The sequence below is a fragment of the Lycorma delicatula genome, chromosome 8 (assembly GCF_047948215.1).
Source record: "Lycorma delicatula isolate Av1 chromosome 8, ASM4794821v1, whole genome shotgun sequence".
In the NCBI taxonomy this organism is placed as follows: Eukaryota; Metazoa; Arthropoda; class Insecta; order Hemiptera; family Fulgoridae; genus Lycorma; species Lycorma delicatula.
Window position 1 is genome coordinate 100,114,458 of NC_134462.1, and position 144,179 is coordinate 100,258,636.

The window sequence follows — 144,179 nt, forward strand, 5'->3', positions numbered from 1 at the left end:
TAACGTAAAAAATTGTATTGCGTTATCTCCGAACGTTCTTGAAAAATATTTTTTTTCTTAAAAAACGCAAAACGGCGGACAGATAGAAAAATATGCATTTTCGGACCTACGTTCACCGGATATTTTTTCTTCAATAACTAGAATCACTTAGAGAATCACTAGAATCCCACAGTTAAAGGACACCTGCAAAACTTAGGTTATTAGTGCAGGTGTCTTTGCAAAACGGCAACTGGTTACAGGGAGCCAGCCAGAAAAATTATTGTTGAGTTAATTATTGTTGGGCTTTCTCTCCTTTATGTGAATTGTAGACATTCAACACATCGATTCATTATTCAGAGAATAGGTATTTAATTAAGTCAACAAAAAAGTAAAATTGTTTTTTTCTACCTATATAAGAAAAAAAAAGATAATATTCAAATAACATTAATGATGCGTGAAGGAAAAGTTAATGAAGACGTATAAATCAATTTTTGAGGTAACGTAGGTAAAATAAATTACTAATTTAATTACAGTTATTAGTCTAATGCAAATATTTACAGACGGTTTAGAAAATAATTTTAAGCTTCAAAAGAAACTTCAAACTCTCTAATTCACATTCGCTTATTTTTTATTATTAAAAAAAGTAAAACGAATTTAATTTTTTAATTATAAATTAATAATAAAACGCATTTAAACATAATACAATATTTTAGTTGAAAAATATTAATAACAGCGAAAATAAACAAATATTAGCTTACATCAGTATTACCTGATGAAGGGTTGACACCTCTGTGTAAAAATGATATAAAAGAAAACAAAAATTCTGAATAGAAAATAAATCAAGAAAAATAGTAAATACGAACGAAATAAAACACGATATAAACATAAATAATAACAAATGTCACATTGAGGATAAAACTACCTCCAACGCTCCTACGGAGAATTGATACAAACAAAAATAATTAAATAATTTAATAATGAAATTTTTTAATTAATAAATCGTACCTGCACTTCCATTAAATTCATTAATCTGTCTTCATTAAAATATATTTTTAACTCGTTCAAAGATAAACTTAATTCAGATATAACTGGGTATATAAAATTGACAATATTTTCTTATTTAATATTACTGAGAGAAAATAAGTATTTGCAAGAAAATAGTTATTTACTCGAACCGGCTATGGAGTCATGCCTTAACAAACCATTTTACTAATAGTAAAATGTTCTAGTTCCCGCTAAATAATTCCGATAAATCGATCAATTATGTGTACTAACGATTTCATTTTACAGTTTTGACATCATAAAGTCTTTCGAGATAGTTCAATGTTTCACAAAATAAATTTCTCGCTTTTAAAAAAAGTCTGAATATTGATTAGAAGAAATATCCAAAGACTTTTAAATAACTTTTATGATTACTGTATAAAATGATCGGCAGAAGTTAATTTCAAATCAGAACAAATAATTTGGGGGCGTTAATAGGAGGTAAATTAAAAACTTTAAAAACAAACAAAAACCAACAATTTTCTCTGTACTTCCATACTTGAGAACGTAACAGCTCACAATGCTGGAGATAATATTGTCGCCTGTTCGCGGCTCCATAAGGATTTATTTATTTATTTATCCCGAAATGATATTAAATAAATGTATTAATTCTGCAAATCGTTGCAATTAGTAAAATAAACGGTTGACATGACGTTTTAAGAAAAAAGTATTACTAAGTTGACAAACATCTGTCAAAGAGTTTTTTATAATTACAATTTATTGGTTTAAAAACGTAAGTAAAACAAGACAAATCAAAAATAGTAATAATAATAAACAGCAATAATAAGACAAATAATAAAAATAGTAATCACAACCACGTTAATAATGATAATAATAATAAACAGCGATTACATACAAAACAGAATTCAAAGTAATCAAGATTTATTCACAGGTAGTTAATATAATTCAGTCCCATTGCAAAAGACATTAGCATGACTACTAGTCTTAATATTTTTAACCATAGTCTTGTATTAACAATAGTACAATATATACCAGTATAAAGTTCTTTCACCGCAGATATCTTTGCTGTTCACAAATAAAACTACCCTCACAATTTCTGAATGAGATTTAGTACGTTATCTCTTTCACATATAGCCTAACAATAACTCACCGAACCATTTCTTGTTTTCGTGGACCGGAATTACTTGTGACCGTCATCTTAATCGCGTCGAACTTAATTTCCCAGAAATTCCCTCCTCCACTGACCTTCTCGCAGAATACTCTCGTTTCAAATTCGCATAATAACTCCTATATCGTAGCACTCTCGCAGATTCGCATCTTATAGACTGACATCATAACATCTCGCTTGGACTCATTTCAACTGGTCTTTCCCGGAGTATTTAGACTCTTATCTTTTTTATCTGCAGGACCAGACCCAGTTGAGCGTGAGAACGATCGACCGAGCCCTTTCACTTCCATGCCTTCCTAACCTGGGTCCGGTAACTCTTCTCACGGAACAACTCTGTTTAGGTGTGTCAGTGGGCATTATTACAAAAAACGATTGTTAAACGGACCTGCTACCTTTACTAAAAGGGTTTCTTTTAGCTCCTTTCTGGATTCTCCCGTTATTATATTTTCTACTACTTTCACCTTAATTGGTAGGAATCCGTTACTCAGGTCCGTCATAATCAGGCCTTGTTACAATATTAACGATGCGAAAATAATTGCCTGTTATTCTACAGAACGTATTTAAATGTATTTAAGACTGATTTCGCAGCGAATGGTTTTTTCTTCGAAATGCTCAGTAAGCTAGAATTTTTAAAAAGCCGCCATTTTGATTATAGAGCGATGAATTTTTTATAGAACAATATTTTTATCAAAAGTCGATTAAAATGTTGATCATAACAATTATAATACTAGATACAAATATAAATCTATATGTATAAATGCCGGTATTAATTTACACTAAAAACATAGCCGTTTAATATTTTTCACAACTAGTTTCAAAAGTGTCCTACGATACAGGCGGAGTATTGATCTCATACAGAAAAATACAGCGTTTCGAAGTATAAGCCTTTACTTATTTGACCATTTATTTAACGATTCCCGTATTTTATTATATCTAGGTCTAGGTCTAGGTCTCTCTCTCTCTCTCTCTCTCTCTCTCTCTCTCTCTCTCTCTCTGTGTGTGTGTGTGTGTGTGTCTGTGTGTGTGTGTGTGTGTGCGTGTGTGTGTGTACAATTGTAATATATAATGTTGACATTATTTAATTTATACGAATACTTTTGAGATTTTGAAGACAAGAAAGGAATTGTTATGCATTGGCTATATTTTTTTTTAATCGGTTGAGGCACTTTTAATGATCTAAAACACATGAATAATTATTCAAATGGAAATTTCATAATAGCAATTACTAAGGAAATTTAATTCAAATTCCTAGATGGAACTAACGGATTGATAATTTTAAATTAAACAAGATAAATTTGTTTATCCCGAAATGATATTAAATAAATGTATTAATTCTGCAAATCGTTGCAATTAGTAAAATAAACGGTTGACATGACGTTTTAAGAAAAAAGTATTACTAAGTTGACAAACATCTGTCAAAAAGTTTTTTTTATGAAACATTAAAGATGAATTTCAAATATACAAATTAGTCGACGAAAAAATGCTAAATAAAAGCAGAAGAAAGAAAATTGTTATAGAAGAAAAAAAAGAAAAAGAGAATTAATTACAGAAAAAAGAAGTAACTCGACCAAAAAGTAGAAATAGAAAAAAATAGGAATACAAGAAAAAACATATTTAAAATGCTGACAGTTTCGTACCGCCTAACCGTGCCTTTCAAGCTGTCACCCTAATTGTGTTATCTTAAAACAGCTGGAATTTATAGTATAACAAAAAAAGGAAGCTACAAAAGACAGTAGCCAAACGTTTTTAACTATTTTAAGATTTGTGAAACAAAAAACAAAACAAAGCGCTGATAGGCATAACCATCAGTGAAAAATGATAAAAAAGTCGCATGTGCAAATACAGGCAATCCATCGTACATTAATGAATATCAGAATAAAATGTTCCATTTAAAGATAATCGATTATTTACTAATACGGTAAATATTAATTTTATAATAAAAACGTAAGATTCAGTTATATAGACTCATCAATTCTTATCGCAGTACTTTTTCTTATTCTTTCTATTTGAGCAAAAAAATGCGGAAAAGATTAAACATTTTTATTATCATGTGCATTAAATACAGAGTTATCATAAAAGAATGGTATGGTTTTGAGCATGGTTTAAATTAAAACAGAATTACTTACAGTTTGTTTTTTATTTTTCAAATTTGTCGTCTCAAACATTTTTTTACATAATTAATAAATTTCAATATGTGCGCCCTTAGTCGTTCGACAAATGTCCAAACGATACTCAACTTATCTCCAAACATTAGTTAACATTTCTTCGTTAATGGTTGTCATTCCTTCATTAATCCTGTTTTTTAAGCGGTTTAGGTCGCGAATTTGTTGTGTATAAACAACGCTTTTGATGTACCTCCACAAGAAAAAATCGCAATGTGTCAGGTCTGGACTCCTTGGAGGCCAAAGTCCATCGATCTCCAAATTTTTCGTTCAAAGCGTCCGTGACCGATGCATTGAAGTGCGGGGGAGCACCATCTTGTTGGAAATTAAGTCGATGAATGTTTTCGAGTTCATCCAGCTGAGGAAAGCAATAATCGGTTAAAATGTCAAGATACACAACTCCATTAATTGTTTTTTCAGCAAAGAAGAAAGGCCCTATTACACGATTTTTCATCACACCACACCAAACATTAACTTTAGGCGAATCGCGTTGTTTCTCGATAATTGCGTGTAGGTTTTCAGAGCCCCATATTCGTGAATTGTGTCTGTTAACACATCCATTCACATGGAATGTAGCTTCGTCTGTAAAAATTATATCGTCTAAAAACGATTCGTTTTCACTTATTCTGTCCGACATTTCAACAGCGAAATTGTACACACTTCAATAACTACTGAAAGAAGTGGTCTTGACACTGATACGAAGCATTAAATTATTGATTATAAAAAAATTATGAAAGTATTTGAAACTAAATATTTGTATTCAACACAATCGAAATTTTTGTTATAAAAAAATTCATACAAATAAAAACATAAAAATTAAAAAATAACATTTTTCAATTTGAATTAAAATTTTAATTTTCATGTCGTAAAAAACTGCATTTACTAGACTTTAATAAATTGCTAGGGCCACCAAACTATAAAATTGCACTGAAAAAGCTTCTTTTTTTAGAATAAGTTTACGATGTAAAAAATTACACTCGTATGAAAAAATGGGTTTACTAGTAAAGCAAAATCCGAGAAGAAAAATAATATAAAGAAGTAAAGGGACTATTACCTAGCTAGAGCCAACAAGGTTCTGTTGAACGTAAAAATAAGAATTACATTATATGTGGAAATTCAAATAAAATCAGTCAGAAGACTTTTTTTTATTTCAAATAGATTTACGGTAAGAAAATACATTTTGTAATAATTTTAATTAATGGAAATTTAAAAAAAATTTATTAAATTTTCGAACGAAAATACTTCTATTATATCAGCATGATACCAGGTTATTCTGGGCGCTATTAAAGTAATGGAATCTTTAAATAACGTTTTAATATTAAACATAGAAAAATAAAATTTAACATACGTTCTTACTTCAAAACGAACTATTTTACCGTGTGACATCATCGCAGCCCAAGTATCCAGGAGGCCCCAATAAGGACAACTCTCAAACATTCTGTTATAAAACAGAGCTTCATACGACAACCCTAACCAAAATGGCGGCCATTGAATATATTTCATGGCTAATTTCATAATTGGTCTACAGCATCTCTTAAATAAATGCTCAACAGTAAAAAAATAAAAATTAGTAAATGTTCCTCCTCAAAACGATCTATTCTTTTTAGTATGAAGAAACTCCTCCCCTAAGCCCTCTCGGGGAGGGGGAGCTTAAAAATTTAAATGGAAAGGATCTGATTGTGACAGTTCATTTTGAGGAGAATTGAAAAAAACTATTTTGATGTAAAATCGTTTACTGGGCTACTGATAACCCTAACTAAAATGTGACCGTTTAATAATTTTCACACCTAGTTTTTAATGTAGCCTGCTGTACACCATTTTTATGTATTGTTGTGGTAGTTTCATACTGAAAAATGAAACGTTTTGAGGCAGATATATTTGTTAATTTTCACTTTTGTATGTTAAACGATCAATAAGTTATTTAAGAGTTGCCATACTTAATGAACTCGGTGCACAAAATCACACTATAACAGTACGATACTATAACAAATCCCTTTTGGGACGCCGGACGGCGGAAGTAGATTTCACCGATGCTAAGTAGGGCATAAAAAAAAATTCTACCTTAAAAAAAAAACTTCAAATTTACTCGATACAACGGTTGCAAGTGAAAAAAAGTTTCAGATGTTAAGCATACGGTAAGCTTCCTACAATTCCAGCAACATTTTGGTCATCCTTTGCCGTAAGGGCTGGTCATATCAGAACTTGTTTAACACAAAAGTTTTAGGTAATGTTTACAGGACTAACGAACGCTTTAAACCGATTCGATACTGTGCCTATTAAGGAAGGTATGATTCTTTTTTGGTCAGCGAAACCCTATTTTTTCCACCCCCTGGACCGATGGTTTATGATATCAAAAAACTTTACTTAAAGTTTTAGGCTCTTATCCAGTAGGAACTTTAAAACGAATTCGATATTTTACTTAAAAAGAAGGTTATAGCGATATTTGGTTTTTTTTTTAAAGCCCCCCATTTCCCCCCCCCCATTGTCCGATTTTGCCCATTAACAAACTCGACTGAGATATAATGGGTCGTTATATTTTATGTATCAATATGAAAGTGATTGGCGCACAATTACGGCAGTTACAGTGTCCACAAGAAAGTGAAATATATAAATATATACTTTTGAACTGACGGTGGTTTTGGAGTCCGGGGGATGTGAAATGCGATGTATGTGGAAATTTAAAAATTTTCCGGAAGTCGAATCATGGTACCGAATACAATAGGTAGCTTTCTTATGAAATCTACCTAAAAATGACAAAAAATACAAATTTTCAAACAATCTTTTACATATACCGTGTAATTTTAAATTTAAGAAATATTTTTGAATGAAATTTACTACGAGATCACCGGTCAAATTTTTTTGTACAAAACAAATGAATATCCTACTACCCTACTAAAGGCCATTTGTATGTGTGTGTGTCTGTCTGTCTGTGTGTTTGTCCGTTCCCAGGAACGAACTTAGCACACGGAATGTACCGATGACTAGCGGAAAATCCCGATTCGTTAGTAGATTTCTCGTGGTGGTCAGGTGTATATTTGTTATATTATTATACATTTACTACTTGTACTTATTATTTATATTTGTAAAATATACATTTATTTCTTTAATTTATATATATGCGAAATACATGTTAATAATATTTTTTTTTTTATTTATGCGACTGGTTTTCTTCAATAATAAAATAATGAACTATAACCAAAAAGTAATTAACCACGATACAACTGGAAAACTGTTTCTTCTGACCGTCCTTTTCTGATTTAATTTAATTTTCATATTCATTATTCATCGAATCATTTTAATTTAAAAAAGGAATTACTAACAGTTTATTTTATTATCAATACTGATGTTCTAATTCACCTTATTAATTCATGTTTTCTATTATTATGTAATATTGAATTTTTATTAATTTTAAATATACTTTATATTACTATTTAAAGCCCGTTACAGAGTACTTTGACTGAATTATGTATAGTGTTTCTTTTAAGGGAATTCTTATTCTAATATCGTTAAATATAATCATTTCTTTAAGAATTAATAATGTTTTTTTTTTTTTTGTAACCAAGCTTTTTTTTTACTAAATGTATGAAATCAGAAATACTAATTATCTCCAAAATTAACCAGAAGAAGCTTGAAAAATGACCAATAACCGAAAATCGATGATACAAATTATCCACAGTGGGCAATAAGAACCAGTAAAGTGTATTTTTAGTTCTTGGGATGAAGATAGGAAAACATTTTACCCGTCCGGAGGACCTAGCTGCAGTGGGCGTATCATAGGCACACCGGGAGAAGCTAGTTTTACATAAGTTTTTAACTTATTAATAACGTAATTAATAAATAATTTTAGCATTGCAAACAGTAAGGACAAAATTAAACACATTTGACAATTTTTTTGTAAACCAAATAAATAAAAGCTGAAAAACACATTAAAAAAATAAAAATAAAAAACAAAAGTTTTGACACGCTTGAGAAAATATTCTGAAAACAATATGCAACATTTTATTAGAAATGTTTTTTGTTATTTCTTGTAAATTTCTCCATTTCCCTTACGCAACCACAAAGTATCAGGTCCCTTCGGTCATTTATTACCAATTTTTTGCGTGTAACCGTCCGAATTCTTTTTTCAAGTTTATTTTATCTCTTAGGTCCCACATGTTTTTATTTGCAGCTCGGTTTTTTAATTTTATTCTTGCATCACTTTAAGATAATTACAGTTCAACGGTTAGGTGTTCTCGAGAGTAAATTCTTATCCCTTAAAGTAGTAAAAATGAGTGAAATATTAATAAAATTAAAAGCTTCCTTCACGAATAAAATAATATCTCGTACACCTACTTTAGTGAAAACCTTCAGAAAAACATACAATAACTATACTAGTTATATTACCGGTTATATTTACCGGTTAATACTATCCGTACATACGATGATTGTATATTTACAGGTTCCATCAGATTTTCTAAAAAAATCTAACTGAAACAGTTATTAAGAAAAGAAAGGCAAACTGGAATTTTATTAAAATCTTTTTATATGAAATTCGTTTCAATTTTCAATAACGTTTTATTAAAAAAAAAAAATTCCGGTAGCTTTTTCAAAAAATAAACATACTTTTTTAATTAAAATACTTTTTGTTACTTTTTTAATTAAAATACTTTTTGTTTAAATTCCGTCGCGACCGTAGATTCCTAAACCAGATATTAGTTATACAGTATCTAGGTACAGCAGAGTATGCAGTCGAATTACTGTTTTGGCAAGATGCCGGCGCACAAAGAATCACATCACGAGGGCACCAGCACGTGCTTATTTTGACGTCATTTTCACGTGGTTTACTAAGCCAAACCGACCGATATTTATAACGTTTTTTACTATCTTCACTTCTTTCTATCTTACTTTTTTAAATCTCAAAAAAATACCGACTAGTTTAATTTCAGTTTGGAAATTTCATCTTGTGACTAAAGCGTATGATGATTACTGCAATCAACGTTTGACAGCAATCAAGAATTTTTATACGGAGGTATTTATTCATGTTTAAGAAGCGAGTAAGGGATTTGTATAATTTATTTAGATTTAAGTGTGTTTATTATTTGGATATTCTTTGAAAATAGCATAAAGCGACGCCAAGTATATATATATATATTTATAAATAAATGGAGTGGAAAAAATCTAATCGTACGTCTTTTGAAATGTATATATTTTAAATTTGACTTATCTTATTTTCTTCATTTTTCAACGATGTTTAAGTTCTTTTTTTTTTGTTTTTTTATTCCTTTCAGGCTTTTTATCAGATTAACTGAATATATATATACATATAAAAATGTTAAAAATTGTTAGTAAAAATAAGTAACAATGCAATTCAAAAATGATTCTATTACACTAGTAATTTCTTTAACGAATCAACAGCATTAATCAGAAAGGAAATCTTGGTCTGTTTTCGTTTAAATCATAGTACAGAAACTTACCTACCATCACAAATATCGACCGCAGCACACAACAAATACAATTACATTTGGTTGTATTTTGTAGTACAAAATACAATTATTTCAATTTCAAGATACCGCCGATCCAGCTATTTTATGTACGACTAAATTTAGTCTTAACTTTAAATTCTGAATTCTCTTTCTCTAGCCAATATTTCTAATTTTACAAACACAATTATCATCAGCGTTTTATTTTCTACATCATTCATAAAATTATTAGCTACAACGTGATCATTAGGTGAACTATTCATGGATAATAACAGCTCCTGCATTTACTTGAAGGGAAAAAGGAAACCGTAAAAAACCTCGATCAGGGCAGAATTAATTTTTTTTTTTAATTAACAAATAAAAACGAGACAAGGTGGTTCTAGTCCGTATTAATACAAAAAATAATAATAATTCTTTTATGAAACAATAGTGCTATTACTATTATGAAAGAGTAATGATACTGTATGAAGAAAAATAAAAACTGAAAAAAAAATTTAAACCCTTCAATTGCTAAATATGTTATTATTATTTAAGTAGCTGTTAAATAAATGTGCAAAATAATTCAAATTTATCTAATTAGAATTACTGGTCTTTCTTCAGAAAACTAATTTATTTTTCACATTACCTACCGCATTAATAGCCGCCAAGAGAGCATCACACTTAGGACAGATCCCTGAGGGACTCCATTTTTAATTCCAAATGCTTTCTAAAAGTACCCGATTACCCGTAACACGGATGGTCCATTTACTCAAAAAATTAACCACAAAGCTCAATAAATTTTCGTTAACACCGTTCTGTAGTAAGACAAAGACTATCCTCTCTTTCCAAACCATCTCATAGACCTTTTCAATGTCTAAGCAAACTGCAAGGAGGTGCTCCTTAGAGGCATCTCGATCCGTATTTTTTTTTTTTTTAGAACGTTAGGCGATCTATTAAAAATAGAAACCGAAACACAATAAGGTACTTTTTCTCGTAGACAGAAATTTGTCGAGTAGCACAAAGATTTTTGTTGTCCGGTTTCATGGAAACCAAATACAATTATTTTTATCAAACGTTGAAAAGCGGGTAAATATAAACGCATTCAAGCGTCAAAACTTTTAATTTAATACATTATTTAAATCGGTCAACATGAATTAACATGTATCAAAGCCAAATGATACGGTTTAATCTTCTTCCTAACGAAATCAATTGGTTTTAGAGAGACACTCAGACATTTTATACTACAAGCGACAAAACATAATACTGTTACAAATCCGGGTATTATCCAAGCAATTAGGTAAAATAAGCCTGAGAAACAAATCGCTACGATTTTCAATTAAAAAATAAAATAAATTTAACTGGTTACGTCTTATCTGTTGAACGCCACGTATTTCATAAAGTAGTAAAAACACACCTTGACGTCGTTTTTATGCTTTCCACAGATCAGCGTAAAATATCTGCAGGTGTAACGGCAACGAAATCGGCGAGTTTTTTCGTATCAAAGTTTCGGTTCAGCAATGACTTATATATATATATATATATATATATATATAAGTCCTATATTTTTATTAAATCTAACTACAAACCACATTATTAGGTTTTTATATTTTTGATATTATATTTTATCATATTTTTCCTAATATTTTTGTAATCTTACGAGACTGATCATATAAAATTAAATATTTACGTACAATTTCTATCAACTTTTACTTTCGTGGCATCATAACTCTAGAGCTAAGCTGCAAGAAGTAAAATATGGTAATCAGTCAAAAAAGGGGTACGGGTTTTTGAATCTCTCGAAGGTTCATGAACCAGGAATCCCCAAAACAAAAAAATTGGGGAGGGGGTAATGTTAGTAAGTACGTATGTACGTGTGTGTTTGCATGAACGACACTCAATAACTTTTGAGTGGATAAATTGATTTTGATGAAATTTTATACAGAGATTGTTATATATGCGGCAATCTGTTGGTAAAATTTGGGATCAATATCTCCAGGGGGTTGGATGGGGTGTTTTTGGTCAATTTTCTCAAATTTTTACAAACATAACCGCATCATTTGCACGTTTGCACGTAGTGAACCGAGGTGTCTTCGAAAGTATAACCTTTTATGCTGCGTCCGTTTGGGCCCATAGGTTGGACGTAAATCGAGCCCTTATTCAAAATTTAAGGAGTGCCCAGCGCAAAGCCTTAACTGAATGCACTGGTGTTTTTTAAAAAACCGCCTACGGGGCTACCACTCACTGTATTGGAAAAGGCTCTCCGAATCGATTTAGTGGTGAAAGTTCGAGCAGCCATGTGGAAGTTGCGAAAAGGTAGGGAGGCCGAGGCATTTGGGATGCGGTTTCGAGCCGGACCAGTACCGGAGCGGAACGGTGATCGCAATGCACGGTTCTAAATTTCGAACAGTTGCCCATCTCCCGCCTGCGGAGGAGGCTTTACAGTCTCGCGATGGATTCTGGCAGCAAGAATGGCACGCCACAACTAAGGGTAGGTCCTTTATAGGTTTATACAGGACTTGGGGGAATGATACGCCTCTAGTTCGTTTTTAAGGGCAACGGGAGCTCAAGTGATCTCCAACCACGTGAATTTAAACCAATATTTGTTTCGGTTCCGCCTGGCAGCTGATGAGCTGTACGTCTGCTTGGAGATCTAATCAAACGAACATATGATGTTCGACTGCCCAGCTCTTAGAGGTCAGTGAGAAAAATTGGCCACCCATAAACTGCGAGTCAGTGTGGCGAAAGCTGCACTTTCGTACCGTGTGGGCGTTCTTTGATGCCGTTGCTTTGTTCAACCGGCATCAGTAGTTCATCTAAGGGAATAACTCCTACCTCGCTGCTGTGGGAAGCTACCCGAGAATTACTGCTGGCCACCAGCCAACTAAAGCTCCAAGCGTTTTAAAATAGTGAACAGATATTTGCTGCCATTCAGCGACCTAGGCGTGGCAGCGAATTGCTGTCTTGACGATATAATTTTATTTATTGAAGTCATATATATTTTTAGTAGTTGACGGGGTGCGCCTACCCATTTTAGTTATATATGACGAGTGAGCGGTTGGGAAACGTAAGCCCGTGGAGTATTGCACAGCGCTTAGTCCGCTCATGCTGTTAGGAAAGCTCTAGGAGCTATTATAACATTGGTCGTGATATGTTTCGAGGCTCAGTAGCAGTTGTGGCACAACGTTCGGTCTTATGCTTTGGTGCGACCGAATGGTGTGGTGGCGGGAGAAATGCCAAGCAAACCAACTAAACATAACCGCATTTTGTATTAACTTCTGTACATGCGTGCGTGCTAATCTTACCATTTTTAAAGAAAATTGGCTTCAAAATTTCCCTTTCACCAAAAATCGATTTATTTATAGCATATTTTTAACGGATTTTTCTAAATGTTTTCCATTCATAGTAGTAGGGCAAGCGACCCAAAGAAATACTTTGGGGGCAATATTGCAAGTGGGGAAAAGGATGAGAGTTTAAAATATTCAAAAATTTTTTTGGTTTATTTAAATTTTGAATATTATTAACGTTTAAATAATAAACTTTTAATCATAATATTACAATAAAATTTCATAATAATTTATCTCCCACCTCCAAAAAAATAAACTTTAGCTACTTTTTACTGGTTGTAGATTTTTTAGTGGAATTTTTTTTTAGTTTCTTCTATTATCTAAACGTAAAAAAAAATCAAAAATATCTATTGGTAGGTGATTTTGAAGATGGGGGAGAAGAAAAAAAATAAATAAATAGATAAAAATAAAAACGAAAAAACCGATTTTTTGGAATTTTTAAAAACTTTTTTGGTTTATTTAAATATATAAGTTTACAATAAAATTCATCATAAATAACCCCCCACCCCAAAAAAAAGAGATCATAACTAACTTTTAAGTATAATATTATTTATACATGAATAAATAAATAAGAATAGAGATAAACAATGCCAGGTAAGTAGTACAACTCTGCTACAACTGTTTTTGCGAGCGAACGGATTACTCCATTTAAAAACAAGCTAATAAAATAATCAAAAATATCCATTAAGATAAAGATACGCTGTAAACAGCGAAATAAATCCAATTTTAATCACTTTAAATTCGCATTTTCACTGATAAGCAACCCCCCTGATTTGACCAAGAACAGAATACACCACGTACGTAAGCCCTTGCGAATTTAACGCTGCGAATATTCCGCGGCTGTGTGGAAGCCTTAATTTTAAAATTACGGCTACTTTTATAAATTTACGAAAACAAAATCAGGTTAACTGTCAAAAAAAGGATCTTACACGAAATGAACAACTTAAGATAAAAATTTTGGCAGATTTTCCTGATTTATAACAAGATGGAGAGATAAGGGGTTGGGTGTAACCATTTTTTTTTTTTTTGTTTATGGATAATATGCGACCATTTACGAGGTTAAGGCGAAAGTCAATCTGGAAAAAAGTAGAGAAAAGCCATTAATGAAATGGGCAACTGATTATGCTTTCTTTAGCTTATCTTTACACGGTAAAGTTTAAGTCGATAAATTGCGTTATAAAATCTAACGATTAATTCCGGGATATATTTTATTTTCTTTGTAGCTCAGATTTCATAGATTTAATTTCTATTCCCCCACAAAGGAAATCCTGGAAAATTAAGACCGATTTCTGTTCGCTTCGCTGGAAAAATTGGCTTATAATACGGCGTTAAACGTTACGTTACAGATTTTGATATTTGCAGAGTTCAGTTCTTTTATCTGACAGCGTTGCGCCATACAGAACGAAGATACCACGGCACGTGATAAAAAAGAATACAAGCTAGGGTACGAATATGTCAAAATTATCTTTCACAGCAGCTATTGCGCGCATCGACTCTATGGGGATTTTTTCCCAGAAAGTTTGATTCGTTTTTCGAATGACGAAAATTCCAGAGAGACTCGAACTATTAACGATGCATCTGATAGTATACATTTTTTTAACGTATGACAACTTTCATAAAATGCAATCCGATTAAATTTTACTTTCTGAATCGCAATGATATTTATTATCCTACATTTAGTTTTACCATTGGACGACTCGAGACACCTTCCCATTCTGCAAATATTCTTTTTTTATTCATGCAGCTTATTTACTACGAACTCTTACATCATTTTGCTGTTGAATAACTCTCAACATTCACAATCATCCTCAGCTAAAAGGGGGTGACTCGTATAAAAGTCGAACAGAAGATTATTTAATATTTCCGTTGTTATTTTATGTTTTTGTATTCTAAAAGGTAAAATAACCATCCTGTTATTGGATCGTTTTTAACCTAAAGTACCATTTTACTTCGCTTATAGAATTCCCGTTCTCTTACACAATAATATAGAACAAAAAATAGTTTTGACTTTTTTTAATCCTACAACTTTGATACGAAAATATTTTGGAAGAGAAATACATTTTTGTTTTCATTTTCTTGTAAAACAATTTTATTGCAAAACAAATAATAAAAATAGTCACCGATGAACGTTTCTAACGCGTTTAATTGTTGAGCAGATATTAGTATTTAGTTCTTTGTGAATTTAATTTATTTTGAAAGAATAAAGAATAATATCTTGCAATATTCACTGTAAGTTTTATCTATCGTACGGTTCGTGAGCATTTAAAATTTTAAAATAACATACTTTAATACTTTCTTTTTCTGTTTAATCTACCGCAAGGTATTACTTCAGAGAATGAATGAGGTTGATATATATGAAGTTTAGTCTTTTACAGTCTTAGATCGACTGTTCCTGAGTTGCAGGAGAAAGATCAATAATAGGATCAATCAAAGAAGCTCATTCATTCACTTCATTTCAACAACGATAAACATACGACCCAAAGGAATAACAATAGAAAAAATATCTCCCACCAGAACACCGGTATCCACGAACTAGTATTCAACTAACATACTACTGCGAAATTTGGAGGAAATCTTGTTACCAAAAAAAATCGTGGTTCAAAACAAAATGTATAAAAACTATACTTGGAAAAGTAATTTCTATTTCCAAAAAAAGGTCTATTCATAAATAAGAATATCTATTATAGTTCAAACAAAAGAAAAATAGTTTTGGACATCTGGAAAAAAACATTATTAGATTCACACGCTTAGAAAACTGCAATTATTTCAAAAGAGGTTATTTCTTAATTATATAAAAAATCAATTGTTTAAAATTACTCTCACAGAATGACAAAAAGCGTATAACGACATTTAAAGCAAGAAAGTGTAGAAAATATTTTATTACAAAAATATAGGACGCACATTTGAAATTAAACGTTGAAAAAGTATTTTACGTGAATGACAGAATAAAACGAATTATCATTTAAAACAACAACATATAATTATCTCATTATAATAATATACAAGTTTACAATATTACTTTAACAATGCATAAGAACTGAATCATTATTGCGACTACAGCATTCACATCATTATTACAGTGTCAAGGAAAGTTTGATAACTATTTTATTAAACAAAATCCTCATTAAGCGTAATAATTAATTGCGAATGAATATTTGAGTATTTAAATGTAAGCCCTCGAATTTTATAGCGAACAAAAAATTTAGTTTTGTTTGTTTTAAATTCGTTTAATAAACGACATAATTTTCATCAGAAACAAAATTAACTTATTAAAAGAATACTATTTTATATAAAGAAAAACAAAGGAGAAAGCATTAGAAATGACAAATAATTTTAGTCGTTAAATTTTATATGTTGATACTAAGTGATTTATCGCTTGGACTGAATTTTCAACGATCGAATATCTATCGTATTGCATTCAAAAGCTGACAACGTTAAACATACAGGTTATAATAAAGAATAAGTCACTCACACGTAAAATGACACTGATTTCGTGCAAATTTAATGTTACGAGTAATTTTAATTCTGATCCGTACATACTATTCACACTGTATAAATAAATCACGTCATCAGCTATTATATAGAATTTTAACAAAGTACGGCAACCCTTAAATAACGTTTCAACAGTCATTAATATCCCTATAATAACCATTAAAAACAATTTCTCGATAATTATTTTATTGAAAACAGAAAGAAATATCCTATAACAGTTCTAATAGAAAATTTTGTTTCGAATTTTAACTATCACAAACACTTTTGTTATTTTTTCCTATTTTAATCCTTTATCACATTAGATTTTTTTTATTAAAATTTTGAAAAACAAAAATTATTTTTACAATATATTCCTTAAAATAACTCACCAAATTTTAGATAAAGTTAGCAGTAGTTATTAGCAAAAATTAAGCTGCAACAGATTTAATCATTAGTATATTAAATAATTATCATCTACCACACTGATCAATATTCGATAAATAATTAGAAAAATGAAAACGGTAATAAAAAATATAAAATAGAATAAATATTATCTTTACTTAGATGACCCCCACAAACAGAAAACGTCATCAAAGATAAAAAATACTGATATCTCACAATAATTATTATGAATAATTAAAGCCTTGACACTCAAATATCAAATATTAGTTTAATCATCGTACAATTCATATCCTATCATAACGGGAAAAAAATAAATTTAAAAAAAATTCAATTAAAAAACGGATGAATTAATTATTTAAAACATTAGGTCAGAAACATTTAGATAAACTTTAATGTAAAAAACTTATAACCCGATTGAACTAAACGAATGTGTTATTACGACCCGTATAATTAAACGAATGCTTAATTTCGTGAAAGTAATCTACTCTAGCGGAAACTTTCGTTACTTCACATCGGCTAGACACATTAAAAAAAAAAATATCTGATGTGGATACCACATAACTTCCTTGTAAGCCTATTAGACATATACATATATTTTTTTTTTTAATGAAAAGTAACGTTTATTTCATTAATAACTTTATATCATTTTTAATATATATTTAAATTTATTATTAATAAATCAATATATTTAAATTAAAAAAAAAAAAATGATATGAAGTCAGATTAGAACCGATGTACCTTCCCTCTTGTAAGAACCAAATACTTCCAAATTAATAACTACTACCAAAATTAATTAAAATTTTTTTTCGCTATAACTCTGGAACCAATGAAAATAAATAAATACCACTTATGATATATCGTTGAAAAGCTCTCGATGAGGGGTTATAACTGCAGTTAAGAAAAAGTCCAAAATTCAATTTATTTTTAATGTTGGCATTTTTTGGACATTTTTGGTCAAGTCGATTGCAATCAAAAGAGAAGGTGCACAACTAGATGCTAAAACATGTTATGGGTAATCGTTTTTGGGTTATGCGAGATATATACGTACGTACAGACGTCACGCCGAAACTGTCAAAATGGATTCAGGGATGGTTAAATTGGATATTTCTGTTGAAATCTGAAAACCAAAATTTTCTCCATTACAATACTTCCTTTACTTCGTTCGTACAAGGAAATAGTAATTAAGATTGTCGTTCGATCCCAAAACAAGCGTAAACGAATTTATTTCACCGAAAGAGACGTTAGGTTTCATGACCGCTTCGCAGAGATTTCTAAACCTCTCTGTATCGATAAATAAGATCAGAAGACTACAGATATCGACAAACATTAAATTAATTAATTACGTACGTCGAGTCTCTAAATCGACAAGGGAAATCAGGCACTGAACGGTCCATAGTTCAGGTAATACTTCTTCCAGCACTAACTATACTCATCACGAAATTCGACGGACCGAAAAAGGAGTTTCGTTCATGAAACCTGAGGCTGTAACTATCGATAGGAAAATCAATTTTTTACATCGCAATAATGATTGATCGTTCACCATCCGGTATAAAGATACCCCATCTCTCGTTTCAATCAGGAAACTCCTTTTAAACGGCCTTAAAATACTCACTCGGATGGGTTTGTTCGTCTCGTTTCGCAATTTCTCTATAAGAAGATCATCTTTTTCTCACCGATTACTTATTCCCTTAAGTTCTAGTACCTTTTTATACGAAAGGTCTGAGGTAATCGGTCAGATTCCAGTCGAATACGAGCAAGAACGTTTAACCGGATCCATTTGTACGGGTGGAGTAGGGCGGCCTGCCTATAAATCCTTCCGAAAAATATGCTTTCAATCCGGTGGCATCCGCTGTGGGGCCGAGATGCTTACCGGGTAAAATATAACTATCTAACACTAACCCGTTTCATACACGCATGAATATTTGATTTTTTTTAAAGAGACGACGGCAGAAAATTACAAAATTAACCTAAAAATAAAACTTTCATTCGCGAAGAAACAACTGTTTTATAATTCTGAAGAATTAAATATACAAGAATTATGTCGGATGCATTTTATAATATAATCTATTTTAAAAATTAAAAAAGTAATTCTTTTTAACATGATTCATCTTCCGGATACCAAACAAAAGCCATTGATTACAACCAGAAAATATTTTTTTTTAAATTAGTAAAATTTACTAGAAAAGAGGTGGACCTACAGCCCGCCGCGAAAATGTTACACGGTTTATTATATTTCATTACTTCACGATTTTGTTAAATGTTTTTGCCAATCGTAAGTAAATCACGTTATGAATTTAGCGTACTAACAACAACAAAAACTTTTTACAACGAAATCCTGAACATTTTTAACTATTTCTTGTGTCGTGATTTTTAAATACAGCTCTAACCCGAATGTTTTCCTTTTTTAGCCTGAAAACTCAAATATAATTTTAGGTAAATCGTTCGAACGAATGAACCGTTCGAGAAGTACAAATAGTTTGAGCGCTACCGCCCAGCCGCCGGCGCACCACCATTGGTCCGCTCTGCGCCAATAGCAGCTAAAATAAAAATACGTGGGTACAATCCGTTTTTATTTAAAACGATACTTACATAAAAATCATAACTACAAGTGAATGTTGTTAACTCAAAATCTATAATTAAGAACAAACTAGTCGCATTAAGATCATAACAATTAAGTGAAATGTTGGTAATCATACGTTTTTAAATTAAAAACATATCTTTTTAGATCGTAAAGTTTCATTCATAAATACGTATTAATTTTAACTTAGTTTATTTTCTTCTAGTCTCGATTGATTTCGTAATAATTCGAGACCTACAAATGCGTATCTTAATCGCGAGTTTAAATACAGTAATAATAATATATGGAAACCCTTAAATTACTTTTCGATAGATAAATATAGAAAAATAAAATTTAATAAGTTCTACCATGCAACGGGGTATTTTTTTTTCGAAATGAGACCAACATAACAATCTAGGGATTTTAACAGAAGAGGCATTTAAACTTTAAACCGATATATACTACTCGTACTTTAATTATTTACCACTCACTTTTTAACAAGGGTAGGATTGCGACACACAATTTTAAAGCGCATTAAAAAATTAAAAAATACTGACGTAATAACATCGGCCTACGACAACCCTAATCTTAATGGAGGCCGTTTAATATTTTTTACATCTAGTCTCAAGAGAACTACAGAATCTGAAGTTATTCAGAAGGAGATCTACAGAATCTCCTCTTGAATAACCGTTCCGACATCGAAACGGTAAAAAAAATTTGCAAGTTCTCCTACCTGAAAACAATCAATTTATCGATATGATACCAAGTACTTGGGGTACCTGTTCTGTCAGCCACTTCTGAAACTAGCTGTAAAAATTAATAAACACCACCATTTTCGTTAGGGTTATCATAGCCTGATGTTTTCTACGCTAATTTTTTTTTCAGTGCCCTTTAAAAGAGTACATCCCTATCCTTTTCATTTAAAATTTTTTAGTTACTCCCCGCGGGAACTTGAAGATGTGTTGGTTTCATATCAAAAAGTAGGTCATTTTGAAGTAGGATAAGTTTCATTCTCCTACGTTTTACTGTCAGCAACTTAAAGTGGTAATATACATGGGCCCGTGGGCTCGGGTTGTGGTGATCTCATACCGACAAATGCATCGTTTAGAGGTAGGAGCATTTGCTAATGTTCATCTTTTTAAGCTTAACGATCGAAAAGCTTTTTAGCGTTTACTTTCTGAATTTTATTATTATGTCATCGCGAAGGAGGGAATCCTCTATTCGACGAAATGGATACACCACCGTTTACTGATGTAGAAGAATGTTACAGTGGCGACCGACGTTTACCGGCAAACCGCACACCGATCACAACAACGCATTCGTTTGTGTTCATAACGCCCCTCCAACACCGTACAAACGAACGGTATTTTGGACGCGGTAAACAGATTCGCATACAAATTTCTGAGTTCTTATAAAAATAATTCGTAATTTTGTTCGATCCTAAAAAAAATATTACCCGAAGTTTTATGAGCTAAATACGTTTTAAATAAGTTACGCAGACGAATAGCTCGCAAAGAAAACGAAAAAAAAATATTTCGATTGATCTTTACTTAATTGCTTCCGGTTTTAACGACGGTATTTGAATTTAAAATTTATACATTCAAAATCCTCTTTTTTTAAATATCTGTTCTTACGTTCTCAAATCTGATCGATATTCTTTTGAGATATTTGTTTCAGCGCGAAAGCTTTAATTTTTTTTCCAACAAAAATAACCGAATAAATGGTAAAAATTAGTCAGATTTACTACGACCTACATAATGCTGTCTACACATTTACGTATAAAAATAAGATTCGGTATCTGGTATCACACACGTGATAAGCGGACAAAAATACCGAAACAATCGTGCATTTATATTTCTACAGTACGTTTTTATAAGCAATGCCTTAAAGTTATCTTTTCACTGGCAACGTACAATACAAAACACCACAACTTAATGGTAAATTAATGATGCATAATTCTTAAATAATTAATCATTCTTTTTTTTAGAAGAAGATTGTGGATATAAAATAGCAAATGACAAATGAATTATATAATTTAAAATAAATGATATTTACTGCTCTCACTTGCCTAATAATAATAATAATAATATTTACACAATGAATGCATTTATATACGCGCTTAGCGTATTATGCAATAGATACGCCAAAACTTTTACAAAACAAAGCCAATATAGAGATCATTTAAATGAACTTATAACATTTTATAATATAAATACGTAGACTGGCGCGCGCGATCGCGTTTAACTGAACAAACACAAAACGAAAATTAGATTAATAGCTTTGGCCAATGTTAGGATAATCGGGTCTATGTCACATGTAAATATAATAAATTTTAACTGCAACAACATACTTAAATTTTTATTTTTATTTCGACTGTTCGACAACATTCAAAGTTAAGACGTTAAAAACTGACCTCGCATACGTTTTGATGGATGTAACATAATACGATCTACAAACATCGTTAACGTTATACGGTTCCATAACGTTTTTAACGGCGACAACGATACTGTATTATCGTAAAACCGCATAGAAATTTTCTTTTTACGATCGGATGATGTTATTAAATTTTATTTTAGCTATCACGACGAAATATATATCAAAAAAAGAAATGAAAAAAAGAGGTAAGTAATCGTTACAATAATTAATCATTTTTATTATTTATTGTTACTGATGTTGCACGCATAATTAATAATTAATTATATTGTTACATTAAATTTGTTATAACTGTTGCACTATGACCATATTTTTTTTTTTCTATAAAGCCGAATGGTAATTTGTATTCTTGTATAGCATAGCTTTATCCTGGAGAGCCCACAACGCGTTGCTCGCATGTATTTAAAAAAAAATAATACATGCTCGCATGTATTAATATAAAAATGAATGACGAAAGCCATTTAATAAATACCCCTTGCTTTCTTTTCCTGTTTAGCCTCCGGTAATTACCTTTCAGATAATACTTCAGAGGATATGTATTAGTGTAAATGAACGTCTTGTAACAGTCTCAGGTCTACCGTTCCTGAGATGTGTGGTTAATTGAAACCCAACCACCGAAGAACACCGGTATCCAAGATCTTAGTATTCAAATCCGTGTAAAAATAACTGACTTTACCACTAGGACTTGAACACTGGAACTCTCGACTTCCAAATCAGCTGATTTGGTAAGACGCGCTTATCACTAGACCAACCCGGTGAGTTAATTTAAATATACTCTTATCGGTTAACTTTATACGGATTAAAAATCAGAAAAAAATAAACAATAAATTAAACGAAAACTGTAAATAAAGGTTTAACCAACACAAAATATCTGTAAAGATGAAGCCCTTTTTTTTAGTCATCAATCAGTCGATCCATTGTTATACCTCTTCCTATCCGTGTACAAATATTCTAATCTTAAACATATTTATAGGGCCTATCCTCAGTTTTCTGTTTCACGAATTCCAGTTTTGTATTTACACAATTTTTATTTTCTGAACATCCTTCGATGACCAAAATAGCCATTAATTTCTCTCTCTTCTCAAATTTTTTTTCGAAATGTCTAATTTCATCGACCCATCCTTTCAAAAAAGTTGAATTATCTTCCATCCTGTTTTTCCTACAGCCCACTCCTTACTACCGAAGAACAATTACGTTAAAAGTTCTACACTCCACATAATTACACGTGTCGCTATAAATACGTATTTCAAGAAATAGCTTTTTTCTTTTTCATAGCTATAAATATGTATTTAAGGAATAGTTTTTTCTTTTTCATAAAAAAAATATGATTAATTAAATCCATTTTCATCTTATAACGACATATTATCCCTCAAACGATTAAAAATCAAAAGTTAAAATCGCTCGGACCCAACAAAAAGTGTTTCAACATATTCAATTGAATTTAATTCAACTGGGTGCAAACATTAAAAAAAAAATAATAATAATGGAAACGTTCCACAAAACACCTCACCTCACTAGCAGCTCTGTATGTTGTAAAATAAAAAGGGACTGGTAGTACAAGATCGAACTAAAAACACAGACCTAGAATGGGGGTTAAAAATTAATCGTTCATAATTTTATTAACAAAAAAAATTTATTTATTTGTATTTTTAAAGTAAGGTCAGTTTTGAAATAACAAGAAATAATTAAAAAAATTACACGACTGCAGAAAAAAAAACATTCCAATTTTTGTTCTATTGGCTCCATCGTGATTTTGTATTATATTAGCAAATACCTCATTTGAATTTTGAAAATCCGAAGATTGGTTGCGAAGATATAACAAAATTTCCGAATAATCGTGATCTGTTAGGTCGAGAGTGTACCTGATGCATGCAAAAGTTAACAAATACCTGTTTGAATTATCAAAATCGGATGATTATTAGCAGAAATATTATACGAAAACCTCATTGCACTCCCAAAACAGCACCCCATGGGGTACCCCGTTTGTTATCAGTTGATGGTGATGACTGATCTAGCCTCGCAAGAGATGCTTACCTGACCACTTTAGCCTCACACACACGCAGACCTCACGGGATGCTATTATTAATTATTAAACAGAATTTTTTTTAAATTTATTTAACGTAAATGTAATTGTATTATTTTCGTAATACAGGGCGTTTCATCATGTTCTTAGGAGTTACAAAATTTCAGTACAAAAAAAGTATAAATGTACATTATGTGCTCCTCTGGTGACACGGTACACATCAAACTCTTGCCAAACTCGTTCTAACATGTCATTTTCGATAGAGTTGATTGCACTGATTATGCGATCCTTTACCTCAGCGATATCGTGCGGCATCGGTGGGATAAACACCTTATCTTTCACGTAACCCCAGAGAAAGAAATCACATGGCGTGAGGTCAGGTGATCTTGGTGGCCGCAGCATAATGTGTTGGTCTTCTTCAGACGCACGTCCTATCCAGCGCCGAGGTAATGTTGAGTCGAACCTCGTTATGGAAACGGGCAGGACAACCATCTTGCTGGAAAATGAAGTCGTTGAGTAGCTGAAGCATAAGCCATAATTGTAACACATCCAGGTATATCATGCCGGTTACTGTCGTTTCCATAAAAAAGAACGGCCCATACACTGCCTCACAAGAGATCGCACAAAAAACGTTTTCTTTCGGAGAATCCCGAATGTGTTCCACATAAGCGTGTGGGTTTTCAGTTTCCCAAACTCGCACGTTATGACGGTTTACTTTGCCGCTAATATGGAAAGTAGCTTCATCGCTGAAAATTATATTGTTTAGAAAACCTTCATCTAACATCTTTTCCTGTAACTGTAAACAAAAATCGAGCCTATTTGTTTTATCTCCATCAGAAAGACGCTGCATTAATTGAAGACGGTACGGTTTGCATAATAAACGTTTACGGAGAACTCTCCACACCGTATTTTTCGAAATTCCTAATTCTCTGCCTGCAGCCGCAGTCGATTTTGACGGGCTGCGAATGAAACTTGCACGCACACGTTCGACATTGACTTCTGAGGTTAATGAACGACCAGTTGATTTTCGCTTGCACAAGCAACCGGTTTCACTGAATTGTTTATACCGTGCACGAATTGAATTGTCACTTGGTGGCTCCTTATGAAATTTCAACCGAAACACAGGTTGCACAGAAATTACTGACTTTGACAAGTGAAATTCTAATACATAGAACGAATTCTCGCTTCCCGTGGCAGCCATTTTCTCTACTGTCGACGCCTAGCGAGCAAATGGTTTACTAACTGCCTAGTATATGTGGAAAAAACTATTCGAAGCAATCTTTCGTACAGTACTTGTTTTATTCTAATGAGTGAAATAGTTTTTTGTTAATGAATTTTCGATACGCCCTGTATTATTCATTCGAATCATTCAGTTCAAGCTCACACAGTGATAGAGGATCACAGTCCACAGTTCATTAATGTTTAAGCTTTAATCGGCACTCTACTACCACATATATATTACACGAGTATATCTTTTATATATATATATATATATATATATATATATATATATATATATATATATAAATGAATGTATGTTTGTACCGTATGCGTTCCTATACCGTTCATCCGACTACGATGAAACTGATGAGTTGTGCGCACGACCGCGAAGGTTTTTGAATTAGTTTGGATCCGCTAGGTTGCGCTGGAGTCGAGGTATTTCGAAAAATTGTATTTCTGGTCCGATTTGACTCATATTCAGAATATATATTAGTTACGCGAAAAGAAAGGTTTTTTAAAAACTATACTCGCTAGGTGACGCCGGTATCGAGTTATTAACGAAACAAACAAATATACAAACAGACTTTCTTCTTCTATACGTATAAATGACAATTTTCGTATGTGCGTCCGTTATAGACTAAAAGACAACGGGACCGCTGTTTTGATAATTGGATTTATTTACATTCTGACTTTTATAAAGTGAAAGGTTAAATTTTGTGAAGACCCGTAATGTTTTGTAAGTTTCTTAATATGAGTATTAATTGTGACGATTTTGCAGCCATATATGTTTTCGTCAAAAAGTTACTTTCCACCGATTTCAGTGTTTAGAGAGGGGTTTGAATTAAATCCGATTGGTGGTGCTGTTGTTTTGCCTATTGGATTTATTTACATTCTGACTTTTATAAAGTGAAATGTTATATTTTGTTTAGTTCCGTAATGTTCATTTTGTTACTGTTTTATCAAACTATCAATTGCGTCCCTTTAAGCTATATATATTACTCAAATCTAGAAAGCGAAGCACTGCCGAGTCTGCTAGTACACACATATAAATATATATTGATATAGCCTATGACACTCCCGGTAACTTAAGGATTTCAACGCAGAGTCGTACGACTAAAGCGGTTAGGCCGTTGAGGTAAAGGGTAAATACACCCTAAATACATTACACTCCTTTTTGAGCAGTCTTGTAAAAAAACAACCTTATTCCTTACCCATAAAATCTACATTTATTTACTATTTTTCTACATAGCTGTCTTCAACTTCAGTACATTCTTCATAGTGTACCACTTCTTCAATTCCGCTTCATCGTCATCATCAAACATTTGTCATGCAACCCGCTGTTAAAGGTGAAAAAAAAGAAAATAAAGTCACGGCTATAGTATGGACGATCGAAGATTTTCCAACGACATTTTTCCGATCGTCTCACTGTCTGATTTACCGTGTGTGGGCGTCATCGTAATGTAAAAACAAAATCCCGCGGAAGGACCCATCCCACGTGGATTGCTTTTATAGTTCGTTTTAGTTTTTTAACGTTTAACAGTAGTTCTGTGAATGCCCCCCCCCAAAAAAAAAACAGAACAGTAGCCGAAAACTTTTAAGCAAACGTTCTTCTTTGAACTTTTGCTATCTAGAAGATAATGTATGCCAACATCGAATCGATTGCCGCTTCGTATCGACCTAATACGAAATCGAGGTTTCATCTTCGATTAACAATGCGATGAAACAATTCATCACAGTTTTGGTAATGCCGGAAAAATTCACGCGCTGCAGCAAGACGTTTAACCTTGTATGTATCGGCAAACCACTCCGGCAAACATTTTTTTGTAATCCAATTTTTAGTCAAAACTTCATAAAATCAAAAATCGTGAAACATCAAAGATGACTGTACCATGATGAAGGGCCATTCTCGAATCTTTTCGTCGACTTTTTTAAACAAATCATAAGTTGTCACTGACGGTCGGAGGCTATTTTCTTCATCATGAACGTTCATTCGCCCTTCTCGAAACGAACCGCGCCGCTATCTTACTTTAGCCTTACTCATATAATACTCGGCCAGTAAAGGTCACAAATTTGCCTGTGAATTTCAGCCCATTTTTTGTCATCAAAAATTGGATTACACCTCGTACTTCATACTCGGTGGGATAATTAATTATAGCACTCATTATAAACAGATGAATATAAGCAACAGATGAAAAAAAACGCCTTGATTATCATCGTTAACAGCTGACTACAGATTGAAATAACTGAGGTAGGCAAGAACCATCTGAATACATCGCCTATGTAGGCGGCAAATTCAAAACGGACCTTACTTCACACGCCTCGTATTATAATAGAAAAAAATTAAATCGATTAAATATAACCAAAAAATACCTAATTGTTATTCTATATTATATGTAACAAATTAAACAGGTGGTGTTCTGTTATAAGGTGACTGTTACATAAACAGCAAGGCAATAACGGTTTTGTAACTGTATGAAACAAACGTTTGGCCAAAGATCAAAATAATAGAAACATTCTTTTAGTTCAAGAAATATATATAACCCAGTTGCCTTTTGCATCAGCTTTCATTCGTGAAAAAAAATCTTTCACTCGCTAGTGACTCACTGCTACAGGTTTAACTTTTGAAGTTACTACCTATTTTTAAACGGTTTAATAGACATAATTTTTTTGAATAATTATTACATTATATATTCAGAAGAAATACTTCAAGATAAAATAAAAAATAATAATATGTTTCTGAGGACGGAGAACCAAGAGAAAAGAATGTGCAATTATTTTTTATTTATTTTGCGCTCATATAGGGGGGGGGGGGGGAATGGACAGCCAGAAAGATTGTCATCGTCTAAAAACACAACATGCCGTACTTCTGATCTATTCATATTACAAAAACTTTCCATTTTTTTAAAAAACTTATTTTATACTTTTTAGTAATACTTTAATCAAGTTAATACCATACATTACTTGAGTTAAATCAGTAGGCTAATTTGTATTTCAAAAGATAACATCATATATTGAAATTTCTAATATATTTATAAAATATCAAACGAGTTTTTGTCATTTTTTTTATGTCAAACGACTTTCAGATTGGTCATCTGCTACCCCTAAAACCCCGCACAGCCGTTTTACAAATTTTTACACCCGCATCCTTAACTTACCTTAATTTAATATTGTATTGTCACCCGACCTTAGTAACTATGCAAAATTTTGTCAATAGGCAAAGTCAGGATGTTCAATTATTACACAGCACCCATAACTTACCCCCATACGGGGTTATGTTTGCAAAAATAATGGTGGAATATTGTATTGTCATCCGACCTTACTAACTGTGCCAAATTCCATACATCGGCAATGTCAGGAAGTATGTTAAATGAAGGATACAAGATTTGAGGACAAACATGAAAAATAAGAATTGAGTTAAAGAAAAGCAAGTGAAACGAAGTAATTTGTTTAAAAAACTCCTAAAGAAAATAGGTTAGAATTTGAAAAAACATACAAAGGCAACATAAAAGGAGTTGTAAAGGGATGCTACAGTAATGAAAAAAAAAAATATATAAACATACTAACAAAATCTGAAAACGATCTCTAGATAAGAATGCACAAGATTTTCTACACGATCATCCGAAATAACAAAAGGAACCGAGCACAATAAACATTCAGTTTTGGGGAGTCTCGTTCGTAAATACTCATAATGTGCGTATCTGGGGATCACGAAATATTGCGGTGTGAATTTTCTGATCCTTAGATACGCCCATTACAAGAGTTTACTTTTCCATTAACGTGAAATGTTAATTCATCACTGAATACGAATGATAACGTCTTCATCGTCACGGTGCATCATTTCATTTGCGAAGCTAGCATGCAAACCATAATCTGTAGAGTTTGCCCGCAGCTAAAATTGCTCTTTCATTTCACGTATAATTAATGTACGTAAAACTTGAAAAATACTACATCGCTTTAAAACCTCGATATTCATTTTGAAACACACGGCATAAATTATCACCGACCCTGCAGCGACTTCCGTCTCTTACTCGTCTTTAAACGTTTCTCTTCATTTTGTATTTTCCGACCTAATTTCCAAAATACTCCTGTAAAACAAATTTCACAGGCCTGTACTCTTTTCCTTCCTACTCTTTTCTACCGAGCACGTCCCACTTAGAAGAATCTATTTTTAATTCTTAGATCTATATTTCATATTAGTTTTCCTTGCTTCCGCTATTCTGGTTCTCATATATTAATTTCCCTATCACTGTAATTTTACACCTTAGATATAAAAAGAAATTCTCTAATCACTGGTATTTTATATGCTCTTTTTTTTTGTCTTCAGTCATTTGACTGGTTTGATGCAGCTCTCCAAGATTCCCTATCTAGTGCTAGTCGTTTCATTTCAGTATACCCTCTACATCCTGCATCCCTAACAATTTGTTTTACATATTCCAAACGTGGCCTGCCTACACAATTTTTCCCTTCTACCTGTCCTTCCAATATTAAAGCGACTATTCCAGGATGCCTTAGCATGTGGCCTATAAGTCTGTCTCTTCTTTTAACTATATTTTTCCAAATGCTTCTTTCTTCATCTATTTGCCGCAATACCTCTTCATTTGTCACTTTATCCACCCATCTGATTTTTAACATTCTCCTATAGCACCACATTTCAAAAGCATCTAATCTTTTCTTCTCAGATACTCCGATCGTCCAAGTTTCACTTCCATATAAAGCGACACTCCAAACATATACTTTCAAAAATCTTTTCCTGACATTTAAATTAATTTTTGATGTAAACAAATTACATTTCTTACTGAAGGCTTGTTTGGCTTGTGCTATTCGGCATTTTATATCGCTCCTGCTTCGTCCATCTTTAGTAATTCTACTTCCCAAATAACAAAATTCTTCTACCTTCATAATCTTTTCTCCTCCTATTTTCACATTCAGCGGTCCATTTTTGTTATTTCTACTACATTTCATTACTTTTGTTTTGTTCTTGTTTATTTTCATGCGATAGTTCTTGCGTAGGACTTCATCTATGCCGTTCATTGTTTCTTCTAAATCCTTTTTACTCTCGGCTAGAATTACTATATCATCAGCAAATCGTAGCATCTTTATCTTTTCACCTTGTACTGTTACTCCGAATCTAAATTGTTCTTTAACATCATTAACTGCTAGTTCCATGTAAAGATTAAAAAGTAACGGAGATAGGGAACATCCTTGTCGGACTCCCTTTCTTATTACGGTTTCTTTCTTATGTTCTTCAATTGTTACTGTTGCTGTTTGGTTCCTATACATGTTAGCAATTGTTCTTCTATCTCTGTATTTGAACCCTAATTTTTTTTAAATGCTGAACATTTTATTCCAGTCTACGTTATCGAATGCCTTTTCTAGGTCTATAAACGCCAAGTATGTTGGTTTGTTTTTCTTTAATCTTCCTTCTACTATTAAGCTGAGGCCTAAAATTGCTTCCTTTGTCCCTATACTTTTCCTGAAACCAAATTGGTCTTCTCCTAACACTTCTTCCACTCTAGCTTCTTTTTCACTGTAGTTTCTTTTGAAACTAGCTGTGAAAAATATTAAAGTTTTTTACATAAAAATTTTTGTTTTTTCAATATTCTTTAAAATGGTCTGTCACAACCGTGTCTTTCAGTTTAAAATTTTTGAGCCACTTACGAAGGCTTAAGGAGTGTGCAGTCATCACATACTTAAAAATAGACATTCCAGGTACGATCATTTGCTAAATTTCTTTTTATTCTACATTAATAATAATAATAATAATGATTAATCACAGAATAACCATATAAAAATAGATTAAAGAACAATAACATATACCGTTTGCAACACAACACTACCGTAACGGTAAAAAATTGCTTCCTTTGTCCCTATACTTTTCCTGAAACCAAATTGGTCTTCTCCTAACACTTCCTCCACTCTCCTCTCAAATCTTCTGTATAGAATTCTAGTTAAGATTTTTGATATGCTCTTATCTTACTACTTATCACCAAGATTATTTCATATTCTTTTTCATTCAACTTCATAACCTTTTTTTCAATTTCACTTATTTTCAAACTACGCTAGCTCATTTTAAAATCTATATATATCGCTCAGCATTTCTTCAAACTATATATATATATATTTAGTAAAAGAACGATTGTCACGGGCAAATCTTAATACTTTTTTATTTTTTTCTCGTCGTATCGAAATTCCACTTTCAAATTTAACGCCTTTTACAGATTTACATGAGCCATATAGATGGCTTCATTCTGTTTAATCCTACTTTCTAAGAATAATCAGAAGACCGTAACGGCTTGCTTTGGAGCCATTCTCTTCCTGAAACAGAATTTTTCTTCTTCTAGTACACTTTCTATAGCACATTTCATTCAGTTGAATTTACAACCGAATGTAATGGTAATTTAACCTCAGCAGGTACTTTCGATGAAGCTGTTAAGACTAATCACGCGGCAATTTTCACACACTTCTGATCCCGATTTCCTTAATTTCATAAAGATTACAGTTTTTATAAATTTTTTGTATAATTCTCCGTTATCATAAATCCTAAATCGCTTTCCCTAACACCTTTTTTTTATTTAAGTCTTTTAGAACTACATCAAACTGCGATCTCAGTGTACGATCTATTCCTGCCAACGAACCGATGGCAGGAAGAGATGTACACCGAATCGATGTACAGGAGCACGGTATTCAGCTCTGTAAAGCAAACGGTGGAAACTCATTTCACATCTCGGTAATCAAATAATATTCTACCTTTAAATAATATTCTTGAAAATGCTTAAGCATTTTCAACTTTTATTTATTTAAAACTTTTATTTATGCTTTATTTTTTTAAACTTTTTTTAGAATTGTATCATGTTTCCTTCACCCACCCGATAACATTTTGTCCAGTTAATACTGGACGAAAATGATGTAAAAGACGAAAAAAAAGACGTAATCGCCTAAAGAATAATCTAAATCTTTTTCTATCTGGCCGAGAAAAACAATGGTGAGGTTCATTTTTTTATAAAAGAAGAAAACATGCACGTTATTATCGTCAAAATAGAAGAAAAAAAGAAATAAAGAAATGATCAGATTATTAGGTCTACATTAATATATATAGATTAACAGATGCGGCCATGCATTTCTATGACCTTTCTGATTCTTTAGTAGTATATCGAATCACAATGAAAACAATAACAATAAATCAGACAAATCAGTGGATAATTATGCCATTGTTCGAAATTCATACGCAAATTAATTTTAGAAAAAAGACAAATAGAAAAATAACACAAACAAAAGACAAAATATATTACACGATCACGATAATTGTCTAATAGTCTTCTACGTGCCGGTTTTATTTTAATAATAAAAATAATCGAGCAGAATATGACGATAAAGGATTACGGGAATTACAGATACCCAGCGTACCGGTGATAGCAAATTGCCTGTAAAATCCAAGTAAACAGCACGTATCCCCGACGAAAAAGGCAGACGTACCGTGTTCCACCTGCTATTTAAACCACTGTCGAAAACGACTACTCACTTTTTTCAACCTTCGTTTCGCGAGACGTGAATTTTAAATGAATCTTTTTATTCTGACCGTTACACCTAATGATACCTTATGCAAATCACATCAGAAATGAGTACATCGCTACTCTACGAATAAAGAAAGGAACTGGTCCACCATTTATCTGAATGGATCAAGGGAAACCGTGGTAAAAGCCTTCTCAGAACAGCTACACAAAATATACTCTTACAATAATTATAAAATAAAAAAAAAGGTAAGATTAAAATCCATATTACTGATTTGAAATATAAAAACACTAAATACATGAAGCTACTAATCACACAAAACAGATTCAGAAGACGTTTAAGAAAAATATTTGAGCACACATTTACGTAAATAATTATGCAAATTCTGCGAAATTTTGTTTATTACTAGTTTCCGAAATCCTATCGTCCAAAAATCTACATGACATCCTAACTGAAAAGTTGCGAGTTACAGTTTATATATCTTACTACACACATCTGTATTCTTTCTTTAACTTTTTATTTTTTTAAATTAAATCATCCATTATACATCCCGGCAAATAATACAGATATATTCAAAATGGGATATTTTTCGGACCTAAAACGTAAGTGTAAATAAAAATGGACAAAGGAAAAATATATCGCTATCATCCATTACATTAAAACATTTTCTATTAGCGAATCTAAAATAAAGAATAAAGCGCTGACAGAAACTAAATGATAGAAAACAATTTATTGAACCCGACGACAAATGGAATCTTATCTCTTGAATTGGGTCAAGATTTTTTTTATAAAAACATACCTCTCTCTATGTAAAAAAGTTCAATAATAATATTTCATATTATTTTAAAAATAATAATAAAATATATGTAAGTGAATTTTATTTTCATTTTAAGTCTAAAATAAAACGAATTTTAAAATTTGGAAGGAATGTAAAATTTTAACGATTACATTTTTTCCCTATCGTCATTTAAAACATATTCGCAATGAGTTACGTAACTTTCACGTCTTTGTCCTTGACAGATTTTCATTTCAAATAAGTAAAATTTATGAAACATTAAAATTCTAAATTCTTAAGTCGGATTCCATAGATCACCGTTAAAAAATTCCCACGTCGTCTGCATTAATTCAGTTGGATTTCCTTTTCCGAAAATTAGTTTTAAAAAATTGATATTTTAGACTTATATCCAATTTCCATTCAAAATTATTCTTGGGCGTAAAAGTTTATTTATTGGACTTATTACTTATTTCAGTAAGTTGGATCAATTCGACGCACTATTATTCAACAACAGTAACGAATATGGATACCGTGATGTCACTTTGTCCGATGGGATCGAAAATCAATCTAATGGTGGAATACGTATAGCCAAATTTCAACATTTTTGGTCAAAACCCGTTCACCAATTTCCGAAACACGACTAAAAACTGTTTAGAAATAATATTGAATATTCCCCATCCCTAAATTAAATCGATTTTGTGCTTTGAAATTTTAAATAAAACGTGCTAAAAATTAAGAATGACGAAACTACCCTTCCTTTACGTAATTTTGTCAAAAATTAGTTAAGCAGTGTTGGGCCAGTCCGGAAATATTTATCAAAATACAGATCGTAACTATCTTTTAGAAAAGTCTACAATTTTTTTTTTTTTACTAAAGAGATCTTGAACGACAAACATTTACACACTCCCGATACATAAAATTTTGATAGATCGCTATATTTTCTCTTTAGAGCTACGTTGCTGCAGCAGCGATTGAGGCATAGTCGGGAAAGTAAAAATAATTGAAAAACGATTTTAATGCCAGATATATATTACTACCACTCTAGAAACACAGTTTAGAAAATGTAGTTTAGCGAAGTTTCTGTAAGTTTCATTTAAACGTAAAGCCCACCGTTGAAGTAGACACATATATAATACGTCGTTTTTTATTAGAAAACGGATAAATTTATTTTTCATTAATGTTTCACCCGGGTTGAACGCAAGTAAATTTATCATTCCGGTGGCTGTATAAAACGCCAAACATGGAACCAAGCCGTTCTAGGGTAAATACCGACCTTCCAATCGATACCTACTATTTTTGTTTTATTAGTGTTTATTTTTTATGTAAAAACACTAAAGTAACACATTCCCTTTTAAATTCAATTATAATGCTCGGTAAATTGTTTTCATAGATAAAACTATTATATAAAAATTCATACAAACGATCATAAAGAGAAAGAGAAAACTTACTTCAACACCTAATTACCACGGAAAAAATACACCCCATATATTTTTACGACTGTTTTTCCGATGCTTAACATTATCTCGAGTACATATAATACTATAAGGTTTGCGTGTGACAAGCAATAAACTACATTAAAAATACCAACCGGTCGTTAATGTGCGCGACCGGGTATAATTTATAACGTACTAATTTAATTTTTGACTTCCTTCAATCATAATGTAGATAATTAAACATTAACTACGCATTTAAAAATATGATAGTACGTCGTTAATGTAGTTTATTAATAAATTAACTATAACGCAACTACCGATTAAAAAAATATACAACAATCACAAGATTACATATCAAAGATTTTTAAGGCCGCAAAAAGTTCTATGAAAAACTGAACATTCCCGCCAATTGCGCATAGCTTAAAATTTAACCCCTTCCTTGAAATGTAATATAAAAAAATGTTGCTTCTTTATTATTTTATCTTTTATCTAAAACAGAAGAAATAATCGAAAAAAATGTTAAATGCAATTCACAAATGAAAGTTTGTGGAACCATTAAATTAAATGAACGTCATTGTTTTGCGATACTCGACAAAAGTTTTCTTTTTATAGGTTACCATCTTAACCCTTCGATAAAAATATTCCCACTCTGATAACGCATTGTTTAGTAAAAAATAAATAAATTTTTAGTTAATAGTCGTGATAATAGAAGTTTAAAAATAATTACAAACAGCGATCTTTTTGTTTGGGGTGGGGGATGATTTTCTTTATTTTTACAACAAAATGTAATTTCCCATAGAATAATTACAAATAAGATAACATAAAAAAACCGGACGAATAAAATTTTTATAACCTCCAATCCTCTTCTAGATATAACAATACTATTACCCTTGTGTTGAAATATCTTCGTACAAAATGTTTTACTGAAGACATTTTGTTTTATGATTTAGGGGACCCCAAACGTCAAGAAACACAATAATGACACAACCATACGCAAGAATGACAAGATCCTATATCGGATTCGCTTAGATAAGTGATGGTGAAATCGTTTTTCGTCTACTTCTTAACAATATTGTTGTAGCGCATCAGCGTTTTAAGCCGTCGAAATGTAGGCGATGTTAGCCCTGTGATTTCACCTTTAGATCGTCCGCCGTAGCAACATTTTGTTTATGAACACAAATACGTTGAACACAGAACACTCTCAAACTGATATCGCTCTACTTTTGGTGCTTTATAAACGAGTCACAGCTATAAGAAACATCGACAAAAGTTAATGTAAAACAAGAAATGAATGTTTTCCCTAAAATCATTAAAGTATCTTTAATGCTACTTTTTTCAGTCAGATATTTACAGAAAGGTGATGTTAGAGTAGGAATAAGAAAAAAGTTATCATTTTATTAAACTTTAAGGACATAAAATTGAAAACAAATGAACCAAATCCGCGACAGTAGATTTGTAGATTTCAATATTACTTCTCGAAGGAGGGTTCGAATAATTATTGAGGAAGAGGGCTAGGCTATTACCTACACTACGGACTGGATTAGAATGAATATTGTAAAATAAATTGATTGAATGAATAATGTAAAATACGGTAGTTCTATTCTATATCGTTCTATTCTATATTAGAATCGATTCGAGAACATCGAATATAATAACTAAACAATTAAACATCAGATGTTAATTTACTATCTTCATACATATCCTTGTCATTTAATAATCATAACACTTAAATTTTCATTTTATATATATATATATATATATACATACACACACACACACACACACACACACACACACACACTCAGGTGTCCCACTGTAATTTTTGAGATCCAAATTAGAGAGTAAAGCTGATGGTTTCTTGTGCAACTTGAGCTGGGAAACAGGATAAAATAGATCCCAGAACTGCAACCCCAGTAATTTTTAAAATATCTGACGTAAAACACAAAATTTGGTGTCGAAAGAGAAGGGATTTAGGTTTGTAGTACAATAGGTTTCTTAAATGACTAACAAATTCAGATTTCTAAGAAAATTAATATAAGTACAGTCAATAAAAACCTTTAAAAATATTGTGATTGCGAAAAATTTCGTTTTTCAGATTTCAACGGAAATATCGATTTTGACAATCTCCGAATCGGCGTGACTTCTGTACGTACGTATATATCTCGCATAATTCAAAAACGATTAGCCGTAAGATTTGAAATTTTGGATTTAGGACTGTTGTTAACATCTACTTGTGCACCTTCCCTTTTGATGGCAATCGACTGAACCAAGAGTGTCCAAAAAAGCCCAAAATCTAAAAAAATTAGATTTTGAACTTTTTCTTAATTGCAGTAATAAACCCTCATCGAGAGCTTTTCAACGATATATCATAAGTAGTGCTTATTTTCATTGATTCCAGAATTATAGCCAAATAAAATTTTAATAAATGAATATTTGGATCTTACAAGGGGAAGGCACATCGGTTCGAATTAGACATCATCTCTTTTTTTTAACTTTTTTTTAATTTAAATATATTAAATTAAATAATAATTAATTATTAACCTCTGATTGTAAACAAATTTTACGATAAATAATATTTCATTAATAACAATAAAAAAAAAGAATATGAAAAAATATCACAAGTTATTAATGAAATAAAATTTAATGTACTTTCCATTTAAAAAAAATGTGTATTCGTAATTTAATAGGCTTACAAGGAAGGCATATGGAGTTCACATCAGATTTTTTATTGAAGCAAAAGAGAAGAAAAGTTGAAATAAAATTGTATTATTCATTCTGTACCTAAAAAATAAAATACATGAAATGATAAATGTTAACAGAATAACAAACCTCAATTACAGGAATTGTTTGAAATTCCCTCATTCAAAACGTACATAGCACTCTGCCCGACGTAAAATACTTCCGGTGGCTTTCCGTATTATTTCAGGATCGTTTCGTATAAATTTAATAGAATCTCGTATTTTAACGAGTAACTCTTCTTTAGTATTAACGTTTTGTTTTTACACTATCTTTTCACATGACCCCAACTTAAGTAATCTGGTAGCGTTAAGTCAGGTGATCGTGGTGGCCAATCTATATAGGTCCACCACGCCCAATCCAGTTTAAGAAATTAGCATTCAGGTGTTTTCTAGGTACTAAAGAAAAATGTGGCGTAGCACCAACGTGCTGGAGAATCATTTGTAATCTAGTTTGTAAAGGTACATCTTCCAAAAGAGCCGGCAAATTATTTTTCAAGAAATGAACGTATAGATCTTCCGTAAGGTTTTCATTGAAAACAGACGGTCTTAGAATTTTGTCATAAATAATGCCACACCAAACATTAATGTCAAATCTATGTCGGAAAGTAGTTTCCACAGTATCGTGTGGATTGTCTTCGCTCCATAAATTACTATTTTTAGAACTGAAGACTCCGTTTCTCGTAGAAGCGGCTTCATCGGTAAATAAAATGAAATTACCTTATCAGCTCTGTCTAGAAGCCAGTGACACAAGTTTTAACATCCGGTGTTTATCTGTTGGCCGAAAATTTTGAACCTTTAGCAGGCGGAGAGGATAAAGATTTTCTTTCCGTAAGATTCGCCGCACTTTGTTTTTTGACAAACCAGTGCGACATGAAATTGCCTTGTACTAGTGCCTGGGGTACGCTTAATATGCTGTATCACGTGATGTTCACAATTAACACGATGATTTACTTGGCGTTAAACAAAAATCTAACAGGTTGGAAATTACCCTTTCGTTCGTAAATGCTGATATGCTTTCGTTTTGTTTGTTATGGTTCAATAAAAATCCGATTTTTAAAAGCTTTTATTTGCTTTATATTTGCTGTATTTACATTAATTTTCTCAGAATTAAATTGTATACAAGTTTTGTTTAATCGCATTTATTTGTCATTTAACAAAGCTATTGCTCTTACAAAACTAAAAAAAAACGTATTATTCGACGCCGAATTTTGTACTTTACATCGGTTATCTTAAAAACTACAGTTCTAGGACCTGTTTTATCCCACTTCCCAGCTCAAATTACATAACAAACCACCAACTTTAGTCCTTAATTTTGGTCCCAAAAATTACATTAGAGCTTTTTATTAGAAGAGCTGAAAAAGTTTTTTGAAAGTTTTTCCGTTTCCTCGTCCTCCTTGGACTATATATATATATATATATATATATATATACAAACTCTTTGTACTCTTGACTCTTTGTATATATACAAAGAAATTTTTTTTATATCATGAATAATTTGACTTGAATCTGGATGAGATCAACACCTCATAAATTTGTCATAAAAATTATCTTAATATAACAAAAAAGATAAGATACTTAGTATTTTATCACCCGTAATAGCAAAATAACTGTCGTCACGACCTACATTAAAAAAAGGAATATCTTTCTAGCACATTTAAAATCGACTGGAAAAGTTTCAAATCTATTTGACCACACTTAATAAGTAAAATATAATCAAATGATTTTATTCTTAAAACCTGTATAGTAAAATCCTTTAAAATTCCATACAGTTTGGACAAATATTTAAAATCAAATAAGAAATAAAACTTTGTTGCTTTTAAGAATACATTTTTTTTGTAAAACGTACATACAAAATAAACAATGGTGTATAAAGGGAAATTTACAGTTTTGAACTGAAATATTTCTTAGTTAATGTTCCTAAGTTAATTTAACGACTTTATTTTACTTTAATGTTTAGTAAACGTAACCAAATTTCTCAAAATAAAGAGAAAAACTACTATTAAAAACGATCCAGCCCACAACAACAAATATACCGTAAACTAATCTTTTTTAAATTTTATTTTAAATTTATATGAATAAAAATTCATGAACGATATTTAAACTGAAAAACAAGAAAATACTCAAACAGTTATAAAAATAATTTTACTTAAAATTTATATAATAAATTTTAAATTGTTATAATTTATATATATATATATATATATATATATATATATATATTTTATTTTAATACTCTATTTAGTAATCATAAACTATATACTCCTCTCCTAACGACAATATGTAAAAAAAATTTACAAAGTCATAACCTAACATTACCATTCCAAGAAATTAGTTTTTGTCCTCGAAAAGGTCAAAAAGAGCAGGCATTGAATAAACTGATTTATTAGAAATATAGGATATGTAGGGCAAAGCAAACTAATAGAAATATTGACAGTAGAGTAATATGATACATATTGATCATAAATACAAAAAACTGGAGATAGTGATTGACACTCAACATTAGTTGTGAAACCGGTCACAAAATTAGTTCATTAGATGGTATAATCTTTTTTAATATACACCAAACACCAATGGTAATTGAAAAACTTACTTTACCTAAAGCTAAATAACGATAGAAGACTAATATCTAAGCCTTTTAAAATTTAAATCTATTAAAAAGCTTTTAATTATAAGGACATTAAACGACTATCTCCTCATCTACTATTTGTTTACGAGCCAGCATACCTCTTAAAAGTAGGTATTTATCTTTCTTGAAATAAATTTTTATTTTATCCGATCCACACAAACGGCGGTCATCATCATGTAGTAGTGACGATTATGAGATTGTAGTTTAATCGGTATTGATTTTTTTTAGTTAACTTTCCGCTTTCCATTAGCATTAACTAAAACGATAATTGTTTTTATATTTAACTTTTATTCTATAAATATTTATCATATTCTCTTTATATTCACTTACAACATTCCTTATATTCTTACAACCTTTATTTATTTAATTTTTTTTACGTACAACATTCCCCGTATCTAATGATGACGATGACTGTTTAGTAAATACTGAAAAAGAGAGAAACGTTTTTTCTCCGATATTTGTTTTTATAGATTACAAGCCGGCCCGTCTAGTCAGAACGTGAACCCTAGCGGCTCAGTTCGGCCCAGGCGAATCCCGGAGCCGACGCAGGGGCTCCTCGGGGCCTCCCCCGCGGCCACAGAGCTCGCCATTCCAGATTTGTCAAGTGGACCGACGCCCTGGACACCCACAGAGCTTGCTTCGGTCACCATTCCTATCTACCCAGAGGGCTCCACCTTCTGAACCCCCGTACTGTACGTTATCCTCACGGTTGTGAGATACTGATAAATAATAACTGTAGTATTCAGGCTTTATAGAAACCTGAAAAGGAAACTAAATTACAAAAGATAGAATAATAGTAACCATGGTAAATGAAGTACACACCTTCGAAGACGAAAAATTCATAACTTATTTCTTTGTCAAGGTGGCAGAAATATAACAATGAAGTAAAAGGATTAATTTATTTCTTCCTCAATGGATATCTTTAATTCACAACTTCACTCTCTTTGGAGGAGACGAAATAATGAATATTTTTGATATTTTAACCTTCAAGGGAGCTAGGGCCTCGGTCGATGGCTTAAAACCTTCCCTGGAATAACAGGAAAGTATCCTGCAAATTTGAAAGTGATCGGTCGGTTAGTTCTTGGGTGATTACATATATATATATAAAATGTATAATTTCTGAATAACTGTGATCTGTTGGATCGAGGATGTACATGATGGATGCAAATAAACCGCGTTTGCATTTTGAAAATCAGATGATTGTTTCCAGAAATATTATACGAACAAATGAGGAGGAGCAAATGGGGCATTTGCTCCTCCCAAAACATCGCCCCAGGGGCACCCCGTTTGTTATCAGTTGCAGTTGATGGTGATAATTGGTCTAGCCTCCCACGATGTGCTCGCATACTTCGACACTCTAGCTTCACACGCAGTACTCACGAGAAGCCCATTATTGGTAATCAGAATTTTTTTAAATTTATTTAATATTTTATTTAGCGTATTATACAATTTTTGTAATATAATTCATTCGATTGATTCCAATCATTCAGTTCAAACCCAGCTCACACATTGATAGAGACGCGCACGCGCACACACACACTCAATTGTATACACACACACACACACACACACACACACACACACACACACACACACAAACGCACACACACGAGATGAAATACATGAAAAAACCTTCTCAGTTACACCAAAAAACTATGGTTAAAAATTTGGTTGCGATTGATCGTAGTTTTTTGTTTATCCCTCTTCCTCTTTATATAACAGTTTAGATATAGATTATCGATTTATTTTTAATTTATTCCAGATTTTTTATATAATCATCGTTAACTTAAGACGATGATCTGCGCCTTTTATTTATCTTAAGTGGATTGTACGTTGAGAGGCGATTAACGAAAATATTTCTTAAATATTCAAATCGGTAAGAATCGTACGATATATTTGAAACGAGTGGGCGGGTGAAGTCACACATATATGATTTCAACTGCTTTTAACGCAAATAATTTATTTATTGCATTAAGTTCATTTTCTTCATTATTATAGTAAGAGTTTTTTTTTTTTTTAATCACATAAATTAATCTTTCAAGGTTTAAAATACTATTAAAAATTATTATATAATGATTATTACAAGCATTATTTAATCTTTACTACATGTCTACTTTTCCCTCGTATCTTTTAACTAAGTAAAAATTTAAATACCTTTAAATTTGTACTTTTTATTTAAAATTTAATGAGTACTTACAATAAAATGTGATACCCAATCACTTTTTTTCTTTTTTACTGCAATCTGACTTCCTACGGTTCACGTTAGCCCTGACTACTTTCTTTTCCAAAATTCTTTCTTCTTTCCTTTAATTTACCCCATTTTTTCGGTCCATCCGCTTTTTTTCTTTTTCTGTTTCTCTGGAAATTTAGGTTCAACTAATAATTTATACAAAGATTGTCCATCAAAAATAATTTCTTTTGAAATGTTTAATAATCATGATCTTTGATCGACGTTCATTTATGTTTGATAATCATGAATTTAATAATCATTGGTCTTTCTTCATCAATATTTTTGAACCGGCTTATTTTGCTTTTCCTTTTTTTTTAAAAAGTTCAACATTTGTTTTGTTAATTTAGCCTCATCCGTTCTATGTATCCATAAAATCTGAGTTTTTTCCCCATTGTACGGTTTATTTCTTCAAATATTTGGTAAATTTCTTCTGGTTTTCTTAATTTTTAAATATTATCTTCGAGTTTTGGGGCTGTGGAATTTAAAAAAATTTTTTTTTTCAACTTTTATTCGATTTTTCCAAGAAAAATTTTACAATTTTCCGTGATAAAACAATTCTGTAAAACTGCGCTTTTATAGCGTCTTATTAATATTGCATTTTTAGATAAGGTATATTTATTGTAAATGTATCTAGTAAAATTATAAGCCACTTCCATTTTTTGTGTTCTGACTTTCATTCCTCCTTTATAAAAAATACTGGAGGTAATTATTACAATAATATTTAAAGGTTTGGACTCCTGATCGATTCTTCTTTTGAAATATTCACGGTTTGGATTCTATTTCTGCGATTGGAAAACCGTTTTGTTTTTTCGTATGAAATTTCTAAACGGATTTTGTTTGAACATCTTTTTAATTCTTGAATTTTGATTTTATCCTCTCTAATGTCTTTTACCAAAATTACCAGATCGTCAGCAAATGCTAAAACGTTTACATTTACAGATTTTATCACCGTTTTTGTGTTCGTTTATTTTAACTATTTGGATTTTTCTATTCCATTCTCGAATTACTTCTTCAAAAAGGCAATTGATAAGAAACTAATAATAAGAACCAAGACATACAATAAGATATAGTGTCAATCCAGTTTTTATTTCAAACTGTTTCGAAATTACGCCTAAAAATTTAAATGTTTAAATTTGTTTTCCTTTAATAATAAACAATATTATAATAAACATATTTCCCGTTCTGCTGTTTTTTACTTTTTTTAATCTTTTTATAAAAAATGAATTTTTTATCGCTTATATTCATGTATATAACTAGCCAGAACCTGGAACCTCAGGGCCCAGGCGAACCCCGGAGTCAGCTCAGGGGTTCCTCGGAGCCCCCCGAGGCCATGGGGCCGCAGAACTCGCTTCGCTTGCACATTCCCGTGTTGCAGGGGGACGGCGCCTTGGACACCCGCAGAGCTCGCTTCGGTCGCCGTTACTGTCTTCCCAGAGGGCTCCGCCCCTGGACCCTCCGTACTGTTCGTTATCCTCATGATGGCGAGAACAGTACCGATAAATAACAACTGTATATTGTTATTGTTACGCGTGAGTAACAAGTATTCAGGCTTTAAAGAAACCTGAAAAAGAAACCGAACTACAATAGTAGCTATGGTAATTAAAGTACACGCACCTTTGACGACGAAAATTTCGTAACATATTTCTTTGCCGTGGAGACGGATATATAACAATGAAGTAAAAGGACTAATCCCTTTTTTCCCTTAATAAGTATCTTTAATTTACAACTTCACCCTCCTTGGTAGTGAAGAAATAACGAATATATTTAATATCTTAACCTTCAAGGGAGCTCGAGCCTCGGACTATGGCTAAAAGCTTCCTTGGTATAATATGAATGTATCCTGAAAATTTGAAAGCGATCGATCGGTTGGTTCTTCGAGACTTTAAGAGATACAATATATCTAATACACTTCTCGATTACGCCCAAGAAACTTGGGTAAAAATTTGGTTGCGATTGATCGAGTTGTTTTTTGTTTATCCCGAATAAACAAACTCTTCCTCTTTAAATAATTATACAGACAGTAGCAGCTATTTTTTTATGTTATAAGAGAAAACCTAATTGATAATTAAAGCAGGTGGTATATTAACTTTCTAACAGAAAAATTAAATTAAAAAACTATAAAAATTAAGCAACAGTAAATTTATAATTTAAATGCTGTTTATCTAAAAAAATAAATAAATTTTGTCGTACCTTAGAAAAATAAATTAAAGTCTGCTTTAATAGAGGACGGGTGAAAAAACTTAGCCTCTTTTCAGAATATGTTGCTTAAAATACAAATAATATTACTCCACTCTACAACCAAATAAATGCGGTTACTTATTATTACAACTCCGTTCTGCTTTTACAGTATGACATTTGTCTTTAAAAATTAGACGTTTTTAAGTGAAAATATTCTTTAATCTTATTTATATTATATGATTTCGAATAATAAAAACTTTGCGGTTGTTAAAATTATTACACCTATTTTATAGACAAGATAAAAAGTTGATTAAAAAGTACAATACATAACACGCATATAAAGTGAAGACTAGATGTACAGTCGTAACTTAAATGACATTCTGCTGTCACTTCTTGTGTTGCAATGAACAATTTTTTACTAGCAAACGTAAGATTTTATTCCTTATAAGATAAAGGATTTGTACAATTTGGTTAAAGTAGCAAATTAAAAGTAATATGAACATAATAACATAATAATTTTTTTTATGAAAACGTTTGGTCTATTTACAAGCATTTTTCTTAAAACTGTAACGCAAAACTTTACGGATCGATCGATGTAAATCTGAAATCAGAAGGTAATGTTAATCTAGAAAGCAAATATTTACATTAACAATGTAAATAGAGTGTATCGATTAAGTAACAATCTCATTCATAGAAGTGGTTATACCTTATTTCTCTGACCAGATAGTATAAAAATATTGTCTAAGCGACAAAATTAATATATCTTCAACATTAATATATATTAATATATCTTCAACATGTACTGAAATGACAGATTATTATCAACTAGATGTGATCCTAACGCACACCTCTCTAATATTACTTAAGTGTTTATATAACAGGTAATCACCTGTTATAATTTAAAGGATTAGTTATAATTTAAACCATCAATAGTACCTGTTTAAGTGTTTATATAAATAAAATGAAAATCATTATATTATATAAAATAAAATATATTTTCGGCCAACCAAGGTTAGGGGATGGCATTTACTCTTTATGGATATTTAGAATGACTATAAAAAAATTCTGAAAAAAAGATGCAGCAAGATTTTTATTTGTAGTATTGTAATCTGATACTAACACTGCTTTTCGATAAAGTATTTTTTTATTGATAAGTAATTTAAATATTAGACAATCTTACTGACCTAAGTAATTAATGCAAGTAATCTAACACGATCGCTCTCTGTCTCATACCAATATTTCTCTTTCACCGATTGTATTTATTTTTAATCAAATATTTAATTAGAAATTTACGGTAATTTATTTTATTTATGATAATATCTTTGAATCAATTAACTGAACTTAATCTATTTAAAATTATTTTAATTTTATACATTCTTTTATAATGTACATACACTGACGTGACGCTTACTTGTAATTATCGCGTCCAACGCCAATACTACCACAATTTAAGATAAAAATACGATTCAAGGGTTAAAATAAAATAAAATTTATTTCACTAATAACTTCTGATTTTTTTTCATATTTATTATTATTATTGAATTACTTTATTTATTGTAATTTTTTTTCTATCAGAGGTTAATAATTTTAACATTCAGATTTATATTAAAGTAGCATAACGTTTCTAAAAAACTTATAACAAGATCGTGTCTAGTTGATTAGTATATTGAATGGTATAGTTATGGGAAAAACAAAAAAAGAGCTAAATAAATTAATTATTGAAAAACAAAAAACCCAACTATTAATTAAAAAAGAACAAAAATAGGTAAGCAAGTCTTTCTTTCTTTTCTTACAGGCATTTTTTTCAGGATACAGTAAGTGTTAGCGATGTGAAATTAATTATTACTTCCACATTTTATGTTTTATCGGGTGCCTATTAGTCTTAACAAAGAAGAGGCCATTAAAGTCACCACCTCATATAATATCCTACACAGTCGGGGTGGATACCGGTATTCTTTAGCGATAGGGTTTCAATTAACTACACATCTCAGGAATAGTCGACCTGAAGCTGTAGACAACTACACATCATTTACATTCATTCACATCCTCATTCATTCTCCGTAGGAAGTAGTGCGGTGGTTCCGGAGGCTAAACAGAAATAAAAAGCACCCGACTACAACAGAAAAAGTGTAGAAATACTCTTCAATTTCACATCGCTGACTAACTTGTGGTATCCTGAAAAAATGCTTGTAAAACTTGTTTAACTATATGTTGTTCGTTTTTTAATTAGTAATCGGGTTTTTTGTTTTATAATAATTATTTTATTTAAATTTTAAATACAATTTATGCAAACGTAATCGAAAAATATAAAATCTTCCTGGAAGACAGCTAAAAGATGAAAACTCGTTCTTGTTTTGCGTGTTTAAACGGTATGATTTTCAATACAGATACAAAAATGAACTGAATAGCAGTTTCCACAGTAAAAGTCGATTCCTACAGACTGAAAAATAAAAATGTCCCACCTGTTAAAGAACGATGTGAAATTTAAATCTGTATGCAAGGTGAACAGCCTCAATTCGGTGTACTTAAAAAATTCCATAATAATAACAGGTATTATGCACAAAATAAATATTATTTCATTTATTAACACCATCTCTATGAAAAGGGAAGTTCTCGATCAGCGCTCTAACAAAATAATTAACAGAAACTAATAACGATATTGCATTAATAATTATATTATGGTTATTATCACCATTTCTACAGAAAAATGAATAATAATTACTAAACCGTTTCCAGCAACGATAATTCAACGATAAAAATTTACTATTGATTGTACTGATTGCTAACGATTAGACTAATAACTTATATTTTAAAATCAAAACACATAACGCCAGAAATTTATATAAAATTTAATTAAAAAAACATAAAACAATAATTAAAGTCAATAAAGCAAAATTATAAAGTATCTATAAATGATTTTATAATGGGGAAAACGTTGATTAGGGATTGAACAATAATAACCAATAGCACATATATATTTAGCAGCAACAATAAAAGTTGTCAGTTATTAAAAACATTTACTATCGATTACAGTACACATTACAAAGTAAATTATATTACTTATTACTGAATTACATCACCTTAATTTTAATATAAGATTAGAAAAGCAATGAAATATTAAAAAAAAAACCAATAGTAAAGTAAATGTACATATATGTTTTGACAATTTTATCTCAAAATTACGCAAGTAATGCTCTTCCATAAATGACACTGCTTCCTATATCAGTTTTATTGGAATTGCATTACGCTTTTGTGAATGGGTTAGGCAACTAAATACTATTCAAATATAACAGAGATTACAGTAACAATTTTATTTAACAAAAATAATTTCCTCTTATATTAAAATATGATTTATACTTTAGATGACTTACTAAATAGATAACAAATTACACATTAAATATTATTATCAGCCAATCTCTTATCTAATTAACCAAATCTCGTGTTTTAAATAGAAGCTCGTCGATTAATAAATTGTTTTTAGTTTTTTTTCAGACAAAAAACTAATAAATGCAATAATAAAAATCCAACATTCCTATCAGAATATGTAAAAAGCAACGTTTTTATTACATAAATAAAAATACATAGACGTCGGTTGTGTTCCGCAAACGGGTATTATTTTATTTACCGAACAATTTGACTGATATATTTCACTCGAACATGTTAATAAAAGTGTAGGAACTCTTAAATAACTTTGCTACAGTTAATAATACAAAAATTAAATTAACCAAACGCTCATACATTGAAACAATCAACATTTCTGTACGAGACCACCAATCCAATCCCAAGCACGCAAAAAAGGGGGAAAACTAAAAAAATTATAAATGGAAAATATAGAATTTTAGCACATTTTGCAAAAAATATTATTTGCAAATGCTCCTACTTCAAAATGATCTAATTTTTGATCATATTTTTAGGTCATTTTTGAAACAAGTTGTGCTAAATTTTATATCGCCTCCATTATGATTATAGGTCAGCATAACCTGAAGTTTTTTACGCCAAAATGTTTGCTTATTCTATAAATAACACTTGCATAAAAATCTACAGAAGATATGGGAAAGTAAATCCATCCACTTCTATGCACTTAACACACGTTTGACGTGTTCCCGGCTAAGACGTAAAAATTCTACGTGGGACACACTAAGTTTAAAAGCAAAAATCTATTGCCTTATTCTTTAACAGAAAATTCTCTATCCCAACTGCTACATAAACAACAAATATATAATTATTTAAACGCTTAAATTCTGCCAAATGGTGTTTATTTATTAGCATGTATGTGTAGCAGCGTTTGATCAATTATGATGAGCCACTTTCAATTAAATTTTTTGTAAATATCATAGACAATAATTTTGTACATATCGCAGTCGCTTAAATTGATTCGAACAATAAAAAAACCCTGACACGATACCAAACTCGAAAATGTAGATATAATAATAATTAGCAAATTATTTAACTACGTAATAACGGGGTTTTCCCTGTATAAACGATATTTACAGATCCCGAATCATTATCAGCATTCTTTAATGATGCATTTATAAATTATTGTACTACTACATCTTAGTTACCCGTCACATTTTACAAATGAAGTCTACTCAAATAAATAATGCAGTTTTATACATAATAGGTTAAACGCAACAGTTAAAAATCAACGAATAATTATGCGATTCCTTTTAATATAAATTTTGGAAATTGAACATTTTTCTTGAAATAAATTGCATAATTAAAAAGAATTTCTAAAAAACCTTTTAATGAAACTGGTAAAAGAAAGTACCGTCCACGCCTACGTCTACTATAGCATTTGCATATCTCATTTTCAAAGTCTGCTCTGAAGGGAACATCAGCTTAAATAATGCCTGTAAAATTACCTCGTACAATGTTAACTTTGTTTTCCATGTTTTTCACGCGATTTGATAAAGGAAAAACAAATTAAGGTAAAAGCGGGAGATAAAACAAAATTTCTCTTTAGTAAAACATATATACAGAACAAAACAAAATAACAATTATGGAACAAAAATAAAATAATCTCAATCTACTTTACGTGTAACTGCGTTAAGCTAATTAAAAAGAATGCATTAGCTTAATATAACAAGTAAATAATAATAGGCCCTTGCCGCAGGGTCTTTCTTACTACCGGGCAGGTATTTGTTTATTTAATGTCAGTTACACACGTTTTTTGGTTTTCTTTACGGAAGGAATTATGGAAATTCCTTACAGATCAGACTGAAAATCGTTACTTGGGCTGACCTTTGGGGACGAGCAATGTATTTGCGTCTTTCTCCCGGCACGATCCTCCCTCAGACCGACTATCGAATGCCTGTCGGGTCTAGCATGAATACACCTGATGGCACTCCTGGTTGTTAGAGGATGCAATCTTCCCTTCGCCGGAGGTAGTCGGATGAGCTAATGACGGGTCTAAATTGTAAGGTGGAGGAAAGAAGGACGGTTGGTGAATTTTAGTTGTCATAGACTCTTCATCACTCTCGCCATCTTCTTTGTCTTGCACCGGCTGGACCGGGTTGGAATTCTGAGACGTAGTTACTTCTTTTTTCTTTAGCGTGCTTTTTCCTGTTTACAGTTATAAATAATTACGAACTGTAAACTCAAAATACCTGCTAAGGACAACACATGAGAAAGTGCAAGCCTCTTTGCTCTTACGTCGGACGACTGCTGCGCTTCTTGAGAAGTCGAACATAATCTAATGAATCATTACAGTAGCAGTGGAGCGAGTTTGTTTACGAACAGTACTAATACTTACTGAAGCTAAATGTTTTGTGGTATCTGTAATTATCCTGATAGAATGAGTTAGCCAGACAACCGATAGAAATGCAATTATACACAAATAACACTAATCATACTTACAAATATGTAATATGAGTAATAAGTAATAATATTGTCACATTCCTTGATAAAAGACCCACACATAAAATATTTTTCATTTACTTCTACAGTTAGACATTTTTCACTGATTTTTTAAAGTTTGAATAATTGGGCGACTTCATGTAATGATTTAAGAATTTAGGAAATATAAATAAAAATATTTCACCCGTGATTTTTATTTTTATTTTTTAATTCTTTTATTACAGGTAGCGGTATACTTCCTTGTACCCCAATTAAATTACATATACAAATTTTTTGCTGCACTTCATTTCAACTTATTTCATTTGAAAGTGAGATTCTATCCTCTAATTCTTTAATAAAGTGGACAGTTACACAATCGCAATATGGTGGATACCACCATTGCACCACATTTTTTTGTGGTGTCCGTATCAGCTTAGTATATATATTTTTTTTTTTTCACGTCGCTAAATTAGTTATGCGGTATAAGTGAGAACTTGTCGGATCCGTAGACATGCACACATCGGTTCGAATCCGGCTGCATATATATATATATATAATTACATATTTTAACTTTTTTTTTAAATTTAAATATATTGATTTATTAATAATTATTAACCTCTGTAAATATTTTAGAATTAAATGGAAAGTACATAAAATTTTAGATCACTAATAACTTCTGATTTTTTTTTTTTTATTTGTTATTATTTAATGTAAAAGTTTTTTTTACAATCGGAGGTGAATAATTATTAATAAATCAATATATTTAAATTAGAAAAAAAAATTAAAAAAAGGAAATGAAATCTGATTCGAACCGATGTGCCTTCTACGACCAAATATTTCATTAATAAAAGTGACTATAACTCTGGAACCGATGAAAATAAATACCAACTATGATATATCGTTGAAAAGTTCTCGTTGAGGGCTTACTACTGTAGTTAAGAAACAGTTCAAAATCTTCTTTTTTTAGATTTTGGGTTTATGTACATACAGACGTCACGCCGAAACTAGTCAAAATGGATTCAGGGATGGTTAAAAAGGGTATAACCGTTGAAATCTGAAAACCGAAATTTTTCGCGATTGCAATACTTCCTTTACTTCGTACAAGGAAGTAAAAATGATAAAGAATTTACGCGAAAAAACTGACGTGTTATACGCAGATAAAGACGAAATGTATATAAAATAGATTTTTCCGGCTATCCCTTATTTTCAACAAATTTTTGAATTGAAAAAATACAATATAATTAAAAGAAATAATTTAATTTTAATTTTTTTTTTTTTTTTATTATATTATTATTATTATTATAAAATTTGAGAGGGTTACGTGGCGATGGATTATTATTTATCCTTAGTGTAATAGTAACACATGAAGATATAGTTAAAAAATTCTTGACCCGGTTTTTTGACATTCTTCGAAATTATAAATCTAGTAGTAATGCTCACTTTTATGATTTTAAAATTATTGTAAAAGGATTATTACTTATAACTTATTGTTTTATTTGAAATGTATTAGTAATATTGTGTTTTTGATTTTGTATGTTTTCATCTATGTGTTTTTATTATCACTCCATAGATACCGTATTTAAAGTTCTGCTTATTATTATTATTTTTTTTTTTTTTTATTTGAATATATAATTGTTATTGTTATATATTATTATTATTGTATTTTAAATATTGTTTTTTTAATTTATACGTGAGTTGTTGACTTGTGGCTATTCTTATGATTATGCTATTCTTATATGATTTTATGTAATATTGTGCAACATACTAAGGTTTTGTGTCTGTTCTGTTGCACAAACAAAACAAACAAATAAACAAAATTATTATTCTTATTATTATTAATTATTATTATTATTATTTTTTTTTTATTATTATTTAGCGTTTATAAATGCAAAAATCAATCATATTAATGTCATAAGGTTAATAATTGATTCAATTGAATAAAATTTATTAAAATAAATGAAAATAACAATTTTGAACATTATTTCTGAATATAACTTTTTAATGATTATTTCCTTTTAGCTTTATTTATAGAAGTAAAAGTAATACTTATAATCGGTGCGGTTGACCAGGCACAGAAAGCAATTGACCCGAGGGTGAAAAAACGTTGAAGATCCCTTGTTACAGGGAAATAGTTTAGGCATAATAGTAACACTGTTATGCATTAACGTTTATTGAAATTGTGTAGAATTTGTTAAATCCTATTGTTTTCCTATAATGAAGAAAATCATCTCACTCGTATAAAAATGGCAGAAAATGTGTCTTTCTTAATAATTAATATCTAATTTAAAATTAATAATAACGTGCCATTTTGCAATGTAAATAATGTTACACAAGTTAATTTATTTACAGCAACTTTAATCAGCATCTTTAATCATCATTATTGTCTTTCAACGTATGAAAAAATAAAGTTTAATTTAAGTAATTAATTTAAGTGATAGAGATGAAATCGAGCTGAAAATTATGTCATCAATTTTCACACCTTACGCGGTTGTCAATCGATTTTCAAAAATGTGTAACTTTCTTTAAAATAAAAGGCTTAACATTTTAACTAATAAAACATATTTTGATAAAACTATTACCAAGATCGAGATGATAAAAAAAAAAGACTCGGCTGCCGACTTGAGATTTAAACCATAATATTTTATTTATTAGAGAAGGTTTATGTAAATATATGTACCAAAACACAAAAAACAAATAAAAAAACGAAGATAATTTTTAATACGACTTTTTTTTCATTCGGATACGTAGAATCCGTAAACGATTAGCCAGGTAAACTTTTTTTTTTACTTTCTTGTATTGTAATCGCGAAAAATTTCGGTTTTCAGGTTTCAATGGAAATATCCATTTTGACCATCCCTGAATCCATTTTGTCTAGTTTCGGCGTAACGTCTGTACGTACGTATGTATCTCGCATAACTCAAAAATTAGCCGTAGAATGTTGAAAGTTTAGATTTACGACTTTTGTTAACATCTAGTTGATCACCTCCCCTTTTCATTACAATCGACTGGACTAATAGTTTCCAAAAATTTATAAACTACGCACAATGAAAATTCCGTACGGCATAATTACAAGGTTTATTCTCTCATTTCCATTCATATAGATTTCTTATTTAAATTACTTTTACACGGTTTATATATACATAATAATATTATATTAAGGTAAGGCGTTATTTTACGTACTGAGCAACTGGGCAAATTAAAACTCTCATATTTGTGTGGACAAACACCGTATGCAGAATTATCGTTGCGCGCAACTATCGTATAATCTAAAGAGTTTGAATTCGGGCAGGGATTAGATTTTTACCATACTTTATGTCCGAGACATACGGCTAGCGTACGTAAAGCTCTAGAGACTGCGTTTCTCCAATACATTATAGTCAAGAATTTCTTTAACAGCTGAGAATCATGTGAATTTTGCTGGGATCGGTACGTTTATGTACATCCGACTAGGTGAAGAAGAAACAAGAAACCGTTATAAGAGACTTTCCCTTAAGTTTAGGAGGGATATTTTCTTTATTTTAAGCACGACGATTATATTTATTTTATACAACACCTATATACTGTACAATTACATCATATTTCTAACTATTCGTTCATTATATCTTTTATTAATGTTTCGATGGATTATCAGCTGATACAGACACGTACAAATACATTTAATCTGTTCGCTACAGAGAACAATTAAACGGGCTACGTTTTCCACTAACATATTACGTTTAAGAACATTAAAAATTTTAAAATAAACAACCGTCTTAAAATTAAACAAATAATTAAAGAATAATATTATTTCTAACGCATTAAGTTATTTTAAAACAAACGAATTCATAAATATACAATTATAAACCTATAAAAAGACACACATAATATGTCATTCCAAAAAATCTAAAGGAATTTAAAGATAAAAAGTTACGTAAAAAACCTCATAAAACAGATGACAGCCAAAATTTAATGTACCGATATTAAAATATGATAATCAGTAATTTAATAACAAATATTATTTAATCTTAATACTATTATAAAAATAAAAAAAGTAAAAATGAAGAAAGCTATGTCGTAACGTAATTCTTATAAATAAAATTACGTGTATTAAAAATTATAATTTTTTTATTTTTGCTATTATTATTTTTATTTTATTACTAAACCATTTTATTACAAAAACCATCCTAAAAAGTAAAAAGAATAATAATACTTTTTGAATAATCTCGTACAAAGTTTTAATTTAAGTACAATCTTAATTGTACTTAAATTACCTTTTGGGCGATTTTAGTCGGAATTAATACTTTTATCATATTTACTTTCACGGCTATGATTCTATCGCTGGTGCTACAGCATAGCAATTTAGGGAAAATCGATCGGTCAAGAGTTTTGATACGAGAATTTTTGATAATATCCACGTTTCAAGACCTCCTTAATTAAAAAAAAAAAAACCAAAAAAGTGATAAACATTTCCGGAAGGTGTATAATCATATGCACGTATGGTGGCCTGTATTTTGATTAATATCTGTGGACCGATTCATAGTAAATTCTTCGAAAGTGGCTAAAAAAAATGTTCTATGTATGAAGCAATAATGACATAAGTTATGGAAAAAATTGAAAAAAGAGGAGTGTGTTAGTTTTCACCATTCTTCAGTTTTTGTATAGTGGTCGTAGAAAATTGATCTTTAGTACGAAAGTACTTACTAAATGCTAAATAGATCGAATTTTAGGAGGGGAAATAATCAATATAATTTCAAAACATTTTTGACCTCGTATCTCGAAAATTAATTGACCACAAAAGTTCAAATGCGACTGAATAAATCCTTCCTTTGGCCTGATTTCGACATTATACAAGTGAGAATCATGGTAACGGTTTAGTATTTTTATTAATTAACTATTATTTTTTTTACCTTTTATTACTGCAATAAATCGGACCAACTTACTGAAGAAAATAATTACTCCAATAAATACTCCAAAACTTAAATAACTCCAATACTTTTAAACCTCAAAAAACAAAGGGATTAAATGTAAGCCGTAGTTAAAATTCGTTTACAATTTAAATTTCAAGATTATTCATCTGTTCTCGCATCTAGTATCAATGTTAACGACAACGGAATTTTAGCTTTTTAAAAAGGGAGGTTCCTTGGGACCAGATTTAAATTTTTTTAAATTTAAAGTTTTTTCAAGGTGTGACTGTTATTAAAAAATGTTACATCAGTAGATGCCGAGGAAAAAAGTCAAATGGAACCGATGTTTTTAAATAATTTTTTTTTTTTTTTAGCAAATTACACTAAAAATGCAGTATATGTTGACGATGGAAACGTTATTTTGTCAACTGGAACCCAAAACATGTTACTAAGATTTGTTTTTGTTTCCAAGTTTCACTTTTGATACTTCATTATTTTTAAGAATAAAAGTAATTTGATTAATGGGGTCCAAATGGGACCCAAATTTTTTTATTAACATTTTTATTTTTTTCGCTATTATACTCCAAATATGGCGCAATTAAATCATGTTTTTTAAGTGATAAAGGCCCTATACACCCTTGTCATCTTTTGTTTTTCTGGGGTTTTAATGTTTTATGACAATTCTGTTTCCCAGATGTTCTGCTTGGCAAGACTGGTGATTTCTTTTGACCTATTCGCTTATTTTAATGAAAGTGGGAAATGTTTTAACTTTGACGAAGGCTAATGACCCCAGAAGTCGATGACCCCCTACACTCAGTAAAAAAAATTTGAAGTTTACACCACATGACTTCCTTGTACGTCTATTAAATTATCAGACACATTTTTTTTTTTTTTTTAATGAAAAGTACATACAATTTTATTTCGTTAATAACCTCTGATATATTTTTTTTATTGTTACTATTGAATTAGTATTTATCGTAAAACCTTTTTACAATCAGAGGTTAATAATTATTAACAAATCAATATACTGTATTTAAATTAAAAAAAAAAGTTAAAAAAAAGAGTTGAAGTCTGATTCGAACCGATGTGCCTTCCCCTTGTAAGATCCAAATATTTTATTAATGAAACTTTTATTTGCCATAACTCTGGAACCGATGAAAAAAGTACCACTTATGATATATAGTTGAAAAGCTCTCAATGAGAACTTATTAATGCAGCTAATAAAAAGTTCAAAATCCAAATGTTTTGAGATTTTGGCCTTTTTTGGACACGTTTGGTTCAATCGATTGCAATCAAAAGGAGAGCTACAAAACTAGATGTTACGGCAGTCCTAAATCCAAAATTTCAACATTCAACGACTAATCGTTTTTGAGTTATGCCGAGATACGTATGTACGTACAGACATCACGCCGAAACTAGTTAAAATGAATTCAGGGATGGTCAAAATGGATATTTCCGTTGAAATCTGAAAACCTAAATTTTTCGCGAACACAATATTTCCTTTACTTTATACAAGGAAGTATATATATATATATATATATATATATATATATATATATATATATATATATTAATAGCCCTTTGACATATTTGAAATAAAAACCTGTAAAAAACAAAACCGGGAAAGTCTTCGATGACATTTTTCTTACATACGGATAAATCGACAAAAAGCGCCGATGATCGTATCGTTCCCAAAAAAATCCACACAAAGCCAAAACACGTGTTTTGATATAATTACGATAGAATATAAAATTTATATGTTTCTAAATAGAATGTTTATATTATGATTGGATACAAATTATAGCTTATATAATCTGTGCGTTTTAGACATATTTTCGAATCTCTATTGAAATGGAAAACATTAATGAAAATAATATTTTTAACGGCCGGTTTTCGGCTATTGATAATTACTACTCGAACCTAGACGAATTTTCGCAAGATTACTCCAGTTTATCGAAACTGAAGATACTTCATTTAAATATTAGGACTATTCGCGGTCATTGGGATGAATTCTTGTTTCACCTAGGTAATAGTAACGTAGATTTGATAGTTCTCACGGAAATAAACATTACGGATAATGAAATAAGTGTTTAATTGATTTTTATCAGATTAATGGCTATGACTCCTATCACTGTGTCCGGAGTATTAGGTCTGGTGGTGGTATTTTAATTCTTTGTCGTAGCACACAGTGCTGAAAGAATAATGTTGGATTTGACTGTTTCAAGTTGTGAACTATTATACCTTCAGGTTTCAGTGAAACTGGGCGTTAAGACCGATGATTTTACGATAATATGCTTTTACAGACCGCCAGATTTAAATGTTCATGAATTTTTTCTGGAGTAATTGAAACTAAAATTTCTGATCACTATGTGGTAATAGCAGATCTGTTGTACAAGAATTTATCCCAACGACCGATGGATGACAGTCTTGGTTCATTTTACTTAGATAATGCTTTAATTAGATATAAGTTAGATAGCATAAATTATGACACCTTAGGTAATAAGATTGATAATAATGCATCTGCATATGAGAAATTCGTTGATATAATTAATTCTCTATATAACAGTTCTTTAGTTCGCAGAAATACTGATAGGATTAAAATTCAAAATAGAAAAAACCCATGGATGACGGATGACATTCTAAATAAAATAAAGTATAGAGACAAACTGTTCAAAAAATGGAAAAACGCACCAGCTAACCTGGAAAATCGAAAAGATTACGTATTATATAGAAATAAAATTAATATTGAAATACGAAAAGGGAAGGAGAAGTATTTTAATGATAAATTAAAAAATTTTCAAAAGAAAAATATTAAGGGTAACTGGAAACTACTTCTTTGATGGGGTTACCCTCTAAGCGTAACTTAAACGACACTATAATTAAACATGTAAGCGGTACATCTAATGACGTGGGTAAGGTTGCTGCAGACATTATCGGTAAACACTTTGTAACTTCAGTAGATGATATTAAACATAATTGTATACATAAGTTCTGAAAATTCACGGGTTTCAATTGCATGCAGCTTGTGTCTTTTCATTTACCTTTAAGTTCTCATAAACGAATAGAAAACATAATTCCATCTATGAATGATCAAAAATCGCCAGGTGTAGATGGCATACGGATCAAAGATTTGAAATATGTTGTTTATAAAGTCAGCCCTTTAATTTCAAATATAGTAAACAATATAATTAAATCAAGGAGGGTTCCTGATCTACTGAAGTTGTCTATTGTTAGACCTATCTATAAAGCTGGTTCTTTTAAAGATTTAAATAATTATCGTCCTATTTCTATACTGTCATGTATCGAAAAAGTTTTTGAACGGTATGTCTCTATGCGTGTTACTAAGTACCTTGATGATAACAAATTAATCAGTGAAATTCAATATGGTTTCAGAAAGGGTATTGGGACTAACGATGCTATAAATGATTTATCTGATTTTGTCAATATTAATTTAAATAAATGTAACCACGTAATTTTACTTTTTTTAGATTTTCGAAAAGCCTTTGATACGTTAGACCATCATAAACTTCTAGATGCCCTAAATAAGCGACGGTTTAATGGCCCTTCTAATATGCTACAAAACTACTTAAGTAACAGAAAACTTATTGTTAAAATTAAAGATAAATATAGTGATAGATACGAAACGGATAACGGCGTGCCTCAAGGTTCTATCTTGGGCCCAACATTTTTTAATCTGTACGTTAATGATATGTCTAGCGCGATCTCTAATTCACGTCTTTTTCAATACGCTGATGATAGCGTTTTAGCACTTGGACGTAAGCAATTGGAAGAAGCAAAGTTTTTAATGCAAGAAGATTTTAATAATCTATTAAAGTGGCTTCATGACAAAGGCCTAGTTATTAATGTTAAAAAAACTGTTGTTTTACATATAAGATCTCCTTATCTTCGATCCCAAATACCAATAAAAATTATTTGTCATACATGTGAACGTATAAAAAATTACCACATAAACTGTAATTGTGAACATCTCCAGAATGCTGACAAATACAAATATTTGGGTGTAAATTTTGACTCTTTTTTTAGATGGGATCACCATATATGTAAAAATTTAAGGGTGGTTGCTATGAAATTCCACCATATCTCACCCCTATTACCAATTCACTGTAAACGCTTACTCTATCCATCCTTGTTTGAATCTGTTATTCGATACGACTTGACAGCATGGGGATCAGCCGCAGAATATCTCATAAATAAAATAAATTTAATACAAAATAGGGTCCTCAAAGATATTGGGTTATGATTCTGATAACAATTACGACACCAATTTAAATAATCTTACAAGGTTTCTGTCAGTTAGAGGTCTATTTAAATTCTTAATTATTTTTAAGAATTTTTACAACAGTGAATACAGGGTAAATGTAGAAAGTGGATACAATTTGAGAGCAATTAGCTTTATTACGGATAGATATAATAATACTTATGGTAAAAAAACTTATTTAAATAATACTTATTTAAAAAAACTTCTCATTGAATGGGCATTAACTATAACGTAATTAGGTACTAACAGGATTCATGTTGGATTTATACTGCCAGTCCAGACAATTATAACATGATTATAGTTATTATTTTAATGTTAATAATTATTATAAATCAATAAATAATGTATTGCTGAATGGTTAAAGCTTAGTTATTTATTTTCTTTATGTAATTGTTGCAACAAGATATTGTGTTATTAGTTGTTGTAATTAAGTATAGTTTTGTTTCTTAAATATAGTTTTAGTTACTAAACCTAATACATAACAAATATTTAAGAAATAATTTGTTCATTAGTTTTAAATACATAGTTTAATTTTGTTAAATTAATTTTTATAATTGTACTACTATTATAACTATTAGAAAAAAAACACTAATAATTCTTTAGTATATCTGTCGACAGACTTAGGTCTGACGGATGATAATTTATGTTTTAAATTGTAAATAAATAAAATAAAAAATAAATAATAAATAATGCGCTAAGAGACGGAGAGAAGAGGCTGCTTACGAGCGTAAGCAATAAGCAATATATATTTTTCTTTATTTCATTTTCTAATTAATTCTAACAGAAATATCTTGACACTCAGAATGACATATATTTTTATGCATAATAATCCAACACTAAATTATCATTAAAAAAAATGTTAAGTATTCGAATCCTACATCTAGACAATCCTACAAAAGGGACCATCATAGAAAGGTTTTCTACAAAATTAAAAAAGCCCAATTGAAATATGCGAGTCCGATCTTGAATAACGGTTGGTTCATATTAACATATCAAAAACAAATCGTTCACATCAAGTCGGAAAATTTTCAGTTTTGGTTAAATTTCTGTATCAATACGAATTATAACTAAATTAATTTATTTTAAATATCTACCGTTGGACCCATTTGGTTTAATAGAAACTCTGCTCAAAAGGAGTTTAAAACTTTGTTTTTATTTCCAAAGGGCATAAAGCGATGTAATTTGTTCGATTTGTCTTCTTGTTTTAACTTAATTTCAAAACCCTCCAACGTATATCCAGTCTTTTTTCGATTCCTAGATAAATTTATAGAACCAGATATCGGTAGATATCTGGTTCTATAAATGGTTCTATTTTGGGGGGGTACCCCCCCAAAATTTCCTTTGAGATCTAGTGATCCTTGTAGTACTGTTTTAATCAATACTACTCTCATCATTCGTCCGAGCCAATTAAATTCCCTTTTCTTTTAATTTGATTAAGCTTCTAATCTCGTTCACTGTTCTCATTACTCGTGCATTTTTTCATTCTCTCTATCCGTTTTAATCTTCTCCGATCTCCTGCACATTCTCATTTCAATATTACTTTCCCGTTTCCCTTTATCATCGTATTTCACATCCGAACAGAAGTACAGCCTAAACGTCCGTAGCACTTAATATCAGCTTACTACAGGGCAACGTTTTCTTTAACCACTGCTATTTTAATTTTTGTTTGATTTTCACTTTTGAAATCTACTGTAAACATCGCACATAAGTAGTAACTGCAGTTTTACTTGCAAAAATTATTGGCTTATCGTTTCCTTAATACGGAATTTCCATTCCGTATTCTTTCATAATTCCCGAATACTTTTTTTTAAATTAAGAGTTCAATATTTTGCGTCTATTCCTAAAAATATCCATGTCATAAGCGAATTTTATATTTTTTAGTTTCCTTCTTCCTATGCTGATCCCTTCATCCTATCTAGATTATTCTTTATCGTATCTGGCCAAACACGTATTAATATTTCAGGTAAAAACGACATTTCTTAAGCCTTATTTTTCTTCCTAAGTCAACCTACGCCGTTTGCGCATCCTGTATTTTCAAAACTGTGTCTGGTTCAAGTATGATTCTTTAATTTTCTGCAAATCAAGTACTTACAGATGTTATATTTTCTTTAATTTTCTTTTTTTTACACAGTTTATAATTATGTAGACATGTTTTTAAAATTGTATTCAGGTAGTTTTGTCTTGAACGATAGAGCTCGGTTTAAAAATCCCCAGATACGTGAAAACTTAAAATATAAATGTGTGCGTAATTATCGCGTAACCGTGGACGGGGAATTACATACATCGGATATTTTGTAATTCCATTTCAAACAGAAATTTATCGGTAATTTAAGCTTTAAATCGCTTCTACTAGTAAGATATATTTAAAGTTTCCCCCGATAAAACCTTAGGTAAAACTTGCCATTTGATGTTCTTTTTAGGTCTAGAGGAAACAGTAATATAGAGCTCCTGAAAATATTCCTGGAAGTGCAAACGTATAGCGATCTCATCGATTTAAATACATTAATGTACATTTAAGAATAAAAAATAACTATTCTTGAATAAAATGTATCGATTCAGACAGCCAAGCCAGTTTTACGTTTATTACCGCAACTTAATCTATTATAACAATAGACTCTATTACATCCCGGACTCCCTTATAACAATAGAATTAACGTAAACTGATTGTATTCGAATTACAGATTCTTAAGTAGGCTAATATTAAGAAACTTTTTCCGATCAAATTCACTCTAAATTAAATTTTTTAGCTTTTTGTAATATATAATAAAAAATTAGTTATACTTGCCAGCCGAGATAAACTTGAAACCGATGTAAAATATTTAAAAAACTGAAATTTTTTTAAAGAGTTGCACATCGAACAATATCGTAAATTAAAATAATATTTTTTATTTGACAGGAATCGTTACAAAGTGCAAAACAAACTACGCATTTGAGTATACATTAAGGGTGGCTGTTAGCCAATTTTACGATACTAAACCGCCATAAAAATATTTCAGTAGATAATAATTTGTGTTAATTTTCACGATAATTAATAATTACATAAATTATTGCAAATAACCTCGTAATAATAATTAAAATTATTACTTAAGATAAAAAAAATTCAGATAAAATAGCAACAGCATTGCACTTCGATTAAAAACAATTATCGCACGAGCATTCAAATGCAATGTTCACGTTGTAAATGTATTACTCTGTGCACGTGCATGTGTGTGGCTGTAGACGAATACATGGATAAATATGTCTTTCGATGAAAGTAAAAAAACTTTTAAAAAGACACCAATTTTTTGTTTCCGACGCCCACATTGTTTCGAAGTCAGAAATACACTTATTTTTAGAGTACAACGTTCTACATATACTTCGATTAACCAGTAGACCTAGACACAAGCACAAGCATCAAGTTTTAACTCGCTCACTACTATGACTTACTGTATATGCGCGTATGAAAACTACATCACTACACAACCAACATAACCTCAAAATTTTTTCCACAATAAATTGAGGGTAACTAGAGAACAACTCAACCAATCTTAATCAAATTTTCACACACGCACAACTTCAAATGCACTACTATAAAATATCTGAATTTCAATGAAATTGATCTTGTAGATTTGGAGATTTTCGAGCCAAAAGATTTTGTACATAGTCCTATATAAATAAATAAATATATATATATATATATATATATAATTACATACCGGGTTGCTGAAAAGTAACTTACACCCTCCTCTAGCTTTTTTTTTATTTAGACTTAAGATAATTGAATGCGGTTTACAGCATTCTTCCATGTACCGAGTGGCAACTCCAATGAATGTATATTTGATTCTTGGGCGGCGGGGAGCGGGTGCAATTCAAAGTTTCAAACGGGGACCGATGGTCATTTGATATATCATTTTAAATAAGTTCAATGACATGAGAAAAATTATATAATTAAAACTAAATACTTATGGCTCAATCCAAAATGGCGGCCAACAATGTATTTGTTTCATTTAGCTAGAAATACAATTGTACGTTCCCATTATTTATTTATTTATTTGAGGCATCCAAAGTCTCTCTTTGGAAATCTTCTTCGACAAGATAGGCTAACTCAGTATTCGGCCTTCAGGGGCACTGGTGGCAAGGGCGGCCCAAAATTTTAAATGGGGGATCATATAGTCATGTAATTAACTGTTTTAATAGTCTTTGCGACGCAAGCAAAATTTCTATTTAAATTAAATATTTAAATTTTTCTGATATTTCTATTCAAGATTCACGCAAACATGAGAAATCAACTCCTTTATACCGGCCAGAATATATCTTTTGTGTATTCTAACTACAAGCAGACATATCTTGAAAAAATTCATCGTCAACCTTAGGGAAAATTCTATAAAATTTACTGGTTAATTATCATGCCATTATTAATATAAGGGTTTCTTTTTTGCTACTACGTAACAACACTTTACGTCACCCCTTTAAGCACTGAGAATTTGAACAGTTTCGAGTCGACTGCATGGGCTGCAATCCTACATTACCTCCTTACCTCAGCATTACATTGATCCGACGGTAAATGTTAGGCTGTCACGCGAAAGGTCGAAAATGAAGCTTTTTAGTTTATAAATAAAAAGAAGCGAATTTACCAGTATTTATATTATAATTTATCTAAAACTACACTTTAATTGTAGCAGTAAACATTTTTCAAAAAAAATTAATTCGAAAAATGTTAACATAAATGCGATTTTTTTTTACCTGTATAAACGTAAGGTAACAATTTTAAACTTAAAGTTAGTAAAAGCATACTTCGAAATTTTAACTTTTTCTCAGAAATTTACGATGTTAAAATTATTATTTACTATTTTCAACAGAAATCAAAATTGTGATGGATGTACTTGAGCTCTTGTTTGCTTATGCAGTAGAAATTAGAATACAGAAAATACACACAGTAAAGTGTAAAAAGTATAGCAAAATAAAAAACTAATTTTAGCAGACATCGTGAGTGAATCGTGATTAACATTTAAAAAAATTAAAATAAGTTAAAGAAAAAGAGTTTTTTTAACTTCTTGACCGTGTGACATAATTAAACACAATAATTTTTTAACAATAGTGTGAGAGGGGGCGCATTAACATCTCTTGGGCGAAACTAATGAGTGAAATAGGCAGGGTTTGGAGATAAGAAAATTAAAGAATTCACAGAATTACAGTCGCATCATATGCAGATGATACGGATATCTTGGCGGTTGACGATAGCCCGAATATATTCTTCAGATAAATTATAATCTACTCTGGATACAATCAGCTTTTTTTTTAATTTTTTGGTTGGTTTTTTCTGGGCGAAAAACCGCTTCCGCGTTATCATCGCTCGGACAAGACATATTTTTTGTAATAAACAAACATATATCGCATTTTATAATCAATTAAAATAACAAAATTTCCAACTGCTACACTCTGTATACAGAAATTGTCATCAGCAGCTGAAAAACACTACAGTAATTTAGATATCGGACTATAAAGGGACGGCCCTAAAAAACCGTAAAATAAAAGAAAAATTATTTCCTTATCGCCTAGAATAGTTTATATGTTAGCCCCCAGTTTAAACTTGCGAGGCAATGCCGCATAACAGATACAATTCACAAGGATGTGGTGCACTGTTAGTCGGCAGTTTATTCGCAAACGGCATATAAAACCTCGAGACGCTTCTTCTAGATCGTCATCTAGACGTTTATTTCTGCATGAAGAGCTCCACGGTGAGACGGTGTTCTTAAATGGGCGAAGATTATCTATCGTTCATGGTGGAACCCCATTCACTTTTCTATTCATCATGAACTACCCGCTTCAAGAAACAGACATGGTCGTTAGAAGCACCGCAACTGGTAAAAGGAGGCTGAAAACAAGTCACTTTTGCCGCACTGAATGCGCGCTAATTGCTTAAAGTTCCTATGACTGGGGTTCCAGCAGAAGCTCACTGTTGTATTACGTCTAGTCGTTTGTGAAATAACACACTGAATCTCACAAACAACAGGGTATTTGGAGTGAACGTCACTACTAATCGCCTGTAAGGTACTCATGGAATCTGAACAAACAAGAACATATTGAAAGGTTGCTTGTGCAAGCGAAAATCAACTGGTCGTTCATCAACCTCAGAAGTCAATGTCGAACGTGTGCGTGCAAGTTTCATTCGCAGCTCGTCAAAATCGACTACGGCTGCAGGCAGAGAATTATGAATTCCGAAAACGACAGTGTGGAGAGTTCTCCGTAAACGTTTATTATGCAAACCGTACCGTCTTCAATTAATGCAGCGTCTTTTTGATGGAGATAAAACAAGTAGGCTCGATTTTTGTTTACAGTTACAGGAAAAGATGTTAGATGAAGGTTTTCTAAACAAGATAATTTTCAGCGATGAAGCTCTACTTTCCATATTAGCGGCAAAGTAAACCGTCATAACGTACGAGTTTGGGGAGCTGAAATCCCACACGCTTATGTGGAGCACATTTGGGATTCTCCGAAAGTAAACGGTTTTTGTGCGATCTCTCGTGAGGCAGTGTATGGGCCGTTCTTTTTTATGGAAATGACAGTAACCGGCATGATATACCTGGATATATTACAATTATGGCTTATGCTTCAGCTACTCAACAACTTCATTTTCCAGCAAGATGGTTGTCCTGCCCGTTTCCATAACGTGGTTCGACTCAACATTACCTCGGCACTGGATAGGACGTGCGTCTGAAGAAGACCAACACATTATGCTGCGGCCACCAAGATCACCTGACCTCACGCCATGTGATTTCTTTCTCTGGGGTTACGTGAAAGATAAGGTGTTTATCCCACCGATGCCGCACGATATCGCTGAGGTAAAGGATCGCATAATCAGAGCAATCAACTCTATCGAAAATGACATGTTAGAACGAGTTTGGCAAGAGTTTGATGTGTACCGTGTCACCAGAGGAGCACATATTGAACATTTATAGATTTTAACAAAAACTGAGTCCCTGCATCACCTGATACAACTTTCATTTAGGTAAGTGAAATATTTTTTTGTGCTGAATTTTTGTAACTCCTAAGAACATTATGAAACACTCTGTATTTTAATCATCTAGTCATCTAGCTTTGAATTTATTTGAAAACAGGATGATGTTAGAAGGCTGAAAAGATGTGCTTGATCTGGTTGATGGACGGTTATGACGATCCGGTTTGTTGGAGATAACATTTCTTATAATTATTTTTGATTTATTTTCGATTATTCAAATTTATGGATGCTTACGATTATTTATCTATGGTTATCTTAAAGTTAATGTTTCATTTATTGTTGTTCTATTTAAAGATAATGTTTCATTTATTTTGTTTTATTTACGTACCCGACTTGATTAATGGTGTGAAGTTATTTAACTATATTCTCAGACACTATCAAATATTATGTTATTTCATATTTGCTTAAATATGAATTATATTCATGAAATTACTATAGAATTATCAGGTTTATTCATATTAATTGATTTTTGTACTCGTTGAGAATTATTATTGGATGATCCTATTTCAAATTATAGCCTGTCATACAACTTACTTTAGAGGTTCAATATGATTGTAAATAAAGAAATTGAAAAAAAAACCAATAAGTAAAGAAATAATCAGGGCCCTTGAGGTTTTTTGTTTCATATTTCACCCTCTCCGCGCATGAAAGAATATTTGTTAAGCAATCTTCGGCGATTGATTTCATGAAACACCAATAGATGTTCTACAAATTAATTTTCTACAGTTTGTACTTTCATTCTTTACAGCAGTTTCAAAATTTGACGCGATTACAGACAAAATATGCAAGAAATAAAGATTTCATATTTTATTTCAATATTTTTTCGGAGGTAACGAGTTTAATAAAACAAAGTGGCGACGAGTTGTCACTCGTAAAAAAAAAATCGGGAAAGTTAAGTTACCAAAGCGAAAATAACTCTTATTAAATATTTACCGAATTAAAACCTCGGCATCCTTTAATTAATATATTTGATAACAATAAAAAATAAAAATTTGTAAAACCAACTTTTTTTTTTTTAAGTAGTTTTTTTAAGCGAAATAGTGGCCAACACACACACACACACACACACACACACACTTTTTAAGCACGTTATTGTGGAAAACGTCATTTTTTAAAAGATAAGATCGTGCCTTATTCTGTAATGATATGTTTAATAAACAAAAATCAATAGGCAATTTTTAGAAAAAAAAACAAACTCTTTTCAAATTATATTACGAAACGTTTTTTAATTCGTTATACGAATTTAAAAAAAATTATTGTGGTCGCGAAAAATTTCGGTTTTCAAATTTCAACGGAAATATCCATTTTGACTAGTTTCGGCGTGACGTCTGTACGGACGAATGTATCTCGCATAACTCAAAAACAATTAGCCGTGATATGTTGAAATTTTGGATTTAGGACTGTTGTAAACATCTAGTTGTGCACCATCCCTTTTGATTACAATCGACTGTACCAAAAGTGTCCAAAAATGCCCAAAATCCAAAACAATTTGGATTTAGAACTTTTTCTTAAACGCAGTAATAAGCCCTCATCGACAGCTATTCAACGATATATCAAAGTGATACTTATTTTCAATGGTTCCAGAGTTATAACCAAATGAAATTTTAATTAATGAAATATTTGGATCTTACAAGGGGAAGGGGCACATCGATTCGAAGTAGATTTCATCTCCTTTTTTGTAACTTTAAATTAAATCTATTGATTTATTAAAAATTAACCTCTGACTGTAAAAAAGTAAAATAATTCAATAATAATTAAAAATAAAAGAATATGGAAAAATATCAGAAGTTATGAATGAAATAAAATTTTTGTGTACTTTTCATTTTAAAGAAATGTGTATATGTAAATTTAATAGGAGTAAAAGGAAGTTATGCGGTGTCCACATCAGATTTTTTAAAGTAAGATTCGTTTTGAATTTGCCGCGTATGTACGATAAAAACCGAGATATCCGTCCTTCCACCGTGTCACAATTTTCTTAGATATTTCTAGATCTTTGATTTATGAAGATGTTGACTTTCGTACCAGGTGGGTGTCGAAGATCTTAACCGACACACATAGGGTGTTGCTGCAGGGCAAGGATTTTTGCGGCATCACAAGAATAAAGGTGACGAATTGTTTGATCGCATTCTTATCAAAGATGGAAACCTAGATCTGTTACTCGAACACATTGAGACGAAGCGCAATCAATGCGATGGTGGGATTCATCATTTCCTAGATCGCAGAAGTTCTAACATAAGCTTCTAGCTTCGGTATAGAAGCTTATGGCTACTGTTAACAAAACGGGTGTCTTTCTTGTCGAATTTAGTGATCGTGGAACTACTGTGAATGCGGAAACGTTAAACAAAATTTTACAGGAAATATAAAAAACAAATGACGTGGGATACTAATTCGCGAGATTTTTTTACATGACCACGTCGCCCACACACGCAAATCTGACAATGAGGCGATCGGAAAAACTTCGTTGAAAAATCAACCACCATTTATCCCTGACTTAGATCCCGGCAATTACTTTTTTCTTCGCCTTAAACAGTGGCTTGCATCACAAAGATTTGATGACAGCGACGAACTGAAAAATGGAATTACTACGTGGTTTAATCGCAGTTGGTGAATTTCTTGAACAGGGAATCAAGAAGAAGCTTAACGCTATGAAAGATGTGTTGAAGTTGAAGACAACTGTGTAGAAAAATAGTAAATAAATATAGTTTTATGAATTTTTGAATAAAAGTGAATGCCTTTACGCTGTTAGCTCTGCCTACATACGTTTTAGGATTACTAGCTTTATTATACTCGTATATCGGAGTAAGATACAAATTAAAATTTAAAAAGACATATATATAAAATACGTATAGTAGCAGATATAATTTACTTTATAAATATTGAACACAAATATCTATTTTTGTCGAATAAAAACCTAAAAAGGGTGACCTACCTTTTTTCTCCTACAAAAATCACTTATAATATTTTTGAAAATAAGGCAGAACAAGATTGCTTACAAACATTGTACATACTCAACAGTTATTTTTTTTCCTGACTAACCCGTTATTATCTGACATTTCAGCAGTTGGAAGCAATCAAATAAAACGCATAATTTCACGTTGCATATTTCCCTTTTTTATAATTTAAAAAGCATTATTTATAAGGTAATTATTTTTATATAAGTGGACAAAACTGTTACGCAAATGCTTTACAACATTCATCTTTTAATAAACTAATCTATACATAATATTTGCGAAAATAAAATATAGAAAGTACTTTTTATGTAAAATTTCTCAGTTGGTTAAAATAAACTTTGATAATTATTAATGTAAAATTGATTGAATTATTTTTGTTTGTAAACAATTTTTCTATTATCTTAAGAAACTACTGACCAAAAAATTCACCTCTACTACATATAAACGCAGATGTTGGAGCGATTCATAATCAACGCCCGGTAAAAAATACTAAAAATGTATTGATAAAACGTTGTATACATGTTCTTATTACGGTTTATGTGCACATTAAGAAATCATTTTTTTGAAATTTCTAGTTTAAAGGATTAAAATGGAGAAAGCAATGAAATTCATTATTTTTTTGGGAACAAATGAAGATATCAACTTCATTATTGGTGTGTATAATCTTCATGTAAAATCTAAAAAATAGTTTCTATATTTTTAGAAATTCCGAATTTAAAGTGTTGAAAAATTAATTTTTTAATGTTTTAAAACCAGATTATTTTTTGAATTTCTCGGTAACAAAAGAAGAGATCAACTTAATTTTTCGTGCGTCTAATCTTCATGTGAATATATAAAGAATTTTATTATATAACATTTTAATGTTAATCTCCTTCATATATTTACCTTATTAATGGGCAAATATTATTAGTTATTTTTTATTTTATTAATTATATATTTTGTGATAATGCTCTTATCAAGGTTTTACCTCCAAAACGGTTTCCCTCGATCTATCCAATGCTGGGATAGTTGATTTTTTATCGTAAAATAATAAATACCCTTCCTAAAGCGATCTATATAATTTATTGTTACGTATCACTCAAAATAAAAAGTTTTATTTATCGCGGTTAGCACTTAATATCGCTTTTAAATCATTTTAAGTAAAGGGATTTAAATAATTATATTTTCTGAATTTTGATACGCGATAAGAAAGTTACCCCAAGGGAATGCACGACTAAGTTTCCTGGCCGTAGTTTTCAGTCTATTCGATTTACCGATTGCCAATCTTACGCTCATTAAGGATATTTTTGAACGGCAAAATTCTATTTAAGGGTCACGATAATAACAATAAAGGCCTTATTATTATACTAATAAAAAGAAGAAAACAAATTAAATCTTACAATATAAAACAGAGATAATAAAACGCACAGTAATCATAAAGCTATAAATTGCCGAATAACATGTTTAACAATTGACTCCAATAATTTAAAAGACAATAATTAAAATACTTCATAAATCAATTCAAATGGTGATAGATATAATGAATGTCATGTAACTTGCATGTGCACAAAAAAAAAATGACTGAAATTCCATTCTCTACTCGTGTATGGAAATGATATAAACAAACGTTCTACCCGGTTACTGGAGTGCTCTCTCTTTCGGCTTACCGATACTGATTTTTTTTTTTTACCGTTACTTATTAGAGCGACACATCCTAATATTAAAAAGTTTTTTTAATATAGAAAAAATATTACTCATTAAATTATTGTAAAATATTTTATTATTTTTATTTTTCTTATCGTTGGTTCGCTTAATCGTACAGGGAGACAAGGCGTACAGAAATTTGTCGGCCACCATGAAAACGGTTAATGGAACGGAACCTTGAAAACGAGTCAGGACCCCGTTCGAAGCAAAGTAAATAAATTTTAAGATGAGTCCGCTTAATAAAATGCGATACTTATGTAAATACAAAATTCTGAATAAGGTATTAAGTTAACATATCAAAATTAAGCTTCTTTTTTTTCATACGAATGATATATTTTTAAAACAATAAAACGACAAGATGTGCAACTTCGATACGTAAAATTTGACCCGATAAGCATACTTTCCCTTACACAATATACAGATATACAACTGTAGAGTACGTAAAAGGTACTGTTAATAAAACGTAAATCATATTAATTTTTTCTTAACTCAAAAAAGTATTTTTTAAAACAATACACAGTATATAAAAAATTACACTGAATCTTCTTATGATGATGTGATGGTTCGTTTTGTTATGAAAGAGCGAACATCAACAGCTATGGTAATTAGCCTGGTGGAAATTCGTAGCGAACGAAAAGTGTCATGTCTGACCGGAATTCGATCCGCACGAAATGCTGAAACGCTACCTACTCAGCTACTGAAGTCGGCGATGATAAATTTTAAAATCCAAAATATAAAATAAGCCTGTTTCTAAACAAAAAATACATTTTAAGAGGAAAAAAAAGGATTAAGCTTTTTTATAATAAACGCAACTGTTAAAAAATTATCTTAGAGAAAGAAGTGGCAGACTAAAGTGAAGCGATGTATGCATATAATTTCATAAACGGCTTATACAGCGACGGTTTGCTTACTTTAACGATTTAGTTACCGCACACAAACACCCCTCGCGCGCGCACTATTCAGTTGAGAAGAGTAAACAAAAGCGAATGGGGCTGTTCATCCAAACAAAGCTTTATATCAAGTCAATTATTATCAGTATTATCCGATCAAATTCTTAAATGACTAAACAGTTTCTTTAAATAAACTGTTTTTAATTATTATCAATGGTGAACGGATTTTAATAATAATCAATTTTAATTTAAATTGCAACTCGCAGATCTGTTTGAAATTTTGATATTCAGAAAGAAGGATTTTAAAGGTGATTTAAGGTCGATCGTAAACAGTAACATAAAAACGAAATATTAATCCCATTGTTAAAAGATTTTATGCACAAAAATGAAAATGAAAATAAGTGATTGTTAACAAATCGGTAATAAAAATCACGTATACAACTAACTGTAGCTGATTATTTGTTTTTTATTACTTCTTCAACCAGGCTTACTTGATAAGAGAGAATATAACACCCTTTTCTTATTTACTGTAATTATTATTATTTATACATAAAACTTAAAAATTGCAAAATATAAAACTTATAGCCATGAGCTATGATACATTTATTGGTATTAACACATTATTGGTATTGGAAAACATAACACAGTAGGCTGCAGATTGGTTTCTCCTGAACACAGATTTAAATTACGTATCATCAAGTAAATAATCTGATGCGGATACCATATGACTTCCTTATACACCTATTAAATCACATATACACATTTCTGTAAAATGAAAATTAGGTAAAATTTTATTTCGTTAATAACTTCCAATATTTTTTCATATCTTTTTTTTTGTTATAACTGAATTATTATTTATAGCAAATTTTTGTTTAGTAAGTTGCTATAACTCTGGAACCAATGAAAATAAGTATCACTTGTATATCGTTGAAAAGCTCTGAATGAGAGCTTATTATTGCAGTTAAAAAAAGTCCAAAATCCAATTTTTTGGATTTTTGGTTTTTTGGACACCTTTGGTCCCAAAACGGCTTTTGGCTTTTTTGATTGCAATCAAAAGAGGAGGTGCAAAACTAGATGTTACAACAGTCCTAAATGAAAAATTTCAACATTCTACGGCTAATCATCTTTGAGTTATGCGAGATGAGATATGTATGTACAGAAGTCACGCCGAAACTAGTCAAAATGTATTCAGGGATGGTCAAAATGGATATTTCCGTTGAAATCTGAAAACCGAAATTTTTCGCAATCACAATACTTCCTTTACTTCGTACAAGGAAGTAAAAATGCATTAGTAATTTCACTGTTAAAAGATTTGATGCTTAAAAATGAAAATGAAAACAAGTGATCGTTAGCAAATCGACAATCAACTTCACGTATGAGTCGGCTAACTGCTGATTTTTTTTTTTTTTTTATTACTACTTTAACCAGTCTTACTTGATAAGACATAATATAACTCCCTTTTCTTATTTATTATAAATATTATAAATATTTATAAAAAAAAATAAATTAGTAAAAATTAACGTAAAACTTATAGCCATGTGCTATGATAAATTGATCGGTATTCACCGACAATGTTTTGGAAACCTGCACTGGGAAAAAATAACACAGTAGGTTATAGATGGTTTCTCCTGTACATAGATTTAAATTCAGGATCAACAAGTAAAAAATGGAATATTCTGGTTTTGCAGTCTATAGTGATCAGTCTATATTCATAATATGGATTTACGTAGACAAAATTATAACGAGTTTTTATACTTAAGCGTAAAAAAACACCCGCCTGATCCAGAGACATCAAGCATATCATTTAATAGACGGCAGTACAACAGACTGTAAATAACTTCTCAAGGTGTTATATCTTGTTAACTTCTTCAGATGTGATTCCTAATTTACATAGCATAAGAGCCCTTAAAAATCGACAGGAAGGACTTCGGTTAGGCTGGACACATTCGGAACAAGTTTAAGAAATATTCCAAAGGAATTCAAATTTCAGTGTTACCGGCTAAAATTAGTGCGTGTACTTCATGACGACGATTTTTATGAAATTGTAAAAACTTATGAGGAATTTATTATTCATTTTGAATAAGATCCTCATCTGAAGAGGCGTGTTGCAAACTAAACAGCCTAATAAACCGTCATAATTGAGTTAATCGGTCCGATGAAAATCTACGCAAATTAGGGAGAAAGAAATTTGTATCTGGAGTCCAAATTCGGTAAATGAAAAAAAAAAACAGGAGTGTCGAATCCTTATTTATTCGACAGAATGTTAATTAGGAATCACATCTGAAGAAGTTAACAAGATATAACACCTTGAGAAGTTATTTACAGTCGGTTGTACTGCCGTCTATTAAATGATATAGGTCATCCCGATGTTTCGTAGTAAGATGGGTTTTCTGGGCCCCCAATGAACGGTTGTCATCAGCGCCCGAACACGATATTTATATAGGAAAGAAATAAATAAATACTAAAAATTAACTTAAAATACGAGTATAAACAAAAATAATATAAAAACAGCATACATGGAAAAAGCCTATGACGTATGCGAAAAGCGAAATAAAACCACAATGAAATATAACATTAAAAATATAACTTAAAAGAATAAAATTATCATCTGGCATACGCCAAATGGCAATAAATAAACGAAAAATATTAACAGACGAAAAAAGACATGATAATTAAATTTTTTAATTCAAATTTGAAATCATAAGATATTCGATATAATGTTAAGATATTTAGAATGTTAGCCCCAATTTAAACTTCCGACGCATTGCCGCAAAATAGTCGCAAAACTACAAGCAGGTAGTGTACCGTAAGTTGGCAGTCGCAGGAGCACAGACACGGGTGCATCGGTCAACGAGTAAGTTCAATGTGCCCTATTCGCAAACTGCAAATAATAACCTCTTCTCGACGGTTATTCCTGCATGAGTAACTCCACGGTAACATAGTGTTCTTAATTGGACCGATCTCAAACCACCCTCTACGGAAAACGGACAAGATCGTTCGAAAGAACGCGATTAGCGAAAAGAGGAAGCAAATAAGCCTCTTTTGCCGAACATCAGCGCGTTCATTGCCTGTAATCCCAATATTATTAGGATCCAGCAAAAGCTCACAGTTGTGTTACGCTGAGTCATTTCAGAGATAACAGATTGTATATTACAGACAACAGGGTGTCTGGATTACATATCACTAATGACTTGCAAGGTACTCATGGAATCTGAATAGACAAGTACGGGTCGGGATGTTGGGCTAAATATATTTAAGGCCTTGTTAATAGCCTACAGCTCCACGACGAAAACACTGCTGATATTGGGAAGGCCAAATATGTGTGCTCTATTGGCAACCACAAAAGCACAACCAACAGAATTATCGTGTCTTTCATTTGATAGATTAATAGATGTATAATTAGATTTAATTTAGATTAATAGATAATTTAATAGATTAATGTCTAGAGTGTCATTTGGTTTCGTCTACTCCAAAGAGGAGGCTCACCACTGTCCACTAGTAGACCTGCCACAGGGCTTGATCGAAACGCACCTGTAGCAAGAGGAATAAATGAATTATGGACTCCATCGAGCATCTTTAAGAGCGGTAGCCCGAGCGAACGAATAAGCCACGTAGCCGTAGTCTAAGCTTGAACGGACCAGAGCTCGACAGAAGTGCAACATGCACACACGATCAGCTCCTCAACGAATATTAGATTGAATTCTCAGTATGTCTAGCATTTTTAGACATTTTACCTTCATCATTTACATTATCTGGCTAGTCCTTTTTTTTTCTGTTCTTTTATCTATCGGTTAAACTTCGCCGTTATAAAGGGAAATGGAATACTAACATGCTAACCGATTACTGTTGGATATTAATTCGGGATGTACCTGTAGTTATTTATAAAAGAAAAACATCAGCGAAATCATTCTATCACAGGTATAGCCATGCAAAATTATAAATTTTACAGATTTTAACTACATTTTCCCTTAATTTTTTTACAAATCTGTAATGTACGCACAAAAATCAATTCAAGAAATGATATCACACTTAGAGAAACATTAAAAAAATTGTTTTCTCTATCAGTGTTATCTAATTCACGTTCTGACCAAATTAAGTAAAACATCCAATTGATTATTAAACTGTTCATTTACGATCGTTTTTCCACTATTTTTGAATTTAAAAATGTCTAAATTTTCTAAAATATTCAATCTTCTTCCGTTTACACCACTGTGAATCAGTTTCATCGAGTCCTCCATTTTCAATAGAGAAGGCCCCATCGATAGAGTCCTCCATCAAGATAGAGGACTCGATAAAAATCCCGGAGGGATTAAAAACCTCAACCTCGCGATTTGAATCCCCTTCAATTATAAAAAATCTAATAATTAAGATACTGAAACATTTTTTTTATAAACAAGTTCTAATTAGTGAACGTTAAATAATAATAAAAAAGCTATTTAAATTTTCCAGATCCTTTGAACTCTTAAGACAGAAATCGAAATACCGCATCAGGCAGCTAAACTACAATATTAGACCTAATTGCATATCTTCCCACGGTTCCTAAATAAAAGATTTCATTGCGGTATAAAAACCATATAAAAAGATCGATTTATTAAAAAAGCGGCGCGCGTTCAATTCACTCAAAAAATATGTCTTCATTTGTCAATATTTTTAGATAAAATGATTTTTTCTTCCCGCATAAAATAACAGTTCCGGTCTTAAAAACGTGCTGGAACCGGAGTTTACCAATTTTAAGTAAGCTGTTCCGGGCCGAAAAAGTAATGTATCTCATTCAACCGGTTTCGAATGAAGTGGGGTTAGACGAACTCGTTCCACGCTTTATCGCGTGATTAATTTCTTTAGGCTCACCGTCTACCGACTACGTACGAGAATGGAAAAGCGAACCCCCCTTAACGGGTAATAAATGCCCTAGCAGGTTTAAAGTTAAGATAATGCTAAGTTTTGAAAATTAATATTCAAAGTCGATTGTTATTGAACGTCCCCCTTGACGGATCGAATAATAATTATATAATTATTTTTTCAAGTTTTAAGTTTAGGCTAAAATTCACTCGTACAAATCAGTATCGAGCATCTCTTATATTCAATGAAATTAAAAAAAAAGTAATTAATGATTTTTCATCTAAACAAGGATTACTACCAAACTTACCCGCCATAAAAGGGGTGGAATACTGAAAAAACTTACAAAATCAGAATTTTGATAAATTCCCAAATAACGTTTTAACGTTTAATTAACGGGTACGGTTTTAATATCCGAAATGACCCCCGGTATTATTTTCAATAAGATCACTTAATTTTAAGATAATTTAAGCATAGAGACAGAGAATTCAGTTTTCTAATGTACGGTACTCTCGGTAAATATCCTTTTTTATGAAAAACAGTGTGCGAGGTTATTGATCATTAGACAGATGAAATAGCCGCTACGAAAGTATTTTATACGTTATTACGATAATTAAATCGACGTTTAATTATAAATAAAAATTTATAATTAATATTTATTTACATACACATTACTTAAAACATTCTTTTCCTCAAAAACCGATCCGTATTAAATTCAACCAAATGGGATTTTACTGTAATAGATAAAATTTTTGACGTCTTAAAAAAGGAAAAAAAGAAACAAACAAAATGATCAAAAGAATAAAAACCCGAGTGTTTTTGAACAGTTCTTCATCGCGTTTCACTTTTGGCAGCTGACAACGCTTTTGGCAACAGTTTCAGTAAAGTTTTTCTTCCGTATCACTTTCTGCTACCTTTCATGTATAATATATATATATAATATACAAATATATAATATATATATATATATACATTTACAACATTACACTTTTTTCATATTAAAGGCACGCTTAAAGTACTAACATAACAGTGTATCTGTATGTATATACAGAATTTCCTTTAAAAGTGAGGCCAACCTCTAGGAAGTGATTCTATTAACATATAGAAGAAAAAATTTCCAGTGAACACATAGGTCCGAAAACGCATATTTTTCTGTCTGTCTGCCATATTGTGCTTTTTAAGAAAAAAATTATTTTTCATGAAGGGATTTTTTAATAGGTAATAAGATGATACTCTTCGTTGAAAAATGTATGCCGGTCGTTTCAATTTTTCAATCTTAAATATATTAGGGATAATTAATTTATCAAATTGTGTTGTATTATAAAAATTATGAATAATTTTTTTGTGAAAAAAACGTAAGGTTTTTGTGAAAAACCTTAGTCGTAAACATCCGATGACAAACAACAGAGTTATTGTAAAAAGTAGGCCTAAACCGATATGGCGGTCATATTGTTTTTTTATTATCGTGATTCCTGATTAAAATTGCTAAAATTAGCAATTTTTTTTTTCAGTACGTTAAGCAGAATCACTTCCTAGATTTTGGCCTCACCTTTTAAGGACACTCTGTGAACAAAGGTGTCCCACGAGGAACCCGACATACTTCACAGATTTACTTCAGTTTTACAGTTTCACTTCGGATATCATGAAACCTACTGGAGATGCTATTATTTTATTCAATTTTTTAGATCTAAAACCGTAGGAAACCATTAATTTTGCTCCTCAATTAACGTCCTAAAAATTTCCAGTACGAAGTTCCGAAAACGAAACTTTTCCAAACCCGTATTTCATATGAACCTTTTTCTTTATTTTCACTTATACAATATGTCCTGAAATGCTTTTCTTGAGATACTGTGAATATAAACTCATATAAGAAATATAAAAGATCGAATTCAGTTTATAATTAATTAAAACCTGAAAAATAAATAGTCATACTATCTAAAGAAGCATTATTAGGAAGGCGGTAATTTGTTACCCCGAACAGTTAACGATGGTCGTTCTCGCTATGTTAACAGTTCATCAAAAACTTTGTCGAAGATGCTACTTCTTTAGTAACAGTCGTTCGCATCAGCGAATTCACTCCACGAAAATTTATTTATGTTCCCGATGTAGATATTGGTCGCAACGTACCTTTTGTACGAGTAGTAAATCAACTTAAACCCTCTGGATTCAATTTTCGTAATCTTTTATTATTCTTCGTAAAATAGTAAATAAAATATTAATCCTTTAATTGTAAAAAAAAAAACGTGTTTTAATAAAACTAACGATTACAAAGATGTAAAAGATTACAAAACTGACATATGCGCCATTTTTACAGTTGTTGAACGCGTTTACGCCATAATTTTTTATTTGTTAGAGAAAGTCGGTGCAAATAACTGTATCAAATATATTGATTCCTTTCTCAGATCTCAAGATTTAAAGTATTCTCCAAAAAAACCCCATAATATCAAACAGAAGGAAAACTAAGGAGAAATGGCCATTTTTTTTGTAGAATATTTTCCATTCATTTCAAATGTAGAATCCAAAAATGAATAGCGGCGACATTTTTTTGTTAAAATCTGTATTATATTTCAATGAAACGTGTAATCTAGGATTTCCGATCCGGTTCTATAACGAAGCGAATGAATTTTGATCAAGTTAAAAAGAGAAGAATTTCTTAAGTTTATAATATGAACTTATTATTCAAAACCAGATGGACTGTTTACTTTGTATTTAATTTGTTTATTTTACAGAAAAATTGTCTATTCTATTAATAATCCCACTAATTAAAAAAAGATTGTTTTTAATAGGCCAAAATTAAGTAAATTAAGCTTTAAGGACATCAATTGAGAATCATTCGAAACTTGCGCATTTCGTTAGCAAGGTTACGTAAGTTTTATTTAATACATAATTAAAGGAAACTTCATATTTGGTGATTATTTTTCAAAAAATATTACTACGTATAAACAGTTTACATGTAAGTCGTAGACCTTGCTAAAGGAGGTCGATTGAGAATCCCGCGAGCACAAATCTCTCTTTCGACGTATCCCACAAAAACAAGTTTAATCATAAATTTATTTTAAACCTAATTCTACTCGATTAAAAGAAATTCACTCATCAGAGCGACAAAATTAAAAATTTACAGCCGACGGAAAAAATATTTTCAAACAATTTTCAATAAAATATTCATTAAAGTATATTTATATTACTTTTCACGACATATTACATTAATATCATAATAAAAAAATAAATGATCGTGTTAATTTAAACACTAAAACGCTACGCGGTTAAATATAATAGCTCATTAAATAAATAGCTTCCTGTTAATATACGTTAACAATATAATGTTAATTGTATTTAAAATAGGTCTACGCATCTGTTTCATCAATTTTAAACTTTTTGCTACTTAGAATGAAATAAAACACAATATAAATAAGCTAAAATATATTTACGGCAGCTGGCAAGATAATATACGCATAAATTTTATCCGGTAAATGTCGCATATTACCGAAATAAATATACACAGACTGATTATAATGAACAAACCGTCATTTTATAACAGCAATCTTAAGCCAACGATTGCATTATAAAAACCACAAAATAAACATTATATAATATTCTTGCATTTTTCATATTTACACATTATTGTTGTTTATAATGTGTATTGTTTTCCTGAAAAAAAATCTACATTAATTTATCGCTTCTTAAATTCTATCCTTGTTTTCGTAACACTACTCAGAAATAATTTCTCTGAAAGTAATGATGTTCTTCATATAGTCATTCACCGTTAAATATAAAGTGCATCGGGTCGATTTTTCGGGAATTAATACATAACATTGCATTCGATTCGGTTAAAAGAGCAAACCAGAAACACCTTAATTCGTAAACCTAAAACAAACAGCGGATTAATCTTCTTGAAAAATTGTAATTGCTACAGGTTTTCCGTGAATGGTGTTGTATTATGTCAGATCGCCTACAAACTTTCTTATCATGACGTAACATAGGTTTTATGTACAACGACTACGTAAATTATCGCAAAATCTTTCATGTAACGATAACAATTATTTCATTAAACTAGTAGAACAAAAATAATTTAGTCATTTATAGTTTACAGTAAGGACAAAGATAAGAACGCTGTTCAAAACACAATAAATAAAGACCGATCAGATCGATATCAATACTACCATTTACCTAAAATCTATCTAAATAAATTTATTAGCAATTATACAAAGCCTAGGCAGCATCGGTGATCAGTTTTCAACTTTCCCGATGACAAATACATATTATCAGATAATAAATGAACACGATCCGCCGATAAAATGCACACGAAAAAATTATTTAAAACCAATAATTTTGTTGTACACAAGTCGACTAGCTCCCAGATACTGACAAACTAAGGCAGCGGTCAAGGACAATACCATTGTCTACAGCCTAAAAGATAAATCTTGACTTGGACGAATAAATACGAAATTTCAATAAATTAATCCAACGATTTCTCACCAGTGTCTGTGAAACATAAGTATAAGCACAAACACTGTAAACGGCCTGTAGCGACAGTTACAAACAATCGAAAACTCATATTGCTACTCTCAAAACGATAAATATCAGAATGAAACAAAAAACATCATATATCGCCTATTCGTTCAATCTATATATTTTAGTGTATAGTAGACCGATGTTTTCAGTATCTACACCGCTGTACGAAAGTAAATAACTCCCAAAACTATAAGTAATTATAAAATTTTGGTGCTTTATGTCAGGCGTCGGCCAACCTACATTATTTTAACTGTACTGATTTGAATCGAAAGAAAACATCTCCTTCTTTCACGGTTAAAGACTAAATTTCAGTAAACAACCTGCAGCGTATTCTTTCTCTTTCCTTAAGGTCGATTATATGTTTTCTGTCATCCTTAGCATATTTTTTATAGACTTTTCGAAGAAAATTACGGTATTACTTTCGGTCGCATGGTGGAAGTAGGAGGGGTGAAATTGAATTTTGTTTACGTTTTGAGGTAAGAGGACTACAATAATACCATTCGCCTAAAATGTAATTTCCAGATGTTTATATACAAAATTTGTGATTCGAAAATCTCCAAAACTACTACATTAATTTCACTGAAATTTAGATATGCTGTAGTAGCATTTGTGAATTTGTATATGTGAAAATTAGATGAAGATTGATTAAGTCGTTCCTGAGTTACACTCAATTTAAGGTCGACAGTAGACTACACAACCTCAATTTGATGTATTTTTTGATCGCATGGTGGGATCGGGAGGTGAAACTGAATTTTCTTTACGTTTTGAGGAATGAAAATTACGGATATACCCATCAAGTATAAAATTTCGAGGCTCGAAAATCTACATCAATTTCACTGTAATTTAGATATGCTGTAGTAGTGTATCTGAAGTTGTGCATATGAGAGTTAGACAAGGATTGGACGAATCGTTTTTGCATTAAACTCGATTTAAGGTCGTAAAAAAAATTCATATTATGTTGACTGTGTAGTGGAGTATTTTTTTAAACGGGCTTATGCAGCGGCTCACAGTGGTGAGTGTTTAAACTTGATGCTTGCGTGCAGATTCTACTCATTAATCGAACGTATGTAGTACGTTGTACTCTGAAAATAAGTACTCTGCATTGTACTCTACAAAATACTAATTGCATGGGAAATGAAAAGTCGGTTCCGCGCAGAAGAACGTTTTTGTATTTATTCATTTATAACAGAAATCGAACGACCATTATATTTAGCTTTACATTCGTAATTATAACAAAGCAGCACACGCGCGCGCGCGCTCACACAAACACTATATATATATATATATATATATATATATATATATATATATATATATATGTATTCGATCTGACCTCTACGGATCACGCTTACATACCTCAGACTTCTTGTTTTTCCAAAAACTCTTCTTTCTTTTCATCTCTCTCCCATCTACAACTTTTCCTTTTTTTCTAGAAATTCTGATTCATTTATCCTTTTTTTGAAAATTTGTATATCCAGAATTCTGCTTTTTAATATATTGAGTATTTTAAAATACTTTTTTGCTTCTCTAAACCGGCTTATTTTTGTTTGTTTTTTTTTCAGAAACATTAAAAATTTGTTTATTTAATCTGCTTTTACACTAGTGAACATAAATTTTTCTTCTTTTCCCTCATTAAATGTTCTAATTTGTAATTAATTACTTACATTTAAACATCATGTAGATTATTAAAAATTTTAATGTTATTTCAGATTACATTTTTGTAGTAGTACAATAAATTTTATATGAATTTATTAAGGTTTAAAAAAAGCAGCAAAACCTCGAACAATAATAATTGCATAAGCTACTCGTATCAGAAAAAGTAAATGAAAAAAAACAAAATAGATAAATATTTTTCTGAAGAATGAATAAAAGTCACTCATAAAAAAAGTCTCTTTTATACGAAAAGACAATAAGATTTTATTTACTGAGGCATTAACATAAAAATTAAAACAAAGAACATTTTTTAAAAAACAAGGAACATTATTAATAATAATAATGTTAATTATTAATTAATTAAAAATTGTGTATATTATTAATAATATGCACAGATAAGGAGGATATAAAAAACAATCACTCGTTAATTTGATGTTAAAATAGAAATGTATTTAAAAAATACCTTTAATCAGAAGATTATTGTAAAATAAATACAATACATTTTTATAAAAATCATTTTTCTTGTTCTCAATGGACCTGAAAGTGTTCGCTGAACTTTTATCAGACAAACCAGAGCATAACATTTGATTACAAATATAAGTATTAAAAAAATTAATAAACACAACTGAATAAAATAAGTAAAATGTTTACAAATACCACAAATGTACGATCGGGTCGCTATTGCGAAGCTAAATCACAAACCTAAACGTCATTTTTTTATATTTTCTTTTGCTGTAAGTGGTTAAAACGGGCTATTACGTTAATATTTTGTATCGACTTTTATAATAACCAATACTATTTATACCGACAAATTTATTTCAATAAACTTTTGAAAAACATCATTAATCCATCACAGTTCAGAATCCGAAAGATAGATCCCAAAGAAATGTGGAATGTAACCTTCTCCTACTGAAGTGAATCGCCGATTCTTAGCGAGAAAAAATCTGATGTGGATACTACATGACTTCCTTGTACGCCTATTAAATTATATATACATTTTTTTTTTTTTTTTTTTTAATGTAAAGTAGATAAAATTTTATTTCATTAATAACTTCTGATATTTTTTCATAATTTTTTTTTTTTTATTGTTATTATTAAAATATTATTTATCGTAAATTTGTTTTACAATCAGAGGTTAATAATTATTAATAAATCAGTAACTTTAAATTAAAAAAAAAAAATATGTTAAAAGGGAGATGAAGCATGATTCGAACCGATGTGCCTCCCCTGTAAGATCCATATATTTCATTAATTAAAATTTTAATTGGCAAAATCTCAGGAACCAATGAAAATAAATACCACTTACGATATATTGTTGAAAAGCTCTCAATCAGGGCTTATTACTGAATTTAAGAAAAAGTCTTAAATCCAATTTTTTTGGATTTTGGGCTTTTCTGGACACTTTTAGTCCAGTCGATTGCAATCAAAAGGGGACACAACTAGATGTTACAACAGTCCTAAATCAAAACTTTCAACATCCTACGACTAATCGTTTTTGAGTCATGCGAGATATATACATACGTACAGGTACAGATGTCACGCCAAAACTAGTTAAAATGGATACGGGGATGGTCAAAATGGATATTTTCACTAAAATCTGAAAATCGAAATTTTTCGCTATCACAATATTCCTTTATTTTGTACAAGAAAGCAAAAAAAAACTGAAGAGTAAGAAAAAACTGGGCATTTTGATTGAATTCAATTACTATTCGACCGGGAAAATTATGAATAAACTATAGCGGCCGAAAAATCTTCCACATTATTCAGTAGTATACCGGATCGGTCGAATTCTTAAATTCGTCACTTTTATTGCAAAGGAGGTCGAAAAATATTCAAAATTATAAGGTGAGAAGAGGGAAATGGGTGTGACAATCTAATAAAGATACGAATCGGTATATCATGTGTTACGATATCCGGGTTCAATTAATTCTATGATCGAGAGACATGTAGTAAGTACAGAATGAAGAGAAAGACAAAGATTGGAATAAAAAAATGGGTAATTAAGGATACTAGCATTCAGTAATGACCGCTGAAGGTCTAAAAAGGGGTTTAACCGTATCTATCTTCCACTTATTTTCAGATATTAGGCTTGCGCCTGACCCGAGCTCACAAACTTAATAATATGATACAATGAACTCCATTTAGAAATATGTCAGCGTAATACAATAAAATTATAAACTTTTTAATGATCTTGAAATAAGTTAATATATGGTCAACGGTCTACATTAACTACAGTTGTAATTAACTACCGTCCTTTATATTATATATAGGGTCCTTTATATATATATATATATATATATATATATATATAGGGTCAAGAGGTTTTAATCCCTGACATAGTGCCATTTTCTGCGAGATCTAACACCACTTTTTTCTTGTAGAGTAATAAAATGAACTTTTAGATTATCCGATCAGAATAATCTCCGATTCTCTAGGTCGAGCTGCAGATATTTAAAACACCACTTATATTTTCTCTGCATATAGACCGAATATATAGTACTATATAAGAGGGTCGATCAATAAAGAGATAAATGACAGTAGAAATACTATTATTTATCCGATTACAATGAAAGAACGCTACTTTTCAACGTCCCATCTTTCTATAAGCTTTCTTATTCCGGTGTAAAGAATAATTCTTTATTCACCTCGGATCCCAGCCGCTTTTGAATCGCATTTTTGACCCGCTCATTGTTTCCGAATACGGTGCCACATAAATCTCTTAGAGGACCAAACAAACAAAAATATCTGATGATGCAAGATCGGGACTGTAAGGTGGATGTAGCAACACCTCCCGACCTGGCTTTTGAATATCTTACCTTATTTTTTAAGAGGTATGGGGCGGACGTTATTAAAAATTACGCCTTCGAGAAAGAATCAAAACGTTTCCTTCTTATTGCGGGTTACACGTTATTACTTTTCAGCGTGTCACAACAGTATTCGCTGTTGATTGAACGCTGTTCTTCCAAATAACTTCAATAAAGTGGGCCTTTGCAGTCCTCAAAACACAATTACATTTCTTTACCGGCTGATGGTATTTTACACTTTCTACTGGCGGGAAAACTTAGACGTTTCCATTCCGTACTTTACGTTTAAATTTTGTCACAAAATGATTAATCTAACTTTCGTCAGAAGTTATTGTGCATTCTAAAAAAGCCTTCACCTAAAAACCGTTGTTTAAGATCCGTACCGATCTTAATTCCGATGTCATTAAGATTTTGAATCGATCGCCTTTGAACCTATTTTGCACACGTTTTTCAATAATTCATCTTATAAAGGATAAAGGAATCTACCAGCGCCAATACTTACTCTGCAAATTTCAGCGATTTCCCAAAGGTTTATGGGTTTGTCCTTGTGAATAAGATTGTTAATGCGATTTCGCAAAGCGCCAGTTGAAACTTCTACCGGTCTCCCGCTACGATGAAGAACGGCGATACTTTTTCTGCGCGATTTAAAAAGTTCGATCCACTTATAAACATTTGCACTGTTAAAAAAAATTGTTAGCGTTTAACATCCGCAAGTGAATTTCAGCCGGTTTTACACCTTCAGAAAATAAAAAAATTGATCACAGCACCCTGTTCTTCCACTTAACACATTCCCATCGGAGCTGACATTATGAATAAATAGGAAAAGGTTATGATAATGTTAATTATAATTTTCCCACAGCTAATATTTTCTACGTAATCGATGGTAAATTGAACGTGAGACAGTTTTAGTTTATTCTACAATAATAATTTTTCCATTACTGTCATTTCTCTCTAATTACTAAACGACCCTCAAGTGTGTGTGTGTGTTGTGCACGTGTGTTTTTGCGCACGTGTGTGTAGAATCAAGGAGATGCAGTTTGAATTTCTAAAACCATTTCCCATGAAAGTAGCTAATTTATTTTATATACATACGGTTTAATTTTTACCTCTTGAGAAATTTTCCTACGTTGAACTTCTACGGTTAAATCATAAAAAAATATCTCTTCTAAAACTGAATAAGAGCATCGTAAAAAAAAAATCACAAAAATTCTAAAAAATATTGCAATAAATTCTATCTACTGTAATTTTTACAATTAAGGGTATACTTGGCAAGTGGATGTCAAGAAGGGACGGGGCCACTAGATAAATATGTTAAAGTAATGATAAGTTACTGCACAGCAATATTTCAATGTAGGTTAAATCGGTTATACCATACAAAGTGATCTCGGAAACAAACTCACAAGGGTTACGAAGTAGCGAGCTTAATTTATATATATATATATCAATGCACCATAACTATTTTAAGTGATCTGACTTAAGACACAACTAAGAATGCAAACTATACCGAACTTACTGTAGCATATCAATTAGCTATGTCCTCCGACGTGCGGGTGATATTCAGTTCTATAAGCGTTAAAACTTCACTCCGTTCAATCACAGGAACCGATTGATAATGAATATCACTACTTTAAGACAAATCAACTATTACTAACGTCACATACCTCTTTCTGTACCAAATTTATGCACTCCTGTTTCTTGTACCGGGTGGCCCAAGTTAAACCGAACCGGACATCGGAGACGAGAAACCAAAAAGCGTTAGCAACAAACAATTCATTCGACGTATCAACGAGCAATAAAGTTTCAAATACTACGCAGGGAGCTGTGACCCGCACTGACCTTCAACGGTAAGAAGAAAAAAGCGCAGGAGGGCCGAACACGACCTGTAGCTGTGAAGGAAACGCAATTGAGATAAAGCCAACATCAGGACGCACACACGAATATACCGGAAAGGATACCAAAATATACATTGTCAAGGAATATTACGCACAGGGTAGATCCATCAAAGCAGTGCAAGGAAAATTCTGTGCAGAGTTTAAAAGTGACCCACCCGCCAAGTCATTCGTACACGAGTTCGTAAAGACGTTTGAGCGATCTGGATCTGTACTTGATAAGAAACATCAATATCTACCTGTGAAAAAGACCGAGGCGCAAAATGAAGATATTCGCCAGCGAACAAAATTCCGGCGTATCTTTAAGGACCTGATTCTAAAGCCAGAAAAGATCAAGGCTTTACAAGAATTAAAGCCTACAGACATAAATATTTACGGTATTGCAAATGCCTACTGTAGGAAATCGAAAGTAGTTAACTTGATCCAAACCTCTACTTCATGACGGACGAGGCGTGGTTCCACGTCAGTGGCTACGTCAATTCACAAAATTCGCGATATTGATCTGTCGAAAACCAACGATAAATATTCAAGCTGCTGCTGCTGCACGATGTAAATACTGGAATGTGGTGCGCTGTGTCGGGGACGACTACCATCGGATACATTTTCTTAAGAGACACAGTGAATTCAGCGCGTTACATTGCCGACATCATCTTCCCCTTCGTAAAGAACCGATGCCAGATGAAAGACGTTTTGCTTATTACTAGCAGGACGGCGCGACAGCACACAGAGCACACGCTTCCTTAGAAGCAGTGTATTCCGGTTTTCATACCCGATAGGACTGTCTCGAAGGCTCTATGGCCTCCATTGGTCGCCTGATCTATCCAGTTGTGATTTTTATTTGTGGGGCAACCTAAAGGGCAAGGTTTACCAGAAATATCCACGAGCTCTTGACATGCTGCAATATAATATACGCATAAAAATCACAGACATCCAACGGGACGAGTTGTAACAAGTCACACTGAACGCGATTCATCGGGCCAAACACTGTGCTTGGACCATGGAGGTCAAATTTCCAGCAGTACCAGTATGGACGGAGGAACTACGTAAGTAAGTTTTTCTTTCACTTACTTCTAAAATATAGCCTTACAGTTCACGTGTTCTTCGATGCCTTGGGTTCGGTTTATCTTGAGCCGCTCCGTATAATAATGCATATTATACCCTTTCTTCATTCAACAGGCAAATCATTACTGACTCACACGCCCATCAGCGTTTCTGAACCAATCATACTTTGAAATACAATTTAATAGCGGATATGAGCCCGTTTAACTCCTGTGAATTGTGTAGAAGTGTTTTAAAGATAAGAATGTTTTCAAAAAAAGCTACCTTCAGGGTGATCTAAATTAGGTCGGTTCGATGATTCTACAGCCGGAAGAACTAACGATGTTTCAAAAAGGTTCTGTTTGACATAAAATTACCTTCCTCATCAACTGATATTCCTATTTTCCGTTTGAAATTTAATTGTTAAATTTAAAAACAAAACCGGTACAGAAGCACAGTCGTGTGTTAGTTTTCATTTGTAAAGAAAACTAATAAATAGAAAAAAGTTATGTAACTGTATTAGGCAATTTGTTTACGTAGAAACTTCTTAAACCGGAATATTCGTTTCTTACAATGATATTGTACGGATAAAAACATCAACTCTCTAAATAACCAGGAACAAAAGATTTAAAAAGAAAACTGTTATATAAACAGAAACAAAATTTGCCGGTTAATTTTCTCGGATTAAGTTCGAATACTCTTGATGAAGTTCATTTTATTGAATTCTAAAAAAGTTCCAACTTTAGCATAACAGGATATCCATTATAACAGTTAAATGATAACAGTTAACAGATGATTACTTTTTGTATACTTTTGATAAATCAAAAGCAATTCGGGTGCAATAAATTGCATCAATTATGGGTTTATGTATGTACACCTACATATCTAGTACGTATAACGAGAAAAATATGTCGTTACTCTGTTCAAAACACTAAAATCGACTGCAGTTTTAATTTAAAAAATTTGAAAAGTGATTACCGGTTTAGAACTGTTTGAATGATATTGACTAATATTATCAGTTTCAAAATATCTAAAAAATATCAATAAAATAGCTTGTTCGTTCAGGAGATAAGAATTTCAATTTAAAAGCACGAAATGGACAGCAGACAGACAAAAGACATTTCCGGACATGTGTTCAAACGAACTTTTTTCTTGTGTTGATCTTAGGAACAATATGGAAATATCGGAAAACCTTATTTAATAAGTAAGTAGTTTCTTGTTATTTTTTTTAATTAAAAAACGAAATTATTTTGAAAAGAACACAATATTATTTCTGTCATTATAAATTTTTTTTTTGTTTAACCTTGGGACCACCGTCAGGAATTGCTTCAGAAGGTGAAATGAATGATTTGTAGCAGATGTGAAAATGTCATGCCAGACCGGGGTTCGAACCCGGAACCTCCGGATGAAAGGCCGAGACGCTACCACTCGCGCCACGGAAGCCGGCTGTCATTATCCTAAAGATCAATATCGTTAATACTAATCCGCTGATGAAAACGATCGGTACAGGTTACAGATCGATAGGAATTAACCGGCGTAACTACCTTTTTTTTCTGAATTTGAACTAGAAAAATAATTTATTATTCAGAAGCATTCCCTATTTATTACAACACAAGAGTTCACAAAGTGTATCTCTACCGATCGAATAGATTTTAATACTATGCGGACAATAACCGAGCGTGGTATTAATAACCGCAACACATGTGCAATATATTAAATGAAAAAGATCAAGCATATTCATTATACACTGAAAATAGTTCGTCTTACATCTAACAAATGCAATAAGCATACCCGTACCCTAACGGTATGTGCTGCTTAGTTTCTTCTTGTAAACAGGCAAAATATACGCACATCCTTAACTTCAGATAAATGCATTACATAGTATCATTAAAAATAATCCACCAGTCAGATAAATTTAGATACAAGTATGTTTGGGTAACAGAGATTTTAAAAACATTAATACCCCAGAATAAGAACCATTTTTAGGCGAAAAGTAGGATTATTTTACATTCTGAAAATTAAATTAAGCCGAAGTTATAAATTACTACTCGATAATAATAATAAGTACTGATATCAATTGTAAGGAAAGCTACGATATGAATATCTGAACAAACACGGAAAAAAGCTTTACTCTTTATTAAGAAACATCGATCCGTGAAAATTCACATATTTGATAAACAATACATATTTACTTATGTATTCATTCACGGTTCAATACTGTTATGTATTACTTACAAATGTGAGCAGACAAACTACAACGTAGCGTTATGAACTTTAGGTAACTTACACAAAGTTTACATCGATTTTAAAACGGTTCGATAATTTCTAAAAAACTTTACGAAAGCTTTTTGGAAATGGGAATACAGTTTTGAATTATGAAGTGAAATTAAAACTACTGTCCAACGTAGGAAGCTAAACTTTAACCGAAGGGATTGATTTTTAAACATCGGACAAGGTCAGGAGAAATATTTCCATCATTCTTTAAAATTTTGCCGGTAATAACGATTACCGAAATCATGGATACATCATAGGAAAGTTTTCAAATATGCAGCACGTGCTTCCCTCGAGTAGGCAAAAAAAAGAGAAAGCTGGAGGCTGTTCTAAAGGTTTAAGCCGATCGTTTACACAGGAGAAGGAGATGAAAGTTATCGATTTAGGAAATAAAGGATAAGAAATGATATACTTAAGTGGTGCGAAAAATAGAAAAAGAAGGTGAAAGTTGTCTGGTCTGGGTTGATTCGAGAGAGTAGTAGAGTTCCCGCTGATATAACTGGAAGGATTACACCGGGAAACAGAAGAAAAGATTTTACATTTTAACGTTCTGGTAAAAACTGTAAAACAAAGATGACAATTTTAAAACTAGTAATACTGACCAATAGAAATCGTGGATAACGTCAAAAGCAAAAAGGAAAAACTAAAAAATCTTCGAATCTTTGAAGAACAGAGGTACAGGAAAAATGTATGGCAGAACCAGAAATTTCGAGAGAATTATAGAGAACTAGACGTAGTATTAAAGACAAAAAGGGAAATTTTACGATGGACAGACCATCTGCGAAATGACCAAAAGTTCGAGATTATTCTAACTTTAGAATTGATTAATCTTAAAACTTTGGAAGGGAACCTAACCTATAAGCAAGGAAATGAAAGAGGAAGTCCAGAATCAAGCGGATAGATTTTTGAAGGATAATGAAAGAATACAGGAACAAGAGGATACGTAAGGACGTACAGTAAATAGAGCTCAGAAGATGCAGGATGTCGTGGCGGTTTAAAGCTGTAGGGAAACACATAATTGCTAAAGAGGAAAATACAAACAGTAATCGTCACATGGGAGCCAGATAGAAAAGCTTTTGGTCGTGTTGGATACATCTGCACACCACATTATACTGGAAACGGATAAGTTTTTGAAGTTTGAGCTAGCTTACCACCATATGTTGCATTGGAAACAATTTCTTTACCGTAAAATTACAAAATAAAAATTCTGTCAACACAAAACGGTTATTTCAGTAAGTTTTTGCTACCATCCCGGGTAAACATACTCAAACTTCTTGAGAATTATACTCGAAGACGGACATTTACTTCACGAAGGCCTTGCAGGATTCTTTCGGATTGAACTACTTATTTATGTCGATACCGGAATCGACTAGGTCTACGGATCATTCCGCAAACCCTTTTTTTTTTTCTATGCTGTGGCCGATTCAAAAGCCTAAAGTACTTATCGAAGATAAGTGCTGTGTTCTTGAAATCAAAAAATTTTTAAATATATTGAAATCCGAGCGATAGGAATTTACAACACGATTTTTATGGTACAACTAGACCGGAAGTCCGACCGAAAAAAATGGGCATCATAAATTAAGAGTATCTTGAAATGTCGTTTACAAAAATACTGCAGGAATTAAGATATTTTATCGTATTCAAAGCCTACTCAAAACTTGGATTTTTATTCGGATTTCCTTTTATTTATATATTTTTTCTTTTAAACGGGTAAAATATTTACAAGGAAAATAATTATCATTACGAATAAACATCAATATATCGCCGAATCTTTTAGGTATTACCTAGTAATGTTTATTAATTTTTTTACTGATTTATATGAATTTTAACACAATTTTTCGAAATCGAAATCCATAATTTACAACATAATCGATATAAATCTAACACGGAATTACAGGACCACCACAATTCCAACAAAAGATGCACACGTCGGGAATGTAACTCTAATAATGATCCACCGATTTAAATTCACCTTTGTACAAAACGTTTGGCTAAAATCCAAGTAAGCCTCTAATCAGAAATAAGAAGAGAAAGCGAGAAGGAAGAAATAGAATTGACGACAGTGTGTCAACTAACTGGCACGCGATCGGCTCTAATACACGCACATACTACTGGTGTGTTGTGTGCAGATACCACTAAATAATGAAATAAGATTTATTTGTAAATATAAAAGAAGCAACTAATATAGTATGACCCCAAACTCTAAGAATACTATTCTACTATTTGGAAAACATTTACGAAAAGTTTGGCAAAATTCTGAAGTGGATCGCTCATCCAAATAGAATAATAGATCGTAACGTCAAGAATCTTACTAAAACGAATTAATTGTTGGTTAATCCTTTTTTAAGTTACTACTACAGTTGTTAGTCTTGTATTATAACAACAGCACTCAAAAACCTTTTGTAGTTTACACTTACAACTAAATTACAACAAATTATAATCTTTCAACCGATTAATAATTTTTTAATTATAAATTTAAAAAATCCTTTTTTTATTTATTTAACTTCTTTGTTTTACTATTTTTAATACGCAGATGATATTTTTAAGTTCAACATAATTACATGATAATTGTTTACCATGAAATCATAACTGAAAACCACTGTTCAGTGATCTACGCCAAATTTTTAGATGATGCATTTAAACAACAATACTGACAAAGCAACTGTAAAATCTATGAACAATCTTCAAAACTTCTCGCTCAATTTATTTTATCCGTATTGCTTATTAAATGGATAAACAATCTGCACTACGTGTTAACCCTGACTGCAACACCGCAAACATCTGTATCGCCCGACAATAATAAACTTGACTTGCACAGCAACAGCTGGCATCTTATTTATATACCAATTTCTGATACTCAAAACTCATGCCTTAGAGCAAGAGAACCGCGTTACCTGCTTTTTGGATTTGCAAGTAATTTTTCGGGATATACCGACGCGAATCATCCGGTAATAATCACAGTTCGAGGCAAAACTGTAAGTCGCTGATCACAGGGATCTAGTCCGGGAAAGATCCGGGTATGACCTGCAGAATCTACCGAATAAATTTTTTTAGAAATTTTCCTTCACGCAGCCTTATTTAGAATTAAATTTTGCAATCTTCAAGATATAGAAGCTTAAACAGCACATCTTCGGCATTACCGATAACAAAATACGATTACTCTTTGTTCTGTTACAGCAACCCTCGCTTAATTTTATACTGAATTTTGATGAAGCGAAAACTAAAATAAAGTATAAAAACGGAGTTGTAGGTGGTCCACAGACTGAAATCTGTAGAGGAGTTACTTTTCCATTATACGAGGGTTATTTTTTTTTTCAAGGTCCGATCGGTCGCGAAACAAAAACCCGTGCAAAAATCGGATGAACCTTTGCGCAAGTGTGTTGCGCAGTGTCTCTAGAATGGCCTTCAATCACGCCGCGTCACTTCGTTTAGTTCTGAACTCGCAGCTAGCACGTAAACATGTCTACAACAATAGCATCTCCCGCCAAGTGTGAAGTGCATGCGGTAATTCGATTTCTTCAGGCTGAGGGGTATAATGCAGCTGAAATTCATCGACGAATAAGTAATGTGTACGGTGAAACTTCAATGAGTGACAGCAAAGTGCGACAATGGTGCAGGAACTTTAAAGCAGGACGTACAGATGATCATTATGCAGGCGGTCAGGGAAAGAAGCGAGTGTCAACCGATGATCTCGTTGAGCGAGTGGATGAGGCGATTCGAGAAAATCGTCGGTCACCCACTATACAGCCCGGACTTGGCTCCATCCTATTTTCACCTCTTTGCTCACATGAAACGCTGGCTAGGAGGACAACATTTTGGCACAAACATCGAGATGCAGCCCAGGGTAGAAACATGGCTGAAAACATAGGCGGCTCCGTTCTATGACGAGGGTATTGGAAAGTTGGTACCACGCTACAACAAATGTCTAAATCGGAGTGGCGACTATGTAGAGAAATAACGTACCTATATAAGTACTTGTTACAAATAAAAAAATTTTTATTTTCACTGTGGTTTTAATTTCGTGACCGATCGGACCTCGAAAAAAAATAACCATCATATACCCGTGTGATATCTATGTTATTGTTTATAAAAGTATTCTTTTTAAAACTTAAATAAATTTTAAAAAATGTTAAGGACTTACAAGTGTACTGAGAAACCCACGACGCCGTACAGTAGTAAAAGAACGGTTTCGGAAATAAATGTTAGGCGTACAGATGGAATAAAACAGAAGTACCTTATCTTACACGAAGCCGTACCGGTAAAGTCAGACCGGAAATGGTGGATGATACCAGGAGTATATCAACTAAACAGTGCACCGGAGAGACCGTGTGTTCAGTCTGTTGGCAGAATCAACAGATTAGCGTTAGCGACAGAAATTTACCCTTCCTCACATCTTACTAACAACCCTGTCTAAGAAATATAACCGTTGCAATTTTGACGGTAAAATACTAAGAAAACTCGTTTCACATACCTCGTTCCGCCTAATCGGAACATTGCAGAAAGATTTCATAAAATTCCCCCAAAAATTCTAACACCGTCGTAACCGTGTCATAAACACACAAACAGAAGAAACGCCAAAAGATAGAGTTAAAAACAGGACTAGCTTCACTCGGTCGATGAAATAAGAGACAAGTAACAGATTCAATGGAGTTTAGATGCAGATTACAACATGCACTTTCTTCGGTAGAGAGGAACGAAATAATTTTTTCAGACTGCATTAATTTTCAATCTGACGGTGACGCGAGTTAAACGTAACAGGGTAAAGCGGATGTCTTCTCAAAGTGAATTTTCACTATTTACCTAGCCTTTTGGTAAATGAAGTGAAGGTGTGTCGGTAGTAAAAGTACCAATTAACTATATATATATATATATATATATATTTTTTTTTTTTTTTTTTTCGCCGTCTGATATACAACAATAGATTCGACTCTGTAAAGGCAATGGGAAACCACTTCACTCCTTATTTCCCCTAACAATCTTGACACGGGGATGACTGTTTTTCTTAAAAGCAACGATAAAATTTTTGGAAGCGGGTTATTTCACGACAGGTCTCTAATAACAGTTTTACAACCGACAGACTCATCTAAACCTAACGACGGCCAATTCGTTTATGCAGTGCGGTAGTCAATAATATCGAACTGCTCATTTAAAAATTCCACGACTTTATCACAAAAAAAAGAAATCACGCAGTATTGAAAAATAAAATTTAAGCTAGTAATGATGAAACAGTTGTGCGAAAAGAATAAAGAAGTACATTTCTATCGACTTATTTCCGCCGCCTAGCATACAATATCGGTAAATATTAACTCGGAACTTAGAAATAACAAAAGATAAATTTGCAAAGAAATGAATTATACAGCGTAAAATAGGTAAGATACATATAACAGATTTCAGCGGACGGTTATCGTAATACAGGCCTAACTTCAAAGTCATTCGCATCAGTAACAGATTTGTTTTATTGTAAGCACTCAATAAAAAATCAGCCTGCCTGTCGAGCTTTTAAATATATTTGTCAACTGAGTGGCAACATAAATTAACAGCAATTGATAAATCAAAGGAATCACCGTTATCGTTACAACTAAAAGCTGCGTTGTAAGCGTTAATTTACAAGTTTTAATTTCATAAAAGCTCGTATATAAGATTATTTTACTGTTGTAAGAATAACGATTGTATAGCAAAAATAGAAACCGCTACGAAAGCATAAGGGTAAAAATGTATGAATAAATTGAAGTTATAAAAAACTATTGAGTTTGTGCTTTTACTTCAAATTTCTAAAAAAGATTGGCTAGTTCAAAAAAAATTCGCTGCTTCAGAATATCCTTAAAGAAATTTGACATCCCTAGCGTATAAATCACAAGAACAAAATCAGTAAGATTAGAGAAGAAACTTCTTCCTCCGACCATTTAATATTACAAAGAGGATTTGGGAAAGTTCTTCATAATTCTATTGATTTAATTTTTATCGAAAGTTTTTGAATATCTTCAATGGATAAATTAAAAAAAAGTTTTAAAAGGAAGTCGATTTAATTTGTAAACCTTTTACTTTACATTTTTAGCGAGAAAATTTTAAATATTTATTTTTGTCAAAAGAAAGGAACTACTAGTAAATAAATTGACATTTCTAACATTTTTCCAACAATTGTAAACATTTTTGTTAAAATAAGTAATTTCTTTAAACATTGTTTAATACATACATGCATATTTTTCTCGAATCCCATTAAACATCTAAAAGAGACACAAATCGAGATAATCGGTATAAATTGAAATGAATCGATCCGTTAAAGCAAAAACCCTTTTATCAATTAACTCGATTTTGGAACATAAAGCAACGAACCAAAATTCAATATTTTTTTCTAAATTTCACTCCGAAAGACGCAAAATAAGATATGTTACTTGTTAAATTTTTTTGTTCACACTTTTAAAAAGCTTTAATTATTTACCCAATAATGGAGTTAATAAGTTAAATTTACGCCAAAAAAACCGTTCAAGTTCAGATAAAAAAAACTGTTTATAGAAACACACAGGCCCTGCGGTTCTTGTGTATAAAGCAAATAACGGAACATATATACAAAAGGACTTTATATATAAATCTGAAACTCCTTTTCTGTTTATGCTCCATTATTTGCTCACAGATTAACGGAAAAATAATGTAAGGGGATAGTCAACGTTGAAAAACTACAAAAAAATTTTGACAAATCTTTTTTTTTCATAATTTTAATACATTAAAATCTGTAGAATATGAATATGTTACTATTTTTAACGTGCAATAATTAGAAGTCATAAAGAATAATATTTTTTAGAGCGATGTCCTAAGATATTTTGCTCAAAAAAATTCAGTTTTTTGATGCTTAATCTCTTTGTCAGTAAACAAAGTAAATCTGTGATTTTAGGGTTTTTGTGTATCAGTTTATGTAGTTGCCACAGAATGAGCAAGTCATTTGTCGTGTAGTAGAATTTAAAAGACGAAAAATTAAATTATAAATTATGTTCTCTTAGAGAAAACTCTACAGGTACAGGAGTAAAATTTAGAAAAAACAAATGAATTTTGGTCCAAAATCCTTTATGTTCCAAAATCGAGTTACCTCATAAAAGGGCTTTTGCTTTAGCGGATCGATTTATTTCAATTTGAATGAGCACACAATGAGCAGTATACACGCTAAAATAATATTAGAAAAATTAGCGGATATTGTGAAGTTACGAGAGGTGGATCAAAAAGTAAGTTCCCACCCTTGCATTGTTCTTGAACTGAAAGGGATATATTAATGTCTTGCGGTGGCAGCACTGGTTGCGTTATTGTCTTTACGCTCCAGCAGCAGCAATTCTGTACGACATTCAGTACGTGTATAGTATCGCTGTCAATATGGCGTGTCCTCTACAGGTTTCGTCCAGCATAGAAGTGCGTTCAGTAGTCCCGATTTTTCTGGGCAAAAAATTACAATTTTTGTGAAATTCATCGCTAAACTGTTAAGGTATACGATGAGAATGCAATGTCACGCCTGATGATCCCAAAACGGTGTCAAATGTTCAGAAACGGAAAAGCAAATGTGAGTGACGATTGCGTTCTGGGCGTCCTTCAACTGCAGACTCGAGGGTAACGCGGAACGCGTGAATGAAATGATCTTGAGTAACCGGCTCATTAAAATTAAGAGAGATTACAAGTGAACTTAACATCAGTTATGGTAGTGCGTTTGCGATTATTCACGATCAGCTTGATTACCGTAACATGTGTGCACGATGGGTGCCATGTCTGTGGACCGACAACCTCAAACATCAACGTTTTGCATCTGCACATTCTTTTCTTCAACGTTATTCCAGGACTGATCCACAGTTTTGAAACAAATCATCACAGGGGATGAGAGCTGAGTGCTTCATTCCACTCCTAAGACTAAACGAGCATCACATGAATGGAAACATAAAAGTTCGCCGTAGCCAAAGAAAGTGAAAACATCTCCACATATTCGAAAGGTTATACAGACAGTCTTTTTCGATTCAGCGGGAGTTGTTTACAGTGAATTTATGCCCCGAGGAGCAACAATCAATGCCGAATCTTACTGTGAGACTTTAACAACATTGCGTAAAGCCATTAAAGAACGAAGACCCGGAAGATTGAACGATGGGTCGTTTTTCTTCACGACAACGCTACTCCTCATTCAGCACATGTGACAAAAGAGTTACTGCAAAAATTCAAGTGGGAAGTGCGGTCTCATCCGCCTTACAACCCTGACCTAGTACCCTGCGACTACCACCTGTTTGGTCCTCTCAAGCGAGACCTGGGAGGGGAGCGTTTCGTTAGTGATGATGAACTTAAGGAAGGGTCCTTCTTAAATGGTTGAAGGAAATTTGACGAAATTTTTGAGAGTGTAATATGATAAGTGTTTAGAAAAACTTTGTGATTATGTCGAAAAATAGTTAAAAATATGTAGTTTTTGTTCAATAAAAAAAAAAAAATTGTCTTATAAATATGTGTTTGTGTCATAGAGGAGGTGTAACTTACTTTCTGAACGTCCCTCGTATCTCCATGTTTGTGTTTGCTGTTCCAGTGCGGTAAAAGTGTGATATCGCGATTGAAAACGTCAAAAGATACTGTTACATTACTTTATTTTTATTAAATAATAGTATTATTTTATAGTTCAGTTTAGTTTAGATGTAGTTCATCTTTTGTTAACTACATTAACTCAAACTTTTGGCAGTGAAGATGTTAATTTTGTGGTTAGGCTTTAATTTTGACTGTTTGTATTGAATCTTTTTGTTATTTTACCGAGTGGATAGTGTTTTTTTATATTACTATTGAATAAAATATCAAACTTAGTGTATAAAAATGCAAAAATTAAAAAAAGTCATAAAGTAGAACTGCTAGAGTTTTGCAGCCCAGAAACAATGGCACTCAAACCTTCCTGTCAGGCCAAGTACTCTATTCTTCTAATTTGATTTTTCAGTAAATTATATTTTTCATGTTTTCAAATATTAAAATTCTTGTAACTTTTTTCTAAAAATAGTTTCTGCATGTTTTTTTTTAATGGTAAAGAATTCTTTGCTCATTAATTGGTGGCACAGACCGAGTGAGAAGTTTTTAAAAAAAAAATGATTCTGACAAAAAAAAATATTTTTTTTTAATTGTAAATAAAATTTTGGAGAAAAAACTTGCATGTGTTTGTACGCTACCAGAAATAAAGCTATTTTTTCTGGTTAATTTGGCATATAAACTAAACTAATAGCAACTATACTTCAAAAGTTATAAGAAAGTTTCTAGAACCTGATTTTTACACTTTCCACCCTTATATTAGGTTTTAATTATCTTGTTTGAAAAATAGTAAAAAAAAAAACAACACACACATGGAATAATTTGTAATTTTCTACAGGTAATAAAAAAATTTAATTTTAATGTAAAAAAAATAATTTTTAATTTACAACGTTGACCACCCCCTTAAAATGATAAACACATTTCAGAACAATTATTTATAAAAGTTATTAGTTAAATCTACAAAAAGTTATACCGATTTTTTTAATTTTTTTTTATTTGGACAGTTATGAAAGAGGATAGAAACATTTTTCTTCATTACAAGTAATCTTTATAAGAATCCGGCAGTCATATTTCATTAAACATTTATTCCAGCTTCTATCAAAGTAAGTTCCTTACAATTTTCTAATCGCAGTGTATTAACTTAATTAACTGCCGATAGTTCTGTGGTGCCAAAAAGCAGCACAAATTCTTTCGGACCGTATACACCAAGTAAGAAAATTCCTAAGATATTTATTACGAATAACCAACAAAATAACAACACATATATTCAGTTTATCAGTAAACTTCACCCTAAATAACATATTATGAATTGAAGTTGTCCCATTTTAAATTTTTGATTTTCCCCCTACCGAAGCTGCCTGAAAATCAAAAAGAGTAAAATATACATTCATTTAAGTAGCCCCTCGGTATAAGGAAGAGTACTGCAAACCGTATCCAGTTATCTCAATTAAATAAAAGTTATAGAGGAGTGTAAGTTACCTTTCAGCCACCCGGTATATATACAAACACACATTTGGATAGATTTATCTCTATCTTTTCTTTGCATTTTTTTTTTTTGACTGGGGACTTTTTTTAAGAAAACTTAATCGTAGTTATTAAAAAAAGGGCTCTTTCATATATATATATATATATATATATATATATATTATATATATATATATATAAATGTTAAGTTCGTTTGTGTACGCTTCAAAAACTCAAAATTTTCTGCACCGATTGAGCTCAAATTTTAGCACGATATATAACCCGCATCAAAGATTGTTTTCATCTATTTTTAATAAATCTACCTATCTATTTTTAATTTGTACATTTTTAATTTGGAAATGTAAACAAAGGAAAACCAATCAGATCAATGCAAGATGGCCACTGTCAAACACAACGACCAAATTTCTTTAAACTAAATTTAACAGCTAAAACATCTGTATTTTATTAAAAAAAAAAACACGATTAAAATAAATTTTTAGCAAGATATATAACCCGCATCAAAGATTGTCTTCATATATTTTTAATAAATCTATCTATTTTTAATTTGTAGTTTTTTTAATAAATAAGAGGCTAATAAATCAGATGGAAATGTAAACAAAGAAAAACCAATCAGATCAATGCAAGATGGCCGCTGTCAAACACAACGACCAATCACAAAGAGCCCGTATGGCCGTTGCCAATGTAAACAAAATCACAACTGATTAAGTAACAAATTTCTTTGAATTATATTTAACAGCTAAAACATCTGTATTTTATTAAAAAAAAAAAAACAAACACCAAAACAAAAAGAAAAGCCACCAAGAAGGATGACTTACAGTAAATAAATTAAAACACCCAACTTTCTTATAGCCCAGATAGACTTAAGACTATGCAAACAAAAAAAGTCGAAATAACCAAATACACAGAAAATAATATCCCTACATAATGACCAAAAAATCCTTTGTTAGGTTAAATATTCACTTTTGTCTGAATTTACAAAAGGCATTTACAACGAAGCATTGGTAAATATTGAAGTGCTTAGCTAATGCAAATAAAGTTCTTAGTCAATCGGGAATGCCAGCACCCACCCGAGCTACGATTGCTTCATTTGATGTGAATTTACGCCGTGAACAAAGTTGATCTTCAGGCATATGTCCAATCAAACATTCCCAAATTAACGCGTGAACAGAAAGGCATTTATGATCGCATAATGCAAATGATAAATGACGGAATTGGTGGACCTTCTTCTTGGATGCGCCAGGAGGAACTGGGAAAACATTCCTCATTAGAGTGATTCTAGCAACGGTTCGATCAAAAAATGACAGCCTTAGCTCTTGCTTCGTCTGGAATAGCTGCGACATTGTTACCAGGTGGAAGGACTGCGCATTCAGCTCGTAAGTTGCCATTAAATGCAAATCATCGAGACTCCCACGTGCAATACTTCCAAAGCATCCTGTATGGGAAAAGTATTACAAAAATGTAAACTCATTGTTTGGGATGAATGCACGATGGCACATAAAAAAATCGCTTAAAGCTCTTGATCGATCGTTACGAGATTTGCGTGGAAACGTTCAACCATTCGGGAATGCTTTGATATTGCTCGCAGGAGATTTTAGGCAAACATTGCCTGTTATTTCTCGATCGACACCAGCAGACGAAATAAATGCTTGCCTGAAATATTCAACACTGTGGCGACACGTACGTACATTGCAGTTGATTACGAATATGCGTGTTCAGTTACAGAATGATCCATCAGCTGAGGTATTCTCACGACAGTTACTGGACACTGGAAACAGACAGCTGCCAGTCCCGGCCGATACACCATTTCAATTTAAAAGATTGCAATTCCCAATTCGATTGGCATTTGCAATCACAATCAATAAAGCTCAAGGTCAATCTTTAGAATCGTGTGGTTTAGATTTAGATGCGGATTGCTTCTCACATGGACAACTGTATGTGCGTGTTCCCGAGTCGGCAAACCAGATAGCCTTTATATCTACGCAGACAGTGGAAAAACAAAAAATAGTGTAAATCCACAAGTATTGCAAAATTAAACTTCTATGAAACGTATGCTTTGTTTTGTTTCTCATTTCTCATCCATGCAACCATAATGTGCCACAGCGAAGCGTGGCGGGTACAGCTAGTATGTAATAAAATATTAAAATAAATTTTGATATCGCTGGATGATAAAAATTGTTATATCTTTGTACAGAGTTTTATTACAACAAATTCTTTATAAGAAATATAAAAAAAAGGCAAATTAATTAATAATAAAACAATTAACAAACAAATATTGTTACAATGTACTTAAATATTACTTACACATCTGCGTTAGATAAGATCCACAAAAACACCTGCAACATAAAAAACTGATGTAAAGATTTACAGATTTTAAATTCATATAATACATACATTAAATGGATTGTTTAATTCATAAGAAGTATAAATAAAAAGAAAAAATAAATAAAAAAAAAATATTTTAAATGAAATTTATAAAAGTTGCATGACCTCAATTCAACATTTAGGGGAAAACAGAGAACGATGTAAAAGGAATGCGTTAAAGGTATCAGAATTCTCATGGAATTTAAAAACCTATGCAGAATACAAAAGAACACTTGAGACAGAAAACGGCTTTATTGCTTCCACACAAAGAAATACAAATCAAATAGTTCAAAAAGACTTTTTCCATTACATTCCATAGATTAAAAAATCAACCCGAAGTACAGCACCGATAAAATTAAAACGAAACAATTCCCATTTATATAAATATCATTGACTAGTATTTTTTAAAGCGTCTTTCACGTAAAGAAAAAAATTCACAATTATTTCCTATTTATCTTATTTTAATAAAATATTGGTGGTGACTGGAAAGAATGTGCATAAAATCCGAAGGAATCGAAGCGTAGATGGGATGCCGACAACAAGACTAAAATTCTACCATATTGAGAATCGCTTGATAAATAACTACATTCATATACATATATAATGAATGTAGGCTTATTTTTCAGTATATTAAAAAAAATTATTGTATTTATTTTTGTTTTATTTTACTTTTTGCTATTTCCAACGTGTAATTCATTTCATTTGATTTTTGTTCTGTTTCTTCTTCAGTAAAATTTGATTTTGTAAAGCGTTTATTTGATTTTTATTAGACTTATTTGCATCACTATTTTTAGATTTAAATTTTCTTCAAGTTTTTCTAATAAATTTTACGCATTTATTAGTCATATAACAAAGGTACTGTTTTGCAAATCTAAAAATTTTAAGTGGACAATACATGGACTTCCTTGTACCCCTATTAAATTACATGTAAATTATAATTTTTTTTTAATGAAAAGTACGTAAAATTTTATTTCATTAATAATTTCTAATAATCAGAGTTTAATCACGGAGTTTGTTAGAACTTCGTCGGTTAGAGGCGACGAATCAGTGATTACGTTTATTTTATTGTAATAAAGCCAATATATTTAAATTAAAACAAAAAAAGTTAAAAAAAAAAGATGAAGTCTGATTCGAACCGACACTAACTGATTCTTCTCAAACATCCAAATATTTCATTAATTAGAATTTTATTTGGCTATATTTCTGGAACCAGTGAAATGTACCACACCATATATCGTTAAAAAGCTCTCAATGAGGGCTTTATTACTGAAATTAAGAAAAAGTACAAAATCAATTTTTTTTTGGATTTTGGGCTTTTTTGGACACTTTCGGTTCAGTCGATTACAATCAACAGGGGAGGTGCATAACTAGATGTTACAGCAGTCCTAAACCCAAAATTTCAATATCCCACGGCTAAACTTTTTTGAGTTATGCGAAATACGTACGTACATATTATACATACATACGTACGTACGTATGTACAGATGTCACGCCGAAAAAAGTCAAAATGAATTCAGGGATGGTCAAAATGGATATTTCCGTTGAAATCTCAAAACCGAAATTATTCCCGATCACAATATTTCCTTTACTTCGTACAAGAAGTAAAAACGGTTTTTACCTCGGATATTATGAAACCTACTGGATATACAATTCTGAAACAAATTTTATACAATTTTTCACATCAAAAACCATAGGAAACCATAAATTTCGCTCCTGAATTAACGTCTTTAAAATTTCAGTACGTCCTCAATTCACCAGAGGAGCTGAATTCCGGGCTAAATCTTTCGCTAGACGTAACTCGCTAACGAAGCGTTTCCAGCCCTGTTTATATGAAGTTTTTTCATTATTTTAATGAGAGGAATACACCTGTAAGTACGTCGGGTTCCTCGTGGTATACCCTGCGAGCGTGTGTGCGTGCGCGCGTGTATATTCTTCAACTTTCGCGATAAATAAGATCGCTACAATTTTTTGTACACGTTGTCTAGTATTATTCCATTATTAATTTCCCAGTTACAGAGTTACATTGTATAGCTATACAGAATGTTATACTCGGGTCAAATTTTGCACGTCGGGGTTTTTCAAATTATGACTCCCTCCTCTAACCAAAAAAATTAATTTCAACATAGACAAATCTCAGAAAGGTTATAGAGTACGTACATATACAGTATGTATGTTGGACTGTTATTGTTCGATATCTACAAACCGGATACACCTACTTGAATAAAATTTTGCATGCTGATTACTGAATATGTGTATTATTACTATTTAATTACGGCCCCGACCGATCATGCGGGTAGGGAGATATGGAACACCATTACTTAAAGGACAAGTAAATTTTTTCATATACCTTATAGTTAAGATATTTTCTGATCACTCTTATTCAACCCCCCTCCGCAACAAACAAATTTTTTTCTTTTTAGTCGTTTCTTGGATTTGAAGTCAATTTATTGTATTAATTATATTATTCCACTACATTAGCATAAGACTTTGGTTATGTATTTGGGTAAATTCAATCAGGGAGAAGAGAATAATACGTCTATTTATTTGCCTTTTCGTCGTTTCACTTGATATCTTCAGACTAACTAACAGATTTCTACGAAATTTTGTACGATGGATGAGATCTGAATACGGATCGTTGATGCCGTATTAATTTTGGTTAAAATTGGTTAACGGGGTGGGGAAATACGGTCAACAATGGCCCTGGATCTCAATTTGTTTTTTAAGGAGTAGCATATATTTTTGCGCAATTCAAAATCTGTTAATAAAAAGCTTATGCGCTTTCGGTTCGAGTTGTGTCCATCGGATCCTATATTAAAAGGATGAGTAAAAAAATGTTTTCATTTTTTTTCACGCATCGTAAAAATGTCCTTACTTATTGGCTAAAATAAGTCATATATTTAGACTTAAGTGATTTTATTTTGAGGTCAATCGGTTAAGGTGGGATAGTCTATGCTTAGAACTAATTAAATAACGGTTTTTCATACAACATTTTAATTTCGTATACCGAATGGTTGTCAAAAATGAAAAGTTTTCAGTAAAACAAACAAGGAGGTTGGATAATTTATAAATAATGTTCAACTTAAAAGAGGCCTACATCACTTAGTTTAGTCTATAAATAAAATAGTTTATCGGCAAACACTTATTACATAACAATTTACAGAAGGTGTATAGAAAATTATATCCGTCCATTTTTATAACTTGTCAACTCGTTTGACTATGTTCTTGACTACTGCTGTTAGCTGTACTATGTTTATTTCCTGGACGGGATTGGTAATGTTTGTCTTCAATTTCTGCAGCGTGTGTGGACTACTCCTATAAATAATTTCTTTAAAGTAACTCCACAGAAAGAAATCTGGACTTGCCAGATCAGGGATCTTGGTGACCACAATCCTTTAGAAATGATTCTTCCACCGAAAAAACCGCAGCATCTCCATAGGACTCTACTATGGAGCTGTATGGCAAGTGCAAACTGCATCCTGTTGCTACAAGCAGTCACGCCCATCCAGTAACGCTATGCAGTAAGAGTCACGCTCTTGCAGTAAGGCTATGAACTGCTGGATCAATTTCTTGGTGGACGACTGCACCCGCAGTTATTTTTAAAAAAACAAGGGTCCTATTATTAGTCGCCTTGAAATCTCACACCATACCCCTATTTTTTGTTTTAGGGTAGAGTCAAATAAAATGCGCAGGTTTTCAGCACCAAGTTAGTTCTGTAATTTGTTGACTGTTAACATACTTACAAAGGGGAACCACGCTTCATGTGAAAAACATTTGATCTACAACGCCAATGTTACCTCTAATAATTTCTTGAACCGCTGAGAGTAGTGAACCCTTGAGCATAATCAGCACTAGTTAGCTCATATAAAATCTGCATTCGATACTCATAACACTTCAGCATTTTCATAATTGCATTGTGGGTTGAACGTAGCGAAACGTTCTTTTCCCGGCTTAATCTCCGCAAAGATTTACGAGGAGATCTTGTAACTGCCGCTTTAATGTCCTGCATGAATTGCGTCGTTAAAACTGACCTGTATAAGGCAAGTTTCTAGTTTAACACCGAACGTGTTTCGTAAAATTATTTAACTAACTTCTGAAAAACATTTTTCACTAACTTCCTTTTCAACTTTCGGCGATACACAACATGATATTTCGTCTCTAAAGAGATTTCCATCACGAATACACGTTTTACAATAGTTAACCGCATTTCAACAAGATTCTCAACACAAGATTACGCAACTTTGTTCAAAAGCCAATACTCGACACAGACTGGCAATACTCAAACGTCCAGGCAATAAAACAGTCTTCCCCGCTGCAGTACCAGTCGTACCAACAACTTCCACATTATTTTACCCGTCTCACAATAAATGCATTTTAACAAAAATATGCATTTAGTAAAAACTACTACGATAAACTAAGTTATACGACCTCTTTTAAGCTGAACACCTTTCTTTCTTTCAATTCTCTGTTTAGCCTCCGGGAATTACCTTTCAGATAATACTTCAGAGGATTATAAGTATGAATGTAAATGAAATGTAATCCTATACAGTCTCAGTTCGACCATTCCTGAGATGTGTGGTTAATTGACACCCAACCACCAAAGAATACCGGTTATCCACGATATAAATCGGCTGATTTGGGAAGACGCGTTCACCACTAGACCAAGCCGGTGGGTTTAAGCTGAACACATGTACATAGGATTAATTGTGTATTTCAATAGCGGTTTGTCACACGAAGTTGAGATTTTATGAGATTTATATTACGTGATTTGCAACTACTTCGGTAGCCAGGCTTTAAGCCGATTTTCACTTTTTGCCGGATTTTTCCTTTGAAAAAAAAAACAAAATTTTAAGATTCTAGATGTATTTTTATACCGTTCAGATTTGTATTCGTAAACATAAAGTTTGTCGACCTCCGTGCCGCAAGTGGTAGCGTCTCGGCCTTTCATCCGGAGGTCCCCGGGTTCCAATCCCGGTCAGGCATGGCACACGCTACAAAAATTGTCTTCATCTCACCCTCTTAAGTAATACCTGACGGTAGTCCCGGAGGTTAAACCAAAGTTTAAACGTTTTCTCTGCTTTCTTAATCGTAGATATAATATAAATAAATATTATAAATACGATACAAATATTCAAACCGAAAATTAAAAATTCGTTACCCAGATATAATTGTATAAATACATATGAAACTTAGCAATAAATTAACCGTCGCCAACATGGTTTTTACAGAAAAAGCTGTGACAATTTCAATCGGGGAAAGATAATAAGCTAATTTATTTTGCAGTTATCGTTTTCCTTGATTTTTTCCGACTGGATCGACAGGTTTTATTGAAATTTTGTTAGACGAAGCCTAAATTTGAATCAGTGATGTCATTTAATTTAGGTTATAATTGATTAAGTTGGTGGGGGGAGAGGTCACCATTGGTTCCCCATTTCACAATTTTGTTCAACGAACAGAATAATATTTTTTACTTACATATTTTAACGTTCCATTTTTTATCTTCCAACAGTAATCTGTCGAGGGCGAAGGTCACGGTAGCAAGTCGCATAACTTTCCCCCCCAAGTCAAAAAAGTTATGCAACTGTCGATGGGTTTTATTTTAATTAAATTGATTCACTGATATCCATTGTTATTTTCAGAAACATTACAAATTATTAATTATTTTATCTTTAATGCAAATGTATTATTATTATTGTATAATTTTACACGATTTTAAAATTATACAATAATAATATTAATAAATAATAATAATAATGGTTTAATTAAAGCTAATATAATTAATAATTTGTAATGCGTCTGTAAATTACAATGGATATTAGTGAATCAATTTAATTCAAATAAACCCGGCAAACAGTTATATAACTTTCTTGACGTGGGGGAAAGTTATGCGACTTGCTACCGCGGCTTTCGCTCTCGACAGACAATAATACTTATAACACATTATTAAACAATGTTAAACGCTAGATGAAATTTAAAAAAAAAAATGGCCGCATATGACATTTAATACGCGATTATATTAACTAATATTTAATTAATTCGTCGGGATATCATTTTCTTCCTCATCTTTTCTACAAACCCTATGGTACTTAAATAAACGATTGAATTCTTTAAAAAGGTTATTTAATTCTACGTAAAGTATCAAATAATTTTTTTAGAATACCTACAAACATGCGTTTGTAATACGCGCACATCTTTTTTAATTAAAAAATAATAATAATAATAAAAACACGCAAGAGTAAAACAAATTAGGTTTATGACACTAAAGAGAACAATATCAAGTCTAGGTAGTCCATTAGCCGGGCAATGTTTTGGTACCTAACCGTGGTACCAGATGTTTTTCATAAAAAAATAATTCCCTATCCCACTGATTAAACTGAAATACTAATTCTAAAACACCATCCAGAGGGAGATCATTAACATTAAATACGCTGATATTAAACTTCGTAGTTTTGAACAACTATACCGCAGTTCAGGAGGAGTTGGTACAGCGGTGTTAAATTTCCGCTAATGAATAGTAATAAAAAATAACGAATGACAAATAAGATTCTCAAACAGATGTTAATAATTTGGTTTTATATGTGACAGTAGCTTTTTAACGATCATCACCGATCAACCTACATCTCTTAAGGTTACAAATAATAAACGCAATTTATTTTAATATGGCAACAAATCATTAATTAAAAAAAAATTAAATATATTTATCTATATATATTTGTCACTATTTTTACAGATTTACTATCAGAAAATACGATGGACACCGATTAATTTTAAATTTAGCGTAAAATGTAGATAATTATGCATACAATTTCAAAGTCAATGTTGTATATGATGCAGCAATATAGAAAATTGTTCGTTTAAGCGGCAGCGTATAAGCAACTCTTGCATCCGAGGTTCCTCAAGATAAACGGGAACATACCGCAATGAAAATGGAAGAATCACTGAAATTAATTCGCGATTGTATTGAAGAAGAATGAACATTTAAAAAAATTAGAAATCTTCAGATTAAAACGAAACAATAAAACGATCGTAAATGAAAAGGTATACTTTTAATCAAGCAGGTATCCTTTTCAAGAACCTCAATTTACTGAAAACAGTAAATAGATAAATAATAATATTAAAGATAAGTATAACCATTAATAACAAATAAAGAAGAAGAAGGTCAGATAAAGCATGACGTGGGAAAGGGCGTTGACTCTCTCGTTATACAAAGATTAACAGAAATTTAAGCACCAGTACAACAAGTTTTGACAACGGAGTGGTTCCGAAACGGGCCAACAATAATAAAAGAATAAAGCTAACAAAAGGTAAACAGTACTCAACATAAAAATTATTCTGTTCTTAGCAGAAAATATAATAATTATCCTAATAATAACAATTTTTCCTCAAGATAAGTTGAAAACAGTGTATCAAAAAGTATAAAAATCCAAATTTTAATAATGCGGGTAACATTTCAACAACTTTTTCACTCTATATTAAGAAAATATTCAAGTTAAATACACCTTTACTTCACAAAAATTATTTTAAGTGATTCTTTTCTACTAGTCACGTCACATTTGCGTCAACTTGTTGTAACTTTTGAAAACAAAATTTTATTGTTCATTTTAGTTCATAAGAATTGTTCTAAAAAATTATAATTTTAACTATGCCTGAAGAAAAAAAAAATCTAATGGCGACGTTTCGAGAGCGAAAACATTTCTGAGATCAACAGAGGAATACGGTTGTCGTTTTATTAGTAGTAGAGCATGTCGGGTAACTTTCTTGAAACAATTATCTCATACACGCTTTTCTATACGTAACGCTAAACCAGACAATTTACAGTTTTATTAAAAAAAAATTAATAACAAAAAATAAAGGAGTTATTCACTATAGCGGATTTCACACCAAGAAAATTTTTTTTTTGTGGTTCGTGAAAAATATGAGGATTTTCACAGCCCCACATTCGGGTGTTTGACTTTACATAATATTACAGGCAAAAATCAAATTTTTTTTGGCAGAGCAATGAACATTATCCAGAAGCACCTCCATTCCATTTTCATCAAAAAATAATCGAAATCAAAAGATAATACAGTAAAAATTCGTGCTTTACATGATCTGGTTCTACCAATTCAACGACAACGTTGGGTTGGTTTAATTTAAACTTGTTTGTAGATCTGGTAACAGTGAAAGATGTCCTTCAATCTTGAACGATTCCGGTCTCATAAAATTTACGTATCGTAAATGATGTTACCGATTCATCGGGGACTACAAACAACAGGACTCTAGAAACTACTCCTTCACTTACATGAACATTTTTATGCGAAATAATACTAAAATACATACGCCTATCTATGAAACGCGATACAAAAAACTGGTAATTAAATGAGATTAGTCATTTAATGACAAGGTTATTTCAACAGTTACGTAAGTAGTAAACTGGTTATAGTGTGCCGTCGACAACGTTAAGTAACGTAAAATTTAGTCATCTTAATACAAGTTCATTATAAGGATCGTTCTATCTTTAATACACCCAATAAAATCGAATAATATATGTTGGTTGCCGTAAGTCGGAAACGAGAAACCGACAGCAATCAAAATTTCACGGTACAACTAGGCTTCCCATAAATTTCAGTATATTTAGTGTAATTTCTACGTTATTCTCTTACGCATGCAGGCTCATTAAAATTTACTGCTCAATATTTTAGATGAGAAATATCAACTATTTTGGTATAGAAAACTGCATTATTAATTTATTTCAGCGAACTGGACGATCTTATAATACGATTCACTTCTTAAAAAATTAAAAACTGAAAGTAAAAAAAAATTAAAAATTGAAATGTAAATTTTTTTTATTACTTTTATTACTGCTCGTAATAAGTAAAAAAAAATTATTACTACACTTCGTAAAATTAACACTATAAGAAAAAAATACGAAGAAAATTATTTAAAAATGTAATAAGTATAACGCAAACACGTCATTTAATTATCAGTGCAATATTAGTACGTAAAAGGTAATAAACTGTAATTTGTACTTAAACAATGATTGCAAGTCATGAAATGTCATTCTCATTCTCATACATTTCGTTATCTTTTTTAAAACCATCAATGAGCACATTGTGTTCTATTATTTTTGTTAACTTCGCTTTATTTAAACATAGTTTAAATAAACACGGGAGATTTCACGCACAGAAATTTACATAATAAATTATAACTATTGTTTTTTGCAATAACAATAAACTTTCAATAATTTTAAATTTGAATCAAAATGTTTAAATAATATGTAATAGAACAAGACGACCGTTCAACTAAAAGGCAAACTCCTTTTAAATGCACAAAAAGAATCGACACACAATTCATTCACAATTATCCTATTCTCTTAAATCTTCTCTGGTTGTCACAAAATAAATTTTTTTATTATTTTATTAGTTTTTAAAAAAATATATAAATAAATAATCAACGGTTATTAAATTTGAATTTTATTTGGAAAAAAAGAAAAAACCAAAAAAGGGAAGTATAAGTATAGAACTAAAGCAAAAAAAAAAGTCAATTATTCATTAATCAAATTAATAAAAGAAAACAGTAAAAATAAAGCAATGAACGCCAATTTTTTGCAAATAATAAATAAAAAAAAGTGAAATAAAAAGATGTTAAAAATAACTTAATCGATAGATTGGATTTTAAAATAATGCATTAAGAATGTTGCCAAAACTATTTAAAAATACAACAATTTATTTTGAAAAAAAATAGATATAACTGTACGGAACTTAAGATAAAGTAACACTTCAAAAACGCTACAAATAGCAGTTTTTAATTTTCCGGTTACTGCGAAATATGCTGCTATAACGTGAAAGAATATAGATTTTTTTTAAGTTTTGTGCTTTAAGGAGACTTTTTTAATGTTTTTTATTTCAATGCACCAAAGCTAAAAAAAATTATTTTTGTCAAGACGTTCACGCGTACGTTGGCCTGTATTTGGGATGTAACTCTGGATCCCGTCAACAGATTTTCTTAAAACTTGGTGAACAGATATCTTTCGAGGGAAAGAATGTATTAAATTTTTGCAAAAATTGGAAAAAGGGGTGGGGGTGTTTTGGCCGAAATAAAATTTCAAATCTTTACTGGGGCACTTAAGCAAAACATTTTTCTTACAAAAAATTGAGGTTTTTTATCGAGATAAAAAACCCCCCTTCCAAAACATTACTTTAAAAATATTTTTCTTTTTTTAACTTTTTCTTGCTTCAGAAAAAGAGTTAGTGGGAATTTTTTGGATATATATTTTCTATATCAATAGGTCTTCTTGCCACTATAATTTTTTGTGCTTAACCCATTCCACTGTGACAACAAAAAATATTTTTTTAATCTTTAATTTTTTTTAAAATTTAAATCCATTTCGCAAGTTACCCGATGCATTTAAAATGCGAAAATCTTGAATTTAAAATCTATCAAAAAATCAAAGAGTTTTTACTCTTAGTATTTCTTGAAAGAAAAAAAATTAGCCACAACTTTTCATCCCCTTCGTAGAAAATTACAGCTTTATTTAGAATTATGGCTGTGTCTGTGTTTTTTAAACTATTTTGAAAAGTTCTTTTTTTAAATTTATTATCACTAGTTAGGTGTTGTTTTCCTAAAAATTAATTTTACCCGAATGTTTGCCCTTGATATGGGAGCTTCCAAAATAGAAATAATTAAATTCTTCAGCTTTATAAAGTCCTCCACAGGTACAGAAATATTTTTAAATTTTTTTATTTAATTACGCCTCGTAAAATTATAAATAAATATTTTTATATAAAAATGTAAAAAATACATAATTTTGGTTAATGTTTTTCAATAAAATAAGAATTATTTTTATCATAAAGATACAAATAGAGCTTAAAATGATTGAACTGAAGATAAACTGTATAACTTGACTGGCCAGCCGATATTCGAAACGCGTAACATTACGATTGCATCCATTATTATGAAATTTCTTAATTATAGCTTACCCTCAGGAATACAAAATAACAAATTAAAATAGACAAGAATAGTTATAAAAACGTTTAAAAAGTAATTTATTAATAAAAAAAAGATTTACGAAAACAATAAATTGGTGAAAAAAAATTTAATTAATAAAAATACTGATGACGGAATATATATATATTTTATTTTATTTACTTGCTCACGACTTTTGACTTGATCGATTCACAAATGACTACTTTTGATAAACAGTATGAAAGTCCTGTATTCGTTCTTATCTATCGATTACGAATCATACGACTGAAATTAACAAGTATAATTAGATCAATCCGGTCTTATACATTAAAAAAAAAATTTAGATTGGCTCAGGGTATTGAGATTGGACCGTTCTTATTTACGTTATTTATTAATATTTTCTAAGTGGGAAGGAAGAGAAAATATCTATGTTGTAAAAAGACAAGGATGATAGTGTGGTTCAACGCAAAAGTTTTCGATACAATTAGTGTTCTGAAATCCCAAGATGGATAACCGATTTTCAGTGACTTTACTGTTTGAATATAAATAAATATGTGTCCTAAATGTTTACATGAACTTTTTCCATTATTTTCACGAGCAGAGTAGGTTATTAAAGCCCCAGAAGTACTTCGGGATACATCGTGTGTGCTTGTGTGTGTGTGCGCGCGCGTGTGTAAATAATAAATAACCTCACGGTTGTATGTTAAAATAACAAAAACACAAAATATTCAGATACAAATAAGTCACTACGCAAATAAAGAAATAAATATATATACGTAGATAAAATACACAGATCACAAATAATCCGTATTATAATTCTACAGGTAAAAACGACCATTTTCCATTACGATATTACCTCATTAATAATCAAGAAGGCTTTTTTAATTTGCGAGGCTTTTGTGATAAAACCTCGTTTTCGACAAAGGGACATCATCATCACAGTACTCTCTTTTAGTTGCTCATACAACAGTTTTTTTTAATAAACTATAATTTTGTTTAGCCTAATTGTATACCAATGATCACCTAACCGGGCAAAGTTATTGAAGTAAATAATTACTGCAATAAATAAATTTTTAACGGCTGATTTGGATCCGTACCGTAATTATAAGATCATTCTTTTAAACTTTAATTTTTAAGATTGAAAATCCAGCTGTGTCTAGAAATGATGTAGACAACATAGCAACTTTTTTTTTTTTTAAAAAAAAGGTGTCACATGGGACAAAACTGAAGAAACTAATTATTTTATAATTTCTTATAGTTTATCTGTTTTTCAAGTTAAGTTGTGGCCGTATTAAAAATGTTATATAAGTTAGCTGTCGAACAAACGAACGGAAAAATGAGATCCAGTTTTTATTATTAAAAACTTTTATTTTTTTTTAACAATTAATATTACTTTAAAATAACAATTTTTATGATAAAAACGTCATTTGTCAATCGGATTAATTGAGATCAAATTTTTTTTTCTATGAATTTGAATTTTTTACAAATTATGCTTTTAAAATAATTTTTTTCAGTGTAAACATCATCATTTTATCAAGGTCAGATCGAACCCGAATTTTTTTACTTTAGATTTTGTTTTTTTCTCGCAGTTGTACTAAACATTGCATAACTAATTCATTAATACTCCAAACCCTGCGGGGCTTTTGAAATAGAAATTTGTGAAGGAGAAAACTCAGAGAAGTTTTGTAATTCTCTGCTGGCTCTTTTTTTTACTTCTATCACTAATCGGAAAAAATAGCTAAGTTTATCCTGAAAAGTATTGAGATCTTAATTTCTCCCACAAATTTTGCACGAAGAAATTCTCCCAGAAATTCTCCCAGAAATTCTATTTCATATATTATATCTTGGAGAGAATTTTACTATTAAATGTGAAACAAATATTTTCAAATAAAAAAAGAGTATATATAAACACTTTTTTTAAGTGTTTATATAAATATATATAAAAAAAAAATTTAACCATGATTTTTTATATATATATATATATATATATAATTGTGGTTAAACCACTAATTACTTACGCGAGCGAGACTTTATTTAGATTAAATCAAAAAAATAGGACTGAACCTTTGCTTAAAGTTGAACACAGGATTCTTAGAACCCGCATAAACAAAAGATATAAACACGAAAATCAGTACAGATTATTGCCTAATAAATTTCTGTACAAAAACTTGCAATCCTTAATTGATACTATGAAAAAGAAGCGAATTTCTTTCTGCGCACACTTATTAAGATTACCGCAGAATAGGATTACTAAGAGAATTATCGATCGATTTTGGTCTTTAAAAAATCCGCCATTATGGATCAAAGAAATTAAAGAAGACGTGCAAGAATTAAATTTGACTTACGAAGATTTACTTAATAAATCCGAAAAATTAAAATTTGTTATTAAAGATCCGAATACCAACTTTAAAGTAAGAACTTTTATTATGCAAAAAGGGTTTATTCAGAAGAGGATCGTAAAGCAAGTTTATTAAGAAGACTAAATATTGGGAAAAAGTAAAAGCTACGAACTTAAAGGCCAAAAGATCGGCAAAAAAGACTAGAAACATTCTGACTAAAGTAGTCCTTTGCGGCCTTAAAAGTAAAAAAAAAAAAACTTTTTTGTGCGTATATACAAACACACAATTGTTATTATAATATTTAATATGACATTAAAATAAATATTTAGTATTTAATAATATTAAGTATTTTCAATACATGTAACATTAAATGGCGGAGCCGTCTATTTGACGCTAGTTATTGGCGGGTGAATCAACCAATCAAGATGTTTCATTTCGTTTGTCAATTTTATATCGAGTAATGAACTCGCTTCTATCGACTCACCTCTGAACTTCAAACCCCCATCATTTCCGTAAATGTAGCACAAAGAATTATAAATAAATATTATAACAAAGCAATAATTATTAAAGATAATGTACCTTGATAACGTATGAAAGAGTCTGAATTATTAGAATCATCAAAGATAGGATGTTCATATTTTTGCATTTCTTTTACTATATTTTAACTTATTTAAATAAACATAATTTTTTAAAAACAAATCCAGACTGACACTGATTGAAATGCATAACGCTACTTTTTGTAAGATGAACAAACAAACGGTCAAAATTAAGTTAATGACCTATTCTACAAACTATATCACAACTATCCGTAGTAAATTTTGTCGAGTCAAACTTTTAACATAATGACTTAGCTAGACTCCCCGGTCGATATTACAACTTGGCTAATGCGCTAATCCGTAACCTGGCGTCATTTCTTTTTCACAGTCCACCAAACAGACAGCTTAAAAGTAACTAAAACGAAAACTACTATTTTATACATTTTTTTTCGTACATGGCTGAAGATTAACATCGCTTATTTTAAGAGAAGAAGAGCTCAGAGTAAACAGTTAAAAAAAGCCTACTCAGAATTATTTCTAGGAAAGGATCAAATCGACATCATACACGTTGTTCTCCTTTTAACGATCTACAATAAGACCGATACAAAATGAATTTTTTATTAAATGAATCTAAAACTAAAATTATTTACCTCAAACAAACCCTAATAAGAATAAAAATAAAAAAAAGTATATTATGTTTTCCATTCTTTTTTTATTCCGATTTTTTTATAGTCAGCAGTCAGCACCAAATTTAAATAGACAGGCACCAAAACAACTTACTCGATCCTAAATTGACGTCCAATTCAAAAAGTGAAAATTTACAAAACCATATAAATACTTTTTAGAGCGGCCTTTTGTAATCTGTTTCATTTTTACATTAAAAAATCTGATGTGGACACCAGATACTTCCTTGTACGCGTATTGAATTACATACTTTTTTTTAAAATAAAAAGTACATAAAATTTTACTTTACTATAACTTCTGATTTTTTTTCATATTTTTTTTATTGTTATTATTGAATTATTATTTACTGTAAATTTTTTTTTACAATCACAAGTAAATAATTATTAATAAATCAATATATTTAAATTAAAAATAAAGAAGTCGAATTCGAACTGATGTGCCTTCCCCGTGTAAGATCTAAATTTTCCATTAATTAAATTTTTATTTGGCTATAACTCTGGAACCAATGAAAATAGGTTCACTTATGATATATCGTTGAAAAGCTCTCAATGAGGAATTATTACTGCCGTTAAAATAAGTCGAAAATCAAATTTTATTGGATTTTGGGTTTTTTGGACATTTTTGGTCAAATCGATTGTAATCATAAGGGAAGGTGCACAACTAGATGTTAGAACAGCCCCAAATCCAAGATTTCAACATTCTACGGCTAGTCGTTTTTGAGTTATTCGAGATACATACTTACGTACAGACGTCACACCGAAACTAGTAAAAATGGATATTTCTGTTGAAATCTGAAAACCGAAATTTTTCGCGATCGCAAAAATTTACTTCGTACAAGGAAGTAAATATAATTTCATTTTAATTTTTCAGTTTTAATTTTATTAAAAATACAGATAGTCCTACAAAAAAATGCGACCCGATAGAAAGAGGTCATTCGCAAGCAACACAATAGCTGCTACATACCCGGGTATTTTGATTAAAATATAAAGTAATGAAAAGTAACGACGTAAAAAGACTGCTACAGAACGTGAGCTACCGCTGTCTGGAATGCAGGATGATAGTTTTATTTGTTTATATTTTTTCTTAACTGGCTGCTATGGCGTTTTCAAACTAAAAATCTTTAACTTTCATTCGAAAATTCTTTGTATAGCAGAAAGATGTTCCTGTATTTATCTTTATGTCGTAAATTCAATTCAAATTCCAACGGTATCAAAATAAAAAAATAAAACTTTCAAATCGTTACGCAAACAAATATTTTTTTCGTAAAAAAGGTGAAACGAAATTATCCGGACAAACGTAAAACGGAACCAATAGTAAAATTTCCTACCGATAACAAAGCATACAGATCCACAGTGAAAATATGTTATGTTCATTACATAGAAAAAATTTTGAAAAACAAAAAATATCGGAAAGTCGGCAGATATTGTGTCCGAGCAGATATAACGGAACGAACAAAAACTAGCTTTATCAGAGAAAAATTATAATCGGTTCAATGAAACAAATATCAAGAAAAAGTTTACAGGCCATAATATTTCTCTTCCTTAGAGGTATCGCCTAATATAAATAAACGAAAAATTAACCTCAGAACTAATTTTTACTTACCGTTTTGTTCAACAAAAGAGACCTAGAAGTTTCTGAAATGTGGTATGAAGAAAGGTTCTGAATACAATGCAAGGAGAGATGAACAATGAAGAAGAACGAATGAAAAGTATAATCTCTATACAAAAAAAAGATTTATATATATATATATATATATATATATATATATATATATAATATAGGAGCAAATAACATCCCTAAAACTTATGATGAACTTATATAAAAGACGGAAAAACTTCACCCTAAACTCGAAAACATGATAAAATTAACTTTAACCGATACCCAGTCCAGAGTGAAATTCAGAGGTGAACTCTCTCAACCCTTCTACATAAAAACTGGATTGAGGCAAGGAGACGGCCTCTCACCACTCCTTTTTAACTGCGTCCTTTGTCATGAGAAAATGGTATGAAATAAATCCAAAAAATATAAAAATGGGTACTAAGAAAAACTCCATCACACTAAATTGCTTAGGATTTGCAGATGACCTCGCTCTTTTAGCAAATAATATTCAAGAAGCCAAAACACAAATCATGAGCCTTCAAAACCTAGCACAAAAGATAGGGCTTCATATCTCTTTCGAAAAAACTGAACTAATGGCCATAGATCCTCTGGTAATAGAGCACATTACGGTAAACAATCAGAAAATTAAAATAGTAAAACAATTTAAATATCTAGGGGAAATAATAACTTATAATTTAAATGAAAAAGTGACATAGCAAAACAGGACAAATAAAATGATTAAATCCCAAAAATTAACTTGGTCAACATATAACAAAAAATGCTTTCTGCTAAAACAAAACTTAAACATTATAAAACTTTAGTACAGCCAGAAGACACCTACGGAAGCGAGACCCTTTTCAAAATCACTCAGAAAAACCGAATTGAAAAAATTCTGAAAATAGAGAGGAGAATTGTCAGAACGTGTATCAATAAAAAACACCAAAAAGAAGGCCAATGGTGGATTGTGCCAAATGAGATGGTGTATCCAGAAATAGAGCCTGTTACTGATACTATGCGGAAAAAAAGAATCTCTTTCTTTGGTCATCTCATAAGGACACCGGAGACAAGACTGTCAAGAAATATCATTGAAAAGCTCTGGTTCCAAAAGCTAGAAGTAGGATGGATCAAAGAAATTAGAGAAGATATGAAAGAATTGGGAATTTCCCTGACTGACCTACAGAATAAAACTGGAAAAATTACAAAGCTAAAAAACAAAAGCATTAGATTTAAACAAAAGACAAACAAACGACAAAATACAACGAAGAGGGTGTTTACGGATGAAGAAAAGAAAGCAAGATCTGAACGGATGAAGAAATACTGGGCAGCTCGGAAGAGTAAAATAACACGTTTTTCTCAGAAAAGATCCAACTAAAATTGACTTAAGTGGTCCCATGTTGGCCGTAAAAGCATAATAATATAGGAAAAACAGTACAATTAGCCATCTCATAAGACGTTCAAGCCGATTTACATAACAGCCTTTAAAGACATGGGAATCTAGCAAAAACTAATTTTTCTTACTAAACACAAACGAGAATTTGAGTTTTTTAAAACCCGATAAAGAGCTGCTCACAAAGAGACTTACCAAAGGATACAGATCCTCGTATAAAACATTATCGAGCCTAAGATACTCTTTAAAAACAAAATTAATCTTTCTTCGAAAGTTATTTTCTTTATGAATCATTACCTAACGCCGAAAAAAGTCATTCGTTAACACCTTTAATTATTCCCATGAAATTTAAACCTTTCAGTATTTAAAAACAATATTTTGGAAACGACTACAAAAATCACCGTTCGTTATTTTTTTACGATATATCTGAATTACTTTTCTTTTAATCTTTAATTATGACTTTTCGTCCGCTATTTTTTAACGGCTTCCCCGGCTTTTATTTTGTAAAGGGTTCCACGAGTTAATATAGGTTATAGTTATAGGTTGTAGGTTATAGGTTATAGTCTACAGGTTATTTCATCGATAAAAAAATGTGAAGTTAACGAACTGTATATTACAAAAATACGCTTAGCTATAAATTTATATGTCAGCGGTTATTTTAAAATTTACGTCTTATTCGGATGAAATGAACAATAATTAATTATTTATAACTTTGTATTTCTGCTGACGGCTGGTTGTTTCGGAAGGTAGACGAGTACTGTAGTCTGTTAGCCGCATTAGGAGTAGTTGCTAACCTGATACAATGGAACGATTTGTTTACACAAGAAGTTATTAACATAAATGCTGGGATAACAGAATCGGTTCTCTACCGGGTACAGACACCGAATGTTAAATAGAATTGTTTGGGATTTTCGTTACTACGAGAAACACTAAAGCTAAATTGAAAAAAGCGTTATAAATAATTTTCACTTTTAATAATTATTAACAACGGTAAAACGAACGGAAAGAAGATTTAAAAAAACCGAGTAATTCTAATAATTCACTAGCGCAAAAACAGTATGAAATTTCAATAACGATAAGACTTCGTTCGATAAAAAATACATATGTAGTTCAATAATATTAAAAAAAAAATGTTTAAAACGTTAAAGACTGAAATGATAAATCGTACGATGTAGTGTAAGCATAAAATTAATGAAATCATTGACCGGTAACCAATTACACGAGTAGTTGGTTACTCGGGCAGACTGTTCTTGAGTGGTAGAGTAAACAATACGTTAAAAGATAAAAATGTGGTGAAAAGAAACGGGGAAGAACGGAATAATTTTAGGAAAAAAAGGGAGGGGGAAAAGACAAGATGAGTGGAATGTCTGTCTAGCTGTCCGTCTAAGTCTTTAAAGACGTCATTAAAAATAGCAGATAAAGTAAATACGCAAATTAAATGAATAAATATTAAAAAAAAAACATATATATATATATATATATATATATATATATTGCAATTTATATTTATTTATGCACTGCCCACAGTCTAAAAAAAAATGCAGTAATTTAATATAAACTAAACTAAGAAGTTAAAAAAAAATAAACTGTTTAATAAACGATTTAAATTCTAATTTGACCGTAAAATTTTAATTAAATTTTATAAAACGTACATATGCAATTAAGTTAATGCCCTAATTATTATAATTGAGTACACGTTACGATAGATTCGAAACGGGAAATTCTCGTAAAAACTCAATTACTAATGGAGTGACAATAGTAGAAGCTGGAAGTGGTCAAGCTACATCACCTCAACGTGTTCCGTCATTATTAGACCCCAATAATAAATGACGGAATCGCCGCTATATACGGGTAAAGTATAGAAAAGACTTGTGGAAAGTTCGGAATCCTGGGGTACCCATAGCAGCGTATCGGTTGCACTCTAGGGATCCAGTCGCAAGCTAGGTATCAAAGAAGATTATATCCCGATGATCAGCCATTCCTAGACTTCTTACGCAGTCAATAATCGAAGTTAACACATTTTAGTCCGTAGACTAAATCCGTAGATCTTATAGAAAAAAATTACGTTAAAACGGTTAGAAATCAATAAATAGCGTTAAAACGTTAGCGAAATAAAGACAGCATAAAACAGTTTGAGTATAATCGATGGCCAGCAGAAGAAGGAACAATTTTTAATTAAACGTTATTTAACTGATATTTTTCTGAAAAAGCTCGTTTGAGAAATTTGAGGTACACGGTCTACAGCAACCCGTTCTTTCATATTTCAGTTGTGACAGAGAAGTAGGACATCCAAACCTCTATCGATAAAGCACAACGAGTACTTCGTCCTTTTTTCAACCTCCAGTTCCCTCTCGAAACCAATATCTTGCAGTGGCAGCTAGGGAACTAAAGGACGAATGAGCTGTTCGGTTAAAAAAAAAATTTTCCTAAAAGCTAATTAAAATTCGTATCGCAGAATACAGAGATCGTCAAATAGCTTTTGTCAAAGGTCCGGATCGTTCTGCCTCTCACCGTGCTAGAGTTATATTAAGACATTCCGGATTGCAGTTTCGGCTGATTTTTCAACTGAATTTGCATTTCCACTGTTATAATATGTAGCATTTAACCGATAAATTACCGCAATTCGACTAACCACAAACCATTTGTTGAAAATGTTTCGATACGATTGGCGTTTGATTAAATCCTAAGTTCGGAAGAGTATTCAAGTATTTAATGGTAGAATTTCAAGGTAGCTATTTAGTAACCTTATCAAACTTCCATTTATTTTTTTATACTTGGTACGGCTGCCTTTGTCAACATTATCAACCAAAAACTTACGAAGAAAGGCGAGCATTGAGTCCAAGAAGATATGAAGAACTAATTCGTTTTACAAAAGAATCAATTTTTGACGAACGCTTTTTTGGAAGAAAGTAATGAAAAGCGAGGAGGTGCTATGTCATCGCAACAGAAGATGGAAATATTTTTGCGGTACTTATCAGACCCTGGATTTCAAAACGGTGTCGGTGAAGACTTCGGGATTCACCGTTCTACAGTATGCAAAACTTTCGATTACGTTCTGAACAAAATAAATGAAAAGGCATCTGAGTGGATTCACTTTCCACAGAATGCTCATGAGTTAAATGAAGCCAAGAGAAAATGGAGTTCTCGCTTTAAAATACCGAGCGTAATAGGTGCTGTGGATTGCACGCACTTAGAAATAAATAAACCAGCACGCTACGGAGACTGTTACATAAACCGTAAGAAGCATCCCAGCATCAACGTTCAGGTAACATATGATTCCACTGAAAAAATCACTAGCGTTGATGCTTCTTGGCCGGGTAGCACCCATGACAGTCGCATTTGGAGACGGAGCAGTGTTTGCCAAACCATGGCTAAATTTAATGGTACGGTATGCCTTTTGGGAGACAGCGGGTACGGAATTGCCCCAATTCCGTACCGTAAAGGTACAATTCCGTAAGGCCCCAATTCCGTAAAGGTTAATAACACCTTTTAAACTAGCAGGAAACAGGCAGGAAGAAGTGTTCAATAAACAAAATTCTAAAGAAGGAGTTGTTATTGAACGCATTTTTGGTCAACTTAAGAAACGGTTCCCAATATTGGCGAATCTTGTTCGTGTAAAATTGGGAAAAATTCCGAAAGTATTTGAGGCTTGTTCTGTTTTACACAATTTTGCGAAACATTTAAATGACGAATATTGTGAGTTAGAACAAAATATCAATTATGAAAGAGAAGAGGATGAAAATGAAGAACCAGAAGAGGATGGAATTCGTCTTAGAGGGCAGGCAAGAAGAAATGAAATCATGGCTTTGTTGTCCATTTTATATATATTTTTTATATATGTTACCATTTTTTTTATATTTATCATTTATTATAAAACTTTAATAAAATTCATTATTATTATAAATTTGTTACCCTTTTCCTTGCCTCATTTTGTACATAAAAAAATGTAATAAGTATAAATAACAGGAGAAAAATAAATAAAGAGAAAAATCAGTATAAGGGAAAAAATAAACTTCATTTATACTGGATATTTCTATTTTATACTGGTGTGTGTATGTGTGTGCGCGTGCATGTTTGCACGCGAATGAATGAGCATGTATTAACACACATACGCACGCGGCCGCCGCAAGTATAAATGGATTTTTAGTTTTTTTTTTTTTGGAAGTGATAGGTTTTTATTTTATTTTATTAAGGCTTACAATACAAAATTAATTTTGTTTAATTAAAAATTTTTTTTTTACAGAAATACAAAATACAAAATAAGGATTACTTCAACAATATGTATTGGCTGAGATCAAAATCTCTGTTCTCTTCATTAACTTCGCACCGTTCTTTGAAGATGATTGCAGCTGACGCAATTTAATTTTCTCTTATTTCAGTTTTGTCTCTTCTGTTTTAATTTTTATTTCCTCCCTCTTCATCTGCATTCTTGTAAGTTTCAGCTGCTCATTGAGAACGAGTCGTTGAAGATCAGTGGTTGATAGATCGGCTGTTTCATCAGTGTCCCAATGTTGTCTCTTTTTTTTACGCTTTTCAGGCTGCCTGATTTTGAATGATTTTCGTCTGATGACTTGTTAGCGAGTTCGTTAGTAGGCTGAATTGGGGTATCTTCTTGAATCCTATTTTCAGTTCCTAGATTGGTTGCTCCCGGTATCTGATGCAATGCAGGATTTTCATGAATTTCAAGTAACTCAAGGAGGTTTGATTCCCATTTTAGTAATTTCACTGCTCTATTCCCACTTTTATTTTTGTCAGTTTTCTTTTTATTTAATGGTCTGTTTTCATGTTATTTAATGTGTTTTAGTTTTTCTATTGTAATTGACTTCCCCGCACTTTTCTGGTATTCCTTCTGAATAGTGTTCCATGCTTTCTCTTTGGCAGCAATTCTTTTAGAACTCATAGACCGGTCTAAAACAACGGAGTTGTCTTTAAGAATATTTACCAAATACATTCTGCTACTTTCTGACGCTGATGGTTGTACTGGTTCTTGTACTTCGAAATTATCTCTTCACTAGACATGATGATGTTTGCTTAAAGATTGGCATGCAAACGGTGCTGGATTGATTAAAACAAGAGAAACATTTGATGTATTGACAAACGTGTCTGAACATGATGATGTACAGGATATGAATCATATAAGTGTTTACTTGATAAGTAAAGAGAATACTGGATAAGTAAAAGAAAAATGGGATAACTACTCGCAAATACTTGGACAACTACAAATGTTTACTTATAAGTATTAGTAAAAGGTTATTCACTTAGTCTCAAGGGTTTATTTTACTTGACCAGTATTTACTGTAAAGTAAAAAGTATAGTTTATTCACTTCACCCAACGTTTCAGTGGCCACCTAAGAATTAACTACAGCGGTAGATCGGCTACTGCATTAAAACCTCATAACGTTTCCGGTGCTAGATCTGTCTGTTTATTTAGCATCTTCTGTTTTAAAGCATCTCAAAAGTGTGGTAATAATCATTAAAAAATCTAACACAGATGAAGAATTGAAAGCCAATATTCAATACGAAATTACGGCGATCAATTTGCAACGGTAAAAATTTCAATAGAAAATTATAATTTCTAACCGCAAAGGTGTGTTTACAAATAAGAAAGCGAGTAAAAAAACCAAGCTGACGTAGTAAAAATAAATGGAATGTTTTTTAAAATTAAATTCTACATACATTCCATAACTCAAAATCGGAAACTTGTCTTAATACCTATAAATAACTACCCGGTGTGGATCTGGGGAACTGTTTATACAGTTTATTCGCATACTTCCAACGCTACCGAATTCTTGGAATTGATGAGGGCTTTCCATGAAAAAACCCGCTTCACTTCAGGGGACTCTTTAGTGTCTTTTGCCCTGTATATTTTAAGCAGAAGTAAGCAAAATCGCTAATCAATAAAAGATTCTCCCACCCTAGATAAAAATAACCACATTTTTCAAGGACTGAGGGGTGGAAAGTTTCCTTCGATAGTTTATCGTCTAGTGTGGAGTTCATGTCTCATTTCATGGTCTCTCTGCGGATAAATCGTCCCTTTACTACTATCCACTTCTCTTCTTCATCCCTTAAGTAAGTCAATGGAAAGCAAGTTTCAAAAATTCGGCCTTAATTCGGAACAAAACTGTCTAAAATTTTAATTACAGACTAAATTAGATCCGGTTTGGCCTTATATATTTTGAATAAAAATCAAATTTCTCAACTTCTATTGTTTTCTGTATACTTTATTCAATTTTCTCAAAATTAAAACAAATTAGAAATTTTTGTTTATTTACAATCTAAACAAGTTAATTTTCGGCAAACCTACATTTTTTTTTCGTTAACCTTTGTTTGACTTTAAAACAATTTTCTGAAAAATTTATAGATGCAGTTTTCAAACCTTTTTTCTTCTACTTTTCAGGAAAAATAAAATATAAATCCTTCAAATTTAGATCCCGATAATTTCTGGTTGACGTTTGTTGTTTTAGGAGCAGAAACAGGGAGAAATATTTCGCTAAGCCTGTCACAAAAATAAACAGTTTCCGTACATATGTTTGTAGGAACATATTTTTTTGCTAATATTAATGTCCCAAATCGGCTCCAATTCTTCTATCAATTTCTAATCAATTTAGAGACATCTCTTCAGAACTTAACTTGTCAGCGACTTAAAATATTATTATACAGGACGTGATAAAAGTAAGGTATATTCTCTGTTTATACCCGACTGCTGTATTAGTAAAGTCGATATTTACACAGGTTTACGCGAAAAATCTTCCTCAAAGTTCAGTAATTACAGAGGCAAAATAATCATCAAGCGGTTGCAGAGTGTTAGGCGAAAGTAGTTTAAAACACTTGTACATACTGATTTATGGAAAAAGCATATTCGTATAAGTTTTTATTTCAGTTGAATTGTATACGCACAATGAAGTAAATTATAATAATCTACTAAATAAACATTTTTTTTAAATGCATCATTTTACGTAATTCAGTAAATTTTATATAAAATGTTGAAACTAATTTATTATGTAGCACAGTCTGTTATATAACCGAGTAAAATACAGACTATTTTCAATGTATACAATTTGGCAAATAACTGTAGCACTATATACGAACAAACGAAACGAAAATAATCGTTATCATGACATAGATGAATAGAAATCATTTTTATTTTTTAATAATAATTAATATTATTAACACAAGAGACATTTTCTATTAAAAAGTGGACAGGAGCCAATGTTCATTAGAAAAAAAAACATATACAAAGAAAAAAAAGAAAAGTTAAAATAAAAAAAAGTGCCATGAATAGCATCACTGTGACTATTAAACGTTATAAATTCGGTATATAAAAAAAGCCCATCTGTTACGTAAATTAGTATGTTAAAAAGGAAGGCTACTGAACACAAAATTTGGACAAAAATAATTTTTTCCAATTCTTTCTCCTGTTTATTTTTTCATGTTTTTATCAAAGATGACCTATCGTGCACTACGTTTATTTAGTTTTTTTTTAATCTTATAATAGGATTTTTATTAGTTATGGTTGCCAGGGGCCAAAGGTATGCTTTGTGACCATGATGAATACACAAACAATTCTATTTTGAGATTTACAACACGAAACCACCCCTCCCTCTCCATTCAACACCCCTTAGTCCTAGCCGGATAACTTCTAGCGATTTTAAACCGAAGCTTCTTGCCAAGCTTGCTGCTCCTCCAGGTAGCATTTAAAACAGCTACAATTGAATTTACGTGTACCGAAGCAGACGTTCTTCAAATTCTTTGCAAGACAAAGCAGATAAATCGAGAGAAAGAGAGAGAATGAATGGTATAAGGAGAGTACCAGTTTTATATGTGACATCTGACATTCGCACACACGCGCGCGCGCGCGTGCTCATATAGATAAAAAGATGAATTGAAGTCTTCAATTAGTATTTGCAACGTAACACGGGAAGCAAATTAACTGTCCTATCCTATAGCGATTTGACAGCCTATAACGTAACATAAAGAAAAATAAGTTGTGTATAAATCAACCAGAAAATATACTATACTTTCTAATTAAGAACTTAACATTTAGTAAACATCAAGCTATAGCCACATTAAGATGATTTTTTAAAAACAACGGGATGTTTATGGCAATTCCGCTGTTTCTTAAAAAATATTTTAAAATTTGCACAAAATTATTAATGCGACGTAATTAACGATTTGTTTTTTTTAAAATTATCTCTCCGAAAATTAAAATAAATCCATCGGATTGACTACGTATACGAGAGGCGGTTGAAATAATGTTGGCAGACTGAAACGTAACGGGAGAACGAAATATTGCGCAAAGCTATCACTCCCCTACTATTAACATTCCGAAACTCGCTGAGCCACCCCCTCTCATTTTCTTTCAGTTGCGATAGTAATGGAGTCGAGTACGCCTATGACAACGCGTCTAAACAACCCTGCAGCGATTGAATTTTTAAAAACGGAAAAAGTGAACGCTAGTAACATTCATCATAGTGCAAAAGCAGTTTACGGTAATGAAATTGTTCATCAAAGTAATATGGTAGGAGGGTGATAAAATTTCGTGCATCACAACCCGATAAAGCGACCACTGCTAGGATGAAGCACGCAGTGGTCGACCGCTTTTTGCGACCGATGAGAAGCACCAAAAGAAGATGGATGAATCGATTCAAAATGACCTTCGCATCACTTAACAACGCATCGCCACCCAAAATTAGCACATCAAAAGAACGAGTAGGACACACTATTGCACGATCAGACTACCTCATCTGTTCGCGGTGGGCCACATAAATTTATAGAAATGTACAAAACAACGAAAGAATAACTTTTTAGAACAATTTTAGAATAACTTTTGAAACGTTATCGTGAAGAGGAGAATGACCTCCTTTCCGGTACTGTGACGTGAAACGAAACCCGGGTACATCATTACGACCCAAAAGAAAATCTTCAGAATACCGGCACTGCAGAATATGCTGCCGGCGATACCGGCAGAAACACAATCCTCTGCAAAATAAATCACTTCAGAATGTTCTGGGATTTCAAACACAGGCTGTAAGTTCTATGCGATACAAAGAGATGTTAAAAACATCTTTGTTCGATTATTAATGGAGCCGATAATTCTTCAATATAATGATGTTCGACCACACACATCACGTGCGATCGCCGAAGCTCTAGTGAAGTTGACATCTGAACTTATTCCACGACTATCCATAGTCACCAGATTTGGCGACCGGGGATTTTCACTTCTTTCCGCGATTAAAGAAGGATATTAAGAATATCCATTTCACAAGGATAATGAATTGAAAGACGCAATGAGGCCGTAGATCAAGTAAATTTACGGAGTAGAGTATTTAAAACAAAGTATTCGAAATTCATTATAGTTTAGTATGCGTAATCACTAATATCAGTGAAATATTTTAGTCATTAGTCATAAACATGAAAAAAAATTCCTCACTATCATTAACCACAACCGGTTTCTAACAAATATTTCGGTGTTAGCGAAAAGAAAGCCTACCGTTAGTCACGTCTATCCAATTTTGTTAGTATTTTTCCTGACCTAATTTTTTACGTTTAATCTTTGGATAAAATACGCCAAAGTTAACAAAAGTCAAATCGTTAAATTTACCCAAGAGACGATAAAGGAAAATTAATCTGGTTTAGGTTCACAGATTAAGTCTACTTCGAAAAATTTCATTAAAAATAGTCGTACGACTAGCTCTATTACAAATAACAAATAAAAAACAAATAACTCGAACTGTTCATCCCCAGAGGCCTCCGCTTGCATTGTTTATCGAGATGAACAGAGTACCAAATAAGTCGACACAGAATCTTATCACTGAATACAAGATTAATTCAGGAAATTAAGCATCGTGATAAGATCGACCGTTCGTAAAGCATTTCTTGAATTCTTGTTCGATACTAACATATTATTGTTCAGTGCTAACAATAGCATTGAACAATAATTCTTGTTCGTCTAATAAGAATTATCGGATCCTTTTCTCTTTACCTCTTCTGATTATTTCAATCAACGAGATATGTAAACCGGCATATTAATACGACACCGGTCAAAAGAAAATCCGCGGACTTCGATTGAAACCTCTACATGACTTCAAGATCGTGTGCGGTATGAAGAACGCGTATCATTGGACGATATTCTTTGAAAACATCATGAATGCCGATGTATATTTACGTACCTATAATGAATTTACGCTCGGACTGATTCCCTAATGAACTCGTGTACAGTTAGCTACTTTCAATACGATGGGGGTCAATCAGCTTACACCAATGCAAACTCTAGCCCCCGTAAACATCATGGTTTTACAGACGAAGGAAACGGTAAATATTTATGACCCACCCGATCTCCAGATCTATCATTTCGTGATTTTTATCTTTGAGAGAACTAGAAGGAATGTCTGAAATGAGATAACCCGCGTAATTTTGAGGAGATGAAGAAGCCTATCCAACGCAAGATCGCCTCATCTCAAAAGAATAACTTGGGAAAGTGTTCATTAACATGATACAGATTGCAGAAATGTACAACGCTGCCGAGAGAGGACATTTAAAACGCAATCGTTATACTTACAAGTACAGAAAATTCATTAACTACTATTTAATATATTATTTTATCAACTTATGCTTCACTTTTCATATCTGTTGAAACTGCCAATAAAAACTAATTATTTTTTTTTTATTATTTCCTTGTACGACGTAAAGCAAGTATTGTGATAACGAAATATTTCGGTTTTCAGATCTCAACGGAAATATCCATTTTAACCACTCCTGAATCTATTTTGACTAGTTTCGGCGTAACGTCTGTACGTACGTATGCATCATAACTCAAAAACGATTAGTCGTAGGATGTTGAAATTTTGGATTTAGGACTGTTGTAACATCTAGTTGTGCACCTCTCCGTTTGATTACAATTGACTAAATTAAAAGTGTCCAAAAAAACCAAAATACAACTTTTTGAATTTTCGACTTTTTCTTAAGTCCTCATTGAGAACTTTTCAACATATATCATACCGGGTACTTATTTTTATAGGTTCCAGAGTTACAACCAAATAAAACTTTAATTAATGAAATATTTGGATCGTACAAGGGGAAGGCACATCGGTTCGAATCCGACTTTATATAAATTAAAATTTTTTTTTTTTTTTTATTTAAATATATTGATTTATTAATAAATTATTAATCTCTGGTTGTAACAAAATTTTTAGAATTAATAATAATTCAATAATAACAATAAAAAAATGTATAAATATCAGAAGTTATTAATGAAATAAAATTTTATGTACTTTTCATTTAAAAAAAAAAAAATGTGTGTATGTAATGTAATAGGCGTACAAGTAAGTTATGTGATGTCCACATCAGATTTGGTGAAACATCTGATATTCGTTTTTGTTTTCATTTTGTTGATGGTTACATCGTAACAAAAAAACATAGTATTAGATAGATATAAGACTTACATTTATTTAAAGAGTAATAAAGAGATTTTTACTCTATCCTAATATTTCAGCTAAGATTGTTGAATTAATAATTGTATAAATATTTGATGTAACTAATATTTTAGCAATTGTGTAAACTGTCCACTTTATTAAAGAATTGGAGGATCGTATCTCACTTTCAAATGAAATAAGTTTAAATGAAGTGCAGCAATAAATATATATATGTAATTTTTAGGCGTACAAGGAAGTCATGCAGTGTCCACATCAGATTTTTCTTTTTTTTTATTAATTTAAGTTACAAAATATTGTTAACAAAAAATTATAAAACAAAATAATAATAAAAAATTAAACCCATGAAAAATGTTTAAAATTAACCTTTAATACTCAAAACAAACTAGTAGTATAGAGTAAATTAACCGGTCGCCACACACGGAGATCCTACTTACATCCAGGTATAGTAAGAATTTCGGACCGGTTTTAAATGCTTCAATCTGCATTTAATATATGAAATAATTTTTTATTTGCTATTTTAATAGCCTGGTGTATTTTCCGGTTTTTTCTTTTTTTGAGTTGCAATTCGTATATGCTAAGAAATCTCTAATATCTTTATACAAACTGGAAATATATTCTTCACTAGTTATAGATAAAGAAATATGGATACAACTGTAACGTTATGCAGGCTCCGCCGAAATAATCAAAAGTTTTTTATGTCTATGAAAAAAAATTAGACACTAGGAATTTAGTTTTACCTTAATTTCAAATCTATCGCGAATGGATCCCTTTTTTGTTCACGCATTCAATTAGCCTCACACTGAAGCTTCTCTGGCAATCGATGGATAAATTGTAATATTGCTGCAATTTCTGACAAGACAGCACTACTAAGTTTAATAATTAAACATTTGAATTTTAAAAATCACCTTTAAGACGTCCCACACAAAAACATTATGACGTGATTTCACAGATCGGAATCACAGGCCCGTACAAGATTTACTAGAGGATATTTTCAGTGAATTCATTTCAGAGTGTCACATTTCACGTCTTGATATCCATCAACTGTTGACGATCATCTTGCTTTGTCGTGTACGATTTCTAAAGATAAAAATCCGCTTTTTTACTTAACTATCATTTCAGGGGAAGTTATACATTAATTTTGACCAATTACGACAGTAATACCTTAAAGTTTCAATTTTTCAACTCAGATTCTACGGATAAAAATTAATATAGAGGGGTATGAATTGTTAGAGGGGGGATATTTTTTCGCGACTGAAAGAAAAAAGTGACAGCCGATAAATAACGTACATTGAGTTAACTGAAAACAACTGGAAATCACATTCTGTAGCAAACAAAGGATGAGTTTTTTGTATCCTTGAAAATGATTTTTTTCGGGAGCGAGATGTGTTCTAACCGTTCAGTTATTTTTTATGCTACCCTACTAAACGGCATTTGTATGTGTGTCTGTGTGCGTCCCCCATTAGCTTAGCAACGGAATGTACCGATCACTAGGAAAATCCCGATTCGTTAGTACATGTCTCGCGGTGGTCAGGTGTATGTTATATTATTATACATCGATATACCGTACATATATGCGAAATATATATCGAAGTTTTGGGAAAAATTTATACTTTTTTACGGGATCCGAATTTTCGAACGAAAATCGCAAATATCTCGAAAACGGTCGGTACTAGCGCTATGAAAAATGTTTTCGACCCCCTCCACGCTGCCCCATCGGCTCGCGGTGGTACCGTCGGATGATAATAATTTCAATTACCCCTGGGGCGCCGTTCGAAAATTGGAGAGGGGGTGCGATGGGATGCCACCATAATATCTCGACAACCGCTCGTTCTATTTTCACGATTCAAACGCGGCGTGTGTATCGGCAGATCGAGTGCAACTGTTTAACGCATCGACCACACTTCTGATCGACCGGATCTTGGTTATCCGGAAGTTAGATCGTTTAGCCCTACGTTTTGATTGCACTCATCCACCGTGAAACGTACCGATACGATCTTTCGCTAAATAAGCTCAAACCTATGCGCTAGCGCAACTTTAAGGTATAAACTTATGACAAAAAAGCAGAAAATAAAAAATATATAAAAAATGGTTTTTAAAAACCACTCATATTAAATGAACTAAAAAGTAGAAAATAAAGAATATTTTTAAAAAAAATTTAAAGCACCACTCTTATATTAAACATAGTTGTATAACTATTATAACCTATAACTATCATAACCTATCTTAAAATACATATAACTTTATATTTATTATAAGATAGGTTATGATATAGCCTATGGGATTGAAGGCCACTTTTGAATCTTTTTTTTTTGTCTTCAGTCATTTGACTGGTTTTTGATGCAGCTCTCCAAGATTCCCTATCTAGTGCTAGTCGTTTCATTTCAGTATACCCTCTACATCCTACATCCCTAACAATTTGTTTTACATATTCCAAACGTGGCCTGCCTACACAATTTTTTCCTTCTACCTGTCCTTCCATATCAAAGCGACTATTCCAGGATGCCTTAGTATGTGGCCTATAAGTCTGTCTCTTCTTTTAACTATATTTTTCCAAATGCTTCTTTCTTCATCTATTTGCCGCAATACCTCTTCATTTGTCACTTTATCCACCCATCTGATTTTTAACATTCTCCTATAGCACCACATTTCAAAAGCTTCTAATCTTTTCTTCTCAGATACTCCGATCGTCCAAGTTTCACTTCCATATAAAGTGACACTCCAAACATATACTTTCAAAAATCTTTTCCTGACATTTAAATTAATTTTTGATGTAAACAAATTACATTTCTTACTGAAGGCTCGTTTCGCTTGTGCTATTCGGCATTTTATATCGCTCCTGCTTCGTCCATCTTTAGTAATTCTACTTCCCAAATAACAAAATTCTTCTACCTCCATAATCTTTTCTCCTCCTATTTTTACATTCAGTGGTCCATCTTTGTTATTTCTACTACATTTCATTACTTTTGTTCTTGTTTATTTTCATGTGATAGTTCTTGCGTAGGACTTCATCTATGCCGTTCATTGTTTCTTCTAACTCCTTTTTACTCTCGGCTAGAATTACTATATCATCAGCAAATCGTAGCATCTTTATCTTTTCACCTTGTACTGTTACTTCGAATCTAAATTGTTCTTTAACATCATTAACTGCAAAGATTAAAAATTAACGGAGACAGGGAACATCCTTGTCGGACTCCCTTTCTTATTACAGCTTCTTTCTTATGTTCTTCAATTGTTACTGTTGCTGTTTGGTTCCTGTACATGTTAGCAATTGTTCTTCTATCTCTGTATTTGAACCCTAATTTTTTTTAAATGCTGAACATTTTATTCCAGTCTACGTTATCGAATGCCTTTTCTAGGTCTATAAACGCCAAGTATGTTGGTTTGTTTTTCTTTAATCTTCCTTCTACTACTAATCTGAGGCCTAAAATTGCTTCCCTTGTCCCTATACTTTTCCTGAAACCAAATTGGTCTTCTCCTAACACTTCTTCCACTCTAGCTTCTTTTTCACTGTAGTTTCTTTTGAAACTAGCTGTGAAAAATATTAAAAGTTTTTTAGATAAAAATTTTTGTTTTTTCAATATTCTTTAAAATGATCTGTCACAACCGTGTCTTTCAGTTTAAAATTTTTGAGCCACTTACGAAGGCTTAAGGAGTGTGCAGTCATCACATACTTAAAAATAGACATTCCAGGTACGATCATTTGCTAAATTTCTTTTTATTCTACATTAATAATAATGATGATTAATCACAGAATAACCGTATAAAAATAGATTAAAGAACAATAACATATACAGTTTGCAACACAACACTACCGTAACGGTAAAGAATTAGTATAAACATTGAAAAAAGGATACTTAATACTTATTATCCACTATTTACTCGTTAAAACTAACGATTAGTTAGAAAAAAATTATTTCTACTTGTTAAAACTAACAAGTAGAAATAATTTTTTTCCCCAAAGAACCTTCGATAAAAATTCCACTTCAGTAACATACATTCCTAATCTTCTTAACCGGCCATAAATTACAATTATCGGGTCATATAACAATACTACATTATTTCGTAATCAAAGAACAATAAATTCTCGATTGAGAATCTAATTATACATGCAAGTTAATCAATTGCTGCATGTAATATGCACTTTTTATATATATTACAAAATTTATCAGAAAAAATAAATAGTTAAATACAATCATAAATCAATATAATTTAAAACAACAACAATTAATAATAAACAAAAAAAAATCTAATAGCACACCATCTTTTGTATATTAGGCTTTTAATATTGTAATGTTATATAATTAGTAATTAACATAGGAATATTACGTAACATTGAAATATTATGTAACATTATTTAATTATCACAAATATTAGGCTTTTAACTCGGCAATGTAAAAGGGAATCGGCGGAAAAAATTCTCATAGATTAAAAGTTTGATCCGAAAGAAGATATATATTCTAATTTAACTGTAAAATATGAAGCAAACTTTGGAGATTGAATTTAACATGCCAAACGAGAAAGGGAGAAAAATAGAGATATTTTTATATACTGGATCAGGCGGCCGTCAACAGTGACCGATTATCCGATTATTTATTCACGGCCTAACTAAGCGTAATCGAAACTGAAAAATAAAAACACGACCGGAAATATGTTTTCTTCATCGACAGGAAGTTACGCTGCAGTTTACTTATCTCAAGTTTAAAAGTAACGAATAATAAATTAAACAATGAATCGACGGTTACTATTCATGTAGAAATGAACTGTTTGATTATCTTTAAAATTGTGAACGAGTGTCGGTCGATAGTTGATGGAAGAATATTAAAAAAATATTGAATGGTCGCCATATCCGTAAGGATTACTTAGCCCAAAATGTTTGTTTTACAATATCTTTAAAATTATTTTTCCCGACCCGGTTCATTTTTGTTTAAAGTTTTTGAGCTGCTCTCCTCTCTCATATGGGCCTCTTTGGGGCTTGAGTTGTGGTTCTCACCCCGAAAAATAGATCTAAAATAGAGACATTTTCTAAATTCTATTTTTCTATGTTTAACTGTTGTACAGTTTATTTAAGGGTTCCCGTATTTTGAAACATACATACGCTTAAATACTTTGTTAAAGCTTAATTTTCTGCCGTTGTTGTGCCTGTTACCTTCCCTACTGAATTAAAAATAATAAATAATAATTTCAATAATTATTAGCAAAATGAAAAAGGTTCAAAAGTTTTAGAATCCATAATTTTTGCGCTTCTATTCAACAATTTGAGCCGTATCTACTAAGTTGATCAATTTATTTAAACCGATTAAGTGTCATTTTATTTACAATAAAAGACTTAAAATGTTATCTAAGAAAACATAATTGAGAAAACTAATATTTACGGGGCTCTAATGATTAGAAAAATTTGAATCTGAGAGAACTTGTTCAAACATCTGAATATCATCACTCATGTTTCACCACGTTCGAATGGTATAGAAGTCGACGTTCAGCAACAGCGTGGCGATCAGGTTAGTGTAGTGCGGGTTAACACACTAGTGCGGGTTGGTTTCGATTAGTTCACGAAATTTTGAAAATTTCTAAGTTAAGATTTTCACACCTAATTATTTCGTAGAAGAACTAAGGTTTATATCTGCACACCAAATTTCGTGAAATAACAATCCGCTTTTAGATACAAATTTTTATTGAAAAATACAAAAACGGTGGACAGTTGGTAAAAATAAACCGATACGGGCATCTTTTCTGTTATTTTCCACAAAACGTTAAATTTTTACTATCTGTAATAAAAGATCAAGAACAAAATAATTAATGTAATTTTGTACGGGAAAATTAATCAAAGAATTATCTCGATATTTATCGCCTTAAGGCTTGAAAAAGGGTTTTAGCATGAAAAAGGAAATATGCTCAACTATACAGTTGAGCATACCCGTCTAAAATCCGTCTAAATTCCTTTTAATTACAAGCACAGTTTCGTTTTTAATATAAAACACCTTCATCATAGCCTTACCTTTAATTCGTCCGAGAGTAAATAAATAAAATAACGGTTATTTATGATCTTGAAGTCAACTATCGATTCTCAGACCGATTTTTACTTCGGCAGCCGCCTTACCTACAACTACTCGACCTGTCATTTTTATCGTTAAGATATAAGATCATTTCGCATCCGTTATTGCAGTATCGCCGGTTTTGTAGAATTCCTTTCGCCGAAGGAATTAAACGCCTTTCGCCTTGAAACAATTTAATCAACTAATCTAAAAAATGACGTGTTAACCGCACTACATTAACCCCCCGATCGCCACGCTATTGTTGAACGTCGATTCTAATACCATACGGATGTGAGATTCACTTGTTTGAACAACCGTCTCCATGTTATCCAAAGACACTGACGCCATATCGTATTATTAGTAAATACACTCGTAAGGGAATTATATTATGAAGGTTTTTAAACTATCTTATCACAATTTGCTGATTAAAAAAGCTGAATTCTATAATCGGCGGAGAATAACAGAAAAGATCCAGATAGGGTATTTATCAACAAGAATTTTTTGTTTTTGTGGTGTCTCTAATCAGTCCCTTATATTCAACCAATACTTCCCGGAACACTCTGTACATAGTAAAAAATAATACATATATATATCTTATACAGATTAACTCATTTTTAAGGTAATTAATCCATACATAGGCATAAAATAATAGAACGAAATAAATTTTATTATTCGGTAAAAGAGAAACATCAAAATTTAAATTTAAATGTAAAGATTTTTCTTATATTTTCCCAAAATCATACAAAATTTTATTGTTTATAAGTACTTTTAGAAAATAGGATCTACTTCGTTAAATTTAAAATAGTAAATCGAAAGTCAAAAACGCTTTCATGTAGCGCGCGCATATGGTACGACGAGAAAACGTCATACCCTCTGCCGGTCGCAGTTCCCATATATTTTTCTAAAAAAAAATATTCTATTTCATTCATTTCTAATAATTTTTAAAAAAGGATTTTTTATTCCGGTCCCGCTTATTGAAAATCGGGTCCCCTCTGTAAACTCATCCGAAGTAGGTTTCTTCTACTTTCAATACGCGCCTTCTCACTTGTATTCAATACCTTATATTCCGTACAAAAAAATAGAAATCTTCACTCATGAAAAATATCATAAATTCTCTTATAAAATTTTTTTCTCGAAATGCAGCGCGCATAGAATTCTATAACTAAACTTTCCCGAACTAATAAGTGAAATCGATCCATAGATTCCAAAACAGATTTAATCGAGCACATGAACGAAATAAAACTATCAAATAAGAAACACGTATGTTATCTTCACGAGTAATAGAATCATCTATTTTTATTATAATTATTTCTTAAAATAGACTTAACAGGGCGTAAAATAACAGTTTAGGTCTTTGTGAAAAAACATTTTTTTAGGAATTTTTTCCTTGTCGCTAAGAGTGGATGAGAGTTCGATCAACTTTTTTCTTTGTTGGAAGAATAAGTAAAATATAATTAGAAAAATGTGAAAAAAATGTAAACGTAACAGCGGTTCGACGGTCGGTTCTTTTTTTGATAATGTTAAGGTATCAGCTTCCACAGTTACCGACACTAGCCAATATTCATGTCAACATTAACGAGACAGTGAAAAAATAAACTTACTGATTTTAGTAACAACCAGAGGTCATGATCGTACTTTTCATGTTAATAAACCCTAAAATACGGACGAAAATAACTTCCCAAACAATATAAGCTGAAAAGGTCAAAATTCAGGACAAATAAAATACAAAAACAATTAATATATTTCTAGCAACAGTAAACAGTACCGATGCCAATACAATAATTCGGAAAACAGATCCGATGTGCCTTGAATAGAACAGAATTCAGTCCTGAAAGCTTATTAAAATTCATCTAGACGTTATCTCTAAAAAAAATTCCCAATTATCTTATCTTTTACATACATATATTTCTTATCTTATTATATTGACAATAAAATCCAATCATTAATTATTTTATTATCGCTAAGGACATAAGAAATCACATACAATGTAGCTTCACGGTAAAGTAATAGACGGTAAAGAATATCGATATATAAATATATCGATACCGTGGCTGCTGTTTTCATCATTTTTTTAATGATCGTAAGGAATATAATTTAAATTAATTACAAAAAGATTTTTTTTTTATGAAACTAGTTAAGAAATGAAAATAATACTAAGAACTTAGAAAGAAAACAAAAAATTAACAATACGTTTTTTCTAAATTAGAAAAACTTAGCAAAATAATCTCAAACATGAAGGAAAAGAAAATTTTAAAAAATGGCTTGTTTCAATAACTGTTATTTCTACATAAACGTAAACGGCTTTGAAAATTTCTATGTCAAAACAACATCTGTTATGTGAACCGGTTTTTAGATGACCTGACGAGACACAAGTCGATCTACAAAAAAACAGCACTGCCGTTTGTATAAATAATCCCGTGTGAGTTCATTAGAAATAGAGAGGAATGAAGAGATTTTCAGTTGTCTTATTCGACGGTTGCATATCGATATTCCCAGCCAACCGAACAAGGCTGGTTGGTATTTGGCCCTAAAAATAAGACCTTCCTTACATTCACCCGAGTCCGACGAGAGCTACATGTATTAAGAGGTTAAGGTATTCCTTTTCGCTTCTCGTCAAGTGTTTTCAAAGACAGGTAAATATGACCGCCGGTTCTTAAATTAACGGGTTAAACATCATTTTGTAATCTTTCTCCATTTTACTTCAAATTCATGCTTACATCCTACTAACTGAATCACTAATAATCATGTCGACTTCGTAAATCGTTTTTTACCATCTAATGATGATTTCCTACGCATTTTTTTCCAGAAAACTCCTACGCATCATTTATTATGACAGCTTTTGAAATTTATACTGGGATTACTGTTATCATATCCTCTCACAACCGGAGTAAATCTATCAAACCGAACGATGATAACTCGGAAACGAACAAACAGAAAAAAGAGATTTATCTGCCTGTCGAGTGGTATGACCATTACTGTTACGTCTTATAACATAACGAGCGGCGTATAGCTGTGCATATTGCATGTGAGAGACAGACTGATAAGACGGGTGAAACAGTTACATAGTCACTCCTTTACGAAAACATCTCGTTTCCCTCCGTATACTTACATAGTATGCAGTACAGCAGTCAGCCTAAGTGCACAGCAATACGCCGTCCGCTATAGTGGAGAGCAGACGTTTTCTGAACCTGTAGACCGTAGGCCGTGGCGGTTCACCACACGGACGTAAAGAGCAATATCATTACTATCAAAGAAAGCGACATAGATCGATTATTTTCGTGTCTTACGCGCTTTAGAGCCATGAGAATAGCAGGGGCATAAATTGTAAAGCGACAGATTACCTACCGAATACGACAGGGTCCCTGATTAATTCTGATCAACCGCAGTCGATCTAAAACAGTCGATGACTATCGACTGTTTTAGATATGATTAAAATCGGGAAATATATAACAATATAATTTTATACCGCGAACAATAATCCATAACGTTAATCGGGAATTTTCAGTTTTAAAAGTCAGTGATGTTGATACCTTTTTATAGTAAAAAAAATCGATAGTAGGTGGAGTGTTTCTCTTATTCCTTTTTCTTAAAACAGAGTTCTATTAAAGCGTATAAAAAACTAATTAAAACTACTACGAAAGCATCTAGAATTTTAAAAAACGATTCATTGCCGAGTACACTGTCGATCTAAAAATTCTGTCTGCAGAGAGAACTAATTTTTCTTAAATCTACAAAACATAAATTATAATTAATCTCATGTATTTATATTAATACATTTATTGGACATGTATGTGGATTTTTTTTTTGTTACGCTCTGATAAAAAATAAATATTAGAAATATATACGAATAGAAACCATTTGTTAGAATCTTATACGCCGGTTTTGCTAGTTTCTATCCTCATCGCTGTGAAAAAAAAGGCAGTTCCTAATATTCTGGAAAGGTTGTAAACATTTTACATGAAGATCAGCTGAAATAGATACAGCGAAGAAAATATCCTCAAATTATTTCAAGAGCTGGCCGTAAATAATGATTGAAATGTAAAGAAACCTTTTACAATAAAGCATATTTCCTACTGAATAACGTTGAAAATGTTAGTTTTCCACCGCATCAATACTTAAAGCAAATCTAACGATGAATTGTTAATAGACGTAGTAAAAGTTAATAAAACTTATAAACAGGCTAATGATATAGACTCAAAAAGATAGTACAATAGTACGGTTAATCATGCGTTTTGTTTCAAAAAGATCGCGTATGAAATTTCGAAAGCATTTTAAGAAAGTATGTTAAGTTCAAAGCGTGTTTATATTTAAGAATCGATGACGGCAAATCTCTGTTGTGGGTATATACTGTAATGCGAAGTACGCGATAGAATTTTATTTCAGATTATACAATCTTTATAATTTACAAAAGAAATATGAATGATATTTTGAAAATTAGAATATGGAGAAACGTAGGCAGTTTTAACGCTTTTTATCAGAATATTTTTTCTAAAATCTCTTATACCCGAATGTAAAAACTTATTTTTTTCCTCTTCAGAACATAATAAATTTAACTATCAACTTTTATAACTCTCCCTAAACGAACATATTAAATTATCCAGTGTATAATTATTGAAGCTTTTCGTACGCTACGATGTCACTGTAAAAATTAATAAAACTGGGGAACGTCGAATCATCGATCATGAGACAGACAACGTCTAGAAGATTAGATTATGAGGAGTATGCGTAACAGAATCTTACCTTTCATTAAAACGTACATAGCAGCCTATAAATTACATTTTAGCAAAATGTTTTTCAATTAACGCCGTAGTACTCATTTAAAATATACATCGTTTGTAGATTGTAATCGTGCAATATTATATATGATATTAACGCCTAATATTTAGACTCACGCAACAACAACGAATTTTATAAGTAATATATTCGACTAACCCCTAACTTTCTGCCGACTATATGGACGATATAAAAGGTAATAGGGAATGAAGAATGGAAGACGATGTGAATGCGTGCCCAAGCTGGATCTACAGTCGCGTGTTCAACTATACTAATAGGGTTAGTCAGGGGCTTAGTAAACCGTTGGCGGGAGTACGCCGATAATAACAGAATTTTCTAGCAGCATGCGTAAACTACGAGTTTGTCGACCCTTTACTTTAGGAATATAAATTAACCGCCCAATCAATCGATGATTTTACCGATTAAAGGTCTGTTTAAATATTTTTTTTTTTTAATACATACAAATGCAACAATAGAAATTTGGAGAACTTTCATATTAATTTAAGACAATTAAAAATTAAAATAATTGAGGCTAAACATTTAATAATTACAGCTGCCAGTGTCAGTTATGCTAGTGACCTGACACTGGCGCTGACCACTACGATGAAATTTCTGAACGCACGATCTATAAGAGAATACCATATCAATTCCGTTATTTTAAACGCCGGGTAGAAGATTGGCTGGGGTCGCCTGAAACAGAGTTGCCGGACTTCACTTACATAATACCGCACTCACTTCTAAAACGAGAGGGGAAATCTCACACAAACAACTACACTAAGAAGATAACCGCGTACGCGATGATTTTGCGATGCTGCTTACGACAAATTAAGAGCTAAATTCCCTCCCGCCAAAATCGAGCGATCGGTTATGAAAAATAACG